Consider the following 140,047-nt stretch of genomic DNA (forward strand, 5'->3'; position numbering starts at 1 on the left):
TGTGTTAGAGGTGTGTGTGCTGGGCTGGGTGTTTGGCACCCGAGCTGGAGCAGCATCCCCAGTCCCAGAGGGGTGAGGGTGCTGCTGCAGGCCTGAGCCCCTCCCAGGCACCCCCGAGTGCTGCCTCTCCTCCCTTCCAGAGACGCCTGACCAAGCTCTTTGCCATCCTTGCTGAATCCTGAGTGTTGTCACTCCCTGGCTGGAGCTGCTCCAGGACGTTTGCTATCAATGGCCTCTCTGCTGCTGGCTCCCACGGCGTTTTTGTTTTCCCTCCCACACGCTGGCTGGTGGGAGGTGCTGATTCATGCCAGTCCTGCAGCCCAGGGGCAGCCAGGGAGGGCTGAGCTCCTGCCTCAGGTGCTGAACTAGCCCTCAGCTGGCCTCAGTGAAGTGAATGGAGCCAGGGCTGTTACACCACAGGGATCTTTCCCCGGGAGTTTAAGGTGCTTTGGTATGCCTGGATATATCAGGACATACCTTGTTAAAACTGCTATATGACAGGCAGTGTACATCCTGTATAAATGTGGCTATTCCATTACTGAGCATTGGTGATTTTGTGTGGGGCATATGTTTTCCCACAACACAGAAGTTCATTTTAAAAATACCCTGTTCTGTAGGCTTTCCCTAATGACTATTTTCCCACACACATCAATTAGGCAACAGCATATGCCAGCATTTCTTCCTTAAAAGTAAAATCTGGCACATAGCACACAGAGCATGAAGTAATAAGATGTGACTAAAGCAATAGCTGGAGCTAACCAAAGCCAGAAAACTTGTGGCTGAAAGGTCAAACGTTTTTTTAAATTGCCTTTGCAATGGCCTGTTTGTTTGCAGGTGCTGGGACTTGGGAGGGAAAGTCTTGTAATAAAGAACAACTGTCACAGGAAATTTCACCCTCAGTACAAGCCAAACAAACTTTCACTTGCATTGGAAGGTAGGTTCCTGTAATGGGAGATGTCAGTCAGCCTTGGGGCAGCTATCACTTTCCAGTGTTACCTCATTGCTGTGAGAGATGAGGCAGGGATGGTGCTAAATGGCTGCTAAAATCAGCACCTCCGGGCAGAGAAGCAGGGTGATTTTGCAATTAAGGGTGCTGAGGTGGGATGCTGTGCCCTGCAACAAATCTGCAGTGTGACTTCCACCAATTCGTTTTTCCAAGTTGCCAGCAGGTTGTTTTGAGTATCTGAGAGCTTCAGAGAGAGATTGAAAGGGCTGTGCCTTTACACCCACATCTCTAACAGCAACTCCCCTCAGAACCCTGCAATTAGAGGTTCAAACAATAGCAGAGATTTTGCACCTGTGGTCCAGGCCCCCCTGTTTAAGAAGCAGCCTGTGTAAGTGTTCTGTGAGGCAGCTTGGTTTTGATCCCTGTTTTTGCCTCTTCCCGGGTCTGACCAGTCCTTGGGCCCAGCTGAGCAGCACAAGATAAAGTGGGAGTGCAGACAAGTGCTGTGCTGGGCTCTGTCTCTGGGAGCCTTCATGCTGCTTGTCTGCTGGTCAAGAATAGACTGGTTGCACGTGAATTAGTAGGAAAAAAAGTTCTTCTGGCAGAAATTCTTCTCCTATTTTGAGGGCTGGGGGAGTCTTTGCAAAGGCAGCAGTGAATTAGGCTGAAAATGCAGTGGTGTGCTGGACAAGCACCAGACTGATTCCTGTGCCACTTCCTCCTGTTCCCATTCCCATCGGGTGCTTCTGCAGCTGATTTTTCCCCAAGAAGATTCAGGCTCAGTGTTGGGAAAGCCACCCACCGTGGCTTTTTCTTTCTCATATCCAGGGTAGCAGAATCTCTTTCAAGGTCTCTTTTCCTGCTTTTCCTGTTTGGATCACCTTCCCACCATCAGGGTTACTAGGCAAATTTACACAGATGGAGCATCTTCCTGCTATTTTCATTTTCCAAGGCTGCCTTTAAGCTTAAGCCTTTTAAGGTATTTTGATAAGCTCACAGCATTTCACACAAAGGGCCTAAAAGTCTTAAAATCAGGGTATGCAAAAAGAAAAGGATAGTCTTAAGGAGGAAAGATGCTAGCAAAATATTCTCCTGCATTTTGTAGGTTTTGCTCTCTCTTTCCTAGGCTTTTTTTTTTTGCAATCGAGTTTTGTTCTTTGTGCCAGTGGTGATTCAAAAAAAGGATGATGGAAAATTTCTTGGGTGATTCCTTTTGCTGTGTGAATACTGCTGGCATAAAATAGATCTCTCAACACTGTGTTTTCAGTCTGCAATTATGTGCAAGGGCATAATTGGATTTTTGTTTCAGTATATACATTGTTCAGTAATAAAAATTTTATTCTGAAACCATTACAGTGTGTGGCGAAATCTATATGTTTTTATGTTACAAAATGGAAATTTGCCTATGAAATTTCCATGACACTATCAACCACAGAACAGTATTGTTCTTACCAAATAGAACCCTTGCTGAGAGTCAAAGTGCTATAAATATTTAAAGAAATTAATTACTAAATAAGCCAGAGTAGTGCCCTAGTCTTTAAATATTAAATGGAACATGCACAGTTGACAAAAAGCAGGCAGAAACACTGAATGGGGCAATTTAATGGCCTAAATGTAATTATTTGCAGTGCAAAGAGAACTGTTAAAGTAATTTTTTGCTTAATGACAAGCAGTACTCAGAATAGGAGGGCTTACATGTCCACATTTCTCTTGCTGAAAGAAATTTCTATCCTGTTCTTTATTCTACTACAGAGGCCCCAGAGTTCACCAAGGAGGTTAATTGACCAGTGTGAGTAAATAAAGGTCAGGGGGGTTGGCAGGGGTTGTTTGAGGGAGGGTTTTCTTTGGGGCAGCACCTGGGTGGCAGCTCAGCCGTGCCCAGCTGCAGGGGGAGAGCTGCTCCAGCCATCTCCAGCTGCTCTCTGGGCATCCCCTGCCTGGGAACTCAGCCCTGCAGTGATGCCAGTCCTCCAAAAGCCAGCCCAGAGAGGTGTGGAGGCAGCTCCTGGGCACGGGCCAGGACTCCTGGTCTGCTCAGGAGGGTGTTGGGTGCTCCTACTGCTCCCTGGTACAGGAGGAGGTGCCCGGGGCTGTGGAGGTCGCTTCTGTTGTCAGCAAGGCAATTGGTGGCAGCTGAGGCTGGGAGAAGGTTCAGTCACAGCCCGATTTGTAAAGCCATGAGAAATCTGTCAGGGCTGCTTGTGCCCCTGCTCAGGATCCAAAAGCTGCATTTTGGCTTGATGCCCAATTCATCTGGAGTGATGAACCGGCCAGTTCAAGTCAAAACTCCGGGTTTTGACTTGGAGTCCAGCAGATCATTTTTGGACAGACAATCAGGTGAGAAGTGGCAGCACAGAAAAAATGAAGTCTTGTGACTAAAAATGCCAGTGGTGCCCACATAGGCAAATTCCAACTTTCTGTTCCAGGAGGAGATGTGCTTGTTGGTTCCCATCTGTGTCATCTTCCCCATGGAGGCACTTGCCAGTGGAATTGCAGGAGCTAACTTGCATTTCCTGCCTGGAGCAAGCAATGCCAGAGGGTTGCTACTAGGGAGGGGCCTAGGAAGTAGCACTTCATGGCTCCAAAGTATGCTATTTATTTATTTATCTATTTATTATTTTAAACTTATTAATCCAGTTTTCTGCCATCTGACTTAACAAGCTGAGAGAAGGATGACTGAGGAGGAAGAGAGGTATGTGTGAGCAGCAGATGGGAAAATGTTCTGTGGAAAACCTGGGATGCTGGATAAGTGTTTGTGTTTATACTTGGTCTTCCTCTCCCACCTCTGTTTTGGGTTTGGTGGTTTCTTTTGTTTTGTTCTGCAGCCTGTGAGTGTATCCAGAAGCCCTGAGGATTTATATCAGGTAGCACAGGGCTTTTTCCAGAAGACCACAGCAGGTCTGTGCATGTATTTTTCATACCATTTTAATAGTTATGACATCCCTTGTAGGCTTATTTTAAACTGTTTTCAGTTAGGCCATATAATATTTGACCTCATTTCTATGGAATAGATACATCACTGAAAAACAGGAGCTAGAAGTACCCTACATGGAAGAGAAGAGGGTTACAAGTGAAGAAAATTTGTTTATTTGATTGTTTGTGGAATGTGGACATGTGAAATGTCCACATGTGAAAAATTGTTTGCTTGTTTGTGAAATGTGGACATGTAAGCCCTCATTTTTTCTTTGTTTTAAGAAGACTAAGAAAGACCATTCAGGAAGAGTTGGACTGACTTTTTAAGGTTCTCAAGCAAAAATACCCTGTAAATACTTTGGATTTTTTAATGAAGAAAGTCTTTTGACAATGAACGACTGGAAGTCAGTTCCATCAGCTGTTTCTGCACTGGCATGAATAAAACCCCACAGTGTGAGGTGCAGTATAAATACAGAAAATCAAAAAAAGGTATTTGTCCATGCTACAGAAATCACCCATCTGCAGCACACAGGGTCCCAGCTGCAGCTCAGTTTGCTGGGCACTGGTACCATGTGCTAAGGATGTTTCAGCTGTGCAGCTCCATCATCCCTTAAGTTGCAATGAGCACTGCATATGGCAAGGTTTCTGAAAGGATTTTGGTTCTGTTAATGAAACTGGATAGATGGTGGTGGCCTTTAGGTGCAATTGTCTTTCTCTAGACCCATCCTCTTAGCACCTCCTGAATGAAAGAGATGAGTTTGTTCATGAAATGGGCTGCAGTGTTTTAATGCTGAGAAAATTAATTGGCATGTAAGAATGAAGATAATCCCCACTAGCACACCTAATTAGAAGAGCAATCCTCATTTTCCTCATGCAGTCTCCTCTCAATTTAGAAGGAGCTCAGGCACAGAAATTTGCTTGTCATCCTTTGAAGTTCCAGCTTCTAGCATGAGCCGAATGTGTATTTTTTAAAGCATTTGTATTTGAGAGAATCCCACAGGATAAATACTGTTTATTCATAGAGCAATAGATTGTCACAACATTGTGAGGCGTGGATGTCACTGCGATCAGAGTACTGACACATCTGAGAAAGGAGGTTGGGGGGTGCCACTCACAGCTGATCAAATGAAATGTGCCTTTGCCTGCAGTAATCCTGATTTAGTGCAGTCACAGCTCTCTCCTGATCTGCAGAGAAACTCACCCCAGCTGATCCCTGGCTGTAAAAGTCCATGTGAAGTGACACTGCTTTAAAAACAGAGGCTGACTTAATTAACTGTGGGCAAGATGCTTGGATGCTCTGGTTTTCCAGTGCTGGCAGAAAAGTCTGTGGGATCCTGTTTTGGAATCCTACCCTGAAGACAGAGTTGGATATACTCCAGCCAGTTCTGTCCCTACTCCTGTCAGAGACCTCCTACAACATTTGCAGGTCTTGGCAACCTCGAACCTGATAAAATCTGAAAAAATCTGAAAAATCAAATCTGAAGGTGTGAAGGTGCTCCTATGCAGACCCTGATGTAACTGATGGCAAAACATGCTATTTATATGCCTGCAGAAGCAGAGAACACATAAAAAGCAAATGTTTCACTTAAAATTCTTTCTCATGAGCAACTGAAGAAGTTGAGGCCAGGCTGAATCCTCACACAGACAGGGGAGGACAAGGGGGGCCTTGGAGCCAGGGAAATTTGTCAGTCTTTTGTAACAGGTTCTTGACTTCCTAAAGCCAAGACTGGAGATCTCATCTCCAAAGATGAGATCTCCTGCCTGTGGAGATGGGGCTGCTTAGGCAGCACAGAACAGCATGCAGGAGGGACACTGGGGGATGTTGCATGTGGCTTGTCTTCCATGGTGGCCAGGTGACTGACTTCTGTTACTTTGCAGAAATTGTAAACTGAATGCAAGCTGAGCAAGGTGTCCGGCTTTGCCTCCTGGTGTCCCTTCCAGGCTGTCTCCTGAAACAGGCTTCAAAAGGAGCTGGAATTCCTGCTTCCTGCTGGTGAGTTGGATTGGGGCACTGTGCTAGTGTCCTGTTTTCTGTCTTTAAAGGCTGTGTGCTTGTAGCAGCCTGCCATTGTTAATGGACAATAGAATGGCACACAGACTGATATCAGAGGGAGCTGCCAGCTGGGTGTATAGATCCATTGTCCTCCAGGAACACTGGCACTTAGAGGGCCATCTGCTTGGCTCTGGAGACAAAGAAAAAAGAAAACTATAAATACACTTATAATTGGAGATGGCCCTCCGAGGGTTAATGAAAACCAAAAGGAATTCTGCTTTTTGCTGGTCTCTGAAGGGAACCGGGTGGACCATTCAGACTTCCTCATTTTAACTTGTCATTCAAGCTTTGTATTCCACTAAGGATTAATTGGGACAGCAGGGGCTGTTAAAGGAAACGATGTAAAACTTGATCTCTGTACGCTTCCTCTGGCTCCCCAGAGCATCATCAGAGTAAATAAGAGGTTTGCCTGCGGAGATGGATGCTGAGAGCTGTGATTTCCCTGCTAGAACTCTTGGGGAATACTGCGTGCCATTGCCTCCCCGGGTGCCATAAGCACTGGGATTACATCCCAGTCGTTCTCGGGGTCTGGGTGTACTGGATGGGGGGAGGCTGTGAGAGGAGGGGAAGGGACCAAAACCTTGCAGGAAGAAAAGGCGGCTGCAGCACCTGAAGAGGCTCAGATCGGGAAAGGGTGTGGAGGCGCGGCGCTGATTTCTTGTGGAAGCTGTGTGAGAGGGATGGGTTACCGCACCTCCTCCCTTCGGCGGAGGCTCGGCATCCTCTGACGGGAGGAAGGACCTCAGGATGCTGCCGCGTCCTGTGAGCTGGAGAAAGAGGCAGGGAAGCCCCGCTTTGCCCCTTTTCTGAGGCACGGCGGGGCGGGGGATGCACAGGGCCGTTGGGAGCATGAGTCGGGGGGCGGGCAGGGCGGCTGCGGTAGGTGCCGAGGCGGGGAGAAGGAGCTCGGCTTGCCGGAGCAGTGAGAAAGTTGCCCCTCCGAAGGGGAGGGGAGGGGGCGGCACCGCCCCCGGGGGCTCGCGGTGACGCAGCTCCGGCGGCCCCCCGCCCGCTCCTCCGCCCCCGGTCCCCTTTTAAACCGCGCCGGAGCCGCCGAGCCCAGCCCAGCCGAGCCCAGCCCGGGCAGACCCAGCCCAGCCGAGCCCAGCCCAGCCGAGCCCAGCCCGGGCAGACCCAGCCCAGCCGAGCATGGGGCCGCGGGCGCTGCTCGCCCTCCTGGCGGCCGCCGCCCTGGCAGGTGAGCGGGGCGAGGGCACATCCCGCCGGGAAGGGCGGGGAGCGGGGCAGGGATGCACGGGCTCGCTCCGGGAGGGGACGCAGGGTGCGGAGCCGAGCCCGGGCTCGGTGGGGATGGCGCTGGGCGAGAGCTCCGCGCTGCTCCGCCTTTATTTTTATCCCAGCGCAGCGTCCTCGCACAAAGACTTGGCGGTGCCGCTTCCTTACAGCGGTGCTGCTGGGGTTTTGCCAGCCGGCGCTGGATGCTGGGAGGTGATGGCAAAGTAGCGGCTCTGCGGGTTTAACCAACAGGGTTTTTTTATTTATTTTTGGCACGCGGCATTAAATACTAAAACCGCACGGTGAAATGAACCTTAAGCGCAATAGAATGAGGTGGTGGCTTGGCTCTACAGTGTTTTATGCATACTTACATCATTGGTTGAAAGAGTCGGTGTCATTCTGGGTTGAGTATTTTGGCTTTAGGTCTGTTAGAAGTCTCCACGCTTCTGGGACTTGTACAGAGACTGTGAGGAAGTTGACTGCCTTCAAGTGCCGTTATTGAAATCAAAGAGGGAGGGTGGGATTCGGAGGGGAAGAGACCCCAACACAGAGGAGCTCACCACACTTATACCATAGAGGCTATGGGGGTTTATTACCAAATATTTTTTCCTATTTATGCCATCAAGCAGATCAGGTATTCTTTACATCCTTCGTGGCTGTCGCACTTTCAAATGTGGAACTGGTTGAACATTAAATTCAAGAACTTTCTAGTACTCCTGCAAATCAATATGCCTGAATTTCAGTGATCCTGCCTAGGAAGACACTGTGACATTTTGATGAGGAATGACACTGCACTGAGTCATCTGCACTGATGAAACAAAGCCATGTGGGGATTTCATCAGGGACCCACCTGAAGATCTATTCTAATCTTGGAGATGCAAGCAAAATCCTTGTGAATTTGTCCTGCATTTATCATTTCTCATGATATTCATCACCACTCAGCACTTAGGCAAAATCAAATAATCTGATCGTAACTGCTTGGGCAGACTTGACTCAGGAGGGCTCACAGAGCCAGGGCTTGGCTTTGCTTAGTGGGGCTGTGGTTCGTTCCCTGCTGTGTGTTCAGGTGCAGGGTTTCCATGCCGGTGCTCTGGCTCTGCTCTGGATCCCGCCGTGCTCCGTCTGCTGTGTTCTGCAAGCCCTCGGGTGGTGCCCTGCTGCCTGAGCCTGCTGTCCCTTCATGGTGATGGCCTCACCCCTCCTGGACAGGGGGGCAGCCGTGTTGGCCAGCACCTCCAGGTGGCAGGTGGCCCCAGGGGAGCTCTTGCCAGCTGGCGTGGGCTGGCACTGCCAACGCCCGGCTGAAGTGGGGCACTGCTGGCTCCCCACCGCCTTCCTGGCTCAGCCCTGGCAGGGCAGCTGCCTCAGGGTGAGATTTCAGGCTCTGGCATGGGCTGGAGGCTCATTCTGTTTCTCCAGACAGGTTAATAGGACATTTGTCCAATAGCATTTGGTTCTCCTGCTGTTGTTACGATGCTCTCTCTCTGTTCATGCTGGCTTTCAGTGTTAAACAAGCTCTTGGGAGCTTTTGAATGACAGCAAGGACAGTGGGTACAACCTGACTTTTTCTTTCTGTGCCACTGACAGCATTCACGGGGTGGCCTGAAGTAGGAAAAGATGCCTAGGAGTTTGCTCTGTGCTTTATCCCATCACCTGGGTATCACTCACAGGAGATGTGCTGTGGCTGCATCACTAAAAGGACAAAATCAGATGTTTGCCCTGGAGCCTGTCAGCTTTTCTCAGGGACTGGAGGAGCAGAGGAGCCTCCCCAAAAAGAGCCTGTGAAGGGGCTCTGCTTTCATTGAGCCTGGGAGCAGCTCCTGCTGTAAAGGCAGCATCCCCAACACCTGTGGGAGCCAGAGGATGTCTTTTTAAGAATAGCACCTCTGGTGGGAGGGGCTTTGTCCCCTGCCCTGTGTATGTGCTGCTGCTCCTCCTGCCCGCAGCAGCCTGGTAATGGTTTGCACACTGGCTTAGGAAAGGAGCCCGGAGCCACCTCAGTCAGCCAGAGATGAGAGGGCTGGCTCCCAGCACCATCTCCCCTCACACACCACCTGGCACTCTGGGGGAATGCAGTGCTATTTTAGGGGAATCCCTTCTGTGCTCTCCTTGTGTGGGTTCCCTTCTGAAGGCACTCGTGTGCGCAGGGAAGGAAGGGATGGGGGCTGGAGAAGCAGCACACCCCTGCGTGTGTGTTTGGGGGAGAGCACAGAAATAGCAGGAGTTATTAGTGTGTGATGCTCAGCTATTCCACTCTGAGTCAGTGCTCCAGGGGATGTCTACTTCCTCTGCCAGCACAGAGAATAAAAAGGTTATGCTGCTTTAAATAGTGTAAGGCTACGTGCTCCTGTCTTCCTTGGGGCAGTGCTCATTCCCCTGATGCTGAGAGGTCAAACTGAGCTCTTTTATCTCCATGATGTGCTGTGTGTTCATCTATTTCAGGAGGTCTCTCACTGACCCAGCCAGAGGGGTCATGGTTGTATTTAGGACTCTCCTGACCCGTGCCAGGACTTCAGAGCTGCGGCCCAAGCTGTGTGTATGTGTGTGCTGTGATTCTGCACCGTGTGGGAACCTGCACAGCCAGGATTCAACAGGCCCTGCTTCCTCACACTGCTGTGGGGCTGCCAGAGGTGCTTAACCTCCCTCCTGGAAAGCTCCAGGTGGATGGCAATTGACACAGTTTATTAGTGACACAGCAGCCAAGCTCATGAACCAGCTGGAGGCATTGCAGCAGTGATGGCAAAGTCAGGCAGCACGGAGGGTTTCTTGGCAGGAGCTGCCCAGGTACAGCAGAACTGGTGTAAGGAGGTGTGAGTTTACCCCACACGTCCTCAGGGCAGAGAGAGAGGGATGGGTTGTACTGCTTCCTTCCAGAGTAGTTTTCCACTGAGATTTGAGGGGGTTTTGCTTATTTCTTGGAATGATAATGGACCACTCAGTGAATGGAAATTTTTCTGTCCCTTCTGGCTCTCTCCATCCTTGCAGGGGTCACCTCCAAGTGAGACAACGTTTCTCCAGCAGGATTGGGACATTAGCTGCTTTGAAGTCTTAAAGAATAGTCTGCTGTTGGCAGGGGGTGCACCTAGAGCTTCTTCAAGAAGCCAAAAGATCCTTGGGCTGCAAACAGGCCTTGCTTGTTGGGGTTGGTTTATTTTTTTTACCATCAAACAGGTACAATGACATAAGGACCTGGTTTGAAGTAAAGTTCCATTTTGGAATTTGAATGTGGCTTTCTTTGGTGTTGCATTTTTTGTGTGTGGGATTATTCTTGGTGTATATTATTTTGGTGCTACAAGTGTTACCATGGCTCTTCTCTCATGCTATGCCTCAATTTTACGTGGCTTTTCCATCCAAATAAGGAAAGATTTAATGTGGAATGTGCCTGGTTTAGTTGTCTGCCAATCCAAAACCCAAGCTGTCTCATCAGACCAATTTGACTGAGGACTCCTGTCAGCGATGCTTGTGTTAATGGATCTCTAATAATTGGTTTTTCTTCCAGGTGCCAGCACAGTTCCAGTGGAAAAAGACCATACTGAAGAAATGGTGAGTAGCTGCTTGTCAATCCAACCTCAGAAAATATCAGTGATGTGTTCTCCATTTCTTTAAACTCTCAGGGCAATGCTTCATTTTTTTTCCCTAAGGGTAAATTTTTTAAAAGCTCATGGCTGGTGTGGAACTCAGAGTGCCTTTAGCTGCCAGGAGATGCCTGCCTGCACTTCAGTGTGTTTGGTGGAGATGGGAGCTGGCTCTTGTGGCAGCGTGGTCCTTGTGAAGCCCTGCACTGTACAGCTGCTTCAAAAGTGATCTGAAATATCCCACTGTACATGTTATTGTACTGACAGCTTTGGGGAAAGTGGAATACCTACAGTTACCAACCGTGTAACAGACTTTCTGATGTGGTCCTTCCTCTCCTGCTTTGGGAAGAGATCTTAGCCTCTGTGATTAAATAAATGCCATCAGCTGCTCCCAGACCTGACACCAGACCCCCTGCACTGGTTGTTGCTGTGATCATTTTGATCAGCAAACACCTGGTAATAACCAAAAATAGTTAAAAGACAAATGGCTCTATCAATGTTTCACTGTCTCCTCCCAGTCATCCCCACAGATCATCAGCCTGAGGCTCTTGTGCCCCAGCAAACAGGAGCACTTGTTCTCACCATCAACTTCAGCACCTGAAAACCATTTTACACAGAGGAGATACTTTGGCAGTGCTTAGAATTAGAGCACATTGTGTGACTTTCCTAAATGAATCCATTTTCTCTGCTTCCAGACAATCCAGTTGAGTGTTCACTGCTAAAAGCCAGGCAGGACTCAGAGCACACCCATGTGAAAAGCTGTGGAGTGTGTCCCTTACAGAGGACATGGAGGTGTTTGAGTGTATTGGCAGTCCAAACTGCCTTTGCAGCATCCCCATCTGGACAGGTCCTACAGGATAATCCTCATCCTTTGAATATGTGTTGTGTCTGTTTGTTTTATAGGGTGTGTTACCACATGGTGTTTGACTCTCTTTTGTACTGAGAAGGGTATTTAATATTTAAAAAGGTACAAAAGAAGCCCCTTAGCTCTGCAAACAAAAGGGGAGATCAAAAGGCCTGTCTGTTCTGCTGGTACAGGAGTGAGGGGCAAGCCCAAATGCACAGGATTACTGAAAACTCATTAACAGTAGCCTGAACTCCAATCTCCAAGAGGCTTTTCTACCAGCTGGGTCAGAAGTCAAGTTTCCATTTTTGCCATGAGGGTTTTCTCTCCTGTTTGGTCTCTTCCAGGTAACCCGGTGCATTGTGGAGGTCCTGTCCAACGCTCTGTCTAAGCCAAACGCACCCCCCATCAATCCTGAATGCAAAGAAATCCTGAAGAGTGAGTACAGCCTTATCTGAACTTGGGAAAGGAATTTGGTGCCTGGTGTTGGAGCTGGTGAGCTGTTACTTCAGCCTGTGTGAAACTGGTGCCTCCAAATGTCAGTGCCAGAATTCTGGTTCCCTTCTGTTCAGTCTGTCTTGCTCAGAAAACAAACAGCCTGGCCTAGGAATTGTCAGGGATTCCTGCTTGACACTTTTTGCTCCCTCCTTGAACCACCTGGAGACTCAGAGGACTTGACAAACTCTTCAGGTAGCCTGAGAAGATGAAACATAACTATTGCAAAGCATCAGATTTCTTGGATATTTTTTCCAGTAAATTTTTTTTAAAAAATTAAAATTCGTTTTAAAAAGTCCCCAGTGTTTTTGGGTAGCTTGGAATAGATGGTTGTCTTTTAATTGTGAATGAGCATCTGTGATGGGCCTGGTCTGACATTCTAAGAACTGAGCACAACTCCAGATCCCACTGATTTTTAATGGGAATGAGAGCTAGCTTGACTCAGTACTAAAAATGTGATCACGAGAAAAAAGCCAAAGAAGGAAATTTATTCTGGAAATTCCAGGAGAACTTGTAAAACTCCTAATTAAGTGGAGTTAATTAGTTAGTTAATCCTTTTCCAGGCAAGCATACAAAATAGTGGCAAACTAATGATTTTGAAAGCAGATTTTTGAAATAAATTCTGTCCAAATTTCCTTGGTACTTTGGGAAGCCAGTGACCTCTTTGAAATAACATTTCAGTGGAGGGTTGGATTACTCCATGATGCTGCTTTTGTTATTGTAGGTGATAAAAATGACAGAGAGAGAAGTGAAAAGGAACAGCCTGAAATGAGGCATCCCAAGGACCCAGCAGAGACTGAAAAACATTCTGCTGGGAGTGTGGAGAAAGAACAGAGGCAGGCAGAAGAGGAATCTAAAAAGTACTTGGAAGGAGGTGATGAGGAGAAACTTGCTCGTGAGGAAGGTAAAAGTGAGGAGGAGGAGGAGGCTGGACACCACACACCTGCTCAGGATGAGACACTTCACACAGAAGAAAAAAAGCAGTACCAGGAAATCGGGAGAGAGGAGGAGAGGAATTACCACAGTGAAGAGGAAAGCAAAGAGGGCAGGTGTTGTGAGGATGTCGAGGCTGCTGTTCTCACCAAGAAGTCCCACTCTGAGGGCGTGAGCATGGATGAGTTCCGTGGTGGGAATGATCAGAGCCCCAGGGGCCACTGGCACCTGGAGGAGGGAATGAAGAGTCCTTCCAAGCAAATTCAGGAAAGTGAGGAGGGAGAGGAAGACAGGAGTAAGAAATACCACCATGAGCCTCAGGAACGTGGCTTCTCCCACCAGCAGGAGCGTGAAGAATCCGAGGAGAGTGAAGAAAGAGAGGAAAGAAGGGAACCCTTCAAGGCCAAAGGTTATGGTGGGAAGCACAGAGCAGGGGGCTCCTATGAAGAGAAGAGGGGCCATGGTGGTGAGAGGGGGGAGCCAGCAGGGGAGGCCAGTCTCTGGGAGCAGTGGAAGCACCGTCAGAAGCATCAGGAGGGGTCTGAGGAGAAGGGGTCCGAGGAGCTGCAGGAGGAGAGGCCTGCAGAGCAGGGCAGTGAGGAGCACAGGGACAGCTGGCAGCAGAGCCAGGAGAGCAGGGAAGAGCAAAGCAAGAGGCACCACCAGAGCCAGGAGAGCAGTGAGGAGAGGAGGCAGCACGATGGATCCCAGCATTCTGAGGGGAGGCTGTACCCTGCTGATGAAAACCAGGAGCAGCTGGCCAGGTACCTCAGCGAGGAGAAGCAGCGCAGTGTGGCAGGGAGAGCCCGCCCACGGAGCAGGGAACACCAAAGGTCCCAGCAGGCTGGAGAGCACAGGGGGCAGGCCAGCAGACACCACAGCACTGAGGACAGCCTGGAGGAGGAGCAGGAGCTGGTGGAAAAGAAGCATCGCAGCAGTGACCAGGTGGAAGATGAGGAGGAGGAAAGGTTTGCAGAGAGAGGTGAGTACAGAGGCCATCTCCCCGCAGAGAAAGAGAAGAGAACTGCAGCAGCCTACAGGCCTTTCTACCCGCTGCTGTGGTGGAAAAGCCAGCACTTGGACAAAAGGGACAGTGCAGGGGAGCAGCTCCCGGAGGGCAGGGAGGAAGGCAGGCCCGCCCTGAGTGAGAAGAGCCTTTTCCCTGAATACAATGACTACGAGTGGTGGTCAGAAAAGCAAATCCAGAGTGCTCTGAAGCACCGGCGCACCGACAAGAGGAATCCTGGCAAAACGAACAGGTACGATGTGGAAAGGCAGTACAAGAAGATGGATCAACTTGCACAGCTTCTCAACTACAGGAAGAAATCAGCTGAACTGCCAGGGCTGTACAGCTCTGGAGAAGAGCTGAAGAAACGTCATGTGGCTGGCAATGACAGAAGGAGCCTCAGCCGGAGGCCCCTGACGGATGAGGAGGTAAGTGCACAGCTTCTCTGAAAAGCTGGGGGAAACACTGCCAAATCCATTCCCAAAGCAGCTGGGAAACTGTGCATAGAGAAACACAAACAAGATTAAGTCATAGTTTGAGAGATCTTCAGTGACTTAAAAATCTGCTTTCTTTGAAGAGTGGAACTTTGAGTTTGCTGAACTACCCCAGGGCCCAATTTGTGGGATAAAGACACAGCTCCTGTCTGCTGCAAGGCAGAAAAGATTTTATTCCTCTTTGGGCCCTGCCTCTCCCTCGAGGCTCTGCAGACTAACAGAACAAAGGAGTTTGCAGCAGGAGCAGAGAAAACGGACAAGCACCACTTGGGGCTGTGGGTTGTTTAAAATACCGAGCTGAAAAGTGAGATAGGTGTTTAGAAGGAAATCAGCTGCCCATGGATTTCCCAGCCAGAACTGCAGAGCAGAACCTGCATTGCACCTCCCATGTGTAGTTCACACATAGTGAATTTTTTTTTTTTTTTTTTGGACTTCCTGTTCTGCTCCAGTATCAAACTGAGCCTACAGCCATCAGGCAGATCCTCCTGGTGGGTGTCACTGTGTGCGCAGTGCACAGAGCTGTGCTGGGAGCAGGGAGGCTGGACACTGATTCATAGAGGTGCCAGTTGCTGTTAACAAGTCATCAGGTAAAACCTGGCTGCAGAAAGCTGCTCTGTACCTGCGGAGCTGTGCCCTGGCTGCAGACAGCACCTGCAGCTGTGACATGGCAGGAGGCCACCTCATGGGGTAAGGGTGCTTGAAATCTGCAAGGATGAGGCTGGCATTGGGGCCAGCTCCCACAATTACAATGTTGATGCTTTCTCCCGCCTGTATTCAGTCCAAAGCAGGGAATCGCACCAGTCTCCCAAGTCTTTGCTGCACTGCTGTTCACACCTGCTCTGCCCAGGGACTGGGAAGTGGCAGGACAGATTCTGCCTTTAAAATTGCCTTTCCTCTCCTTTCCCTGGAACAAAACATTTGCCAGCGTTAACTTTGATGTGTTTTCACAGGAAAAGCAGCTGGAAAACTTGGCCACCATGGATCTGGAGCTGCAGAACATAGCAGAGAAGATCAACAGCCTCAGGAGAGGCTGAAGCTGTCCTGTGTTCTGTGGTAAAGTCACTGCCACTGGATTGTTGTTTGCTCTAAGCCCAGGAAATTCTACTCACTGTCCACTCTCGTGTAGTGATTTACACAGCTGAAAGTGTCTTTAATTTGCTGTTATGCTCCTGAGACCTGAATGGCATGAATTTTAGTAACATAGCCTTTCATGTGGGCAGGTATTTTTAATATGCTTTTGGAGATAATTGTGTTAGTGTTCTTCAGGAATATATTTGTCTGAGTTTGCAATAATAAAAACCATTGATCTTGGACCAAACCTCCTCCTTGTTCATGTGGCTGATGGGGTGAGCATCTTGTTTGCCAGTTTGCATGAGCATGAGAGGGAAGAAGGAATTTGAAATCTCAGTAGTGATTTATTTCTTGTTTCCTTCCTCATTTTCACTGCATTTTCCAAGGATTATGGCACATTTGCAAATTGGGATTCAGTGCTGAGACAGTGTCAGAGTCATTGCTGGTGAAATTGAGCCAGTTTGGCCTTGATCCAAATTCACTCCTCATATGTTCCAACACTGTTTACTTCTCAAACTGATCTAATGCAAATATGTTTTTCCCATGTTATTGATTTTTATTGTCACAGTATCTAGGATAAGCAGCTGTCTAAAACGAAGAGATTGTGAAATCTACACACTCTCATTTTATGGGCTGTTCACATAAGGTGGAGAAGAAGAGAGAAGAGAAACTTCCCAAAAAGTAGAAAAACAACAGTGGGAAGTTTGCAAAAAGCAGAGGTAGATAAAACCTGAAGATGCAGAGTACCTGTTCTCCCAAGAGGAACCTTAAACTGCTTCTTTCCATGAAATACAAACCCTGTTCTCAGCTAAGGCTACCCTAAAAGACCATAACTCTTCTCAAAATACTGAGTTTTACAGCTTTATCAAGCCCAAAGCTCCAGGTTCTGTTCAGTCAGTCCAGACACTGATGAGGGAGTTCCAGAATGGAGGCCAAGCTCTCCTGGCCCTACTGGGGTGTTATGGGGTGCAGCCAACAGAGTATTGTCCTCCTCAAGCCTATGCTGGACCTTTTTATTTCCAAAAAGAGGGAAAAGTAAGATAAAAGATAAACCTCTTTAGGGAAAACACCCTGTAGTTTAATTGAAATGGCAAATGCAAAGTTGAAAAAAATTAATAAAAAAAGCCTGACATCTGAAAGATCTAACAGTAGAATAAATAAATATACATACAGCAGTTTTCAAAATAGTAACATCTTAAAAACATACAGCAACTCTCAGAAAATGTCTCAGAAAATGACAGACAATATTAATAGTGACATTGTTTAAATATTTTGTATTTAAATTTAAAAACATGCACTTTCTCCTCTGTATTTATTTTAGGAAAATGTGGAGTCATGCTGTAAGCATGGTGTCATCTCTAGTATTAGATTTCTCTTTTTATTGTTCTTCTGGGAAAAAAAATGTATGATTTTTGCTGTTCATTCTGCTTTCTTAAATCACTGAACAGAGCAGAGTTCTGTGTCCCAAGTGGGAGCAGATCAGTATGTGGAATCCTGAGGAGACTCCTCTGCTGCCTTTCTGGGAGAATGGGAAGCTAAGTTGGATGAGCTGATTCCAACTCAACCCTTTAAAAAACTACCTCATATTCAGATTTGTCAAGGAACAAACAGCCTGCACTGAGGCTTTGTCTGCCCTTGATTTCCTTTTTGAAGTTCCTGTGAGTTCAGAGGGATCACTGGTTTGCTCCCAAGGGTTTTCCTTGACGTTCAGCTGGTGTGAACTGCTGAGGAGGAGCAGGACAGCCCTCCCTCCCCTGCAGTTCTGCTGCTTTCTCTGACAGATGCACGACAGGCACAGCCCTGTGCTGCCAACAGCACAGAAAGGACTGGTTATTTCACTAAACTCCTGAGAGCTAAACCATGAGTCAGTGCCCAGATGTTAACAGGGAAGGTCTTGAAGCTTGCATCTTTTAGATGATGGCTCCTCCATCTTGAGTGCTTCTGAGTTACTGGAATCACATTTGTCCTTCTCCAAGACAACAGTGATGCCAGACAGGAGGTACCCTCCACCTCCACTCATGGTCAGCTTGGGATGGCTGCGGTCTGGTAAAACCTTTAAACAAACAAACAACACCAAAACACACCCAAAACACGCCCCACAACCAGCACATGTAAAAATCCACTCCATGTGTACACATTATGCTGAGTCATTTCAGCTTACAGGATAGGATGTAAATTTTTTTCCCAGCCACAGCAACAAACAGCCATTTGGGAAGTGTATTTATCTTTAAAATAAATACACAGAGGAGAATCCAGTTGTAGAAATCCATAATAATACAAGCTGCTGCCTCACTGGCTACTTCCTCATGGGATTGCCAGCAGAAAAATCATATATAATAAATATCTATATTATAAATCCAAGGTTTGAGGCCCATGAAAGTGCTATGATGTGCTCAGAAGTGAGAGTGGTAGTCTGCAAGAAACCACAGCTGCTGCACAAAGCAGCCTGAAGGGATTCTGTGATTTCCAGTTCTGTCCCTGTCACCTTTCTGCAGCCACATCACACCTTTGTGTAAGGACTGTCCCTCCAGCTGTGCCCCTCCTTGCCCTGTCACTGCAGCTGTCAGAGGTTTTACCTGTGTCCAGGACACTGCAGTGCTGCTCTCACTGCACCTAACACAGGACCCCTGCTCAGGCCCACCTTGTGTGGACATCAGGAATTACTAACCCTGTCACTCTCCTAGAAACATTTCAGCACATGTTTAATACAGTGCAAGAAAGTAAAGCCTTTGCATTGGAAATGGTGACAGTGAAGCACTAGAGCTGTTCAGAACACCCACTGCTCTAGGGTAGAGCAAATGCCTGAGCTCAGACATTGCTCCAGCCAGACCAACCTCCCCCGTTCTCAGGGAACGTTCTGCTCCTCAGCATTCCCGTGGTTTGCCATCCTTACCTGGTAGTTCCGCAGCCAGGTTTCGGACAGTTTCAGGTTGATGACTCCACCTCTTTCTCTCAGCTTGGTGTAACATTCTAACAACGGCTTAGGAAAACCAAAGGGGAGGTTACACAGCAGAATGGCACCAGGCTGGAACTGTAACAGCTGAAGTAACATCCCCATTTACCTCTTTATATTGGCAGTAGACAACAAAAGGCCTCGAAGGAGCAACAAATTCCAGTAAAGAAAGTAACAAGGGTGTGGGATGAAACTTGCTGGCTACAATTAAGCTGAAGAAAAGTTTCATGCACATTAGTTTTCTGCTTCTGAAACCTGCTCACCTAGTGGCATTTCCTCCTACTTAGCACAGCAATCAATTACAGCTCAGAAGTGTCTCATCAGCACGTTTTCATTGCTCTGACAACTCCCCAGATGTAACAACAAGTCATTACTTCCTGCTGGTGTAATTAAGAGGCTGAAGCATTGCTCCCCAAAGTGCAGAATATTAAATGCATTGCAGGAACAATCACTTCAGCTGTGTCAGGCTCCACAATAATTCTTACAATCGAAGAAATTTCATTTTGCTTGCTCTGCCCCAAGACCATTTTCCAAATACAATTTAAGTTTTGTGACGGCCAAATGTTGCTTAGAATGTAAGCTTAGTCATGACTCTTTAGACTGAGTAGTCTTCATTTAATAGTTTTATATAAAAAGAATATTTAAAGAGAGAACAAATCCTTAAAAGGCATGACTAAAAACCTTTTAAAAAGAAACAATGTCCTTGATATCCTAAAGGCTTCATATTCTATTCCCCATCCTCATTTTAACATCACACAATAACTTGGATCTACAGATGCTTGAGATTCTCTACCACTATCTCCAGTTTTAATCCATAAAAGTCACTGCTGAACTACACTGCAAGAAATGTTTGATAATTAGTTAATTAGCTATTAAGTTGTGCTTGTGCAGAAAGAAGGGGCTAATTAAACTCTTTCACAGTGTACTGACACTACTGAGATGCCCCATCAATTAACATTTGTTCTCCAGAGGAATGTGCAGCACTGGAGCAGAGTTAAACTTGCCTGGCAAAAGAGCAGGCAAGTTTAAAAGCTGATGTTCAATTTTTTATAAATTGAAAAGATGAGGTGAGAATTCTTTTTCAATTGTTCCCACTTTGGTTGTTTGCAGACCATTTAGGGTGTCTAATGCAAACCTCAAAGGAACTGTGCTCCATCATGAACCAAGCAGGCCATGAAGGAAGCACTCATCCTGTGCCTTGGAATGCTGCACGGGCACTGCCAGGGGCTCTGCCAGACTCCAGGAAGGGAAGTGAGGGCTGAGAGACTGGGCAAAATCAACTGCTGCTTTTTCAGGTGGCAGCACAGATTGCTGCCAGCAGGGAGCCTGGCCAGGCACAAAATGGATGCAGTGGGTGAGGGGGGAACAGGAAGGGGCAGAGGGAGGGAGATGGTCTAATTCCAAACATTTGGCAGGTCTGTGAACTAATTTCTGCTTCCACAGTGTCAGGAAAATGGAACAGTCCATCTCTAAAGTCTTCTTGAAAGGAGTACCAAATACCCAATGAACATCTTCCTTTTTCCCCTCAGTGGCCTGACATCAGACCTCAACTCTCATCAGAGGAACTGAACCAACAGATCCAGGACAAACAATGTTCTACCACACAACAGCACAGGTGGAAATTTAGCTGGAATGGTATCTTCTACATTCAGTAATAAATACTGTTAAATTCAGATACCTGAAGTTGGTGCCCACCTTCACCTCATGAACAGCTTTTCTTTACTCTGCCACTACGTCCCATCTTTCTCTCTGGGGTGTTGCATGGGAGCACTAAATTGGGAATGGGAGCACCATTCCCAAACTATGACAGCTCTAAGCAGACTCACCCATCAGCATTCTTCTCTCTCAGCAAAGCAGCAGCTTCTTTCAGCTTTTTCCTTCTCTCCCACTGTTTTATTTGCTTTTCCCGAACCTTTGAACAACAAAACAAACAGTTGGCACTTTAACTGGTAATTATTTATCAAATCATTATTGCCTGGATTGCATTTTCAGTTTTTGAATCCTAATGCAAGACAAAAGACAACTTCCAGAGTTCCACTTAAACACCTGACTGAGCTGCATTTCAGCAGGGCTGATTCAGACAGCAGAATTTTATGTCCATAGACATTGTGAAACCTAAACAGCCACAATAAATATTCTTACATTTTCTTTATTTTCTTTTTCTTTGTTCTCTTTAAACTCTACATCTTCAGCATTAATGTCCATCGTGTCTTGCTCTTCTGTGGGATTGATCTCCATAGGTGCTTCAGGAGCAGGTTCCTCCTCTGTTTCCTGCAGGGAAGTCTGTTTCTCCTCACTCAGTCCATTGCTCTCCTCTTCCACCAGTGCATTCTCCTCAGGGTCTGCAGGCAGAGTCTCTGTACTGAACGTCCCAGACAGGAGACTCTGCACTTTGCTGAGAGGAAATTCATGAAGATTATCAAAAAAAGGCTTGGGAAATCCAAAACAACTGGTGGCAGCTCTCACAGGTCCCCCTCCTGGGTACATCTGAATGATGGATCCATAGCCTGTAGGAGGGAGGAATCAAAACACATTGGAAAGCCAGAATGCTTAAAAATTTAAAATTCTTTCTAAAATGCTTAAATGAAGGTTCCATTTAAGAAAAAGGAAGCAAATTGCCTGCTCTTAATCAAGCCATCAAATTTAACAAGCTCTGGAAGTATGCCTCACTGTAGAAAACCTTTAATGAAAGGACAACAGTAATTGAAACATAAAAGGACAAGGTAACTCATAGAATATTTGTGTATTAAACATGTATTTAGGATTAGATTAGAAGCTAATATTAGCTTCTTTCTTCTAATATATGAGCTGTTAGCTCATATAAGCAGTGACAGATTGCTAGAAAAAGCTAATTTAATCAATAATTAAAAGGCAAAATTGTACAGTTTCCGGTACTTATTTATAGAGTTGCTTGGATAAAACCCAAAAGTTAATTTAAAGAGCTTTATCAGGCAAAGAATTTCTTCAATATCCAGGCCCTAAAGGAGGTGCTTTGAGATGTTAAAATAACTTCTCAATAGTTAACTGAAGTTGTATCTCATTTACTTCGAGAAGCAGCCCCATGGCCAAAAACCAATGTGTAGTGGCCCTGCCTGTGTGCTTCCCAGACACCAGACAGCACATCTGTGTGCACATCACATCACCTCCTGCCTTTCCAGGCTTCTGGAATGTAACTGTCACCTCCACCCGGTGTCTTGAGTGATGAAACTGGAACTGAGTTTGACAGACAATCAGGAGTCAAACTCCTAGAATATGCTGAAGGAAATGTCACATACTTTCAAAACATACACTAAATGTGGTGCAGTGAACAAGAGGAACTGCAACATTTCCAGTGCTGCCACAATTCCAGAGGCACCATTCCTGTTTTCTGCCACTCACTCTCCTGGACTTCCAGGTGTCTGGGAAGAATTTCCATACAAGCTCCTTACAGCTTTTTCTGAATTCAATGTCATAATGCTGAGAGGAACTAAAACAGATCTACATACAGGGCTATAAATTTAATACAAATTAATTCTATAAATTATATAAAATCTAATTCTTAATTTTTCACTTTTTTTTTTAAGTACTTAAAAATAAATCCAACTGAGCAAAAACTTTCTTCAGTGGAAAAACAAGCTTTTCCTTGAATTCTGGTGGTGGTGAGACCAGATTTCAAAAGCTGAGGAAGCACTTTGGAGTGCTGCTTTCAGCAGTGTCCCACAGGTGTGCATTCCCACCCCCCTGGTGTAGCTCACCCCCCATTCTCTCCATCACAGCCCCCAGCACCAGGCCTGCACACGTTTCCATGACAATCATCTTGTTGCCAGCGTGGATGTTTCCCAAAGTCAGCATCTGAGCCAGGGTGTCATATCTCAGGTGGCTGGAAGACAAGAGGCACTTAAACAGCAGTTTGCTTACAGGTACTGCCTACTAGCCCAGGAGCCTGCCAAAAAAAGTTGGTTTACAGGTAGATTTTAAAAAAGCATCAGTGACCTTCAGAGTCACCACACAGAAACTTATAATTACACAGCTGACAAAGAAGTAGAACTGGAGCCAAGAAGCAATCAGCCAGGAAAAGCAAAAGCAGGATATGCAGTAGGGTGCACATAGCAAAGTGGACACCTTGGGCTGTGCCAGTCAGAGAAAGTATTTTTTCAACCTTTTGTTTGTTTTTTCTCTGGCATGTCAGCTTTGTAAAGAGCAAGTGGTATGGATTAATTTCCTGATCCAGTCATGAATCTCTTGTGGTTTTCACCTGTTTTGCAGGAGCCAGCACCACCTGTAACCCAGGACCAAAACCCAGCACATGCACTGAAGAGACTCAGTGAAAGCTACAGAAATTACAACTCATCTTCAATAGTAAAAAACAGCCAAGTGCAGAGATGTTGGAAGGAGAAAAAAAGAGGTTTGAGAAGCTTTAAATAACATGTATTTGAAGATTTTAAATCCCAGCATCTTAGATGTACTGTTCCTTCATTTAAAAATGTATCAGTCCACCATTAATGTATCTCTTGGGTGAGGTGAGTGAAAATCAAACCAGGCCAGATCCCTGCAGTTATGGCCCCATCTGCCTCCAGCCCCAGTGTTACCCACTGGTTTTTAAAACCTGGAGACTTCTGATTGAGGATTTTGAATCCCTGGCAGGTTAAAGACAACAGTTCTTGCCTGTGGCAAGTGGCTGGTTATCGTGTCAGTGAGCCAGAACACAGAGGTGTTTGGCCACCAGCCAAAGCAGGGAAGAGGTACCTTTGGAAATCAAAGAACTTCTGTCTGTGTGGGCAAATAGCAAGGTGGTGTTGACAGGGAAATGGTGAATTCTGGAGCTGCATGCAAAAGAGTTCTTGTGTGCTGCCATATTAATTCATTTTCAGCATCACATTATCTTTCATACATCACAATCTTCACGTTCAAGGGCAAGAGAAAAAAGTGAGCACTGCACATTGGTATAGTGCAGGTATTTAAAAAGTATTACAGTATCTTTCTGTTTTCATTTGAAAAAAGAAACAAAATGAAAACTTACTTAATTTTTCCAGGTTCTCTTGCATAATACATGGTTGAAAGGATGCGAGTGGATGGTTTCACAATTGTAATAACTGCTTCATATCTGTAAAAAAACATAGTAATGGTCTTATTTTAATCTCAACTATTTAGGGATTTACCAAGTATTTTTCACATTTTAAAGTTCACTTACTTTTTTTTCTTCTTCTTTATGTATTTATCTTGAGCAAATTCTGTTTTGTCTCTGAATGTTGTACTGTTCTCTATTAACTGTTGAACTATTTCCTTGGAAGAGACAATTCATTTTTGTTACAGCTAGCATTTATTTCTCATTCATTTCATAGACAGTACTCTTTTAAACAAGCACTGGAAATATTTTCTTCCAGCAGAGGCATGTATACCATGAACTTCTCCAGACACTAATGGCAAAGTCAATCTCTGTTAACCAACAGGACCAGTGAGGCATTACACTGACTACATGTAGGAATTTAATCACATCATTTTGCATAAAAATCAGAGAAATAAAAATGCTTATTGCAGAATATTCAGTAATATTTCCTTTAATCCAACTCCCTTGTTGGGTCTCTCTGATTCCAGCATCTCTGAGGGTACCTTTTTCCCCTGTTCCATGTAGTTCCTCCCCTCTGCTCTGGTTAATCACCAGACATCTCCCTCACTCCAATAATTTTTTCAGTCTCACAAATTTTGCCACACTACTGTACCAACTCCTTGCACAAGGTCCAACTCCTTAGCATTTACTGCTTCCTGCAATACTCCTCCTGATTTTTTTCCTTCTCTAGCTCCCAGGTCTCTCCAGAGTTCCAGTTTTGGTTTCCTGGTCTCCCTGTTCTAGTCTCCACCCTTTGCCAGCCCAGCTCTCTTTCATGCTTTCAGATTCCAGCAGGAGGGATCACTTGGACCTCCAGCAGAACCAAACTGATCCAACAGGACTCTCCCTGCTCGGGGTTTGTCTCCGTGCCAGCAACACAAGAACAAAAATGCTGCTGCTTTGGCTTCTGTGATTCAGGTAGTTTAACTGCTAAAATTATGGGTTCTATTAAACATGGAGGGGACAAATGAAGAAAGGAGTACTTTCAATTTGGACACCGCAAATCCCCTTGTGCTTTAAAAACGTGCTCAGATAAGAGATTGGTGCAAGTATTCCTCAGTTCCTATTGTGCATTTCAGGCCATTATTCCTTCAATCACTTAACATATGTTATTAATCATTAGAAACAGAATCTCTTTCTTTTTTGCTTTATTCTAGGAAAAAATATAAATCTAGTGCCTGGGTTGTTTATGTTGTTTTGTAGGGGTATTTTTTATATCCCAGTAAAATTTACAGTGAGGAAACAGGGAAGTGTCCTGCATCACCAAGAAACACCATTCACAAACAGGAATTCAGATTTTAACAGACATTTAGAGAGAAGTAATACCTATTGCTGCTAATGTAGCTTAAAATGAATATTCAGTTACAGTCCAGAAAGCAGAGTTAATAAAAGCACAGGAGATGCATGGCACAGGCTTGCTGAGGACACACAGGAAAGTCAGAGGGATCTTCTGCCACGGATATGAAAACAAAAGCCATCCAAGCTGTCAGCCTAATTAGCACATTCTTCTCCAAGAGATCACACAACCAGCAGCACAACCATGGAAACAGAAGGACCATTCCAAACCCCTTAGACCCAGCAGGCAAAAGCAAAAAACTGCTCCAAAGAGCAAGATGCAAACAGGAGATGGACTTGAGGTAAGCATGAACAATTTCCTGGGTTTATTAGAAAGGGTAAGCCACGGACCAGAGAGGATTGTGCCTGACAGCATCTGCAGAGCAGAACTGGCTGCAATGCTTTAGTAACAATTTAAGGCAGTTTAAAGATCCCGTACTTTATGAAAAGTGCAGGCTTAAATGCTAACTCCTTTTCTAACAGAACAGAACTGATCTCTTGGGAATACTCTCAGTTTTCCAGGTACAGGTAAAGCACCTGCATCGACCCTATCTGGCAGGCACTGCCTACAGGTACAGTGGTGGTACATTTGTTACACAGGGATATTTGATAAAACTTCATTGCTTGGCCATAACCTTTTCCTACACCCTTGACAGTCTAATTATTGCACAATTTTAATATCTCTGTAATACAAAAATAACATTTGGACCCTTATACATAAGCAAAACTAAATAGTAATTATGTGAGCTGTACTTTTTTATCTGTTATGACTTCTGATGCCACAAAAATTTATTCTTTACTCTCCTCTGACAACCTTATATAAAGTTTTCTCTGAAAACAGCTTTAGCATTTTTGGAAAACCAACAAAAAAAAAAAAAAAGACTTGCCCAGATGAACAAAGAAAAAGCACTGAAATCTATGCACAGATAAAAAGAATAACCTTTTTCAGAAACTAAAATATAATCATCACGGTAGCACAGAAATGACACCAAAACCTTATTTTTACCTGTCCTTTAATACCCTTGTCCTTCAAAGCCTTTATGTCATCATGAGTCAGTTTTTGAGACTTCCCATCGTCAACTATGTTACGATTATCTGTCCCTGCTTCCTTTGTTTCTAAAGGAAAAGGATACAGATTTGTAAAATCTAGCTCCAAATCAGTGGGAGAAACACATGATTTTAGTGTCACAGAAAGCAGATTTCTCGTGGTTAAACACACATTTTTCGTGGCCTTGCAAAGTACAGCCTGAGCAAGGAAATGTCACACGTGAGGTAAAACTTAATGTGAATAAAATCACCCCGCCTAAGGTTCAAATTGTTCTCCCACATTAAAAAGATTATTTGTTACAGGACTAGTGAAACCACTGACCAAGACAAAACCATGCACTTCTATGACAGAAAGAATGTAAGCAGCATGTAGTTAACAACTGATTAATAGAAAGCTTTCCCAATTTCTTTGGTATGATCAAAGAAACAAATTATTTTGAAACAGCTTTTCCAACTGTCAATCTCTGGGATACCTGTGGTAGTCTCCTCCACCTCTTGCTTTGGCTGGAGGTTTCCACCACTGGTCACTTCAAATGTGGTTCCATAAATATGTCCGATGGCGTTATCCAAGTAGAACCACTGCTTCTCAAAAATTATTTTTCTGAAATAGAAAAGTGAGCAATACTTATGGCATTATCTTTGTTGCATCTGAAACCCACTATATCTGAGCCTAAGCTATAGCTTTATATATGACATTTCTATCTATATCCCCGAAGAAAAGCAGGACAAGCACAAAGAGTGAAATTAACCACAAAACCCACATTAAACTGAAACTAGTTAGGAAAATAACAAAGAACTTAAATACACCACACAGGAAGAACGTTTTTTTCAGTTCAAAAGAATTTTCAAATGACAGATAAAATAAAGCTATGGTACTTGACAACATAATTTTTTAGAAAGTCAGAAATATATTAAATCCAAGCTGGGGCATGCAGAGTAGTAGCAAAAAGACGAGCATGGTCCTGTGTTTTGCAAAGCTCCTCAGAAATAAGAATTGGCAAAAGACTATGAAGAAAACAGACAGGAATCCTGGAAATATTTCACTTAAAAATTTTAAATTTACCATCCCTTTCATTTTGATTGCACCAAGGCAGGTGTGCATTTTATCTTCCTTCACTAAAAACAGGATCCACAAAGCCTTTAACTTTCAGGCTAACCAACAAAGGCTACCTCGCTATCCCTGGAAATACCAATCTTGGCAAATGAAACACGTATTGGGATCTGTGCCACACTCACATTCAAATCAAAACTTGCCAACATGAGCCCTAATTATGCAAATTATACTCAGCACTAATTCTGAACACCACCATTTTCAAACCAGCCCCGCTCAAGCACAGTACCTTTAAACCTCCATCCTACTGAATCACACACCTGGCTGCACTGCCCAACACTGGCTGCCACACGCTGCTCTACAGAATCGTCTCCTGGAGCCGGGCTGTGCCCAGCGGTTTCGGCATTCCCGGTGCTACAGACAAACCATCACATATAACACCTGCCGGGCTGCAGGGAGAAAGAAATGGGAGCCCTTTCCTGGCAGCCCCTCAAAGTGACAGCTAGGCAGAGCGCAGCGCCAGCATCCTCCTGCCCACCTGCGCAATTCACAGTCCTGATTAGCAAACTGCGGGCACACCGAGCATGCCCAGGGCAATTAACAATCCCGATTAGCGCTTCACACAAACTGCGGGCACACCGAGCATGCCCAGGGCAATTAACAATCCCGATTAGCGCTTCACATAAAGCGCGGCCACGCCGCCAGGCTCCTCCGCAGCGGCACGGGTCTGACACCGGCACCGCCAAACCTCCCCAATCTCTCCCGAAGTCTGACCAGCAGCGCGCCCAGGACATCTTCCGAGCTAAAGGGTTTTTTTTTTTGCCACAGGGACAGAGGCAGCATTAACAGCTTTCCCGCCGCCTGTCACGGCAGCCTCGCGGGGCCGCTATTCCCGCCTGGAGCGGCGGCACCGGGACCCATTGCCTCCGGCGGGGCCCGCCGCAGCCGCGCCGAGGGCGGCGGGGGCGGAAGGCGCAGACCCGGCCGAGGCGCCGAGCGGCAGCGGGAGCCTCACCTGCGGCGCAGCACGGACACGGCCTTGAACACCTCGTCCCGCTTCAGCACGGCGCAGTCGCCCTCACGGATGCGCGCGCCCGCGCCGCCCTCCATGGCCGCCGCTCGCGCCGCGCCCCGCGCACGCGCCGGGGCCGCGCGGGCGGGCCGCGCCTGCGCAGAGCGGCAGCGCGGGAGGCGGGAAGCGGCGCTGAGGGAGCTGAGGGAGCGCTGAGGCCGGCCCGGCCCCGCTGCTCCGCGCCTGCCCCGCCGCTGGGCTACGGGAGGACGGGCCCGCCTCCCGCCGCTTTAAAGCCTCTCCTGGTTACGTTTGTTGCCTCGCCTCGGCACTGGCGCCGGCAGCGGGAGATGAGCCGGGAGCTCAGAGGCAGGGGCTGCGCCCGGGGCAGAGGCTTCCACGGGTGGCGAGGAGGATGGCGAGGAGGAGGAGGATGGCGAGGCAGGGGACAGAAGGCAGAGCCCAAAAGGATGCCCGAACCTGGTGAGCCAGCCCCTGTGCTTCTGCCTGCTTTCTGAAGCCACAACGCTTTTCTTCTAACGCACTGTGCTAGGCAGTTACAGTTGTTTGTCTCCCGTGGTCAAAAGAATCACTGAGAATAAAACTTGCAAAATTTCGCTATATGTATTCTTTCTCTCCACGTTATTATTTTTTTTTCTTCCCCCAGCAAAATCTCGACTAGTCCAATCAACGATGGAGCAATTTATTCCCTACAAGGGCTGGAAACTTTATTTCTCTGAAGGTATCTTTAGACCAAAATTGCATGTACCAAGTATTTAAGTTAATTTTTTTCTAGAATTGATTACATGTAGTGTTAGCAGAGTTACAAGTTCAGTAACGAAAAAAACAAAATTTCATATATAAAAACATAAATACAAGAAAGATTCCACTCTTGTGATATACCGTAACATTTTTGATCATTATTGGGATACTTTGGAGATCTATCATCTTCCTTAATTTTGCAAAGCAGAAAAACAATAGAAGAAAAATTGCCTGTTGATGTATTTTGTGAAGTGAAAAGAATTATTTCTGTCACTAATGTGGTGTGTTTCTAATTAGTTTACAATGACAAGTCTCCTTTTGTCCAGAAGACTCAAGCCTTTGAAAAGTTCTTCATGCAGCGCATTGAGCTTTATGACAAGGTAAGAAATAAAGCCAAACATTTCCCACGCCAACAACCTGTTGTTGATACAAGAACGCTACAGATTTTTAGTGGGTTTTTTCCATCAAAAGTAACCTCCATCAGAGACCTGAAACATTTGGGACATAATTTGGGTGCTTTGCTTCTAGTTTGAAGTCTATTTTATGATTTATGATGTTTCCCAGGATGAAATAGAAAGAAAAGGAAGTATTCTCGTGGATTATAAGGAGCTAATCCAGGACAGAGAGCTGACTAAATCAATTCCAAATATATCTACTGAACTAAGGGACATGCCTCAGAAAATACTGCAGTGTATGGGTCTGGCAATTCATCAGGTAAGCACGAGGTTCTGATCCATGGGAGCAGAACCCTCACAACAAAAAAGCATCAGTGACACTTGGAGGCAATTACGTTATTAGCCCCACATCCGTGTTTTTCTTTCTTAGGGGAAATTACTGTTTGTTTAAAACTCAAATCCTTCAATCTCTCCCCTTCCAAAATCGCATTTTGAAGTTGATTAGCTCTTGGTGCATTTTTCTCTTTCATCATTGGAGCAGTTGACTCAAACTAGATGTGTTTCTAGCAGCTGTGTGTGTCCCTGTTGGGAGTTGTGATTCCTGTGGGGGTGTGTGTCCCCTGCCTGTTCCACACAGGTGCTGACCAAGGACCTGGAGAGACACGCGGCGGAGCTGCAGGTGCAGGAGGGGCTGCCCCTGCATGGGGAGCCCGTCATAAACGTGCCTCTCATCCATGCCAGGTGAGGGCTGCTGGGCACTTCTGTCCCAAGGAAGGGCTCTTTGCTTCCTGCCTCATCCTTGCCAGTGCCCGTGCATGGCTTATGTGTTGAAGGGAAAACTGGGCTCTCTGGAGCTTTTTCCAGAAGAACACTCTGCATTCTGCTTTTTCTCTTCACTGTGACTTCATGTCCTTGTGAAGAAAAAAGTGAAATGAAACCTCCTTATAAGCCGAACAAATGGCTTGAACTAGAAAATCTTGTAAGTAGAGAAGTGGCTTATAGGTAGAACAAGTACTCTATTAAAGATGTATTGATTAAAAGCAGAATTATTTAAGTTTCTGTTGACTGGAGAAGTTTTTAATGAAACAAGTGCTTAGAACCTTTTTCTTTATCAGAAGTAATGGCACCTCGCACTTAAAGGGTCTGAGGGAACTGTGTATGTAAACTCTATTGGAGTTCAAATTACCTTTAAATCTTACTTTTTTTATTATTGTTTTTAATTCCCTGCTGGTGGCAGCAGAGCCATAATAAAACTTTGGTCCTTCTGTGTCACAAGTCTAAATTCCCGGCTTTATCCAAAACTATGGAAAGAGACAGTTATGGATGATCTTAAAGTAATGTATTGCTAGGCCAGAGGTGTCGCTGGATAAACCAGCTGTACTGTCTGAGGCTGTTCAGGTTGATTCACATGAAGAATATTGAATGCTCTACTACTTTCTAGAGTAAGAATCAAAGACTGTACCATGGGTCCACCAAAAAAATACTTCTAAATGTTTTTTGGGCTTTTGTTTTCTGGATTTTACCCTTTTTAGTTGGGAGTAGGATTTTCTGTCTGTGTTTGGATGGTTTTGGGGGTTATTTTTGTCCTTTTTTCCTGTGTGCCAATGCAGGGTGTACAACTATGAGCCCCTGACCCAGCTGAAAAACGTGAGGGCCAACTGCTATGGCAAGTATATCGCCCTGCGTGGCACCGTGGTGAGGGTCAGCAACATCAAACCCCTGTGCACCAACCTGGCCTTCGTCTGTGCTGCCTGTGGGGATGTGCAGGGTGTTCCTCTCCCTGATGGCAAGTACACCCTTCCCACCAAGGTAAGCCAAAACCACTGAACTTTGTGCTTTTTGTTGTGTTTCCACAAAAAGCAGCGCTACAGGTGTTAAAAACAAGGGGGGGGAAAGTGTTTAAAGTTAAACAACTGAAACACATTGAAAAATAATTAAACATACCATGCAACTTTTCTTACATCAGACCCTTGTTACTTGCAAAAAATGTATGCTGCTGGAACACGATATGTGATAAAAATATGTAGAAATTCTCTGAAATCTGGAAAAAATATTATCTCTTTTAATTTCCATTTCACCAGTTGTGTTTAAAAAGACCCTTTCCACCTCGCTGTGGTGGTTTTCTATGCTAACATTGTTTGGGTTTTTTTTTTGATAAGAAGAACTTTCTATTCTAATTTAACTTTTTATTTTCTGGACTTAAGAAGTGATTGGACATAGGACAGTGCCTAGTTGTTCTCAAACCAGTTCACTGAGGGGATTGCACAATTCAGGTGTGTTTGCTCTAACAGCTGTGAGTCAGAGTTCAGGTGTCTGTGCTTGATACATCCTCATTAATTATGTACTTCCTAATTTGTAGCCCTAATTAAAGTGGCTTTTTTCTTGGAATGATGCTGAATTATATTACTTTGTTTTCCTTTTTTTTTTTTTTTTTTTTTTTTTTTTTTGAATAAGACAATTTCACCCTAGGGCTTTAAAAAAGGCTGGGAATGAATCAATTCCTGTTGTTGCAGTGCCTTGTTCCCGAGTGCCGGGGCCGGTCCTTCACAGCTGACAGGAGCTCTCCTCTAACCACCACAGTGGACTGGCAGTCTGTCAAGTAAGCACAAAAATGTGATGTGACAGGACACTCAGAAAGTGACAGGATGGCCCAACCCATGTTACACTGTGTTTTAATAATCTTACTCTTTTGCAGCTAGCACTCTCCAACATTTGTATCACAAAGCAGTTGTTTTATCCAAGTACTGATATACTTTGTTACCCACCCTGTGATAATTTCTTGGAAATTCCTTCTGCCATTAGTGAGCTCTTTGAGAGATGCTCAGTTTGTGCTCTTTTGCTGCTTTTCTCAATAATTTCTAATTGCATTTATGATTTCATTATTCCCTTTAATGAGCTGTAAGTCAGCTAGAAAAACCCTATTAGGTAGTATTGGTCAGCTGTGCCACTTGACCTAAATGAGCTAGAATTAAACTGGAGGGTTAAAAATCTTAGTTGGAAGTGATTAAAAAAATCTGTAAAACCTGTTCTTAGCAGCTCCAGAGGGCGCTGTTCATCACAGCTTCTTCGGTAAATCCTGGCTTGGCTTCCAGGGAATCTCGGAGCTCCGGGTGCAAAGCCAGAGCTGGAACTTTCACAACCAGGGAGTCAGCTGCTCTTCTTGTTATGGTCTGAGAAATTCCTTGGGCTTTTCCAGGGTTGGAATACCTATTAAGAATTCATGAGGGGCTATAATGCCTGAGCTCTTCATTTTTTTTTATATGGGTGCCTTTTACTTTATGTACTGTACTTATTTCTACATGAACGTGCTCATCGGTGGTAGAAAATCTGAATTTCAGCTCGGAGTTCATCGTTACAGCATTTCTGGGTTTTATGCGTGGTTTACACTCATTCAGTGATGTGTGGCCTGGAAGAGATGCCCAGAGCTCCAGGTGCTGGGTGCTGCAGCTGCACTGGAAGGTGCTGCGCAGCTGCGGGTGCTGCATGGTGCCCAGCTCCCCCGGTGTGTTGCAGGGTGCAGGAGCTGATGTCGGAGGAGCAGCGGGAAGCGGGACGGATCCCGCGCACCATCGAGTGCGAGCTGGTCCAAGATCTGGTGGACAGCTGTGTCCCAGGGGACATGGTCACAGTCACAGGCATAGTGAAGGTGGCAAGCACTGAGGAAGGTGGGTGCAGCATCTGGGAATTCCTTTTTCCTACGGTGGGGTTTCTGGTAGTGCTTACACAAGAACAACAACAACCGCTGCTCTTGGTGCCCTAAGTCCATAAAGTGTAAATTTCTTTGGAAGTTACCAAACTTTTACAATGGAAAGTTATTTTAAGGCATTATTTGCTTAACATGTTCTCTTTAGTGTCTCCTTCAGACATTAGGAGAACTGTCACACTGTTGTGAAGGAGAGTTATCTTAGTTTAGTCTCCCTAGAGAAACTTTTCAACCCTTTTTTTCCTCTTCTTTCCCAAAATGAAGAAATACATTGTGCACTGCTCTGAAAGAATACATTGCAGATAACTGCAAGACTGATTACTGAGCAGAGAATCAAGCCTCAGAGTAAAACAATCTATATAGAAAATTACTAATTGATAATTACTGAGTAATTACTATGCTACAAGTTTGATGCTTCTGCACCATGCATCTTTTTTTCCCCCAAAATATTGAGTGAAAACATTTTATATTCAACTTTGCTTTGACAACAGTAATGTAATAATTTAAAATCCCTGGAAAATTTTATTTATTCTGGGACAAAATTTTCTCTTGACATGTATCCTCAATTTCAGGAAAATGTTGTGTACATAATTGGAGGGAACTTAAAAGAACAAATGTAACTAGGAACTTATTTTGCATCAATTTTGCCAAGTGCAGATGTTCAGTACTTAAACAGGATTGTGGCTGTATGTGTTTCTGACTTACTCTCTGCCATTTGTAGATAATGAATTCTTATTGACAGAAAAAATGTTCCATCATCCTTTCTCAATTTTTCTAACAGGAGCTTCTAAAAGTAAGAATGACAAGTGTATGTTCTTGCTGTACATTGAGGCAAATTCTGTCAGCAACAGTAAAGGACAAAAACTGAAGAATTTTGACGATGAGACCTTTCAGAGATCGTTCATGGAGTTTTCCCTTAAAGACCTCTATGCTATCCAAGAAATTCAAGCTGAGGAAAATCTGTTCAGACTCATTGTGAAGTAAGTTGTATCAGACCTACACAGGGTCTGGGATTAGACATGAATCAGTGTGGCCACCTTCAGAGAAATGTGACAGCCCATCCTAAAGCTGTGGAATGTCTGAGCCTCATGCAATAGAAACCACAGAGATCTAACAAACTGCAGTGGGCAAGGGACTTGGGATGGAGTGATGGAAGTATTGTAGTGGGAATGTTGGAGCTTTGGGAGTGGTTTAGGGATACAAGAAGTTACCTGTGTTCTAGCTTAACCTTAGACAGAAAGCTCTGGGTAAAAAAAGGAGTTTGTTCATTTTGTTTATCACCATGTAAATTCAACTTACAAGTACCATTTTATCCTCTGCTTTTCCACAGTAAAGAATTGAGCAGAGGGTGTGAAAGACCCTCAGTTCAGACTAAAAAGTATTCTTCTACCTGGGATGTCCCTCAGGCCCTCCCAGTGGGAGTCAAGGAACACAAAATCAGCACTTTAAAAGGAGGGTGACAGGTAGTTACTTATCAAGACAAGAATAGGTGCAGATACCACTGGGAAGCTGGTTTCCCATATTTTTGTGGGGACTCAAGTGAAAAGCTTTTCTTATTTCAGTCATTTCTGGTAATCCAAAAATTTCAAGAAATTTGATGCTGCTGATTTCTGTTGGAAATTCAGCAACAGCTATCCAAAAGGTTTTATGTTTATTAAGGTGTTCTGTGATGAGAGAGAGGACAAGTGATTATTAATAGTAATACATGATTTATCTTCCACTTATGTTACCTTGTGCTTTGCTTTTCAGCTCTCTTTGTCCTGCAATCTATGGCCACGAGGTAAGTAATATCTAAAAACTCTACTTGTGATTCCAGTCTGAAATGTATATGCCACACTTCACTCCTAAAAGGATTCACAAAGCTTATCTGGGACAGGGGGAGGGAGCAGGGACTGTTTTACAGGTGTCTGTGGCTCTCAGTCTCTTTTGGTGTCAGGGGAGTGGCAGCCTTGTACCCTGTTCAGTGATCCAGAAGGAAAGGTTATTGCAGCTAGTTCTAGGGAGCTCAGTGTTGGTCACCATGATCAAATACTTACCAGTGTTGGCCTCTACCACAACAGATTGTGAAGGCAGGTTTGGCCCTGGCCTTGTTTGGAGGATGTCAGAAGTTTGTGGATGACAAGAACAGAATCCCAGTGCGAGGAGATCCACATGTTCTGGTGGTTGGAGATCCAGGACTAGGAAAAAGTCAAATGTTGCAAGTATGGTTTCCTTAATTACTATTTTCTGATTTCCTCTATTTCCTTGTTATCTTGTCTTGCAAGCATGGTAGGATAACTGTGCTGAGGCCAAAGGGTTGACTGAGCCTGGCTGGAGCTGTCTTTTTATGTAGGATGCCTCAAGTATAGGGGAGTATCCAAAGGGCTCTCCTGCCATCCAGGAGCCTGTTAAAGCACCAAAGCAGGTGTCCTTGGTTAGGCCCACGGGCTTTCAAGGACAGGCTTACAGGCTTGTTCTCCTGGCCTTACACAGTTCTTGTCAGCAACCCTTTTTCCCAGTGAGGAGGTTCACTCCTTCCTGTCTTCATTTAGCTGGTCCATTGTGAAATGAAGTAATTAATCTTTGAACAAACACAACTTCCAATTCCCTGTGACTCTCTTCCTGTAAGGCTTACTTCCATTCCTTACCCTATTTCTATGTTGCTAGCACAGATCATGGCTTTTTGGGAAAGGGACCTGATGCTGTGTTTGGGTTTTGATCTCAGTAGGTATTTCTGCATGACTATGTCAATTAGTAATAGATTATTTTGTTCCTTAAACTGAGTGATTTTTAAATTCCATGTCTTTTTCTATGGTTACTGTGAAGTGCAAGAGGGACAGAATTCACCTAGACCTTCTTTAAAAAGTCCTTCTAACATGGACCTGTTGTGTTAGGATATGATTTGCACTTAGCCAAAGTGATGGATTTGCACATAAGCATCTTAACAAAGAAAATTTAAAAATTATTCTTTTGTTGAATGAGGACTCTCCAACATAGAGTAACTGATTTGTTTTTTCACATTGTTACTTAAAAAAAGAATGCCATCCAAGGAAAGTTACTTCTACTGCTTTGCAGAAGTATGTGTCTTGGAATTGCAGGGAGTTAGAGCTTTACTGTTGGCCATATTCAATAGGAAGAAACAAATTTGAGTTTACATTGAATCGTTTCTCTAGAATGAGGCTTATGAAATTCTTCATTTTAGGGAGGGAAAAAGTATTTGTTTCTCTTCTAGGCTGTGTGTAACGTCGCTCCTCGAGGCGTGTACGTTTGTGGTAATACTTCCACCAGCTCTGGTCTGACTGTTACACTCTCCAGAGATGGCACTTCTGGAGATTTTGCCTTGGAAGCTGGTGCCTTGGTGCTTGGAGATCAAGGTAATCCATGGAATGCCACAGGTTCTGTGTAGCCATATGTGAGGGTCAGGAGTATGTGTGCTGCTGAGTCTCAGCTAAGCCAAAGTGCTCAGTTAATTTAACTGTGGACTAAAAATGTGTGTTTGAAGTGTGATACTGGGCTTCCACACCATGGGAAGTTCTGAGCTTCTCCAGTGACTTCTCTGGAGGCAGGAACTGCTTTCCTAGAGTGTAGGAAAACTTCAGTTCTCCAGTTCATATACCAGACTTACTGTGCCAAAGAACTAGGATTTCTTTTGTTCAGGGATCTGACTTATGTCAGCTGCTGGACTCTTATTGGTCTTGAAAAAGGACTTGCTTATGAGATCTGTTGTCTATTTTTAAAAGGCTTGTTTCACCATCTTAATGAATCACCAAAAATGCTGCATCCCCAAGTCAGGCCGAGTTCAGAGTGGTTACCATGGAATGCAAACAAAGCTGGCTGAAATGGAGATTTTCCAATGTCCCCTGCAGTCCCTAGAGTTCCGAGTTGGACTTCTGATGTAGCACTAGATTGTAGGACACACTTGTCCTTCAGTTACTTTGTTGTCTGATAAGTCTGTCCTGTTTTAATTGCTTCCAGGAATTTGTGGAATAGATGAATTTGATAAGATGGGAAACCAGCACCAGGCTTTGTTGGAAGCCATGGAACAGCAGAGCATCAGCCTGGCCAAGGCTGGCATTGTTTGCAGTCTGCCAGCTCGGACATCCATTGTTGCTGCAGCAAACCCTGTTGGAGGACATTATAACAAAGCCAAAACAGTGTCTGAGAACCTAAAGTGAGCCCTTTCTGAAATGCTGCTTTTATAATTCACATTCAGGAGTAGATGCTTCTGGCAGTCTTGTAGCTCATGTACAATTCCTTTCTATAATTTTGGAGTGTGAATGTGAACACAAACTTTAATAATTTTTAGTGGCTTTTGAAACAGAAATTGCTGTTGTACTTCATTCTAAACAAGCAGGACAGGATGTTTTACCTGTGTTTGAAGTGGAACAGAGTTGCTATGCTTTTTCCACTTCTCCAAGCACTCAGAGTTCCTTGTCTTTCCTCCAGAATGGGGAGTGCTCTGCTGTCCAGATTTGATCTGGTTTTCATCCTGCTGGACACGCCGAACGAGGACCACGACCACCTGCTGTCGGAGCACGTGCTGGCCCTGCGGGCCGGCCGGCGCGCCGCCTGCAGCAGCGCCCTGGTGACCCGGGCCGGCTCCCAGGAGCACTCTGTCCTCCAGGCCACCTCGGATCGACCCCTGCTCGAGAGGCTGAAGGTGGGGCTTGTCCTGGGGCTGCTGCGTGACGTGCTCTCAAGCACGTTTGCTGTGTTGGGTTTCAATAAGGAGCTACAGAGGTGGGCTGGGTGTAATGATCTGGTGTAACATGATCTGTGATGGAGTGTTGAATGCAAATAAAGCAGTGTGGAGGCAAATCCTTAGGCACCTGCAACTCCATGGATTTGGGGAGCATAGGAGAAGGGAGCATGTTTCTCATTAGACTTCAGTGATGGCTTTGAGAACTGATATTGTCAAATACCAGGTCTTAAGAGAAATATTCCTACTGGAGGTAATCCCATGCACTTTTGGAAACGGTATCAGCAGTAATGGTTTAGTCTTCCCTGGGGCTGTGGGAATTGGGATTTTCTCTTTTTGAGGAGGGATTTAACTTTACAATGAATTCTATTTGGCACTTCCTAGCTCCCTATTGCAGCTGAGAACCCTTGGCTGTTTTTTCTGAAATGGCCATGTGTGTGTGTTTACATGTCTGCATAGTGTGGGAACTTGAAGTACACTGTTCATATATGAAGCACCAAAGCCCTTAGAGTGATGACTGCATCAGATAAAGCATAAAGATGATGATTTAATATTAAAATTTTTGTTGTATAGAATGCTGACAGACAGAAATCTAACTCTTTGTAATGGCGCTAGATCTCAACAGGAGAAAACTTTGATGCCATTCCCCATCAGCTGCTGAGGAAGTATGTGGGGTATGCTCGGCAGTACGTGCACCCAAAGCTCTCTCCAGAGGCTGCACAAGTGCTCCAGGAATTCTACCTTGAGCTCCGGAAACAGAACCAAAGAGCAGACAGCACCCCCATCACCACGAGGCAGCTGGAGTCCCTGATTCGACTGACAGAGGTAAGGGCAAGCTGGAATGCTTAAGGGATTGAAAGCAAAGAGATTATTCTTAAGGTACTACCCAAATCCTACCATTTTTCACAGCTTATTCACCCATATGCTTTTTGTTTTGTTAAAAAAAAAAAATGCAAGAGGCTTAGAAGTGCTTAAGAGCTACTGTTCCTTAAAACTTCTTACAAAGCAAAAACACACAGGAGATTGTCACATTCCCCAAAATAAGAAAAAGTAGGTGCAGGAAGGAACAGCCTGCTGCCCACATTGAACGTAGACTGCTTCTGTTTTCCCTGATACTGCCTTAACAACACTCTTTGTGATCTGCTGCTTCACAAGGCTACACTGCTAAAAAGCAAATGAACTCCAAGCCACAGTCTAAAAGTGCAAGTATGCAGAAGGTGACATTGATACACTAACAAAAAATAGAAAAATCTTCCTCTAATCCTGTAGGCTTAGGTTCTGTCTCTGCTCCTAAAGTTTGTGCTTGTAGCCCTGGTAGAGTGATTGTATCCCTTTTTCAGATCAGTTAAACCTTAAACCCTTTTTTTCTGTTTTAAGGCACGATCAAGGCTGGAATTAAGAGAGAAATCTACCAAGGAAGATGCTGAGGATGTAATAGAGATAATGAAATACAGGTAATAGAAAATACTGCTTTAAAAAGAAATAAGGTATCACAATGCTTTTTTACTTGAAACTTCTTTTCTTTACATACTCAAACACAGTGAAGAAATCACTTTATCAAGCTTAGGCCATGATACTACTATTTGGATTTGTTAGCTGCTCTTTAAAAGCTGCCAGCAGCCCTAAGTCAAATACAACTGCTTAGGCTTGTGAGTTGTGTGGTCATGGTGCTCCTGTGTGTCTGGGCACAGTAAGGCAGACGAGAGGCTCTGCTGAAGGGTTTTTGCTCCCCTGTGATTAAAGTTTAAAAGTGATTTGGATGAATGCTTAGTCTAAGCTCCCTAGAGAGTGACCTGATAGGGGTTGGTTTTCTGTGTGGCTTCTGAAAGCTCTCTCATTTTGGGAATCAAATCCACATATGTTTGTAGGAGTGACGGTGGGTAGGACAGTTGGGATGGAGGGAGATGAGAAATTTTTGAAGTTAGGTTTTGGAATTTGGAGTTTATTGTAAAGGGCATGGGTGTAGGGGCTTTGTTTGGAGCTGCCAGCTGCAGCTCGGAGTAGGCTTGAAAGATGAGCTTGAAAGAGATTTGAAAGAGTATGAGGGAGGAAGTTTTTGTTATAATACAAAAAAACTCCTTTTGTGTTGAATATTTTAAATTTTACTAACTAATTAAGTATAAGATACAAATTTTATAGTATTTGTATATAGCTTATAAAAGTTATTGCATTACTATACTGTGTTACATTTTAACTTTAAAAATTATTTTTTGGACTCCTTCTAAGTTAGTAGGTTAGTCTGACCCTTGGACCTGTCTGCAAGTAGAGCATATTGTTTAATCAAAAGAGGATTACAGCCAGCCATACTATTGGTTTTTAGTTGTTTAGTAACTAAGGCTTGGTATCTCAAAGCTTGCTTTCATTTCAATCTCATTCACAGTTACCATATTCTCAAAATCTTTTGCTAGGCAATCACATTTATAAGGCTTTCCTGTTTCATCTTCCCCACACGTTTGCTTTCATCTCCCGGTGAGTGTTTGCTCTCTCTGTAACCTGTCTGCAGCATGCTGGGCACCTACTCGGATGAGTTTGGCAAGCTGGACTTCGAGCGCTCCCAGCACGGCTCCGGGATGAGCCATCGCTCGCAGGCCAAGCGCTTCGTGTCCGCCCTGAGCAGCGTCGCAGAGAGGACCTACAACAACCTGTTCGACCTGCAGCAGCTGCGCCACATCGCCCGGGAGCTGCAGCTGCAGGTGAGCTCCCCTCAGCAGCACGCTGCCAAGGGAGAGAGCACAGGCGCCTCTGGTGTGCCTCTGCAGTGCAGAAATAACCAGTGTCCTGCTGGAGGGCTGAGCACAGCTCCTGAGTGTCTCTGGGAGCCTCACTCGCCCCACAGCTGTTTGCAGCAGCAGCTCCTTGAGCTGTGAAAGGCACTGGTGGTTTCAGGGCTACACTCCTTCTACCTCCCCAGGGCACACGCCTATCTTTGTTCCCAAGTTCAGACTTGTGGTGTCTGTGCTGTTTCAGCAGTGCAATGACGGTTGTTCATCGCCTCCTCTGGATTAAATACACCTTTCAGGTTTTCATTCCTGCTTCAGACATCCTGAAGTTGTGTGTTGAAAGGAACAACAACTAGGACACATGGCCACAAATGTATTCTGCCCTGTCATTTGTTTGCATTCTGTACTTGTGGGGGCTTCAGCCAAACAGAACTGTTGATAGCTAACTCTACTTTTTGCTCCATCAACTACTTATTAAGGTTAATTTCATTAACTCTAATTCTCCCTTCATATATAGAATACTTTTGCCCATTCAAAGTTTTATACCTGGAAATCAGGGAGAGTTGTAGAAATCATGCTTTTCCCTGGTAGATACTTCTGTTTCAGAACTGGAATTTATACATATGTAGCTGCATCCTTCATGTCCTAAAGGAGAGAACGCTGCTTCTGTGTAAGGCTGCAGTAAAAACTGTGTAACTGAAGCACAAAACAGGGGGACTGATGGTGTGACACCTCCTGGTAGGTGAACAGTTTGCTCAGGAAACTGACCTATGCTAAGCCCACTTTATCTCACTAGGTTCTTTAAAGTGGCTTATGTTGCTTTACATCAGGTAAGATGTCATTCTCCCATTTGATATTTTTGTCTTTATCTTCCCAGGTATCTGATTTTGAAAGCTTTATTGGATCCCTAAATGATCAGGGTTATCTTTTGAAGAAAGGCTCAAGAGTTTATCAGCTCCAGACCATATGAGAAGAGTCCCTGTGATGAAATTCCTTGGGATGATTGTCCCCCTGGGCTGCTGGGCCTGCAGCAGGGAGGCACGTCCTGAGCGGAGCTGCACCTCTGGCCTTTGCTGGGCTGCAGATTCCCTGCAGGAAATTAAACTGGAAAGCTGCAGAAGGGCAGCCTGGCAGTGGTATTGCTGCCTGGTTCATCTTCCAGCCCCCTGTTCCAAATGGGACCTCAACATCCTGCAGGAGAGGAAGGTGTGTTTTTGTACTGTTCCAGTGCCATAAGGGACTTTACTTCTGAAAGAGATGCTGGGCCCACACATTTCAGCCCAGAAATCTTTCATGAGAGGATGGTTTGAGCTGTACTTTCAGCACTGTTGTTCACTTAAAGTCTAGAAATGTTTCCAGAATGTTGTGACAACACTGTTTTGTAGCTGTTACCAAATGACACTTCACTGAAACTGACTTGATTTTTTGTGGTCTTTGAAGCCAAGGTTTTATTTGAAGTCCAAGTGTGATTTAAGAAAATACCTTTATTGGAATATTTAATTTGTAAAGCAGGGATTGGAATTTGACTTCCATTAAACTTTATATATGAGAAATGTTATTTGTTCAAGGCTGTTCAGTGGCCACTGCAAGATCTGTAACAGCAGCAGGTTCTGTTTGTTTCAGTGTAGCTGTTCCTGACACAGAACCATGTGTGTTCAGCATGGGGGGAATGCTGAATGTTTCTTGACTGATGAAATCAGAACCATGGTTTGGTGCAGTGAAATGGCACCTGAGAAGCTTTCAGTGGAAAAATTAAGAAACCACCCAGCACCAAGAGGAAAGAAAAAAAATGTACTTTTAAAGAAAAGAAAAATATACTTTTAAAAATCAGGACGGCAGTGCTGATTCTTCTGTTCTCCCTTTTTCATTTCTCAGGTAAGATATGTGTGAAAAACACTATAATCACTTGGCTTTTAAAATGTTAAAAGTTTTGTAACTATAAAATGGTTGTAAAAATAGTAATACAACTAGAGTAATAAAAAGCAAAGAGAACCATAAATTCCTCTTCTCTGGAAGATTTAGGTGTTCTGGGATTGTTCTAAGTGACTATCTCAGTCTTAAAAAAAAATATATATAGTTTCTATTTTGACTACAAAACTAGTTACCATACTGTTAAAATGTTAATACAGCACTTCTAATCAATATAACGTAATACATACAGCATTCACTTTAATATTTGTGAAAAGCCAATCATAAATATGCATTTTTCACAATATGATAGATAAAAACAAGCAGAAATACTGAAACTTGGGGCCAAGCCCTCTAATTTAAGGGACATCAGGGATCAAATGTCGTTGAAACTGAAAACAGGCCAGCCGGACGAAATGCGTTAAGTACACAATTATAGTTCTACATCGGACCTCTTCAGGGGCAAGCTGTGCTCTATCAGCTAATCGGAAGTAGCTGCTAGAGACCGATTTTGTCTTAGTACGAGGCTGGGGCGCGGGGCGTTGCACCGGGAAACCGAACTCATTCCCGTTTCCCCTCGAGACAGCGGAACGCGAGCGCCAGAAGCAAGCACCGGGCACCGGAGACCGCTCGCGCTGAAGGTAAAGGAAGCCTTCCCCCTCCTCGGGGGCTTGTCCGGGAACGGCGGGGAGCGGGCTGACCCTGGGCGGGAATGCGGTGGGAAAGCACCGGCACGGCGCATCCCCGGCGCCGGCCTTCCAGCCCGGCCGCCTGCCGTAAAGCGCGCGGCCCGGCCGAGGGGGGCGGAGGCGCTGACGTAAAAGGCCGCGCGTGCCCGGCGGCGGAGGCGCCGCGCGCGGCTCGCGCGCCGTGCCCGGGGCGGCGGGGCGGATGGCGCGAGGCCGCGCGCTCCCGCGGGCAGCGCGGCCGCGCGCGTAGGGCGCCGCGGGCAGCGCCGCTCCTGCCGCGCCATGCTGGCCGCCGCCTGGCTGGCCGGGGGCGCCTGGCGGGGGCTCCTCCGCGGCGCGGCGCGCAGGCGGCCGCCCGGCGGAGCGGCGAGGCCTCTGGGCGGCCGGCTCGGCGCGGCGGCGGGCGTCTCGCGCCTGCCCGCGGGCGCGGGGCCGCCGCGGCTGCTGCGCGCGCCCGCCGCCGCCTGGCGCCTCCTGAGCGGCGGGGCCGCCCCGCCCGAGCCGCGGCGGGAGCGCGGCGCCGAGCTGGTACGTGAGGGCGGCGGGGGGACCGGGCCGGGCGGGCTCCCGCCGCCAGGCGTTCGCCGCTTGCAGAATAGTTAATGTCCAGCGGGTCGAGGCCGTGCGCCTTGCGAAAGCACCGGGCTGCTGCCGGGAGCTTCCAGGCTTGCTGGCTAGCTGAGCGGAGAAAGTATTTGTCGCGGTTAAAACTCCTCTTACTTGCCGAGGCGGGGTTTGAGTTCCTGCCCTGATGTTTTTTTATGCCTTGCTTTTTACAGTATGAAAACCCCTGGACGATCCCAAATATCCTGTCCATGGCGAGAATGGGTCTGGCGCCAGTTTTAGGCTATTTGATTGTTGAGGAGAATTTCAACGTTGCCCTCGGTGTCTTTGTCCTGGCTGGTGTGACGGACCTGGTATGTCTGCATCGGTTTGGGAGCTCGGGGCTCACGGGGATCCCGTGGGTACGCGTGGGAACGGACTCCGGGGGAGAATGGAACCGGATAGAACAGATTGGGGTGTAGATTGTGGGTTTCTAGGAATGCTGTCTATATCCTTTGTGGTGCTGCAAAGGGAATTTGCAGGTGCCCGAAGGGGACTTAATGCTAACGGAGGAAAGGGCAATGTCAGGGCTCCCTGACCAGCGCCAGGTGGGCATTGGAGGCTCAGTGCTTGTGCTCCTGGTGGTCTGTTAAATGATACAAGTGTCAACTAGGTAGCGCATTTTATCCTAGTTAAACTCACTGTTTTACCCTATGTTATTCATTACGTATCTCTCTAAAGTGTACCTGAGCTATTTTGGTTCATACTCTTCTAATAGAGAGCTATTGAATTTTGGTTTTTCTAGCTGGACGGATTTATTGCACGGAACTGGGCTAATCAGAAATCAGCACTGGGAAGTGCTCTCGATCCCCTGGCAGATAAAATCCTCATCAGTGTGCTCTATGTGAGCCTAACTTGTGCAAATCTTATCCCAGGTGAGGAAATGGCACTTGTGTGCTCTAGATAAGGTAATGAAGGTCAGTTTACATGTAGCAACATTTCTTGTGTTTCTAGAAGGAAAACTCTGCATCTCTTGGAGCTCTTGCTTTGCCAGTTGCTCTTTGCTCCCATTAAACTCTTCCAAAGGAACCCCACGGAAGGCAAATGCTGCCACATACAAGAGCAGCTAGCCTGTAGTGCCATTTTTAAGTGCTCTTTCTTTAAAGCAATAGCAGTTAATAGCTCTGTAAAGTTGTTTTTCATGGACTGGATTGTTTTAAGACTTCAGCTTAAACCCTTTCAGGAGTTGTGTTAAACATCCTCAGCAATGCATAAGAACTCGTTCAGGAGAATTTGAGAGTGGTTGTTTCCTCTTGCTTCCAATTTTCTGCTCTTTTGGTTGTGTTTTCCCTTCAGTCATGCACAGAGTTTTTCACTGGCTGGTGTTGGCTTGGTCTTGCAGTTCCCCTGACTTCCATGATAATCCTGCGGGATGCGGCGCTCATTGCCGCCGTTTTTTACGTGCGATACAAAACTCTTTCTCCACCGGTGAGTGCACAGCATTAAAGACCTATAGTCATAACAAAAAATAGATTAATAAGCTTGATTAATAGGAAAGTTGTGACCAAGAGATTTGTCATCTAGAGATTTGATGGCTGCAAGATGTAATGCTTGTTCTTTTGCCAAGCAGGTTTCGAAGCAGAACAGTGTTTTAATAAAATATGGTTTGTAAAGATAAGTCAGAGCTGCTCATAACTTTTTTCCCTGTGTGTGCTGTGTAATAATGAATCTTACAAAAGAGCAGTGTAATTCTTCAGTTGCCTTTATCATGTGAACAGGTGTATCAGATTGAATGTACAAGGGCTGCATGTTTTTTCCTCTTTTCTCCCCCAACAGAGAACACTGAGTAGGTATTTTAACCCGTGTTATGCTACTGCGCAATTAAAACCAACATTCATCAGCAAGGTAAGAGCAATAACTCGTTACTAAAGCTAACTCCTGGGTGCTTGGGGCATTGTGTGGCTTGGAGGGTGGGGATAATTTACCACTAATGCTGAGTACAATTTCAAAATAGTGCCAAATGTACGTGGATCCTGAAATGTTTTCAACTATACTCTGTCAGAGCATGTACTAATTTTGAAAGAGATGCTTTATTTTAAGGAAGTTTCTAAATACATTTTCTTTGTGTAAGCTAATCCTTAAAGCAGTAATAAAAGTGTATGTTGGTGTTCCTTGCACTGTACTTCCTCATGTTGCTCACGGTTCCTGTTTTGCTTTTCTCAGATGAACACAGCAGTTCAGCTGATTTTGGTGGCAGCTTCTTTAGCAGCACCCGTTTTCAATTATGTGGACAGCATATATCTGCAGACATTATGGTAACTAAGATCTTAATTTTTTTTCCCCAGATAATTTAATGTGTTCCTAAAGAAACTGGTAATTGAGATTAATTTGTGTGGAACAAAAAAACTGTGCCCAGAAGATGCAATAAGCCCATATGCCTGAATTTTTACACCTTTAGTCTTAAATGACACCGGAGCTAGCTATTTATTGGTACTCAATGAAACTAGATAAGATCCAGGAATAATAGCTTAGAAACAGGTCTTTGGGGTAGGCAGGCAAAACAATTTCAGATCAGTGGAGAAAAAGAGCAGGAAGAAAGGCTGCATGGATTCCTCATTTATTCATGCCAGAAGTGTCCTTGAAGAGGCAACCTTGGGATCAGTAATAATAGCCATTCTTAGTTTTGCTTTATGCTGTAGCTGCTATTTTGAAATCCAGATTTCTGCAGTCTCTTTGAAAAGCACATGGAGAAATTGGTGATTCCTTTAGGAAGGAAGGGGAGGGATGGGATGAGAACAGGCATAAAGGAGCTTCTCCCCTTAGGAAATGCTGTTCCTTCTGCTGTCACTGGAGATCTGAACTGTGTCTGAACTGCAGCTGGCTGCAGCTGTTAGGGGTGCAGTTGTTTTTCCTTAGCTATTTGGCAAGAGTTCAGAATAAAGAGTTCTGAACAGCAGATGTCAGAATTACTTAGTAACTTAGTTTAAAGTAGTGCAAAATCCAGTGTCATATGTCTTCTAGGGAAATAAAAAAACCAACCAAACCAGAGAAACCAAAACCACCAACCCAAACCAAGAAGCATTTAAGGAACTATGAATGAACCTTGATCTTAATAGTCTGTGGTTTTTTATCCTGGTGGTAAGACAAAATCTATAGTTGCCTCTGGGTGTAATTTGCCAGGGTGTTTTGTGGATACTCTCAGAAAGTCCCTGGAGCTCAGAGGGGCAGGCAGGGCTGTAGCAGTGACTCCTCAGCCTTTCAGACAAAAGAGCACTGCTCATTTAGGGATGTCTGTGGTCTGGGAAGGAAGCAAAAGAGGCTGCAGCAGGAGCTTGTTCTTTAGCTTTGGGACTTGGTGAAAATGGTGAGTTCAAGTCCTGAGTGGTTTGAATGCTCCCTGCTCACACTACCAAGGAAGTTTCTCACATCTGTCAGTTCTCAAGCTGGTAGAAGTTATGTAGCTGCAAATGCTGAATCTTTTCCCTTCTCTAAAGTAAGTGCTGGTGTGGTGATAATTTGTCCTGGTGTGCAGTTACGCTGAAGAATGCTGCTTACCACTGGATGGCAGAGCCTTTGTTTATCTAATCCTCCCCACAGCACTGAATTTCAGCTTAAAGACTGTAAGCTGCATTTTTGTGGAGCATAGTTCCTGACTGTGTAGTTAAAAACAGATGCTAAATTAAAAAAAAAAAAAAAAAAAAAAAAAAAAAAAAGGCACTTTTTCTGTTGTCCATAGACCCACATGACTTAGAGGAACTCTTTTTCCCCAAAGGTGCATCACAGCTTTCACAACGGTGACATCTGCCTACAGCTATTACCACTATGGCAGGAAAACTGTCCAGGTGATCAAGAACAAGTGAAGGGGTCCAGGTGACAAAATGGAAGTGTTCCTGGGAAGGCAGGAAGGTGCTGTGCCCCCAGAGGTGGTGGTATTGCAGCTGAGTTTTGGATCAAAGCTCTCTTTGTTTTTCTGCTTAAACCATGGCATCACAATGAAGTGAAATTTGAATATGTACTGTGTATATATGTAGAGACAGACTTTTTGATGTATTTTTAATTTCTTTAAAAATGAGGTTGTTTACAAAAACAAATAAATAATTCTTAAAAACACGGGTTACTTGCTGCTGCCCTGTGCATTCTGAAAAATTCTATGCTGGTTTTGATGTCAAGACACACACTTGGCATCAGATTTGCTTTGCCATATTCCTGCAAGGCGCTGAGTACACTGGGATCTGAGAAGAAAAAGCAACTACAAGAACAAGTTTGTGCCTCAGCCTACATCAGTAAGCCAGCACTGCTCATTGGGACTTAATCACTCACCTCAGGCTGCACCAAGGGACAGTATCTTCAGAAATTCAAAGCAGACAGAAATTTTGATTTATATTTCATGGTAATACTGATAAAACCATGAAGAGTTCCTACCCTGCTCCTTTTGGTTTTTAAAGATCAGCAATGCTGAACCGTACTCAGGGTTTTTGAGGAAGGTCAGCAGTGCTGTGAGGAGTCTACTCAAATGGAGTTAAGTTTCTCATCCTATATATTCATTTCTAGGGATTGAAAGAAACTCTTGTACCTCCAGATGCTTTGAAGCTTCTAAAGGTGTTGTTTAATCCCAATACCACTGGCTGGAGAGGACATGTAAAATACTGTCCAAATGAATGGAGACAGTGGAAGAAACTTTAGATGTGTTTGCTGTTCTTTCTTCCTCTGCTTCCAGCTTCAAGCTGCACACTGTGCTCCCCCTCATGCAAGGACGAGTTGTTCTTTGCCTGTTCTCTGCCTACAAAAACAAGGCAGAACAGGTCAAGTTTATCATAAATTCACATTTTCTCTTTGTGGGCTACAGGATTTTTCTTTTATGTCATTAAAAAAAGTACAACTATGAAGGGTTTCAATGAAATCAGGAGGTAAATAATGCCACTGTTGTATTAGCAGAGAAAACTGTAGGAGAGCACAGCAATCTCTTTTGTGACTGTTTGTATATATAATGCTTTCTTTATATTGAAACTTGTATAAAACGGTGCACAGAGAAAACACTTGCTCTTCATTAGTGCCTTTGTTTTAACTGTCTTTAATGGTCAACCCTGCAGCTTTCAGCAAAGGATAGGGGGAAAAGCCTGTGGATGTTTCCTTAAACTACATGAGTGGAGTATTTTCTGTGAAAAACCAGTTCAGAAAGCAGGACAGCTTTTCAGAGCTAACAGCTGTTTGCAGTTACGTTCTGTTAGTGTTCAGGAACACACATAATCACGGGATATGATTATCTGCAGGTGCTTTTATTGAAGAGCTCTGGGAATCGGGTACAGACCCGAATCTTACTCTGATGTGGCTTTCGAGCTGAACGTATTTTATAGTCTATTGTTATATAATTTACATATTAATTATTAAACTTATATTGTTCTATTGTATACATTGACTTTATTTAAGTATGAGTTTCTCGTGATCTTTCTCAAGCCCCCGACCACAGTTTATCGTTACGATTAAAGAGTAATTGTATTTAATTACTAAGCAATCATCACGTCTGACAGTTATATCATTTATCATGTACTAGCTACAAAGGTGCAGTTCTAGCAAGTACAAGGCCTGCACTTTCCCAGGGTATTTTTGCCAGGGCCTACTAAGCTTAATTTTCCCTCTAACCCTAAATCCCCATGATTGTAAAGCGCTTTCACTGTCGGTTCTGGTCAATGGGATTGGCGTTTGCTCGCGGAGCGTTTGTGGCCCCGCGCGGCCGCCGTAGCGCGGAGCCGCCCTGGCCGCGATGGCGGCGCCCGAGCCGCCGCCCGAGGGCAGCCGGCCGCTGAGCGCGCTGCTGGGCGCCATCGCCCAGGCCGCCTTCCAGGGCAGCGCCGCCGGCCCCGAGGAGCAGCTGCGCGCCCAGCTCTACCCCGAGGCGCCGCCGGAGGAGTTCCGCGCTCTGCGCGCCAAGATGGGCGGCCTCCTGCAGGTACCGGGGCGCTGCGGCGGGACGGGCCGCTCTGAGGGAGCCGCTGCTCTGCTCTGTCCTGAGGGGAGCCCCGCCCTGAGGGGAGCCGCTGCCCTCAGGGGAGCCGCTGCTCTGGGGGCAGCCGGTGTCCTGAGGGGAGCCGCTGCCCTGCCCTGAGGGGAACCGCCTCTCTGAGAGGAGCCCGGTCCTGAGGGGAGCCGCTGCTCTGGGGGCAGCCGGTGTCCTGAGGGGAGCCCCGCCCTGAGCGTAGCCGCCGCTCTGCCCTAAGGGGAGCCCGGTCCTGAGGGGAGCCGCTGCTCTGAGGGCAGCCACTGTCCTGAGGGGAGCCGCTGCCCTGCCCTGAGGGGAACCGCCTCTCTGAGGGGAGCCGGTGTCCAGAGGGGAGCCCCGCCCTGAGCGTAGCCGCCGCTCTGCCCTGAGGGGAGCCCGGTCCTGAGGGGAGCCGCTGTCCTGAGGGGAGCCGCTGTCCTGAGGGGAGCCCCGCCCTGAGGGGAGCCCCGCCCTGAGGGGAGCCGCTGTCCTGAGGGGAGCCGCTGTCCTGAGGGGAGCCGCTGCTCTGCTCTGTCCTGAGGGGAGCCGCTGTCCTGAGGGGAGCCGCTGCTCTGAGGGCAGCCGCTGCTCTGCTCTGTCCTGAGGGGAGCCCGGTCCTGAGGGGAGCCCGGTCCTGAGGGGAGCCGCCGCTCCGAGGGCAGCCGCTCCGCCGGGTGTGCGGCATCTCCCTGCTCCGGGGATGTGCACGGCCCACAGCGCTGCCCTGCCACAGACACACATGGCTTAGAGGAACTCTTTCCCCAAAGGCACAACGCTCCGGGCCGCCCTCAGCCCCGCGCTGGGCAGGGGAAGCGGCACTCAGGGCTCTGTGCTCGTCCAAACACGAACTGCTCCTTTCTGAGAACAGCTGCGGCTTCCTTGAAAGGAAAAGGAATTTCTTTCAATCCCTAGAAATTAATATGTAGGATGAGAAAACTCCATTTGGGTACAGACTCCTCACAGCACCGCTGACCTGCCTCAAAAACCCTGAGTACGGTTCAGCATTGCTCATGTTTAAAAACCAAAGGGAGCAGGGTAGGAACTCCTCTTGGTTTATCAGTATTACCACGGAATATAAATCAAAATTTCTGTCTGCTTTGAATTTCTGAAGATACTGTCGCTTGGTGCAGCCTGAGGTGAGTCATTAAGTCCCAATGAGCAGTGCTGGTTTACTGATGTAGGCTGAGGCACAAACTTGTTCTTGTAGTTGCTTTTTCTTCTCAGATCCCAGTGTACTCAGCGCCTTGCAGGAATATGGCAAAGCAAATCTGATGCCAAGTGTGTGTCTTGACTTCAAAACCAGCGTAGAATCACTCAGAATTCACAGGGTAGCAGCAAGTAACCCGTGTTTTTAAGAATTATTTATTTGTTTTTGTAAACCACCAATCATGAGGCAAGCCAGTTTACCTAATGAACACATTTTGCTTTTTGTGCGAGACATGTTTTTCCCCGTGGCGAAGCCTTTTGGTCTCTGTTCGAAGTGAAGAGCGTTGTGTAGTTCCCGAGAGCTGCATGAGGCTCAGGGAGCCTCCAGGTACTAAATGGCCACTGCCACCTTGTGGGTAAATGCACGCTTGGACCGGCCAGATTTACAAACGCGGTCCGTAGTTTTAAATAGAATTGAGAGGTTTGGAATTTGATGATGATGATGCCATTTGCTTTCTGCCTTTATGAGGGTTCTGTTGTTTATTTAATGATCAGATTCACATGGTGCCCCGAGGAGCCTGCAGTGGAAGCTGAATCCTAAAGACTGATGCCTTTAGGGCTCTCTGGTTTTGTCTGGGGGCTTTTTTCTAGTGGGTAACCTAAAGGAAGTGTCACCCAAGTTCTGTGGATCCTTATAGGATCTGTGCTCTAGGGAATCCTAAAAAAACCCCTTGGCCCTCTGGTTGCTCTGATAGCCCTCTTTCCTTCACACCTGCCAGCTCTTGGGGGGGAAGGTTGCTATTAGGACTCTGCTTTGGAAGTAGGGAGGCTCAACCTTATCTTTTTCTTTTAGTATCTCCCTGACTTGAAGCCTGGAGGGTTTTTGTGTCACACTGTATTTGCTGATAGCAGCAAACGTCACAAGTGGTCCTCTGTGCTTATAATATCTTGGTCTTGGGACGCGCTCTTTGGTGTTGGTGTCTCCTCAGCACCTGAAGGAGCAAAACTTACTGCAAGATCTGCCTTTTCCCTTCCTTGTCAATCGCCAAGTGAATTTCTGAGCATATTTATTCCAGTTTTGATACTTAATGGATTGTGAAAAACTGCATGATTACATTTACAAAAGCTGGGGAAAAAGCACGTCTTTGTTACCTTTTTGTGGTTTTATTTTTTCCTTCCTCCTCTGGGTGGTGGAGGAATGGGAGCAAACAGCAGGATGACAACAGAAAGTCTAGAAGCAGAGATTCATTGCCCCTGTGACTTCATTGGTGTAGTGGTTGGTGTCTTCTAAGTAGCAAACATGGACCATAAATCAACTTCTGGCTTTCACTGGATCTGAGCTTAAACAAGGTGCAGGACTTCCCAGTGCCTTTCTGCATTCCACCTGTGCAAAGCATGGGGATGAACCAAAAGTCTGTCATGTTTACTGTAGCAATTAAAATTTTAAATTTTTCTTCCTCTGGATTATACAGAGTAGTGCTGGGTTTATGTTTATAAAAGATGTCATTATGATCTATTTCTTCCACCTGCTTCCTCTGCTGCCCATCCATCTGCTGAATATGCAGGGATCAGCTGACCTCTTTCTAAAATGCCACATTTATTTTGTAGTGAAATCATGTTTCTTCATTAAATTTACTTCAAAAAAAAATCTGATTTCTTGTGTGGAATATCCTGGAAGGCAGGACAAAGCCCAAGGAAGGCTAGCCCTGGAGAACCATATAATTTCAATGTTGTTCTGTTAATTTTGCCCTCTGCCTTCCTCCTTCCCAGCCTCCTGTCCCTTAAGGCTTCAAAACATTGAGAAACTGGGGGAGAGCAGCTTTTGTGAATTGTCAGCCCCAGCTTTTTTGGGTTTTTCAAAGGTTATTTCATCCTGATTAAAACACTAAATGTGTCTGCTTCTTACATAAGTTTAATTTACAGTATTAGTGCACCGGTCATAGCTCCTTTCCGTGTGGAGTAATCCCGCTGTTTTCCTTTTGGTGGCAGTAACCTCTTGCATTTATTGAACGGGATCCTTTGCTGCTGGCTTTCAAGTGTCCTCCTTCACTCTTCTGCTTTGGAAAAAACTTTATGTACACCGAGTAATAATAAAAATTTCAGCGTGAGGAGTAAAAATAGTTTATTTGTATTTGATTTATAAGTTGTTTTGTTTGTTTTTTTGGTTTTTTTTTTTTTTTTCAAAAACACTGAGGAAGTTACCATCTGTAATAAATATCCTGGTTTGTGAATGGTATATAGAGTATACAATATAGAGTATATAATATATGGTATATAATATATGGTATATAATATATAATGATGGTTATTATATTATATTATATTATATTATATTATATTATATTATATTATATTATATTATATTATGTTTATTATATTATATTATATTTCTAAATAATATTATATAAATAATAATAAGAGCTTGATATTCAGCATATAAAATGTGTTGTCCATAAAGACTGTCTCCCTCCTGCTAGGGACTGCAGCCCTTTCCCTATGAAGTTGCTGTTGTGACCTCGAGAGGGGTTTCCAAAGCTTTTTTACCCCTGTTTGAGAAGGAAAAGACAACTCGATCTTCGTAACAGGGACCTGCCCTTATGGGAAAAGTCAGAGCAGAAAAATACTTGGAAGGTTCCCTCAGCTGTGGAGGATGAAGGCCTTTGGTTCTCCAGCAAGGATTTCTGCTAACAAACATTTGTGCTAGCAATTTCTGCCAGCTGGTGGAAAATAAATTATTTTTTGCATTTTTAGTAAGAGAAAAGAGTTGCCATCTTCCCCCTCCTGGGATACCTTGTGATTCCTCAAATGTGTGGGCTGGGTCATGAACTCTGGAGCACTTTGCAGTTGTCCAAACTTCTGGGAGGCTGCGATGGAGAGCAGCTTCAGTCTGAGATAAAATAATTTTGGAAGAGCTAATAGGAGAGACTGCTTGCTTTCTGCCACTTAGATTTGCAGTTGTGCCTGCATCTACTAACTAAAAAGGAAATCTTTTAAGCAAGCTCATTCTTCTTGATTCAGGGAAAAGGAAGGAAGTACTTGTTCCCCTATTTTCTACCCAAAAATGTGTCCCATGTAGTGTTACACTTTTCACTCCAGAATGACTGGGCTTTTAATGGTTAATTCTGCTTGGTTTTGGGCTAGGTGAAAATGTATTGATAACTGCACAGAATTTTGTGAGGGAGGGAAAGTCTATAGTGTTATAATTGGACATACATAAGAAAATTATTATTATCTGAATTAATGTTTGCCTGGAACAACTAAATAAAAATCCTAGCCTTTTTTTTTTTAATTTAGCAAAACACCACTGTTATGTAGCTCACTAATCTGAGCACAGCTCCGTTGCCAGCTCACCAGTGTTTGGTGTTGCAGCATACATTTTCTTGTATAAACTCTAATCCCACAGTTACTACTTCTTTTTTCCCTCTTTTTCAGCATTGTCTTAGGAGGGTAAAAAACGTAACATTTACTGGAACTAGCACCTACTGAATTGGCAGTGATGAAAATGGCATGGCACTATCCCAAAGCATTCCTGCAGCTTTTCATGTGAGCTATTTTAGCTTTTAGGCTGGTGTACATATGGTCACTTCACAAGGGAACTGGCACAGCTGGCAGGTCACATCAGGTGGAGGGGGAAAATACTTGAAAACAGTGGAGAGGAAGGCTGGGTGCAGAACAGGGTTGGAGAACATTGCCAGGAGTGATAAGATCAGTGCTCCACTGCCTGGAGCAGCACTTTGTTGCTCAGGTATGTCAGCTAGAAAGAACAGCGTGCCTGCATCATTAGGGATTTTTTTCATTACTTTTTCGTGATTTCTCAAGTTGCAAAAGTTGGAGAAAAGTGTTACAGCCTCTCACATTTTCAGTGTTGTTTTCACTGGAGCTGATTCCCGAGGAGATGTGTAGGAGGTGTTATTGCTGGTGGCTGTGGGATTTGGAGGCGATGCTGCTCGGTACCACGAGCATTGTTTTAAACAGCAGGGTGTGCACAAGGAGCCTGTGCATTACAAACCTCAGCTACACGTGCAAATCCTCCAGGCAGACAAACAGAAGGGCTCCCACCCTTAGCACATTGTCCATTTAATGAGTGGTATTGTGTGAGATGGAAAGGCTCGTTTAGCAGGGATTGTGGAGTGCTGATATTCTGACTGTGCCACCTCAGTGAAAATGGCTCACCTGAAGTTTGATGGTTTACCTGACCTTTTGCAGTGCTTTTTTTTTTTAATGTTAGCTACGCAAAAGTGGGGAATTAAAAGAAACGTCATCAGATCTGCATCACTGATCTAATAACAGGTGTTAGACTCTGTATTGCCCAAACGAGAAGCAAATCTCTCTCTCTCTCTCTCCCTCTCCCTCCCTCCCCTAATTACAGTGTTGATTACATCTCTGCAAGCAGAGATCTGGTTGCCTTGCCCCAGGTGTGCAGGTTGGTGCCACCTGTGTGTTTCTAGAGCAGGCAGGTCAGTGCTGGCTCTTCTATCTAATGCCTCTGCACTACCTCTGAGTTTTAGAATGCCCTACTGCATTTAAAATCTGCTAATTGCCAATTAATGGACTTCCAGAACAGCATGCTGCTGAGAAATTTGGATGTCCTGGTGGTGGCAGAGCTTCCTGCCCTGCTGATTCCCACGTTCCCATCCAAATGTGTGGTTTAGTTTGTTGCAAGTACGTAGCCTTTTCATCATTAATGGCACCATTTCTCAAAAAAAAAACCCCAAACACTCCAGGTGTGATTACATAATTACACACACATAAGTGTGTGTCTGTGAGCAACATATTCTGTGTATATAGGGAGGTGTGTGCACACAAACACTCCCATGCACAGGAAGGGAAATATATTGGTTATGCTGAAATTCATTATTCCAACCTGATCCCCACAGTGTGTCTCTTGACCTGAACAAGAGTCTACTCTGATTGAAGAACAAGGAGTCAGATGTTGTGTTTGAAGATCATTATTCCAAATTAAATGCTTTTACTATGCTTCATTAGTATTCATCAAACATACTGTATGGAATATGTTTGAAAAGGGAGAAGGGCTCCCTTAGGCTTCACATGGAGTTTCATGCCTTTATTTCAGTACCACTGAGGCTCCATTCCCCAAAGGGTGTGGGAAGTGCTGAAGAGGGTAATGAAGCTCAGTGCCATCATCTCACAGCACTGGTGATTCCTGGACTACTTTTAGTGTCCTTCCTCTTTTAAATGTGGGGCTCTGAAAAGAGGAGGACTTGACCTGTCTCGTCTTCAATTTGATGCATAAAGAAAGAGTAAAAGGAAAGGCTCAATGCTGAAATGTTGTTCTTTACTGTATGATACTCTAAAAATAATGATACTCTCTTGCAACTGGTGTGAAGGAAGATTAGGTCTTGCTTGCTCCAGAGGCCAGCTGATGGTGTCAAGGAAGTAAAAATATTCGTTTTAACCTTATTGGTCTCATGTGAGGCTGCCATGCAGTTGAGCAGAAAATAGACCTTTATTTCTTGCTTTCTTTCTTCAGAGAGAGTGGTTAACACATTGACTAGAACTCTGCCAAAGATGCAGGAGCTGTGGTATGCACTTGAGCCTGTGAAGTTCACAGCTACTGTGTGAAAAGGAAATTTGGGTGACACACCTCACCCTTTTTTACAAGCTGAACATCTGAAATTTGGGTGACACACCTCACCCTTTTTTACAAGCTGAACATCTGAAATTTTTAATTCCTTGTAACACTTAGCTACAATTTTGCCATAATGCAATTTAGATTTTTGACTGTGCTAGTGTGTAGCAACTGGGTGCAGTATATCCAACAACTTATTAAAAAGAAAAAATGCAGACCAGACCAAAAATTTTGTATGGTATGGCTAGAATCTGTTTGTATGGCTAGAATTATTGCAGTTTGAAGCTTGTGTTCTGGATTTCTTCCAGTATGGTGACCACATATGATGCAGCCTGCCTTCTTCAACATTTGGATGACATTTGTTCTTTCAATAGTTTATTTAATTGAGAAAAAAAAAAAAAAAAAAAGGAAAGCTTTAATGTCACAAAGTGCCAGGCACTGCAAATGGTACATGAAGTCCTTTTTCACTGATGTTTTAGTGCTAATACCCAGTGGACAGAAGTTGTCAGGAAGAACATCTGACAGCTTGAGCTCCTGAGTGGCTCCTGTGTGTTTCCCCAGGAGCGTCCTTGGGCAGTCGGGATTAGCTGCAGCATTCTGGGAGGGCTCCAAGATATCCCTGGGGGCTGATTTTTTTATAACAAGGTGAATTGAGTGATTTTATTTAAAGGCAGGGCCTAAAATACCTAGTTTTTGATTTTATAATTGTCACTGTAGATGTATGTTTTTAAGTACGATGAATTTTAAGGATATGGATTTTTAGGATAGGATTTAATTTATGGAGTAAGTAAGAATGAGTGAAACATTGATGGCCTCCACTGTGAAGGATTAAGGGTTCATTGTTGGGAAAACCAAACTGGCTTGGTTGATTTGTGGACTTTGGTTGCTTGCTTTCTTTTGTGTGGTTGGTTTGGTTTGGCTGTTTGTTTGTTTGTTTGTTTTGAGGGGAATGTGTTTTTGTTTTATTCTCAATACCTGAAGCTTAAGCACAGTAGTTTTCCATAATTTTTTACCATTGTATTTACCAGTCAGAAACAAGGAAATCAAATCTTCCTTTAATTATTTTAGCCACCCAACTATTTAAAAATTGGACTCTTTGAGCCAAGTAAGTTGTATTTGCCTTTGCTTTGTTTACAGTGCACAAGCACCTGGTTCTGGTTGATAGCCAAGATCTAACTCAGAGTATTCTATCTTCTATAAAGTTGGTAGTTTTAGAATTGTATAGCAAGCCTGGGACTCCCTCCTCATTCTCAGTTCCCAGTGGAGTTCAGTACCTCTTTATCTGCTGTGCCTGAGGACTGCAAGTTTAATTTTTAAAGGTGACAGTGATCTTGGAATGCATTTTTTTATCCCTCTGATTCTTTGGCATATTCTATATTTACCTCTTTACAATGCTGGTTTATATGTGATTTCATGTAAGTAAAAATAGACTGCAACAATCTCATCAAAAAAAGACATAAAATATACTTTTCAGAGAAAATGTGCAATAACAGCCAGCTTGTCCAGTTTTTAGCCTTAAGTGTTTTTCTAACTATTTTTAAAATATTTTTGTCATTGTGTCATGTCATTGTGCATATGTTAATGCATTTCTGAAAGCATGTTTTTTCACATCTCTTTCCCTTCCCTCACAGTAAAAAGTGGCAATACAAATATAGTTTGAGCAAATTCTGTGGGTTTTTTTCCAAATAAGGTTAGTTTTTTTTCTGGTTGAGATGTTTTGGGATCTCTGCCAAAAGATTTCTACCTCAGCTTGGTGGGTAGTTTTTCCTTTCCTTTCTTTGCAGTCTCTCTGAACTGTGATGCCAGGATTATGAAATATGTTTTGAAGATACACGCGCTGAAGTAGTATCTGTGTGAAAGGCAAGTAATCAACAGACATTTTTACTCCTTGTCTGACATTTACACACGGCTTTGTTGTCTCTCTTCAGACTGTCACATCAGATGTGCTGTTCTCTCAGACTCTTTTTGCCATTTCTGGTTCAAGAGCGGTTTTTATTCTCTTCTGACAAGCTGCTTGTATAAGTACCTTTTAGTTTTACACAGTCACACATGGCAGAAGTATTTTGTGTATTTGGATTAGTTGTGATTCCTTTTTTATTTTTTCATTTAGCTCAATTTTTTAACATTTTTGAAGTGAGAAAAATGCTTGTAACTCCCTTTTTCTGTCAAAGAAAAAAATGGTACATTTATGATTTACATTTGCTTGTCAAGGAAAGTGGGTTTGTTCATTTTATGGCATGCTAGGTAATCTGTAAAAAGTCTCATAATGAACAGAAAGCTCTAATAAAATTGTCCAGTTCATGTGGACAAATGGCAGGGAGTTTACTGAATATGAGTAGCCTTCAATTTGACTCAAAGACAAAATCCACAAGGAAAAAAGAAATTAATTATTTTTGATGCCAAGGGTTGCAGTGTCTTGGAGCAATTGACTGCTGAAGTTTCTAGCAGTTGAGGCCTAAAAATGTGAAATCAAAGGCTGGGGTGGCACAGGGCTGGGGAGAGGTTCCTAAAAAAAAAGGGAAAGCCTGATGGCTTGGCCATCCACTGATGGATGACTCCAGCAGCCCAACCTGATAGAAACCACCCTCTCTGGGGTGATCCAAGCAGTCAGTGATGTTCAGTGGGATTCTCTTGGAAAGGGCTTTGGATGATGTCTTAGCTGTTTCATCACATCTTCATCTTTTTCTCTCCCCAAAATATTAATTACATTTAGTGCAGAGATAATTTTTGATACAGGAAATGGCAGCTAGGTCTTTATGGGACAGTGAGAGATGGTTTCTTCCGAGCTCCCTGCTTTGGCCTTTGCTCCTGCTCAGGGGATGTTTTCCAGCAACAGGGACGGACAGGAGCATTTACAGGTGTGATTCCTCTGCTGAGGAGTTTGACCTGCTGCTCCTTTCTCCTTCCAAAGGCTCAGCTGTTCACAGCCACCATGGCTGCTGCTTCTTTGGGGGGCATGTTTTATGTTTCACTGAGCTGACAGGAGGGAAAACCATTTTCCCTGTGCTGAAAGGAAGCCCTGGTGGCTGGGATCCTGAGAATGGAAGCTTCCCTGTCACCTGTCAGCTCTGTCAGCATGTAACATGAGCTGTCAAAATAGGTGGTGAAGGACCAGCTGGCAGAGCAATGTTCCTTGCTTCCTGTGAAGCAGTGTAATCTGTAAGCTTCCTCCTTTCATGTTTGCTGCTGAAACACGGTCTGCAGGGTTATGGCTAAAGCAGGGATGTGTTCCCAGCCTGGGCTGGGAGTGCAGCAATCCTTCTTCCAGGTAGGAAATGGAGCTCCAGCTGCTGCTCAGAGTGGCAATAGCAGGTAATGCACAACAGTGCTGGGAAAGAAGGAAAGCAGAGATTGGAGTCAGAGTTTGCCACTAAAAAGGAATATATGGCAGCAGTGTAGGGATGAGGCTCATATGGCTCATGTTTTTCACTGCTAGAACATCTCTGCTCTATGTCCAAATGCAAGCCAACGGACAGATTAGTTGAGTTAGCCATTAACTTCTAAGATGCAGACAATCAAGGTACTCTGAGTAAAAGTGGAAATTTAATTCATGATACTAATTCTGTTTCTGTGTTTGGTTCAAAATAAAGCAAGTTTGTGCTGATTTCACTGATAGGATCACTGCTTGCAAAGCTCCAAGAAGCTCTGCTAATGTCTGCACCGTTACTGCACTCAGGAGTAGGGCTACAACTTTTTTTCTGCATCTTCAAATTGTGAAGTGCTCCAACTTCTATTTTTAACTCTCCTAAGTGACATGAGATTAGACATGAAGCAGTAGTCCGCAGCAGCAAGTAATTTTCCTAGAATGGTTGTAGAAACCTGATAAACACAGATCTCTTTTATTGAGATAAGAGAGCAAAGGGGGAGAAGAAAAGGCTGAGCTTGTGGTCTCCTACAGAAATGACAGGTCATGTCACCAGTTCCAGGATTGTCACTGTGTCTGTCTTTCTTTTCCTGCTTTTACTCCCTTCCTTGACTTTTTTTGTTTTGTTTTTTTTTTTTTATCACCTGGTGTTTTCTCTCTTATCTGGATTTCTTCTTCTTCCTTTTATTTACCACTCTGTCTTTGGCAATAGTCCATTAAATGGCTTTCATCTGTTGAGGGTTCTTGCTTCTGAATCCAGCTCCTTCAGGACTGAAGAAGAAACCACTTTAGACTGAATAATGTAACCTCTAAGGATCTGTGTGTTCTCCAAGACAACAGCTCCCTTCTGCTGAAGCGGAGTTCAGGGAGCACAAGTGTGTGCACATTCATTTTGAGAGAGGCTGAACCTCTCCAACTTGTCTGTAATATGGTTGCATGTTTAAGAACTACTGGAAATATGACATTTCTTTCCCTCCACCCCAAATGGTAAAATGCTTTCTAAACCACAGCAAAGAATTGGAGTGGAGAGAAAACTGATGACAAAGTCTGTGATTTTTTTTCTTTGCTGTAATTCAGTAGAGTACAGGTCAGGTTGGACAATTTATATTTGTATTTTTAATTTCAGTATGTTTGTATTTATAATCCTCCTACATCACCTTTGTTGTTGCAAGTATATCTGCTATTAATAGAACTTTTGTTTTGTTCCATGTTTTATCTCCCTCCAGCTAGTCCAACCTATCTGTGCTCTCTGAGAAGCACTTTCCATTGCCTTTTTTTTGTATAACTCTTCCTCTTTCTATTTTAAATAATACAAGTGTTTTGAAAACTTACTCAGGAAGGAAGGGCTGGTGATTTTTTTTAATGTTTATTGCTTAAAATCCAAGCTTTAAGTATCTACTCATAATCTGAGTCTGCAGGCGCCATTTGGATATCTACCCATGAGTGATGCTATCCGTGGGTGGGCTTGTTCTGTTTTGTTATTAATGTTTGTTCTTGTTTTTTTAGTGCTGTAAGGCCTAGACAGAGTAGGTCCAGACTGAGTAATCCTGATGATTCTCACTTTTCCTTCAGCTGAAGATGTTTTCTGTGTGGGGAGCCGCTCACTGAGGTTGGCAGGAAGCGTGATGTGACCTCAGGAACACGGCTCAGGTTGCGGCTCCTCTGGTGGCTGCCTGTTTTCATCAGCCTTTCATCCTCCTTTGTCATCAAATGCATCTTCACACCACAGAAAAATGACACCTTCTGCAAATAAATTTAGGAAGTGGTATTTTATGGTGTTGTGAGTTCAAACAGGGCATTTCTACCAGTTGCACAGACTCTTGGCAGGGGCAGGCTGGAGAAAAAATGTTGTTGTCGCTTCACATGTTTTTAGAAACTAATGCTAAAATCTCTTTTGTGTTCAATTGTAAGCTAGGTCAAAAATAGCCGAATATTCACTCTCCTGTGATTGAACTTTCAAGAAAAAAAAAAAAAATTAATAGAGAACATAATTTGGTGAGCTTATATACCAAAAAATAAAAAAGGTGTTTAGCGGATTTCTGCTTGGTGGGAGCCTGGGAATTGTGGGAGTGGAGATGGGGGAATCAGTGAAGAAACATTAAAGTGAACTCTTGAGAAGAGTTTTTTCCTTCCATGTGCTCAATTGACAGGTCTGTGTGGAATCAAGCTTAATAAGATCAGGAACACAGGAAGGATGTAATTTTGCCTGAAACTTCATCATCCACACACACGTTTTTCCCATCTGCAGTAGCAGTTCCATAATTTTTGTGTTGGTGTGTGTTGCGAGTTTTCCCATCCAAGAAGAAAGCTTGATGAAAATCAGAAGTCAAATTCAAAAATATTTACAAGTTTACTGAACCCCTGTTGACCTGGTGAGTGCCTCCTTGGCAAGGAACCAAAAGGTTGGAATAAAACCAGTAGTTGTTGCAGAAGACCTGTTACATACTAGGAAAAAAGTAAGCTACAGGATTTAAATAAATGTATTTATTTACCTCTTAATGGTTCACAGGTTCAATAGTTCTTTTCTCTTAGCAAACTGTTTTGGTTCACTTTTGGCTTTCACTACAGCTCCATAAGAGGGAAATAGAAGTAATACTGGGACATGGTATGGAATGTGAATAGAAGAATTAATGTGATCTCCCATGGATTCGATGAAGACTTAGAGATGAGTTAAAATCTTTCTACTGTGTGGTAGAAATGCTAAATGTATTAAGGTCACTTGGGATTTCTGGCTTAGAAATTTGTGGGGAGTGTAGACGCCTTTAGTTTTGGGGTGTTTTTTCCTCTGAAAGATGGATCACCATTTCCAAGTGCAGAGAGGCTACAGGCTGTTGTATCTAATTTTGTCTTAATTCTGATTCTCAGGAGAGCTTTGGTCTGTAATAAACAGTGTTTGTGAGGCACAACCTACCAACTAGTAGGAAACCTCTGCTGTCTCCGGAAACGTGGGAAAGTCTTCTGGACTTAGATGCAGGGACCGTCTGTGGGAACAGCTCATTTATGACAGGGCTGGATAGCTCAGCAGCCCTTGGGAGAGTCAGGCTCAGACATACAGAGGAGGACCCAGAAACCACAGGGTTGGGAAGATGTTGGATTCCTCCTGTCAGAAGCTGCTCTTTGCACCGAGCTGGCTCTGACAGCACAGTGTGAGCAGCACTCGTGTGCTGCTCTGAGCTGCTTCTCTTCCCCTGCAGGCAGCTGCTGTTTGCCCCCAGGTCGAGGCAATGTTTTCTTCTGATGCCAATCAGAAGAAGAGAATGGAAGAGATGCACATTGGTGTCACCCAGGATGGGCTTTGTGTGGTGAGGATGTTCAGCTGAGCAAGGCTCCCTGGCATGTTCCTCCTGCCCGCAGCTGCTTCCTTGTCTCCCTGCCTGCATTCCTGGGGTCTGAGACATGGCTGGCAGGGTTCTATTTCTAAAAGCACACGAATGAGAAGAGCAGTGATGCAGGAATAACCTTTTACCCCACCTCCCAAAAGCCTGAGGAGGTGAGTTCGGTAGCAGGCTCCGTGGGACTGAATTGTTTCCTTGAGCTTGGGATTTCTTTGTGCTGTAGGCTGAGAGCAGCCTTCACTTCTGAGGGTCAGCTGCAGGAAATGCCTCCACGTGCTACTATGTCCAGCTCTTAGAGCTCTTCTGTGATGGTTGACAAGTAGTGTTTTTCTTCTGAGAATGTAATGTGTTCTTTTTTCCTCAGTGGGTTTTACCAGTTGTTGTTTCTCACTAGTACTGCATGCTTGTCAGGCTTTATTTCTCAGAAGAGATAATGAAGTCTATTTTCCTGTTCTGTGTACCAGGGCACATGTCTGATGGATCTAATTAGGCTAATACAAAACTCTCCAGATTACCAAATATTGTTTCATTAAGGAAATGGTATTTGAAGTCATATTTTTATTGGCTGAATTGTATTTGAAGACACAGTGGATATGTGTTAAAGGAGAACACAAGGAGAATTCAGTATTACTAAGACTGTTTCTTGCTGTTCAAAAGCATCTGCCCAGCCTCTGGAAAAAGGAAAGTATTGCCATCACCAAGGGCAGGGTTTGTGTGCTTGTAAATGTGACAGACTGTCCATAAGCTGGGCTTTCTAGGAGGGAAAAGCAAAAGTGTTTTATCAAATCACAAAATACATAATGTGAGCAAGTTTTTAATATCTAATGGTGTTGTCTTACAGACTCTGGTTTTGAAATGGGTTTTTCTTACTTAGATGTTTAAGTGAAGTCACAGTAAAGTTAATTTACATTTGGCACTGGCATAGAACAGCTGTGATTCTATACATTCTTAAGATAACTTTTCTGCTTTTAGTTAGTTGAAGATTTTTATGTTGAAATGGTAAATTACATGTGATTACCAACAAAAACTGAAATTAGCTGAGAGTATAAAGTCTCTATAAGATAATGATTTGTCACTAACAGTACAGTGACTGAAGAAATGGCAATTACTCTGCACTTTAAGGTCTGTCTGGGCTAAGTAATTGGCATTAATAAGATGTTTCACTCTTAGAATCAATGCTGACAGTGATTCAGCTCTAGCAGCAGATGGATAAAACAGGTTTCAATACCTTTGAGTTCTGAGAATTTTCCTGTTAGGATATGTTGTTTATTCCAGCATGTTGGAAGTTGAACAACAGCTGGTCATTGTCCTGGTGGTGATAAATGCTCATCTGAAGCTCCTGGGGTTTTAATAGCATAAGAGAGAGACTAATAATCAGATATATTTCATCTACCTCTAGTTATAAGCACAGAAGAACCACTCGTGTTTGAACTTAAATCAGTCCTTAGAAATACCAGATGTATTCACTGTAATTGGATATTCTATGTAATAAATGAGCATTGATAAAAGTAATAGAAAGAATTGTTTGTAGAGCTATGCAGAATATTATTTGAAATATAATTTTTGCCAAGTTAAAATAAAACATTTCCCCAAGCTTAAAAGAATTCTGAACTGAGGCCCTTCATATAAGCAATGGAGTAGAACTACATTTGTTTAAAGAATAAATTGTGTAAATGTTCATGCAACAAGAGACCAAAAAGATCAGCGAAGACTTTAAATAGTCTTTCATTTTTGTCCACAGTGAAATGTTTCCAAGTTAAGATGAAAAAGAATACTAAAATGAATTACTGTTCTTATGTGGCTTGAAAACCATTATAGCCGGTGGGATTTGTTTAGGAATTTCAAAGAAAATATGTCTCCATTAATTAAATTCTTCATGCAGCTGTATCAAAATATAACTCATTGATTGTTTGTACCCACTTCCAGTTAGCTTTTTTAAAGGAATTTTTAAGCAGTAGTCATATTTCCAAGAAGAGAGAGATTCTAGTCTGAATGATGGATTACAAGGCTGTGTTTTTTAAGGTATGCATTATCTGATAAATACTCCACCAAAATACAGTATGAGTGTTACCTTTCAGGTTCTTGGCTGTGTGCAGTAAGTTTCTTTTATATGTAGAGTATAAAACTATCCCTGTTGTGTGTACATGTGTGTATGAGGGAGGTATAAATGATGGCTGATTATTATACATGGTTTCATTTCTCTGGTTTTACATGGCACTCTTTTGGTAGCAAACTGTATCAGGGTGCTTATAATACATAAAGGTGCAGAGCTTTTAAATGTAGCTCACACCACACCTTAATTAATTGTCAATCTCCTGATGATCTTTACCAAATAGCCAGGTTGAACTGTCCTGTATATGTTCTAGTAATGTTGTTTGGTGTTCCTTATGCTTAAAATTTCCAGTTTGGCCATAAGCTTCCTTGTCTGGATACACTTCAAAGTCAGATTTATATCACATGTCAAGCACAATAAGGAACTTTGTGTCTGCAGTTTTTTATCAGCTTAGAAGGGCACTGCCAGAAATCTTGCTGCATCTTGCAAAAAGGGTTGTTGTGAAGAGAGTGAGGTTAAAAAAAAAAATCCAGAGGATTACAAATGTGAAATGCTTGAAGGTTATGAAATGAAGCCTAGAAAAGGGGTGCCTGGTATCACCATGAACCTGCATAAGGTTCACATTTAATGCAGATGAACTGTTTTGCCATGACACCTGTGCTTCACTCAGTGCAGGGGACACAGTTTGTGTTCTTGGCTTCTGCACAGGAGTAAAACAGAAGGCAATTTTCTGCACAGCTGAACTGAGAAGAAAGTCTGCATTTGAACTTGATCTTGACAGGGCTTTCATGAGGTGCTGGGGTCTCTGCTTGTTGATTCACCTGCCCTCCTCCCCCCATTCACACAAACCAGCACAGGAGGAGTACACGAGCAGGAGCTGCTGTCACACAGCACACAAACACAGATGTAGTGATGTGAAAAATATTAAAGCAGAAAATACTGCACACTGCTGTTAGTAGACAGTGTAAAATGTGGCTGTAGGAAAGGGGTGTAAGTCTGAATAGCTTTTCTCCTGAAGATGAAAAGAAGTGCTGTTTTCACTTCCAGCATAATGAGTTAGTACAGGATAATTACCTCTTAAGTTAAATATTTCTGATATAAAGCAAGCAGTATGTACCAATATGTCAAATGCCCTATAGAAAAGCCAGAATGGTGCACTAGGCAGCTCAGATTTTATAATAAAATCACAGATGCTCCTATTAAGCTGGAGCCTTAATACAGCTGAGGGTTTACTCCTAGTGTTGATTGCCATTTCTTTTCTCAATCACATAACAGATGGCAGCTGATCTATTGTGAAAGCAAGGCAAGGCAGCTCCTCCCTCATAAAAAACACTCAATTTTTAGATCAGCACTGCCCAGTTTTGCAGACAGGCAATGCGAGGTTCACAGTGTTTATGTCCAGCCCAAAGCCACACACTGTCACACCCCTGGCTACAGGAATGAGCCTGTGGTTTCCCCAGTGCCTGGAATGCAGCTGTAGCAGTACCACCTCAAGGATGATTAAATTGAGGCAAATCCCAAGGACTGGCTGCACTTCATCTTGCTGTGCTCTGTGTCAGCATGTGCTTGGAGGTGTTGTGTTCATTTTGGAGAAGTTGCATCCATTTTGTGTGAAAAAGAAGGAAAAGCATCTGCTTGAGATGACGATGGGGAAACAACCAGTTTCCTCTTCCTACCTCCCATCCTCCCTTGGTGGCCATATATAGTAACAGCTATTGCCACTTTGGCAATGCAGATATAAGGCTGTGGATTTGTCAGTTCTGACAAAATAGATGGGAAAACTGGATATCTATATAAAAAGGGGCTTTGAGGAATAATAATGATTTCTGTTGCTGCACAGAGCCAAGGAGTAAATGACCCCTTCCATGCTGTTGCAAAATACAAATAAAGCCTGACAAAGTCCACCAATGCTCTAAAATAAGCTGCAGGTGCATTGTTAAGGCTTTTGGGCCTTATGGATTGAATAATAGAGATGAAAAAATGCAGTTGCATTTTGACTCTCCCTTGAAAGGCTTGTGCTCTTGCTGCTGCAGGCCCTGCTTTGCTGGTGCAGCATTTACCAGTTTTGCTTCCTTGTGTGTGGTGTGGAGGTGGCAGATGAAACTGTGGATGTTGCAATGAGCTAGGCTGCCCCTTCACTTGTTCCAGCCCAGGAGCATGCCTTCTTTGTCCCAGCCTTCCTGTTCCCTGGCCCAGCAGAGCAGTGCCAGACTGACACAGTGTTTGTAGCATTGTGCATTTGGGAATGCCTGTGGCACAGTGGGGAAGGGGCCAGGAGGCAGGGAGAAGCCTCCTTGCTATCCCATACCAGTGCTGAACTCCCAAAGGTGCTCCCAGCTCATTGCTGGAGCCAACCCACTCCCCTCCAGCTGCTGTGGGGCAGGAGTCTGGGATAAGTAGTAGGCACTTGCAAACTAAGTCTTAATGAAAGGTCTCAGGTTATTTGCATTACCTGGTTTCTTTGTACAGCCCCTTCAAGATCCAGTATTTGTCAAACACTAAAGACGTGTCCTTTAAGTCCTCAGTTAAGCAAGCTTTTCCCTTTTACTCCCTTTATTTTCCTACAGTCAATTGCTTCAGCAGACATGGATTTGAATCAGCTGGAAGCTTTCCTCACTGCCCAAACCAAAAAACAAGGTGGCATCACGTCAGATCAGGCTGCAGTCATTGCAAAATTTTGGAAGAACCACCGGACTCAAATCCATGAGAGCCTGATCAGTCAGAGCTGCTGGGATAATGTCCTGAAAAACATGAACTGGAGAGTGGACCTGAAGTCACAGCTGAGGCACATTGATCAGATAAACACTCCTGTTGCAATAGTTGAAATGGAACTGGGAAAAAATGGGCAGGTAAGCTTCCTTTTGCAAAATACATGGACCTGATGTAGCTACACATGCACTGAGGCATATTACCTATTGCTGAATTCACTGCATCCAGATCAAGGCACTTAATTTGTCACCATTGGCCCTTTAATGGACTTGAAATTGGGGTCCATCTTTGGATACAAAGAAACATTCTGGGTGGTGAATGCAATTTTTGATTTTTTTTCATACCTTCACATATGTATTGACAGCTCTCTTTTCATTAAGCTTGAACTATCAGAGGATGTAGAAATCAAACATGATCTTATCATTCCGTTTGTATATTGTGCACTGCAAATGCAATTAGTCTTTTTTTCTTTTAATTTAACACTAAAATTAGTTAAGATATGCAAAGTAGGAGCTGAAAAAGAGTAAAGTTCACAAATTACATTTTAGAACAAATGAGGGGAAAGGCTCCTTTTTATTTTACATAACACCCATTCTTATGTTACTTATTACCTATCACATTATGCAATCTGGCCTTATCTGCCTGAAAGATATCTTTATACATACACATATATATATATATATGTATAGCTCTATCAGTGCTGAACATTGCCTTCCTTTTTTTATCTTTATAGTCCATAGAAATGTATAGCTAAAGGCGCAGCTTCTCATTTTCACATTTGCTGTTGTTTTCTAACAGGAAATGTGCTTCATTTTGGTATCTTTTCTCTCTGCACTGTTTTAATAAATTTCAAAACCTCATTTCTTAGCAGTAGCTACTGCAAATCATGCCATGAGCTGATGTGGGGATTTTGATGTTAATAGTTAACATTTAGCAAGGTTCCTTGTATTTCATAGTATTTTAGTAGCAAGATTGCCTGAATTAAGAATACCTCAGTCCATACACCTGGAAAATACGTGTGCATAGGAATGATTGAATTCCAGCTGTGTGGCTAAGCCAAGACCAGGATGAAGGTACATGAAATCAGAGGTCCTGCAGAGACAGAAGGTATTGTTGGAGTCATTCTGTTAGTTCACTTTTCTTTGCAGTCAGTGAAAGCTGATCATCCCTGAGCCTTCCACCCATGGATCTCTGCAGTGACCAGTACAATAATGGTGTGTGGCTTCAGGTTTTTTCCTGACCTCAGAGAAGTGGAGTTTTCTGCTCAAGATCTTGAGATTGAAAATGATTGTGTTCTATTAGCAGCAAATGGAGAAAAGGTTGCTTTGAATAAAAAGGTTACAGGGAGCACATTATAATGAGTACATTGAGTACATTAGTGAGCAAATGGGAGAAATACCTACATTCATTTAAAAATGCATCCTTTAACTCAGAATCACTGTTTTGTTTCACAAGGGGGTTATGTAGTTAGTGACTCCTCTTTTGAAACTGTTTTTTTCCCCAGTAATGGATTTTACAGTAATATCAAGCAGCAAGGATATTTATATTTCTTTCACCCTCTGCAGAGAGAGTCAGGGGATGGAGGAGGACTACACATTTCTGAGGCACACAGAAGAGCCCCACAACAAAATCAAAATTAATTATTTTAGCAATGCACCTTCATGCTGCAAAGGGAAGTGGTTGTGTAAATGCATTTTTGGAACTGCCATCAAACACAATTTTGCCTCCTTCCCTGAGGATGCCAGTGAGCTGTGGCAAGCCTGACACTTGGTGTGAGTTAAACTGGTATTTACTGGAACAACCATGGAGTAATTAGCATGGTCACCTCTGGAGTCAATGTACATTTATTCTAAGACTCTGGTTTCACATAGCCTTTGGCTGTGGGTTAAGTAAGTTGTCTGCTGTAAATCTTTGGGTTGAGGCACTCTGCATCAGGCTGTATGCTCCTGTGATGGGATGAGTTTTGGGAAGCCACAGGGCTTTGGGGACCTCCTGGAAAGATTGGTCACAGAGACTCCTGCTGGAGGTTGAAAAAGTTGTTGTTGCACACTGGATCCAGCCCACTAACTTGAAACTGTCATGTTTTATAGTCTTTATAAGTATTTTTACTTTATTGTTAGCACATCTCTTCTAAATATCGAGTCTTGTAGCACATCAAATACACATATACTGGTATCTTTCTTAAGTTTAGCAGAGAACATATTTTCTAAACAGTTGTCAGCCATAGATGGGATTTGATGAATAATGAAGATCTGGCTTTGAAGAAGAAAGCTGGCTGATGATTCAGGAGTAAATTATTCACAACGGACTGTTTTCATTTGGACATATGATAACAGGGGAATATACAAGTGCATTGATATGTAATGAATTGGCATGAATATTTCATGGTTCAACAGAAGGAAAGAAATGCTTTGTAGAAAATGTACCTTTCCAGAAGTCACTCTGATTCTTCTCAGTGTCTCTGGGTTGGATTTAGGTCTCTGCCCAGCAGACGGCCGGGCTGCTTGGTGGAGCATCTTCTCCTTCTGCCTCAATAAATAACTTTGCTTCCTGCTTGCCTTCTCTGAATTTAAGGCAACTCTTTCATGAGGGGAAGACTCTGTGTGTGAAACCTGATGTGGTTGGATATGGGGAATTAATTGGAAGTGGCTGGTTCATAAATGCCACTAGACGGAGTGCATTTTGCCAAATTTTGTAAATGTTTTCTGGCTGGAGAGAGCTGCTTTTGGGTTTGAGAATCCATCACAACTTGCATACATTAATTCTTGCTAGCCTTGCCATTACTGATAAAGGAAAAAAATGAACCCTTTTCCCTAAGTGCTCTTAAAAACACTTCTAATTAAGAACATTTGAAAATAATATGCTGCAAAAACATGATTCCCAAAGTCTTCACTTTGGAAAAAGTGATTCAAGATCTGTAAATTGGAGTTTGAACTCTTCTTCAGTAATGATTTTACAGCAACATTAAAAGTTTCCTTTATGCTGGTTTTGTAGTCTTTATAGATCCTGGCAGATCTATATTAAGATTAAAGGCAGATGAACATGCTAGCCATCAGCTTTGAAAGCCCATTTTCTTTAACAATATGACTAAAAATAAAATGGTAAAGCAGTTGCACTTTAGCCTGCATTTGCCTTCATCTTGTGATATTTAGTGCTCATTGCTCCTGGTTCATTTTTTCCATTTGAACAGCTCATCTTTTCTTTGGCACAATGGTTTTATCCTCTTGGGTTTTTTATCTACCTTGCTGGCTTTCTCTTAAAACATCTGTAGCTACCTGTCCCCTTCTTTATGTCCTTTTTTATCTTGTTCTCCCTCTCTGAGCGTGTCTGTAAAGCTCTTTTGGCATGAAGTTTCAGCCAGACGTGAATCTGCCCAGAGGGATGGGAGAGTGAGCTGGAGCATCCTCCTCATGCCCTTCCTGCCCCTCTGCACCAGCACTGCTCCACGTGGTGGGCAGCCACTGCTGTGCAGTGTTGGCTTACCTGCACATTTCAGTCCCAGATTTATACCTGACCTTGCCCCTGACAGAAAATTAATGCATTGCTTTTGCACCGTGGCTTGGCACTGAGATTATATTTCAACTTGTTTTCTGGACTTTGTTGTGTTATTTTCCTCATGAAATCTGCCTCTCCCCTGGGGTTCTGCTCTTCCTGTGGGCTGATTTGCCAATAAGTTTTACTTTCTTTTTATAAATATATAGCATTATATATTTTGCAATTTAATGTCTGAGACTGATCAGATATTACAGATTAACTTAGAATTTGTTTCTTTTTTTAACTTATTTATAGAATGGGTATTTCCACATACATTTATTTTCAGTGTTTAAGATACCAGTAATTCATGTAATATCACTTCTATTGGAGCTTTGTTGGATCTTAAAGCAGGTTTTATGATCAAGGAGTATGTTCTGCCCTGGTTTAACATGAAGCTGGGATTCTGCAGCATTCTTCCCAGAAAGACCTGAGATAATCACATCATGATTATGGATTAAAGGGTTTTTTTTCACAAAATATTGTATCTCTTCTCTTTCCTTTTCTAAAAGCCTCTACCTGACAGAGAGGTCATCACAGTTAATGATATACAGTAAGTAAATACCACAATATAGCAAATACCAGAAGCTAAATACAAGGTAAGAAATTAGGATCATTTCTTTCAAAGTTAAGGGCAAATGAAAGCAGGCTTTCACTCCATATATTTCTCTGGTCTGAAATCACCAGGGATATGTATCTTCACAAAAAACAAGTGTTTTTCTTTAAAGAACTGGTAGGCATTAGTAACAGCCTTTTCAGTGAAAGTCTGATATTCATTACTTACGATTATATTTTGATTGTCACTTTAAACTCTCCCCAGTGAGATAAAATACTTTCTGATAAAAGGACTTTCTGAGTGAAGTGCACCTTTGCCAGTGCAACAGCATCCTTGATGCTGAAAAAGTAGGAACTGTCAGCTGGCAGTTTACCTACTGTCTGCTGGTGGCTGGGTCCAGAACCCTGGTAATTCAGAGAAAATAATACTACCAATAATAATAATTCAGGGAATAATTCTGTTAATTCATGTGTGGAAAGAGTTTATAAGGATTCTAGACAATTGCCATGCGCTGTATGTTGGAGATAACAGGCTACCAGTATTTGGAAGGTCTGGAGCTTGACATTTCATCAGGTTTTAGTTGCAATGATTATAAAGGTTTAATTAATGTTTTGAGAAGGAGTAAAGTAGGTCTCAAAGTAAACTTCTGGGAGATTAATTTTTTTTCTGACTTGTTAATTATGTCCATGCTACACAAATCTAGTCTGAAATTTCTATAATCTGTGCTATAAACAAATTATATTTATTTATAGCATTCACATATGAGCACGTTTTCACAGTGTAATCTTCTATAAAAACTCATTCCCTTGCTGGGAGTACAGACTGAATGCTGCTGTGGTGGTGTTTTGTGCATTTTTCTGAGCCATTTTTCCCTTGGCTGTTGTCAGCTACAGTTATCCCCAGCCATGGCTGTTGCTGCTGCAGGGAGGTCAGACCAAGAGTCCATCAGGAGTACACTCATGCTATGGGGAGGAAGGATTATAGCTGTGCCTGCTTTTGCCTCTGTGTGACTCCAGCTCAGGCTGCTTCAGAGGTATGGCTGAAAATAGCCCCAGATAATGGATCTCCAGTCTTTTTCATGTAGGAGCTGTTTGAAAAGGCAGATTGCTTTTTGTAGGATATCCGTGTGGGCAAAGCAACGTGTGGGGAGATGAAAAGCAGCTCCAGGTACCCAAACCAAAATAACTCCAGCCAGGCCTGCAGAGAGGAAGGAAAAGCAACCACCAAACCATTTTTCCTTTCCAGCCATAATCTATCTTAGTCTTTGTAGCTATTAACATCATCAGAAACGATGTTCCCATGGAAAATGGGGAAGCACAGGCATTTAGAAGCCAAATTAATCAACTTAACCCCAATGGGCTTAATATTTTTATGTGATTAAAATGAGGGAATCTGGTAAGTAGAAGTCAGTTGGGGAAAAAAATCACCTTTGTGGGCAAGCTGAATGTAATCATTTGAGCTTTTGTTCACCTTGGAAATTTATGAGCTGGAGGGAACAGTTACATAAGGGCAGTACAGTGCAAAAGCAAATAAAAAATTGAGAGGGCAGCGGGTCACTCCACAGAGAGGAAGCTAACACACTTGGCTGACTTAGCTCACTTATTTACTTAATCCTCTGCATGGCACTCTCTGTAGTCCTTTGCTTTGACAGGTCAATTTTTGTCACCTTCTTGGAGTGGAGAGAAACTTGGGGAAAAAGGAGAGAATTTTGTCATTTGTGGTTCTTGGGATGTGGAAGAATAATAAGTACGTTAAGGAGATAAGAGCATTAAATAGAGATATTAAATAAGTGTCTGACTCAAACTGTCACTTTTCCACTGGGTTTATTTGACAGTACTTTTTCCCTCATGTATGCATCCTATACAAAGCAAGGATATTCTGTACTTGGGAGTGCTGACAGTTTCAATGCTGGTTTATTTATGAGTATGTGTGCACTTGCACATATATTCCCTGTCCTTAGTTTGCTGACGTAATTAAATAGAGTAAGTTAACTAGGATATAAGTATTTTTGATTGTAGCTGAGCTCAGGGTATTACAGGGGAAATTCTGCATTAATTGAAGGTGAGCTGTTATGAAGCCAGCAGTGATGCCTATTTACTGCCTTTCATCTGCCTAAATTCAGGTTCTGTCCTGGACCCTTGAAATTTTTACCTTCTTAGGTCTTGCACATTATGACAGAGGACTTGCAAACTGTTATATATAATATCAGTGATATCAGCAAATATTTTACGTTCTTTTGCATCAATCTGGCATTCATGCAGAGCAATAAAATATGGGATAGCTTTGATGAAATGTCCTCCAGAGTATCTCGTGCAGCCTTGAGAAACAGATTGCAACAAGGCTGGGATAGGGGCAGCTGAGTCAACAGACCTGGCTGTTGACACAGCGAAAGTGTTTCACCACATACCTTTTCTTGGAGCTGGCTCTACAAAGTCAGAGACCCTAAATTGCATCTCCCCCATCACCAAAGGAATTGTTCTGTTTGAGGCAGCTTGGCAGAGCAGTTTCTGTGTGACACTTGCACTGCTGTTGTGTAAATAATCACGGTGCCTGTGCAATTCCCCACCACCATGGACTGGGGCTGTGTGGAGAGTGTCTGCAAACGTGCAAATTAAAGCACTGCATTTGCACAGAATGCCACATGCACACTGGCACCATTTGGCTGCATGACCTTGCAGCGAAGCCAGTCTATAATTGAGGTGAAATGTAGTTGAAGGAGCAAAAATTGTCATCTCCACTAGCATCTTTTTAACAGAAGTCAAAAGTTTGGCATGATTCTTGAAAAACATTTTTAAAAGGGGAAATCTCTTTGCTGGAGAGTCTGTGTAGAGCAAATCAAAGCCTCTTTGCATCTTAGCTCTGGTGGTGGTGTCCATTTTTGTTCTTCAAAGGACTTGGATATCAACATTAGCAAGTAATTTGTTCTTAGGAAACTCAGGGAAAAAAGAAGTTGGTGATGAACATAAATGCCCACTGCACTAGTTAACAAAGCATCTTGTTTTTACAGGCCTAGCCTGACCAAATACATTTAAAATTGTTTTGCCAGTTGGCCAGCCTTGCCCCTCTTGCCACTGTGCCATGTTGCTGCTGAGAAGTGTTTTGGAGATCCTTTCTGGTTTGTCATGATCTGTGAGCATTGGCATTCAGGGTGCAAGTAAGAACCACCAGGTTCTTAATTTCTTTTCATTAGGAAGAGCTACTGCAGGAGAAGGTATTGGAAGATACAAAAGGAGAAAGGTAGCACATAACTGAGGAGAAGCACTTGTAGAGCATGACACTCTTTTTGCTGCTTAATCCTTTGGATTCTCTTTATTCTATCTTGAATATATGAGTGTATCTATATATATTAGTAGACTTTTCATAAAAGATGGACCCCAGTTTTTGCCATGCAAGAATTGATGCAACAGAAGAAACAACACAGTGGCAAAGAAAAATCCCTTCAGTTCATGGCTGATTCTCAGTGTTATCTTTCCATGGAGCAGATATTTCCATTCTAGTTTCTGCAAACTAGGGGCTTTCCATCCCTCTAGAGCTTCTACTCATCCTAGTTAAAAATTAAAAAAGATAAACTTTTTTTTTCTCCTTTTCCTCTTATCATTCTGTTTCCAAAACCTCTGAAAGAGTGATTCCACAGGTAGCTGGGTGGCATCTGCTGGTATGCAAAGCTGTCCTTGGCAGTTGGTATCTGGGTGTTAATTCTGAGGTGCTGTGAGTCCCAGCAGGTAAATGCAGTTAATCAGCATGTGAAACACTTGGAATCCTGGTGCCCTGTTTGGATAAAAGCAGGCTCTCACTCCTGCAGTTGCTGTTCCATCCACTAGCAGTGTTGCCTGGGGACTTCTAGAGGCCAGCAGAGGAGTTTTGGGAGAGGCTGGTGCCCCTTCCCAAGGGAGTGAATGAAGACTGGAGGAAACAAAGCCCTTTTTTTGCAGCTTCACTTACCTCTATATTAAATGGATTTGTCAGATCCTTGGTATGCTGGCTTCATCTTGTCAAAGTATAGACTGAAAGAAAGGCAGTAAATGGAACTGCCACAGGAGATCACACGTGGCTTTGAGAGGGTGGTTTTGGTGTCAGGTCTTTTCCTTGCTGCAAGGTGAGTTTGAAAAGTTGCTGCCCTTTGCTGCTTGTCCTCAGCCTTGTGCTGTCCCAGCAGTGACGTGTTCATAGAGCTGAAAGTGCCTGAGTGAATCCAGATGAATTTTTTTTGTTCCCTCCCCACCCTTCTATTTTTTTTCCACCCACATTATCTTTAGTGTGGACCAATTTGTTGAAGGAACAGGTTGAGGGCAAAATTGAGCAAAAGAAATTGAGAGCTCTGTCTTGCCTTGAAAAAAATGCTCATTTAAGCATGCATGTTGAAAGAGTATCATTTTAAATTCTAGCTAGTGATCTCTTGAACAGAAATGAAGCAGCTCTCCTTGAATGCTGAGGATAACTTCTCTTAAGTGCCAGTTTTTCTTCCAAGAATGGAGGAGGAATAGAAAATGAGAGACACGGCTGTTGGATGAGTTTTGTATTGTGGAGTTCATATGGAGAAGGGTGGCAAAGGTATCTGATATGGAGATGATCTAAAAGGGGATGTGGAGGTGGCAATCTGCACAGATTGCAGGAGCGGGGGAATCTCGAGACTTTAACAGCATTGATATTCTTTGTTTCTAGAAAGTTTCTCAGCTGCGTGGACTTGTGACAGCAGTAATGACACACATGATTGAAGTACTGGTCCTATTCCTTGCCTGCTTATTTTGTCTAGTGTTAGTGGGAAATGTGGTGAGCTGAGCCACAGCTTGGCTGAGTTGCCTGAAGTGATCCTGTAAGTCTGGGAGCAGCAACAGTCCTGACTTACTCACAGCTTTAACAAATAAACTCATTTATTGTTCAGGGGTTTTTTTCATTCAGTGGTTACAAGAAGCTGGTTGGTGTTGACAATTTCATCCTCAAAATAGCTTTCTCTGTTTCCTTGCATGCATCTGGTTCAATTTTTTTTTCTTTTTGCTTGTTTTGAAAATACTTACAGAGGCAGTGGGGTGAAGCATAAGTTTCTCTGCTTTTCTCTGAAAGGAGATGGTCGGGAGGATATCACTGGCAAGTGCTTTTGGTTAAGATATCATTGTCCTGTATACTGCTTAAGGAAATGACTACTTTGAACATAATTCCTGGAGAAAACCCTCTTCATTTAAAAAGAGATTCTAACTTACAAAAGATACAAGGCAATCCTTTGATTAAGAAACCTCTTGCAGCTGTAATTTTGCATAGACCTTGACACAAGGGGTTTTTTTTTCCTGTCCTCCTTTCAAATTATTGGTTGCAAAACTCCACAGAGATAATCAGACATGTAAATCATGAATATATTTTTAGTTCAACTCACTGATGTAGATTCATTAATATGTTAATATGACAAGGAAAGCATAATTTAAATTGCATATGCCTAATTTAGTTAATAAATGCTTGAAATGCAGTCCCAATTTTAGAAGTAGCCGCACTTGATACCAATTTTTCAGGGGTTGTTTTCCCCTTTTAAATCACAAGGAGAGTACAAAACCTCTTGTTTTATGTACAGAAGTAACTTTGTGGTGCTTTTTACCCTGACGATGCACAACCAAAGGACCTCTGTGCTGGGAATCAGTGTTCCTTGTACACATTGTCACATTCCTAATGATTGAATTGTAATAAATTGCATCAGTGGAGACCTAGTGAGGATTGTGGTATTTGTGTAATTTGAGTTCCCAGACTGCATTAAGTGGAGTTAGGCAGGCAGAAGATAAAAAGAGAAAAGTTTCCTCATGTTCAAATATGGCCAAGCTCCACCAATGCAAATCAGGGATGTGCTTGCCCTGTATTTAATTTGCAGTGGCCTAAGTAAATGAGATACAAATTACTACTGGAATTAGAATTAGACAGCTTCTGAATCTTGGTTGAACATGCAAAGCTGCTATAATATCAGGATTTTTTTTTAAGCCCCTGAAGTGATATTTGAATGCTTACAGGCAATAAACTTTTCAGTCAATTGATTCCATTTCTGTTGAATTACCCTCAAAAGTGAAGTTGTGCTTTAAGGACTATTAAAAAATTTCATTCCATTTAACCCGTAAATACGCCACAGGACTTGAGAAAATGAGTTTGATAATTGGTTTTTTTTGAAGACTTCAGCCTGGAAGGCAGCATCTTAAAAGGACTTAGCACTGAGGAGTCTCTAAGGTATCCAGTTAGAGCCAGTCACACTGGCCTGACTCCTTGGTCTGAGGTAATGAGGTGTGACAGATCAGGAGTGCACTGCATCATGGTCAGGACCAATAACCCCTTTCAGAAAATTACATTTCTGCTCTAAGCAGTCGTTTGAGTTGTCTGCAGCTAATTGTAAACCGCCTGCTTTTACAGAAAGGGAACTCTTATGTTTCCCAGTAAATATCACCATGATGCTCCAAGACAGCTATGAAGTACAACGCTCTGGGAGAAAGCTCAAGTCTGATCAAATTTTATTAGACTGGAACCTGTTCCTGCCTACACATGTCTTGATTATACAAAGAGACTTGCCACTTGACAGAATTGGCTTTTGTGATAGCTACTGCTGTGAGAAGGTGGTGAAAGAGAGGTGTGGATTCACGTGCTCCTTCTCACTGAAGGCTGAACTGAGCAATGAGCCATGTCTACGTCCTGGTGGGCACCCAGAGCTCATCAGAGAGGAGATGGAGAAAGCCAGGCTACTTGAGGGAATGATAAATCTGCTCTGCCTTGGACTATTCCCTCAAAGAATATGGACTGCAAAGGAAAGCAAGCATTACTAGGTCAGCTCTAGGAGCCTAAGGTTCGGTGAGATAGATTCCAACCTCTGTCTGAACTGCCTAGTGGTTAATGTAGCTTGACAGCTCCTCTCAAATGAGTGGTATGGACAAAACCTCGTCACTTTGTTCAGCTCAGGGCAGTGGAGGCAAACTGCATTAGCCTTCATTTTTTAGGAAGCAAAAGCAAAAAAGAAATGCAGCACCTCCCATTACACTGTGGGAAGTGTAGTTGAGTGAAGGTCATTAAACTGTCAGCCAAAGAAGTGCAAGCTGCTGGGTGAGAGACCTGTATTTGCATTAAATCAAAACTCTTGGGCCAAAAATTAATGCAAGTTATAAATGAAATTATAAATGTGAGTTTCTTTTTTAAAGTCATATTGGACAAGCACTGAGTTCACTGAGCAGAAGTACTTGCAGGTTTGAGCACACCAAATGCTTTGCATGACAATGAACAGCGTGGATGAGCTGTGATCCAGGAGCACTGAGGTCTGTCATGGTCTGGATATGAGGTGTGACTGGGCCACTTTGTTTCCTGACATTTTCCTCTGCAAGCACACCAAGTCAAGCTGGGTGGATGCTAAGGAAGAAACAATACCTGCAGCTGAGAGCGGGGGGTTTGGAAAGTGATGGACAAATGGATTGGTTTGAAGACCTTGAAGCTGCTCTCTGGGGAAGGAGACAGTGAAGAAAAGAAGAGGCTTGTTCTTCCAGAACAAGATCAACAGGACTTGCTTACCTCTGAAGGGGACTGTTCTCCAGAGCTGCTGGAGGAGAACTTAGTTTGAGGGGCATGGGTGGTGCTGTAACATCCCAGTGGCCTTTGGGTTGTCTGAAAGATGTTGGCTTGCCATGATCCTTGGGCAGCAGCTACCTGGTCAGAAAACTGTGTTCAGCAAATCTTTGCATTTTATCCTAAACCAGTGACTTCTGCTCTGAGCAGGCAAGTACTTTCTTTCAAAGAGGTTTGGAAGTTGCTGTTCTCTGGCATTGCTTTCTGGAAGGGGCTGTGAGAACTGAGATACTGTGCTCCAAACCAGGTCCTTCCCTCTGCCCCTTTTGGTGTGTTTGCATGACACCGTGTAGAGCTCTCTGGGAGCTCTTCTGGCTCCCAGGAGAGTTTTCAGCTCTTGCCTTTCCCTCAGGGCAGCACACAGAGCTCCTGGCCAGAGGGCTGAGGATGACCAGTGCAAACAGGGAATAAGATTTGCTGCCAGCAGGAATTTACACTGACTTCAAATACTTGTTGTGCTCGGGTCAGCCTGGCTCACATGTCCCATCCTAGGAAGTGTCCAACAGCCCCTGTCCTGTCAGAGGGCAGGGCTTTCTCCTGAGGACAGGGAGTTGTCACCAGGCCTCTGCTGCCTCAGTGCCTTCCCCATCTGGCAGCATTCCCTGCCTGAGCGCGGCTCCTCCGCACCCTCCTTTCTCCTGTGCCCTTTGCTTGGCTCTGGTTGTGTGTTTGTTTTCTCTCCCACACTGACTCTTTCATTCACTACCCAGAATAATAAGAGGTTTGTTGAAAGGGTGCTGCTAAGTAATTTGTCGTCTTCATTCATTCTCTCTTTGTTTAATGTTTGTTTTTGCTGTGCTTTGAATACAAAATTATTAATTTCATTGTAGTTTATTTCAATAGTATTTATTATTGTGGAGGCTCCTACGCAACCCCTCTTACTGCCATAAAAATCTCATAAATGAATACTTATAATCAGTTATGATGGTATTTTAATTTCCATTTCAGATACAGTCTGAAGGCAGAGAACATAAATACAAGGATTTCCATTAATTCTGGTGGCTGGTGTGAAAAACCCTCAACCCGAGTTCCCAGAGTGTAGAGCCTTTGTGGTATTGCCAGGGTACATCTCAGACAGTGCAGCCACAGCACTGGTGGACATTAGTCCTGCAAACCAGTCCCCAGGCACCTCTGGCTAAGCCTGGAAAAAACATGGAACACACAGTGACTTATCACCTGGACAAATGTTGGTTTGAGCCTCCTGTATGCACACAAGAATATTTACCTGTGGGCAAAGGAGTTTATTTAATAGTTCCATGCATTATAATGGCAGAACATTCATGATATATGTAAGCCACTGGAGAAAATATTTGTGGGATTTTTTTTCAGCCAGAGAAGATCTGAAATGGAGGTATATTGGAGCAGATTATTAATATCCTGCCCATCCAAAATCTGGGAAATGGCTTTTAGTGTTTCTCTTTCCTTTCCCCGTTGTTAGAACCTACATCAAATGCTGCCTTTTATCTGAAGTGGTTTCCCAAGAGAGCTGTACTCCATGCCAGTTCCAGGTATTCATCCTCTGTCCTGCTCTGAACATCTTGTTTTTTCTAAATTCTCAAGTGTGAAGCAATAACATTTTGCACCTAGTAAAATGTAGTAATATACTTATACTGCATGCACTCTGATCACTAAGGTCAGTCACTCTCAGGCTTTGCTAAAGGAGAAAGCAATCATGCAGTGGGCTTGGAGTCCAGCAGGTCCTGAGCTGCAGGTGTCACCCCTCAGCAGCAGCACTGCCTGCCTGCCTGCTCTGAGCCCCACTTCTCTTCTCTTCCTCTGCTGGTTCTGCTTTCATTTCTTCTGCCTCTCTTTTCCCTCCTGTCTTTCCCTGCTGCTTCTGCTTTCATTTCTTCTGACTCTCTTTTCCCTCCTGTTTTTCTCTGCTGCTGCTGCTTTCATTTCTTCTGCCTCTCCTCTTTTCCCTCCTACCTTTCCCTGCTGATTCTACTTTCATTTCTTCTGCCTCTCTTTTCCCTCCTGTCTTTTTCTGCTGGTTCTGCTTTCATTTCTGCCTCTCCTCTTTTCCCTTCTGCCCCTCAGGCTGCTGTTCTGCCTCTGTCCTCCATCTTCTTGTTCCCTTGGCTTCCTCCTCACTCCCGAACTTGGTCGTTTGTTTTGTATAGCAGCTACTGGCTTTTTTTCCTTTATTGGAGTTGTGCAACACAGCAAAGGAACACAAAGTGTCTCAGGTTAAAGCTGCCCATGGGCACATGAAGGCACAGAGGCTGTCCTGGGGAAGGTTTAGGTTTGCAGGGTGCCTCCCTGTGTTGTTGTTTTACATCATCCTGCTGAGCCCCAGTGCTGTGTTATGGAAACAGTGTGTGGTTCTTGCTCTGCAGCACAGCTGATTTTCCTGGGAAGCTGTGAATAGATTGTATTCCTATGGTATGTGTGGTTTGGTGTTGGGGTTTTTTTTAAAGCAGTCTTCATTTGAAATTTTTAGTGAAACTCCTTGTCTAAAATTCTGTGGATTTAGTGAACAGAGCTTTAAAAACAAGGGTGGAATACAGAAGAATTACTTGGCACCTGCATCTTCTCCTACATTTAAAGTAATGAGCTTTATGTGGTACATTTGTGTAGCTAAGCTGTAAAATTTTGTTCCTAGCGATGATTATGCTAAGAACTGGCTTTGCTAGCTGAGGTGCACGTGAACCCAAACAAGGCTTATTACCCTGGAGACTTGATTAGAATTGGGCAGAGGGCTGCCTGGAAATAAGCAGCATTTCCATTAAAGGGAGCTGTAGCTGCAATGAAGACGGTGCTCACCACTGTCAGTAAGAGCTGTCCGTCAGTCTGGAGCAGTGGAACCTCCTGCTGGAGACAGGACGTGAGCCTGCGGGGTGCATGAGGACACTGCTCCTTCCTTCGGGTGGTTTTTCCCCTTTGGAGCAGTGAATCATGTGGCAATCCAGCATCAAGCAGGATGCTGTCAAGGGCTTTGATGGATTTACAGAGAGAATCGATTGTGCACGGGCTGGATGAACTCTTCAGATGCCTCACTGAGCATCAGCAAACCAAAGGGTCATTATCCCTTCCCCTCTCCCCCCCTTACCTCATCTGTCATCTGCTTGTAGCCTGCACTAATCTCCCTCCTTAGACCTTTATTGTGAGTTGGCCTTACTTGAAAATAGATTTTGAGAAACAAATGTGAACAAATGGGTCCATTGCTCATGGAAATAAATATTTTTTTTTCTTTTCCTCTTCTTGGTGGTAAACATGTTTCACAGTATGAGCATTGTTAATGCAAATGTCACCATCCTTTTGACGCTCAATGGTATTTTTGATGAAGGCTGGGATTGGGTCACCAGAGTGGATGGAACATGACTTCTTGTGCTGAAAACGAGAACGTGGAGATCTCTTACACTTGAAATTATAAAGATGTTTTTTGTCCATGGTTTCACACTCCTCTGTACAAGCAAACCTTTATCTCTCAGGCTTATGCTTTATGTTTAGTCTTTAGGCTTGGCTGGTACTAATTAGCGACAAATAAGGTGAAAAACAATGAGTCAGATGTTGAGAAAAAGTTGTGGGCTCTTTTTTGTGGAAACAAAGTGCTTTAGCTGTACAATCTGGATTTCTGGTTAAGCAGGAGATTTTCATGTCCTACCAGGGAATTTTTGAGTATTAAAGTAATAGCATAAGAACCTAAACATAAAAAAAAAATGTTTTATGATCACAGGTATGTTACACCACTGAAGAAGTTGCATCTTACAGTTGCCACTGTAAGTTCTGTGTTGTGCTCATGGGCTGAAAATCTCACACTTTACAAAGCTAATGGCACATCCTCATGCCCCTAATAAATTCTCAGTGTATTTTGTTTCATGTGCAGCCTTCCATTGGCACAAACAGCTGGCTAAAACAAGCTGTTTTGGCTTTTTCTGCTCTTCACTTTTTCCCCTCTTCCTTCTTATCTTATTTTCCCGTTTGAGTCACTGCAATGTGTTAGGTACTCATGTAGCTCACCCCCTCAGAAACATACGTGCCCATGGACTTTTTTTGGAAACTTGTGTTCAAACTCACAAGGCTGCACGCCTGCCAACTTGCTGTGTGTGGGTGTGCCAGGAGCAAATTATCAATTACTGGCAAGGAGAGAAATCTCCAGGGTGGAGGAGGCCCTGGAGATACCCAGAGCATGTTTCTTCTGAGGTTTTTGCAAGGATAGAGATCTGGTTATTTCAGTGGGTTACACTGCACGGGGTGACATCAGGCTGGCAACCTGTCACTCAGGCCTGGAGTCCCTCAGCATCTCTGTAAACACACAGGTCTTGAAGGGATACTAAGGAAGCTTGTTGATGGAACTAAATTAGGGAGGAGCTGCTGGCTTATTCCTGAGGTATTTTCTGGAAATTGTAGAAGGAATTTCTTCACAGAAAGGCGATTGAGCCTTGGAATGGGCTGCCCAGGGAGGTGGTGGAGTCACCATCCCTGGAGGTTTTTCAGGAAAGACTGGAGATGGCACTCGGTGCCATGGTCTGACTGACACCACGGTGTTGGGTCCTAGGTTGGACTCAATGATCTTTCCAGAGGTCTTTCCCAACCTAATCCATTCTGTGATTCTATGGGTTAATCCCATATGTGATGCTTATGGAGGATGGGCCCAATCCTAACCTTACAAAGATGCTTTTTTTTTGTACTTAATTTGTGTATCTTCAAAGATATTGCTTCTCCTCTAGCATTTAATTTCTAATAGTTCCTATATTAAGGAAATGTTTTAAGGGGAAGGGAGTTAGTACGTGCTGCTTTTAAATCTCTGAATTGCTTATTAATGTAAGCTGCATCACCCTGGAATTGTTTCAGTCCACAGGGACTCAACACAATCATCATCATCATCACATCTTTTTTTTGGTGTGCTTTCCTGCTCTTTCTTTTGCCATGCAAGGAAATCAGAATCTCAAAGGGAGCCTTGGAGTTTGTCTTGTTTGAAAAACCTCCAGATTTCTGGCTTGCTGTCACTGTCATCATTGAACAGCATTGCAGTCAGGTACCATGGTGATCTTAAACACTGTCACACTGCCTGCATGTACTTGTCAAATAATTTTTGTAAGGTGTTTTTTATTGCTTTGATTCCAAGATGCTGAAAGAAGAGGTATATCTAATCCCCACTACAATGTCAATGTTATTTACCTGAGAAGAAACTATTTTTTAATTATTTGCTTAGTGCTTGTCAGCACCTTACTCCTTTGTGCTGCTGTAGCTGCACAAGAGCAGCTTCTGATTGGGAATCTGCCTGTGTAAAAGTACTGATCACTGAAACACAAATGGAGCTCTGCTTCTGGACATGGGTTTCAAATGAACACTGGTAAGAAACTCTCTGAAAGTAGAAATACAAAACAATATTCTCCTAACTTCCCTGGCCTTTGACGTGTTCAGGAAGCCATTCTTACCAGTCTTGTTCTGAGCTTGAAATGATTTGCTAACATGTGGAAAATGCATTGCACACAGAACTTAAGGTGTTATTGTTTAAAAGCAAAACCAGTGAGAGACTCCAAGTCAGAAATACAATTTATTAGGAAAAGAAAAAAATCAAACAAGCAAACAAAAAACATGCGATAATTAAAAAAAAAAAAAAACCCAAAAAAAAACCAAACCAAACCAAAACATGGACAGAGTCAGAATACAACCTGACACTCCTTTGGTTAAGGGGCTGTGAAGTTTGAAAAAGCCAACAAACAAGTTAATGACAACTTAAACTATAAGCATGCTATAATTGTTTCTTTTTTTCTCCTAATTCGTGGCTCACATAAGGGTCAAGTGGCCAGAAGCAGCACAAACTAACTTACTGGGAAACTGGGGCAGGGGCTGGAAATAAATCTTTGAGTGGGAGAGCTTTCTTCTGGGAGAACTTTTACAAATATAAATATCGAAACACAGAAAATCTGGTTCTGGAATAGCTAAATAACTTGTTGTGTTGGCTTGACAAAGGCTGATTTTCAGCATCTAACAAAAGGCACTTCTGATTTTTGAGAGTTAGTTATTATTAGTAGTAGTAGTTATTAATCTCAGGATCTGAGATTCAAAATAGTTTGGTTTTTATCTCCTACTTCAAAAAGAAGGCCACAGGCTCTTCCTGGGGCTGATCCCCACAACACCTACCTGAGGTCAAGCTTCCTGGGCAAATCCCTGGGGGTTTGTGTTCATTCAGCTAAAGCTCTGTCTCTAAGGCTGGCCTTGTTTTTTTAAAAGTGTCCAGAGAGCAAGATAAGGCACGAGGTGATGAATTACTGTTGTACTACTGGCTTGTGTTTCACTGAGGGTGTAGGTGAAATGGGGCAGTATCGCAGCCTCAAAGAGGTGTTGCTACAGCAGGAATTCTGGAAATACTGCAGGGGTTTATTTACTTCCGTGAGGACTTGAATTCCAGCTTTTCTGTGTGATGCTCACCCTCCCTAGTGTAGCCTCCATACACTGGGCTGCCTGTTTCCCTGCTACACAGGGGCTTGGGATGATATCAGAAAATGTGAATTATGGTGAAAGGAGTGGAATTACTCAGCATCCAGCTTGTTCCTCCTCCCGCCAGCAGCTGAGGCAGGGGATTTGTTTCCCAAGTTCAGTGCCAGCACATCAGTGCAATTTCTGACAGATGCTACTCTCCTGAGACGTGGCAGAACTTCATTCTTTTTCAGCTTGGCTGCACCCACAGCGTCTCCATCTGCAAGCAGGGTGGTTTTTCCCCTCTGTGCTATGGATCCTGATACACACCTTTGGCTATTTCTTCAAGTTTGTTGATAATGGGAACAGCTTCCTGGAGCTTGTATCCAAGGTGTCAGAGGTATCCTTGGAAGAGATCTTTTCCCTAGGAGGATACAAAATTAATGTGACCTGATGGGCAGTCAGAATAAAAACAGCAAAGAAAACCAAACAGCACAAAACACAAAATTCAGATGGCTGCCTCCAAGAAGTACAAGGTGACATCTGGGAAGATTTATTCCCCACCTAATTTTTGGCAGACAGAATTGCTTGTGAATGGTGTGTGTTGAGTCTTGTGTCTGTAGGTTTCTTGTGTGGTCAGTGGAGGGAGAGGCTTCTCCAGGGAGTGGCTGGGGTCGATTCCGAGGGCAGATTCAGCCTGACAAAGACTGCCTTAAGCACTGCAGCTAACGGGGCTTGGGGTGAATACTTCTCAGTGTGCTTTATTGCACAAATATTTGTAAAAGCCTGTCGGTTGCTCAGCCAGCACCTCCAAAAGCCACCAAGTTCAAGCGATGCAGAAAGGGAAGTTTGTTCGTGGTGCCCATGCTGCCCATCCTCGGTGAGCACGGCTGTTCATCTTTTCCTGTCCTGCCCCTTGATCCCTCCAAAAGCACACTCCCATGCTTTGGGTGGCAGCCTTCTCCTGCCTCTTTTGGGAGGTCACATTATTTGATCTTTTTTTGGCCAGAGGTGAGAAGGGGCGAAGAGAAAGGGTTTGCTGTGAAAGGGATTTTTAGTGAGGTATTTGTCTCCTGTTAACTCGGTGACATTGTAACAGCTGTGCCTGTAACATTATCCTTAGATAAAAGCTGAGAGTTTGCTGATTGTTGCCCTCCAGAGCTGGAGTGGTGTCCTGTTCCCTCCTGCGTCTTTTACACTTTGACTTCTCAGTTTTTAAAACAAGAAGGAAATTCAAGGTGAGTGCAATTTTTCGTGAGGATTGCACATTTATAGAAGTTGTATTACAAACAATGGAAAAATACTTTTATATAGATTAAGAAAGAGGAAATTTGTTTCTCTAATGCTATAAATGAAACAAAATCTTCACCAACTGATCATCTGTTGCCCACAGAAGTATCTCTGAGTGGCTCCGAGTAGTTTTCTAGACTTGGAACCAAAGATGTGAACACTTCTGCAAAAACAATTAAACCTCTTTAATTCTGCTTTCCTTTATCTTTCTTTCTATTGCCTGAGGCTATTTGGCCTTTATTAGTCTTTAACAAGTGTATTTTTATATCTTAACAATATGGAATAATTTAATATAATTAAATTGAATAAATGGAATAAATTTAACATAATATCAATATTTTTGCAGTGAATACCTGTTACAGTATAAAAGGTTTATCATAGGGTTAATAAAATTGCCTAGACATTCTATCTTACAAAACTAGTAAACTGCTATGTATCCAGTTGCTGACTGTGGTGTTTGGAGCAGGAAGGACTGGATTTGACAGCATGGCTGTGAAGACAGACAGAATTAAACCTAGGGTTTTTTATCTTTTTCTTGGAAAATGTCAGTGTGTTCTAAAAACCAACCATTTATTCAATGTTGAAGCATCACCTACAATGGCAACATGAATTCCTTTCTGTCTGAGCAGGAAGCAGCCAGCACTATCTATGGAGTTTTTCCACCAGGGATAAATCCACAGGAATGCCTCCTGACCTCTGTGTCTTGAACTTCTAGCTTAACATAGCCTGCTTTCCCTGTTTATCCTGTGCACTCCTTGGGTGAGGGAGTTTCATGCCAGGGAGCAGCCCTGCTGATACTCAGAATTCAGAAACTGCCTGAAAAAAATGTACCAGGAAATACATAGGTCAAAAAGAGGGGAATTTCAGTCAAGGTTTTATCAGTAATATTTTTAATATTCCTTTACAGGAATATATGTTGTGCTTATAAACCAGCAAGAGTTGTGTGCCTTTGCTTCTTGGAAAATTTATAAATATGTATCTTTGAAATTATATATCAGATAGTTCATGGCTAAGGGGAAAGCTCTGTATTTCATTGTGTGGCTTTCTGTGGAAGGAGCTGTCTGGCCAAATCCTGCACTATGGCTGATACCAGCTTAAAAAGACTTCCCAAATCCTCACATTTTGATGTTATCAGCTGTCTGTGTTATCATAATGTTGCATGTATTGACGTGGACAAAAAAAAAGAGAGCAGAAGACAGTGTGGAAGTGCTGAGCTGTAGCTGTTGGGTGCAGCCTGGTGAGGATGAGCAAAGTGCTTGGCTTTGGAACAGGAGAGCTCAGCCCACAGCAGCCAGATTTTAAAGTTATGGTTTTGTTTCTGTTCTTCTCAGCATGACGAAAACTTTGTTTTTGTAGTGTTACTGGAGAACAAGGTTAAATTCTTTCAGGACAAGTTCATTGTGTCTGACCTGAAAAGAAAAAAAAAAGAGTCTTTTATATTTATCTTTAAAATGTATTTGAAATGAAAATAAAAGAAAAACAGTAAACAATGATGGAGGCAGGGCTATTTTTGTCATGATATTCTGCCTTCTGTCCCCTGTGCACACACTGTAATTTATCCTAGCATTTGCTCCTGCATGAGATGAGTTCCACACCAGGTTTAAACCATTTATGAATTCCCTCTGCAAAATGATGTTTTGCAGGGAGTGCAGGGCAGAGAAGCCCTTTTGCCTCATGTTGTGGCAGCTGGGGGTCAGAGGAGCCTGTCCTCATTCTAGCAGGGAAGCTGTTTCCCTACAAAATTCAGCTTCTTTCTTGTTGGCTGGCTCAGTGCCTGGTGGCAGAGTAGTGGGGGAGACAGTCACAGAGAGGAAGCACCAGAGCATCATCTCCTTTGTTATCAGAGTTTGATTCAGCACCTCCAGGCTTTTCTCCATGAAACCACGGCTCAAGCTTAGCTTGCCTTACGCTTTATTTCTTCGTGTTCCTGTGGGAAGGATCAATCTCCTGTTGATCTCTGGGCACTGAATGGCAGCCCTTGTTGCAGTGCCTGGCTGCAAAGCCACATCTGCCAAGAAAGGCGTGTTTGTCTGGTGAAGTGCTGCTGGCCGGGTCCCTGCCCAGCAGGGCAGCACTCGACTCTCACAGCTTGGCTGCTGGGCTGGGCTGGCACCTGATGAGGACATTAACTATCAGGATGCTGATGCCTGACTGTTTACAGATGGGTTCTGGAAGAAGGTTTTGGGGCAGGGTATGTTTTCCCAGGGACAGGGCTTGTTTTCCCAAGGCGTTGCCCACCATCCTGTTGCACCAGAGCTCTGGCAGCTGTCGTGGTAGCCACCCACCACACGTCCCGGTGTCAGGATGCCTTGTGGTGGCATCAGAATACCTTGTGGTTCCTCAACCACGGCATTTCCAGGTCACCTGAAAAGCTTTAGGGACACTTTGTGACCTGAAGCCATGCTCAGAGTGTGAACCCAACCGCTCTCCCCTCAGGGCCCCAGACATGTTTGCTGTGTTCACCGCTGAGGGTGGAAAGTTTACATCAGCTACTGTTCAAATAAACTTAATTGGTTTGGACTTTGTTTTTTGGACAATACACATCAATTGTGAGGCAAGGCTTTTATTGGCAATTACATGTTTGCTTTTCCCTTGCAAAGTTACTTATGTACTGACAGTCCTTTGATTTAAGACACCAGTTTATTGGGCAGACACATACTGCTATCTCCTCAAGTTACCCCTGTGAGATGGCCATCACCCATCCCTGAGCTGCTAAGCTTCATTTTCTAGGAGGAGATTTTAATGAATTTGTGTTTTATTCTAAATGAAAGTGCCTATTTCTAAGAATACAGTTTGTTACTTTAGTGCTGCATCGTATAAAATACAAAAATATTTAATTATTACTGTTGTTCAAAGAATCTGGAATTCACTGCATATTTAGAAAAATACTCTGATATTTAATGCTTAGTTGATGACTAAGCTTTGCTCCAGAAATAATTGGTAATTCTTCAGATAATGCTTGTTCCTAGAATTAGGTAAGAATGGGTACTCTTTGTCCTAAAGGAGGGAGAAACTGATAGTGTTCAATATTTGTCTTCCCACTCCTCCCCTAAGTACTTAAACCATATGTAAATAATCACCTACAGTCCCTTTTACATTGTTTTAATTAAAGCCATCTCTGCTTCTTCTGTAATTTTTCTTAGAAAAAACAACTATAACAAAAGTTTATGTGACACATTTGGCATGAATAAACTAAACAGGTTTTACAAACCTTTTTATTTAACTTTTAAAAACGCTTAGGAGAAAAACAGATTGTTCCAGAAAGGATGGTTTAAGGAAAAGCCTTGTTAAGGTCATGGTCTTTTCCTGCATTAATTTTGTATTTTTCATGGTCATCTGTTACTTAAAATATCTTCAGGTTCGTGGTTGCTCTGGAGTTTATTTGGAATGCCTAATGACAAGCTTCAGAGGGAATATTTGTAGTCCTGTACCTTGGGGAGAGTGTCAGGAGCTGACATCCAGGACCAGGAGTTGAGGCTGAGCCTGGGCACTTGCTGACTGTGACACATCCTGCACTGTCACGTGCCTGAAGAGCTGAATAACCATTTTCTGTCCTTCTTTCCCCATACTGCACAGCTGGGGCTGCTGCACTCCTCTGCACTCTCAGGAGCCCGTAGGTTTGGTAGTTCTGAGGGAAATAGAAGATAAACTCACTCATTTTGTTTCTAGTTCCTTTGGCATGCATAACGTTCAGAGGATAAGGAGGGAACGATGCCTTTAAACTGGATCATTTGTTTTGGTCTTAAGGGCACCAAGCTATTTTTAGAACTTTATCTGTCTTGTGAGTTAACTGAGGTGTTTTGAAGTTCAGTCCAACAGGAATAGGGATTGTTTTACCAGCAAATGTGAACAATTTTGTTTTGTAAGTTGGAATCAGTGTTTAGTTACTCTGTCCCCGTTTTTTTTTGTGGATCACAGTTGTGAGAAGATTCAGGACATAGATAGTGAGCAAGGCTGCTGAAACAAATGTACCCAGGGAGCAAGACTGAAAGGGCTTTGGAGATGCATTTTGCTTTTTTTCACATGGATTGCTGAAAATAATTTTGCTTTTCATGTTACAGAATATGGATTGTTTTACATAACTTGCTGATGAGCTCCTCTCCCTCTCCCTCTCCCTCTCCCTCTCCCTCTCCCTCTCCCTCTCCCTCTCCCTCTCCCTCTCCCTCTCCCTCTCCCTCTCCCTCTCCCTCTCCCTCTCCCTCTCCCTCTCCCTCTCCCTCTCCCTCTCCCTCTCCCTCTCCCTCTCCCTCTCCCTCTCCCTCTCCCTCTCCTCTCCTCTCCTCTCCTCTCCTCTCCTCTCCTCTCCTCTCCTCTCCTCTCCTCTCCTCTCCTCTCCTCTCCTCTCCTCTCCTCTCCTCTCCTCTCCTCTCCTCTCCTCTCCTCTCCTCTCCTCTCCTCTCCTCTCCTCTCCTCTCCTCTCCTCTCCTCTCCTCTCCTCTCCTCTCCTCTTTTGATAACATGGAAGGAACTCTGATTACAGCTCTGATTTCAAAAGCACATGCTGTAGAAAACTGAAAACCAGGAGAAAAGCCTTTGCCAGGCGAGATGCTTTCCTCAGTTCTTCATGGATGCCTGGATGGCATCCCTTTAAAAACCAAAAAAAAAAGAAATACAGATGAAAAATTCCTTCAGGCTCCAGGAATAATGTGTGGAGCTGCAGACAGGAGCCAGTCCCATTGCTTTTAGTTCTGCCTGATGTTTCTTCTGGCCATTAATGATCAGCCCTCTCCCAGCACAGGGAGCTTCAAAGGTCTTCAAAAGACACTGGCTTTTCCCTTTTTTTGGATGGGAGGAGAGCTAGGTGGGACTGCTTGCTGCCAAGACTCAAATGCAGCAGTTTTTTTCTGTGAATTTGAGGTTCTGAAAGATTCCTTGGTCATAATCTTTGGTCTTTCACATCCTCTCACCTTCCTCTGAATTTTAGGATACAAAGCCTATATTGCAGCTCTGAAAATTCATCCAAGCTTGAGTTTGGCTGTGAGCTGCCTGCTGGTATTGATCTCTTGCTCACCAATGACTTAAAAACAAGTCCATTTACTTAAAAACAAGTCCAGTTCTTGTCATCTGACAGAGGCAATTGATTTGTGTGGGAGGCAATTGATTTGTGAGTTTCTTCCCTGCTTCTTTAAAATCCTTTTTTTATTTCTAAGGAAAGCAGTCTGGATTTATGGGTACTGTCATTAATGGAAGGTAAATACGTCTAGAATTCATGTAAAGCTCACTTTGAAGGATAAAAAGCAAGTGTCACATGAGCATTTATGCTAGCATTAAAGCATCACCAATATAAACATCATAGTTAGCATCATGTCATCTCAAACCTTTTCAGGGTCTTTTTAGTTTCAAGAAAGGCCTATAATGATATTTTGGAAACTGGATTATAGACTAGACACATTGAGCAAGATAAAATCCACATACAGCCTGGTTCTCTGTAAAGCTTATGCAACAGGTTTGGAGCCTTACACAAACTGTTGCCATGCTGAATGTGGTAGAGCTTTGTATAACAGGAGTCTTATGTCATCCCTGCAATTTTTAAAGCAGAAGTGGATAATCCATGAACAGAACAGTAAGGGCATTAGAGACTAAATGGGAGACTAATGACTACTGATGGATTACTGAATGTCAGGTTTTGAAGCTCTCAGCGTGGTCCCTTGCCCTGTGAACTGGCATCTCTTTCAAACAACCAGCCCAGCTCAGGCATTAAAGGAAAAGCTTTGCAAGAACTTCCATGCTGCAGCAAAATTCACATTATTGAATTGGGCATGTGTGCTTTGTTGTGCAGACCACTCAGATACTGCAGATCTTCAAATTCTGGTAATAAACCCAGTCCTTGATTAGATATTTAAAATATATGGTTGTCTTGTTCTCCTGGTCTGATCAAGGTCTGATTGTGTTTCAGGCTTTTTCTGATAACAAACCTTCAAAATCATGGTATTGGAGTGTATTGCTGACACAGATTTGGTTTAAAGGCTGCTTCAGATTTTACTTTCCCATCCTAAGTTGTGTTGTCCTTCATAGGAAGTAAGTCTCTCGGAGTGCTCAGTTTTGTGCCTTGTCATATCTGGTTGTTTGCTAACAGGAAAGAGAAGAAAATATGTGCTAATTTTGATTTCTTCAGCCAGAAGTCTTTGGTGTGTGTTGGGTAAAGGTTGAGAAAGGGGTTTCTTCTCCCTCAGCAAGAAACATTTCTGTATTCACTTCAAAGAGTGCTGGCCCGTTTTGTCACCTATGAAAGCTGATGGCAAGTTGTCTTTTGCCCAGAGTGAAACTGTACCTCCTTCATTTAGTGTGAGCTGCTACACTTGGTCACTCCAAGGATGGACCATTCCTCCATCCTTCTACACCATATTTTTCCCCAACAACCTTTATCTTACTATTGTTTTCTTTTTGCTACATCTGTTCCTCTTTCCCACTGCATGCAAAAGCACATTAATCATTAACATCTGTACCTGTGGCTGAAAAACAGCCTTTTCAAAGCTGCTTTCAGCTGAGCTGTAAATATTGAGCAGTGCATCCACTGCTACCTGTGGACACCACTTGTGAAATACTGCTGCTATTAAATGCTCCAGGTGTGCATTTGGGGGGTAGTGTGTGTTGCTGTACAATTTGGGATGCTCAACCCATGGATAACGGGCTCAAAAAATGAACAGCAGAATTAGGGAGAGAGGGGACATGACTCAAAATGAGTGTAGCACATGCTGGTATTAAGCCCCCTTCTTTGGGACAGTGCCTGTGGCATGGGATCATCTTTTTGGAGTTGTGAAACCTGAAATATTTTGCTGTAAGTGCTGGACACTTTGGTTGTGTCACACCTGGCTGGCTCCAAAGCAAATATTTTGGTCTGTGGTTTTGGGGGTTTGTTTGGGGTTTTGTTAAGGGAGAAAAACAACCCAACAACTCTGTTTTGCCCTTCATAGCTGAAAACTAAGAGGACAGTGATTAGAGCTTTTACCTAAGACAAAAAAAATTAGGAAAGCTGCTTTTCTGGCCATTTTATCTCATAGCAATAAATCTCATTGAGCTGAGTGCATCTGTCCATATGGATGTGGCTATTCTGAGACTAAAGAACTTTACACAGTGCTACTAGTGCTCCAGACCTAGGTGCCAGGCTCTTTTTGCTTCTTCAGAAGTTATGTTCTGGTGGGTGAATCTGTAGAAATCAAATAAATCATCAAATGCCAGCCCCTCATTATAGTTAGATAAATGTGTGTTAGCTGGGGGGAAGTATGGTGATTCATTTTTTTAATGAAAAGAAAATGTCTTCAAATGTTCTTTTTCTGGTAATACAGTCTCTATTCAATGTGTTGTCTTTTGAAAGTCTAATCCAAATTCTAACCACTGTGGGTTTTGTTATTTGAATTTATTTCCAGATTAGAATCCCTCACAGGCTATTATTTTTACATGCTTAAGACTCTTGTTTAAAAAGAAAAAGTAGGCAGCTTGGATTTTAATGCAGCCAGGTCAGTAAATAAGGATAATTTTCAGCATTTCTATCCCTCCATCCTCCCCATCCACACAGCTCCTGAAGGGGATCTCTTTATTTTTATTGTCCCTTACAGATGAGATTATCTCAAATTATTGTACCCATTTTGAAGGGGTGAGGGGTTAGTCCAGTCTTCATCCTGTTCATGAATGATACAAAGAACAGTATCCAATTCCTGGAAGCTCTAGAGCTTCGTTTTTCATTTTGACTAATTGTTTTCTGGAAATAATGAGCAGCAGTGGCTTCACAAAGCATGGTCTCCTGGCACCCAGATCATTAATGACTCACTGCATCTTTAGTAGCAGTTAAAAATATGCTTTTCCACACTTTGAACAAGTTCTGGTGCTTTTGCTCACAAAGGAAGGGTAATGTGTGGTGGGAGTGAGTGGAGATGTATTTCCTTATCATTTTCTATTCATGACCGTTCTGAGGCACAGAATCCAAGGCAACCAAAAACTTGCAAGAAAAGAGGGATTAGAGGTGTGGTCCTGAGGAAAACTATTGTCTGGGGTGGGTTTTTTTCACATGGCCAATGACCCTCTTGCCTTCTCCTTAATTCCTCTACAGAGATGCAGTGCAAGGACCACTTCATGTTTTTGAGGCTTGTCTGCAGTGAGAGCACTAAAATTGTCCCCTGTTCTGGAAGACTTTGGCTTTCTTGGAGATTTTGTGATGGAAATTTCATCAGCCACGTTCTTGAAGAGCAGTGCTGGGGGACAGTGGAGGGAGGGGAGTGCATCATCCACCTGGGATAACCTCTGGGAGAGGTCTCCAGCAAGGGAAATCCCTCATGACTCCTCTCAAGTGGTTCACAGGCAGCTCCATTCTCATCCCTCCTTGATTTTTCTTGTGAGGACAAGCAGTGTAGAGCCCCTCACTGAACTGCAGGTGCATCCCTGAAGCTGCTGCTGAGGATTGACCCCTGACTCTTTCCAGCCCAAAGTCTAGGACTGCATTCCCCTTGGATCAGCTCTTGGGAAGATTCTGTGATGATAGGAAAGAAAACAGTGAGGTTAAAAACCAGAAATGCAAATCTGATGTTGTCTGTCCCTGTTTTATTTTGTGAGATTCAGCCTGAAAATTGTAATTGATTTCTTTGTGTGACTGCCTGGCTTTCTTAAAAGGTATAGTGGAAGTTACTGTTTTGAAAGTTACTCTTTTTTTGTTGCTTTTTTGGTGCAGGGGATGCTCATGGTGCCTCCCCTGCTCTGCTGTCACACAACCACAAAAATCCCAAAGCACAGCCAAACACTTCACTGGTTTGAAATGAGGAGCTGAGGTCTGTAATTTCAATTTAAGGTATTTCATCAGCATTTAATTACAGTCCTTTGTTAAGTGGCTGCATACAGAAGTAGCACAAACCCATAATATGGTAATGCTGAGTTCTCTTCAAGAACTTGTTTATTTGGGATCAAATCAAAGGAGGTCAGAAAAGCCAAATTCTCTCCCTGGTTATTTCAGGAGCACCATAGTACCAATACCCTTTTCATAACTCAGGCAGATAATTTAGAAATGTCTTTACATGTCTACAGCTTGTTTCCAGAAATGTTAATTGGGCTTGTGGGATGAAAGGCCATTCCAAATGTAAAGCTGCTTCCCAGCACTCTTTATCTCAGAAGTATACTTTTCTCCAAGGAAATTAAGGCACATTTTACAATATCCACTATATTTCCAAGCTTACAGTAGAGCAGAGTGAATGCAGGGAACCAAACATGCCACCTCTTTTCCTAGAACTTTTTACTGTTTATCAAACTTTGTTTTCGATTTCTGAGCAGGTTTGGCCCTTCTGGAAATGAAACTCCACTTCTGGCTTTGCCTCAGGCACAGAGCAGGCAGGTCCTGTGGGTGCTGTGTCTGCACAGTGTCCTGGGCTCTGCTCTCCCTGCAGATCCTTGGCAGGCTCTGGGAATTGAATCCCAACAGTTCTGTGGTGGATACAGACAGCTGCTAAGAGACTTAAACCCAGCTTTGCTAATTAATGTATGGTTTTTGTTTTTAATCTCCAGAAGGGAGATGAAATGATGCTTTTGGAGAAGCAGTCATTTGGGTTTTGTAAACCCTTCTGAGCTCTGTGTGTGTTGGAAAGGCTTGAGAAGGAAGGGAAAACCAGAGGTGCAAGCGTTGGCTGGTCAGTGACAATCCCTGTTAGGCATTCAGCAGGGGGGCAGAAAAAACAAGCTTAAAGAATGGGAGGAAATAAACCTGAGAATTGAATTATTTATTGCTGCTGCAAAATGTGTGCTATCTCCTGTCTCCTAACCTTAAAGAAAGATGTAATAGGCATGGAAAGATGTAGCAGGGTTAGGAGAGACATGAAAATCCTGCAGGCAGGTGGGAAAGGCACACAGACATTCCCTGTTCTCAGTGACATTTTTGCCTTTCTATGCAGGCCCCTTTTTTCCTACTAGCCCTCAAAATCATTCAAATCTTTCCATACAGTTTCCACTACCTCCTAGCCTTTTCACAGGTAAAGGCTTAGCTTCCCAGGAGGCAGGGGGTTTGAAAAGCAAGATGTTCAAACCAAAACCATCTATTTTTATCACAATGCTGCAGTTGTCCTGCTTTGTTAGCACCTTTTGGTCAAGAGAGCAGCTGAAAGAACAGCCATCAGTACAAACCCCTAGGCTTGGCAGGATTAAAAATCCTATGCAATGTTTTGATGCTTGAAAAGAGAAGAAGCACATGCATTTTAGGAGCACAGGTCCACTCACAGATTTTACTGTAATTCCACTTCAGGACAGCTGTCTAAAACCAGGCAACAGCATTTGGCATTGCACATCATTCTCCCCTTCTCTGCTTCCTTAGGAGGGGTGGCTCTGAGTTGTGTCACGCTGTTCTCCATCTCATCTCCCTGCCTGAAATCACAGCAGCACTCAGTTTTCTTTTGTCTGAGAGCTGCTCCGTGACTTCTCCCACTCAGGAGCTGCAGTGAGGAGGCAGGGCTGGTGCTGAGGCAGCAGTGCTGTCCCTGTGCCCTCATGGCCACGGTGTGCCAGGCCAGCATGAGGCAAAGTCCTGGGTGCTTCGGTTGGTCTCCCAGGAGGAAATCCTTAGCCTGGCCCCAGGAATGGGGAGGAGGTGAAATACATTTTATTTCTCCCAGTCCTACAACAAGAGCAGTGACCTTACATGTGCCAAGGGACATTTTCCTGATGCAGGAGGAGCAGGCTGCAGCGTTGCAGATTTGCCATGAGGAGACATGTGCCCACTGTGCTGAAGGCTGGTCTCCAGACTCTGGGTGCAGGCCCGAAAAGACTGACTGCTGTTGTGGAGCATAAAAAAAAACCAAAAAAAAACCAAAACCAAGAGACTTCTCCTTTGCTTCAAAGGCACAAAAAGCTAAAAGAGCCATTCACATCATCTCCATTTTCCTCAGGAGAAGTGGTTAAGGTCTTTTATTGCCTTCTTCTCCCCTTGTTCATGATGAGAAGAAGAAGGAGACAACAAATTAAATATCTGATGTGGAAGAGCTGAAGCCTTCTTTGTGCAGAAGTATCTTTGATTCTCATGTGTTTATTTTCCTATTCAGTTTTCATATGCTGAGTGGATTGCTTATTAATTGTGAAATGGCTACTGTGCAATTCAGTTATGGAAATGATTTCTACTTCAGTACCACTTGCCCTTGAATTGAGAATGGGAGGTCAACCAAAATTAGATAACTCCTCTTCATACCTTATATCTTTCTGGAAAAAAATACACTTCAACATGATGCTTGTCAAGAGGACTATGACATTCCAGCCTTAAAACAACCCTTGTGGCCAGGCTGGTTTGGGGGTTCTACTGAGAACTGGTGTCCTGATCTGTCCTGCTGAGAGCTTTAAACAGATTAATCCAGGTGTGCTGTTGACTGTAGTGCAGAGCTGGTATTCTATTGCCCACATTCATTTCTAGAATGAATTGTGAAATCACAGATTGAATAAAACAAAGTTGTAATTTTAACCGAGGCAAGGAGAGCTGTGTGGGCAGAGCAGGCAGTCCCTTGGCTGCAGTGAGATTCTGCTCAGGCAGAAATGTCCTCCCACGCTCGTCTCTTCAGGGTTGCACCTCCAGCTTCAGCTTTCACTGTGAGCCTTTGCTTTTCACCTTGCACAAGAAAAGAGGCTGAAAAAAAGAAAAAGGAGTTACATATTCTGCAGCAAATAATACCAAGGACATATTCTGTGGTTTAAAAAAAAAAAAAAAAACAACAGCAAAGAAAATGCAAATCTGGAGCTTTTCCTTTATTTTCAGAAGAGAGCTGTATTCCTCCGGTGTCTCCCTGCTGGCACATAATGCTGATATTTCTGTGCATTTGATCTGAAGGTTACTGAGGTCAGTGCAGAGATTCTCAGTATCTTCAGTGGACTTTGCACCACGCTGAGCAGGAGCTGCTGTTTTGCTGATAAATCCGTGTGTGATGCCTGGCCTCAGGCTTTGGAGCAGCAAGAGCATCAGTGTTGGAGGGGCTGTAAACCAGGCTGGACTCTGAACACGTGGCTGCCCCCTTTGCTGAGGGAGGTTTCTCATGGTGAATTGAAAGACAGCAGTTTGCATTCTAAAAGTAATGAGGAAAAAATATAAAAAATTATTTAGACCAGATTTTTTTTTTTTCCAATTTGGCTTTTTTGACCCCTTGTAAGTTCACACACTCAAATTGCAGAACAGAAACAAATACAGTTATTTTGGTCCCACTGAGGAGATGTGTTTGCAGTGGCCACATAACTCTTGAGTAGATTCTTTTGTCCTGATAAGTTCTATTTTCAGATCCTCAGAAAGCTTATGGATAAATGTCATAAAAGCAGCAAAAATAAAAAGCCTATTTGGTCTGACTGCTTAGTCTTGTTAAATATTTTAAGAAGGAAAGCCCAGCTGAATCCATGCTGGACTGCAGGCATATTTTCAAGCCTTTGGTACCTTGTTTATGCATTTTTAGATGAGCAGTTCTGCCCAAATGCCAGTGTCTTTTCACCATCCTTTTCAAGGTGTGTTTGCTTGTAATTCCAGATGTGTGGGATCAGTGTGCCAGGGACAGAGGGTTCATGTTTCTGGGAGGAGATGGGGATGCTGCTGGTGGTGTGTGTGCCTCTCTTGTGCCAGCCTTGTGCTCTCCCTTGTCTGATGGTAAAATGCCCTGGAGCAAACAGATGCCTGGCATTGCTGCTTGCTGGAGAGAAGGGCTCAACAGCTGCCCTTCAAAAATTATTTCTGAAAAGTGTAATTTTGTGGGCACAAAACATATTTGCTCTTGCTGGGTCATGCTGATCTCAGAGCTTAAGTGCAGAATATAGGGACTTTATGAAGTGAGGCATTTTCAGGGCATTAGCTGTTGCCATTAAGACACATAAATCAGCACAGGGTTTGCATGGCCTTTACTCACTACTTGCAAAACTTGCAACAACCAAAATAAACACCTTTGTACTTTCAGTTCAGCTCTGAGTGTTGAAGTATTTCAGCAAGAGGACCCACCTACCCCTCATGTGCTCTTGTTCCAGGCAGTCCAGGTGCCTGTCAGGCCACAGGGCAAATGTGCAGGGTTCAGAAAGAAGCAGAAAAGAGGGGTTTAAACACATCTTACTCCAAAATGCTGCTTCAGAGTAATTCTAGTCTTTGGTCTCTTTTACAAAACCAGTTATGGCCTTGACTGAAGGCTGGTTGGGGAGGAAAAGCCAAGACCCTCTGGCCTTTGCCATCAGCAGGAGCCAGCACTGTCTGTTCTCATGGAAAATAAATTGGTTTAGGGTTACAGTATTGGTGATGAAGAGAGAGACGGGGGCTCCGTGTGAATTTATTGTGAGGTACAAATGCTTACATAGGATTTTAGGAAGGCCAGTAATGTTTTACTACAATGATTGGGTTAATCACCTCATAAACAAACTTGTACATTTTAAACATCTCTTGCTTGCAGAAGTCTTGATGTCATTTTCTTTTTCTAGTAACTCAGTCTGATTGAATCTTCTTGCAATCTTGATTTAATCCTCAAAGTTCTGTTTGTTATTGCCAGAGCTTCCTATTACCAAATCTCTTATGCTAACCAGGTCCAAAGTCCATAATCTGTCTTTGTGTCCCAGTATCCCAATATTACAGAACCATAGAATGGTTTGGGTTGGAAGAGGATATTCATTTCTAGTCAGCTTTTGTACTTGAGCAGGACATTAATGGATTCCCGAGTCATTTATGTAACACGTAAATGTGAAAGAGCTGTGGAGGAGCAGGAGTGATATGTTTTGGGGCTCTAACCAAATTATTCAGCCTGCAAGCCAGCAGTACTCTCAGCCCAAATATGCCAGAATCCCAAGTCACACAGCCTCCTAAAGGTCAGGAATTCTCTGCTCAGGTTTTTAGTGCATTCTTTCACTGCAGGATTATTTCTAAATGCAGATTACTTGAACTGTGTTGATTGGTATAAAAGTAATTCTTACCCCCTCGAGTTCATTCCTGTTCTCCTGGTATTGTTTATTGCAGTAACAGAGAGGAATGTGGCTGCCACTGATTTGATGAAATAAAAAGTTACATTAAAAGCACAGAAATTTCCTCGTGTCTTTAGGAGTTAACCAAGTTCCTGGTCTTGGTGATACCCTGTTACAAAAACATGCCCCAGTGGCAAGGAGGGTTTGATGCTGTGATAGGGTACTTCCTGAAACATTTAAGAAAATGGTAAATAATAACATTATGTCGTTGAAACTTTATTCTGAGAAAGTGTTGGGGAGGTTATGATAATGAGTGATGTTTGATTTTAATTTTATATTTGCCATGCTGAATGATTCCCATGTTAGGTAATACATGGATGTAAATGTAACGAAAATTAATTCCAGATCTAAAGAATGTTCTCACTAGAAAAGCTGGATTTAGTGTAAAAGCAGAAGATGCATCAGTAAGGACTCTTTTTCTTAGACTAATTTCACACTGCAATTAAGTGCTACAAGACTGCAAAAACAAAGGCTAGCCCAGTTATTGGGACATAAAACACATCTAGGGAAAGCTGAAGACTGCTGTTTCAGCTCCATGAGCAGCCTTAAAAACACCAACCAAACAAAACACAGCAACACAGCACAGGAAAACAAGGACAGCTGTCAAACAAGGTAGAAAAATGTAGATCATAAGTGAGGAAGGACATTCACCCTCTAAGGTCCCCTGCAGAGGACTCTGAGAGGAGAGCACCTCACCTTGCAGTGGTTCCACTGAGAGACTCTGTTAGTGAAGAGCTGAAACAGCAGGCAAGGCTTGAATAAGTGATGATGGAGCTTTCTCACCGCTGCCAGAAATGGAGTTTTTAAACACTTTTTATTTCTTTCTTTCTTTAAAAGTTTTCCATGTAATATATATAACTCTATAAACTACATATGTATATATTCTTATATAATTATATATAGTTTTTATTTTAAATTTAGTATTTTAATACATGTTTTGTTTCAAATCTCACAGTGATACAAAGGTAATTTAATATTTTTTTTATGCTGGCTTTATGTGCTTCCGTGTACAGTTTGATGAAGCTTGCAGATATCACTGCTTTGTGGTTTTGGTTTTTTTTTTTTTCCTTTTAAAACCTCTTCATGCATTTCTTAGTTAATGATTTTTAGCTCTGTTTACACCTTTGTTTAAATAGCAGCTGGCTCAAGGCCCAACCAGAGTTGCATACTGGGTCTCCAAGACAGTGTCATTAGCCTAAACAGGTTAATTGATTTATTTGGTATGCCATCACACCTATTTACCTCAAGCCACTCAAGCAGCAGAGGAAAAACGTTCCTGTTAAAGATTAAACATTCCACATTCCCTGTTTTAGGGTTTGAAAGAGCTGGAGCTCAGCTGTGCTTTCAAAGATGCTGGAATTCAAATGGGATCATCTGATGTGCTTTCTCTGACAAAGCAGTGTCTGTAGGGGCCACAGGTGTGTGTGCTTTTGCATTATTTTTTAGAAACAGTTCAGATACAGAGAGGTTTCCTTTTCATTCCTGCAGCAGGAGTCAGATCACAACATTTTCTGTTCCTTGTCTCAATTCCATTCCTATCTCAGGAAGGCAGAAGTTCTGGCAGTGCCCTTGGCTGGGATTACCCAGCCCTGCATGTAGTGGCCCTCAGCTATGACCTGCTTACATGGTCAGTGTTTCCCATGCCAGGCTGGATCCTTCCCCAAACTGCTTTGGCCATATCCAAGATCAAGACTATGAGGGGGAAAAAATACTTGGGAGTTTTCTCCTTAAATACTTTTTTTTTTTTTTTTTTTTTTTTTTTTTTTTTTTTTTTTTTAGTAGAAGTTCTGTAATGGGGGGTCAGGGGTTTGAGGAAAAAACAAACCTTGGAAATAGTAAGCTGAAGGTCACTGCAAGGTCAGAAAGGTACCTCTTGATGCCCTCTTGAAAAAGAATTGCCTTAAAAATTTAGGATATTCTGAGCACCTCAAGGTAGAGGTTTTGTCCAACAGATTAATTCCAAGAGGATTTAGCCTAAATTCCAGAGTGCAGATGCAGCATTATGTAGAGTCAAACATCCACCACTCTTCAGTGAGGGAGAGCCATGAAGGGGTTTCTGTTCTGTGAAGCTCCTGTGACTGCAGCAGCTTTTGTGGGGTAGCCTGAGCCTCAGGTAGCTGAAGATGTTGTGAAAGGGTGTTGAGGAACCAGGTGAGCAGGATTAGCTACCAGCAATCGATCAGGTGAGGCCACACAAAAAGTCTCAGGCATGACCTTGCAAGGAGTCATCCACAAATGAGAACAAAATCTGCATTTTGTCAGCACAAACAGGTCCTTTTTTCTGCATTGTGTTGGTTCCAGCAGAGCTGTGGCTTTTTTAACCTTTCCTTTCTGAGCACAGCAATCTGCCCTCAGCACTGTGATTGCCTGCCCTGGTCAGCCAAGGGTCTGAGGGACACCCACCATGGAGGAGCAGTGTCCTCGTGGCATCTGGGAGCTGTGGTAGCCCTGAGTGAGAACTGAGGGGTGATCACTAACCCCAGACCTGTGCTGGAAGTTTTGGGGAACAGTGGCTAAGAAATCCTGGAGTGATGAGTGTGTGCAGGGGCAGCACACTCGGGGTGGGATGTGGGGAATGCAGAAGGTCAGAAACCAGAAGCAGGTGTGAATCAGTGTGTTTTTTTAAAAAAAAGACAAAAAGAGAGAAATGGGAAGGTTTACAGAAAGCAATGAAAGTTAATATCACCAGAGCCATATAGGAAGAGGCTTTCATAAAAGTATTGTCCTTTTTTCTTGTTAATTAGTAAAAATCATGTTATTCTTGTTAGCTCTTTAATTTGAAATGTGTAAAAGCTACAGAGTATGCTACCTTCTAATTATTTACACTGATTTAATTACAAGTTGGCTTTTTCTTCAAAACTTCCTTAAAAGAAAGCTGCACCTCCAAAAGGCACAGGGAGCAGCAAGTTAAAGCTGCATCCATAAATGCTCATTTTTCATGTAGGATGTAAAATATGAGGTAGACTATTTTCAGGAGGCTGATAATGCAAAAGGAATGACATTACATTTGCTTTGCAGTATCAGGGATCTACTTTTATCCTTTGGAATTGTTCCATTTTCTGCAATCCTTAATCTGCTTAATCTGTGATATTACAGGCTTGAAATTACATTAAAAGTATTAAAAATCTGCAATTGAGTTAACTTTTTTTTTAAGGGGATGTAATATTAATTTGCTTAAGAGGTTCCTGGTCCATGTAATACCAAAATAATGGAGAATTAAAAGGCACTCCCAGTTACAAATATTTGTGCTTTATTTTATACTGTATTATGGAAATGAATTGCACTTTACATTAGACTTTTTGAAGGGCATGATTGTAGATACCTAGCAAAAATAGCTCTAAATTGAATTAAAAATAATGAACTTAGTGTTGTCAGAAATGTGGGAGTGTGAAATCAATGGATTACAATCCGTTGCATTTTTTGTAGAACTATCTAGATTTTGCTGTCATTATCATATGTCCCAGTATATCTTGCAGAATATTAATGAATATAAAATAACTCCAGAAGTTTGCAATGGGATCACGATTGATGCAATGTGATAGGAGAATCGATGCAGCATCTCACACTTTCATCATTCTACATTGGTTTGGGGCAACTTTTTATGGGTTTCTTTTTTTTCACCACTTATCAGATGTTCCTAAGATAAGAGTCTAAATGGCAAAAATAAATTGCTCTCATAAACTCCTGACACGAAATATTTGCACACAGGGGAATTACCCAGTTTAATGTCTTATTACTGTGATTTTTTGAAGGAAATACAAGCTAAAATCCTGTGGTTTTCTTTTTTTTTTGGATCATTCATGCAAGGTGGATGTTGTGTACTGTGACATTCCTGCAGCAGCTGTTTTCGTGGAAGAGGGAGCTCTGCAATGTGACAGGACAGGTCCCTCTGAGCCAGGGGGAGACACTGTCGGTGAGAGGCCACCCAAAGCAAGGTTTGGAAGCAAGTTTAGAGTGCAGGGGTGAATTTCTCAGCGTTTATTTTCTGCCATTGGGCAGCACAACACGCAGTTCCCACAGTGCTGAGTAAAAACAGTCTGCAGTGAAGGAAGGCTTCTGTGGTACAGCTTGGCAGCATCATTGCAAAAATCACTTCTGGATGTGCCTTTTCCAAGGAGAAGGTGTTCTTGCTCTGTTAAAAAGTGTCTGATTTCCATTCTGAAATTCTGGTTATGTTGAGGTTTTGAGGGGGCAGGGCTGTGTTGTTTGATTTCTCTTGTCTTTTTTGTATTGGAGGAGGCATTTGAATTTTTTTCCCTATTCCTTCCCCCCATTTTTTTTTAAATTAAGATTTGCATTTGTGTACCATGCAAGCCTGTGGGCAGGTACTGGCTCAGGCAAAACCTGCTCTGTGCTGAGCCACGAGGATGGAGGCTCACAGCTGACCATTACTGACCAGTGACCCTCATGGACCTGCTGGGTGAGTCCAGAGGAGTGTGATGAAGATATTGCCAGGGCTGGAGCACCTCAGCCAGGCTGAGACAGTTTGGGTTGTTCAGCATGGAGAAGACTCTGCAGAGACCTTGGAGCCCCCTCCAGTACCTAAAGGGGGCTCCAGGAGAGCTGGAGAGGGACCTAGCACACAGTCATGGAGTGACAGGAGAAGGGGAGTGCTTTTAAACTAAAAGAGAGTCGCTTCAGAGTAAATATTGGGAAGAAATTCTTGACTGTGAGGGTGGTGAGGCACAGTTTCCCCAGAATTGTGGATGCCCCATCCCTGGAAATGTTCAAAGCCAGGTCGGATGAGGCTTGGAGCAACCTGGTCTAGTGGAATCCTGCCCAGGGATGTGAGATTTAAGGTTCCTTCCAACCCAAACCATCCTGTGATTCTGTGATTGATTTTCCTGCTGGAAGACCATTACACTTATGACTTGGGATAATAGTTACAGGATATCCCTGCAGGTGTTTTATTAGAAAGGTATTTACATGGAATTAGCACCTTTGGAGGAGGTGGGAGAGTTGACATTACCAGATAAACCAGACTTTTTGGCAACAGCAGGTTATGCCTAAGCCCCTGCCTCCAGAGCAGCAATCCCTTAACAATTGTTCGCAAAATGGAACCAAAAAAATATCAGCAGTGGATTTATTCAGAAACGAGTATTTTGTCTTTTGTGTTGAATGAATGCCTTGGGACCAAAATGCCATTTGTTCGTGCCCGTGGGTGTTGCTGGGGAGCTGATGTGCTGTGAATTCCCGGGCACGTTCCATGTGCTGGCTCCTGATGTCTTGGGGACCAGCTCCTTGTTTTATTTATCCCCCACCGGCTTTGGTGTTTCAGCCTGATTTGCTGCTAATGGGAACAGTCTGTGCCAACACATCTCTGGTTTACCCAGAGCCCTGCCCTTTGATACCAGCCAAGCCCAGAATGTCCAAAAAGGCAGCACCTCTGAACTCTCCTACTTTTTTATTGGAATTCTGACTTCTTTTTTGTCTCTGCTGACCAAAAAAAATTGGGGACTATTGTATGCAGGTGAACCCAATGGGAAGGAATGACGATGTCTGACTCAATTCAGAAGGCTGAACGATTTCTTTATTATAACTATGCTAAAATACATTAAGATACTATATAAAGGAAGATACTAAAACTATATACTACTTTCTCTAACACAACTTGTGACCCTGTTCTAGAGCCCAGCCCCAGGTGGGTTGGATTGGCCACCAGACTCAAACAATCCTCACCAGAATCCAACCAAGCACTCACCCCAGGTAAACAATTCTCCAAACACATTCCACATGGGAAAACAAGGAGCAGAAATAGAAATTGTTTTCTCTTTCTTCTCTCTGTGCACTCTATGAAAGGTCCACACGGCTGCAGTGCCTGCTCCCAAAGGGTCGGACGCAGAGCCCTGCGCTCCTCCCGGCGCTCCGGGGGCAGCGGCGGGCTGGCCGGGCCCGCGGCGCTCGGCCCGGCGGAGCAGCGCTCCTGCGAGTTCACCTGGGGTGATTCCTCTGCAAAGAGCCCCGCGCGGTCTTACAAGCACCGCGTGCAGTTGAGACGGCTTCGGAGAGTGGGTCTGGCGCCTTGGCTGCTGCCTTTGAAATGCTGAATGTTGTTGGAGGATCCTCCAAATCAAGGGGGAATGAATATGAATACAATGATATGAAAATTCTGGGGGGTTGCTTTCCTTTGTTCCAATGTCGTGGCTAAAACTTAGAAATGTGGCGTGTATCAAAGTTGCTGGAAAGTATTTTAAGTAGCGGGCCAAACTGATACAATAGAGAACAATCGTAAATTTTTTAAGTTTTCAATTTCCGAGGGTTGGTTTTATAAAAATACATGAGGTTTTTAAGTATAGTTACTGAGACAGAAGAAGTCGTGCTTCTCTTAGTGTCTCATGTAAATATTTTTGCAGCAGTCTGTTGTTGCAGCTCCTAGAAAGCCGGATTCAAGGCTGGGGGCAGTTTGTGTTTCTTGGATGTTTTGTTTTGCAGCTCCTTTTTCTAGGCCGGGCTCGGAGTGGAGGCGGCCGCAGGAATGAGTGAGTGGCCATTCCCACCATCCCAGCTGAACCCAGGCTCCAGCTGGGCTTCAGGATCGGTTTTGGGTTTGCTCAGCTCCAAGGGGCTGAATTATTTTTTAGCAGTAGGAAGGAGCAGAAGAACCTTGTTTCCTGCTGAGGATGAGCAGGGACACCGTTTGTCCTGCTCCTGGAGGATGCCTTAGGGAAGGAATAAGGATTTCTGTATTTCACGGCTCCAGCTTATTTTGTTCCGTTTTTCATGGGGGAGATAAACTAACAAAGCATTAAATAAAACTGAAGCTCAGCTCTGAGCAGCCTTTTTTAAAGCTCTCTTGGGTCAGGTTTTAGGTTGGTCTGCATGAGAGTGGATAACCAGACACTGTCCAGCCCACATGGGAGAGTTTTAGCTGCTTCATAGCTAAAAGAATGTTTTGTGAGTGCACTTACACTTGTGTGAAGTGGCAGTGTCTCTGTGTAACCAAAGCGTTCCGTGTAATCAAAGAGTTCTGTTTTGGTCAAACTTACATTCCTTTTGACTGACAAAACCTGAAGAGGGGAATGTGAAAAATGCCAGTCACTTGTTTTAAAATTTTAAAATTTTAATAGTAATAAAATAGTTATAAAAATAGTAATAAAAATTAGAGCAATAAGAATTTGAACAATCAGAGGACAATAAAGGACAATAAAAGGCAAAGAATTACTCATGTCCGGGTGCTTTGCTATGCCCCAAAGCACACCTTGCTAACAAAGGATTAACTCACAAAAGCAATAGCCTGTTGCATATTCACATATTCAAAAATTCTTTTCAAACAAAGGATTTCTTCTGCTTAGTTTCAACTCCCCCCCTCATCTTGTAAATCAATCGTGTTGGTTCCCCAGGGAGGCAATAATTCTTCTCTTAGAATCATAGTGTCTTGTTGCTGTTATCTCTATGCAAAGATTTTCTTAATTATCTTATCCATTCCTTGAGCTAGTTGCAAAAAGTATCTTACATCACATAGTTTCTATTTTAATATTATGCTATAGCCTAAAACTATAGTTACCACATTACTAAGATTAATACAGCATAACTTTCCAACATAATACATATAGTACTCATTTTAATATTTGTGAAGAGCCAATCATATAATATGCATTTTTCACAGAGAACAAAAAAAAAGTCCTCCTTATGCCTTAGGCTCAGGAAGAAACATCTCCTCCAGGAGCAGGTGCTTCCATGTCCTGCTGCCCACTCACATTCCCCTGTGATGAAGCCATGAAATCAGCTGCAGATCTCCCAGGCTGCAGGGGCAGCCCTGGCCCGATTAACCCTGCGTGGGCTCCCATGCCTCGGGGTGCAGGGCTGGGACTGGAAGGCCTGAGAGGGCACCAGGAGCTTGGCCTTGGAGGCCGTGCCATGGAGGAGCAGGGCCCTGGGAGCCTGGCACTGCCACGCTTCCCAAAGGTGGGCACAGAAAGCAAACCCTGCAGCGAGAGCTCCGGTTCCACTGAGCTCCTGTGGGGCTTGTCTGGGAAAGGAGACTTGCAACGTGTCGCAGATACTGCCGTTATTTGGGGTGGTGAGAAAAGCTGCTCCTCCTGCAGGAGCTGCTGTGTGCAAGCCTGCTCTGGACTTCTCTAGTCAGGGCTGGGAAAGCAAGGCTGCTGAACCTGGGCAGATGCAGCGGGAGCTGGAGAGGCTTTGACTCTGCAGTCCCAGTTGCAGCAGCTGCTCAGGGCAGGCTGGTGCTGCCTGGGTCTGGCCATGGAGAATGGTTCACTCAGCAGGGGTCTGTGGTCTGTCCTCTGCATGGTGCTCCTCAGAGCCTCAGGGGTTGAGATCTGACTTTTCCAGTGCTCCCTAATCAAGGAATGCTGTGAGAGATACTCCAGGTTTTAAATCCCACTTTTTTTAGGAGCCTCCTGCAAACACATCTGTCTCGGGCAGATCCCACCTGGATTTTTATCACTGATACAAATTATCCATCCTAGTCAGACAGCAAAATGCAAGAAAGTCCATTGACAAATGGAGTTAAGCTGTCAAATTCCTCACCAAACTGCTGCACAGGGATCAAACATAATTGTTTTTCTCAAACATTGTTTTCTCTTCTTTTGTAGGAATCTGAGTTTCTCTGCCTGGAGTTTGATGAGGCCAAGTTGAGCCAGATGCTGAAGAAACTGTCAGAAATAGAGGAGAGTATGACTTTGTTGACTCAGACTACTTAATCAAATAAAGAGATGGCAACTTACAGAAAATGACCCTTGGTAGGTTTTCGTAAATCCTATTTCAGCACATAGAATAGGGGGTGCTGGTTAAATCCTGATTATAGCCCCAGGAATGGGCTAAATCATCCTGTGAAGCTTTCTCATCCCCTCCTCCCATCCTCTTTTCCAAGACAGCAGCAACACTGTTTCCACAAAGCTTTGCATAATCAGGCCTTGGGGTGTAGTGCAGCTTTCCTCTTTATCTCCTCAGTCACTTCTGGGGTCTTCCAGATGCTGTGGATGCTGGGCTGGATGAGCAGCGGAGGTAAATTGGCCAGTTGTGGCAGAGAGGAAACAGGCAGATTAGGGGGAACTCGTATTTATGCTTCCAAACCTTGGACTTTTATAGGACAAAGCCAGCTCTGTGAGCTCTGTCTGCTTGAAGCCCAGGAAAGCAGATGGAGTGAGGGAGCTCAGGGAGCAGAGGCACAAACACCCCTCTCTGTAGCTGTGAGCCCCGTGCTGCTGAGGATTCAGTGGTTCCCCAGGGCTGCCCAGCCTGGCTGCAGGAGCCAGGGGACAGTCGGGGAGCATCTCCTGGGCTGGTTTCCAAAAGGAGCAGTCCTGCATGTGCAGGGCACCTGATCCAGCTCTTCAAAGCCACCTCTGATCCCCAAAGACCATCCAGCCTCAGCACCTTCTGCCTCTTGGGCTGCAGTGGTGTAGCCCTGGCACGGAGCTGCACGCCGTGTCTGAGGGGCCAGTGCTTTATCAGAGCTGGACTTGGCTGCTCTTAGTCCTGTGTTTCATGGCTTGGTTTGACCTGAGAAAGCCTCAGATGGAGCCCAGGGTTTCTAAGTGGCTCAGAATGTGGGTAAAGGAAAATGCCCTTGGCAGGCTGAGGCCTTACCACTGAGACACTGTGTGAGTGAAGAAATCTGCTGGAGGCAGGTCAGGGGCACAGGATCTGCACTGCTGCATGGCTCCTGGCTGTTGCAGTGCCCACATCTGTGCTGGCACAGCCAGCTGCAGAGCAGCTGCTGCCCCTGCGCTGCCAGAGGCTCCCAGCAGGGTTTCAGTTCCCCTGTCCCTTGCCAGCCTGCTCACAGCAGGATGTCCCACCACACTGAAGTGTCAGCAGGAGCTGAGCCTGAGCAGGCCAGCACTTGCACAGGGCAGAGTAAGGATCTCCTCCCAGCAGAGCTCTTCCATAAAAAGGTGACAGTCCTGGCCCCTGGTTTGCTCTGTCACTTGCCTGGAGGGTCTGTACACACCTTTGGTTGGAGGCTACATTGCTTATTGCCATTTGATATTTGCTTCATAAGCAGCCTCCTCCTGAGCTAAAATTACATGGAGAGCTTGTACCAATATAGAGATGACAACATAAAATGTTCTCGTGCCATAACTAAAGCACTCCTCATCGCTTCTCCTTGAGAATTTATTGCTTGTGGAGCTGCCAGATTGCACTTGGGCACGAAATCTCTTCAGAGCAAGGGAAGGGCACCTTTTCCCATCTGCCTGGTCAGAAGGGGAAACATCCCTCCAGCCAATTTGTGTCCCTGCACAGGGAATTACCATTTCCTTTGCCGTGCCTGTCGCACTGCTGCCTTGTCTCTTACAGCCTCCGGGTTCTGCCCTCTCCTCTCGTGGAGCCCCCAGCACTTCTGTTCCCCCAGCTGCCTTCAGCTGATCCTTGTCAGAGAGGAGCCGGGCTGTAACCACTGCTGCTCCTCCTGCTGCTCCCTGAGTCACTGCTGCAGCAGCGCTGTGGAATGAGTGCTTTGTGATTCTCTGAGCTCTCCGTGTCCTTTTTCAACTAAGTTCATTCAAGTGCTTTCTGTGTTTTAGGACATATTTAAAAAAAAAATCAAGGTCAGGGAAGGATCATGATCTTAAGTAGCTTGCACTGTGTCAAACATACTTATTGTTTTATTTTAACATGGTCAGAGGATAGGAAAATGTGCTATAAATGGAAATTAAAGAGAAACAAACTGGGAACAGATGTCAGGAAGTATTATTTCATGCAAAGAATAATAAATATGTGGAATGGCTAACAAGGCAAGGAGGCTGAGGCAAAAAGTCTAGGGGACATTTAAGAAATAATTGGATACTTTCTTATGGGTGGATGCTTCTCTCTTCCTAATCTTCCCTCCTCTGGATACCTAACCGTCTTCATTTTCTTCTCGGTGGATCTTTCTAAACTACTGTGCAAAACAAATCAAAAAACAAACAAACAAACAAAAAAAAATCCACTGGGTGGGTTGAGGACCACACTGCTCAGTCCTTGGTAGTCACTGGGCAGCAAAATTCTTTCTGTGTCACAGGGACATTTCTTGCTTTCTCAGGATTTTTCATAGGGGTGCATAGAGGAAAGAAAGAAAACAATTTCTATTTCTGCTCCTTGTTTTCCCATGTGGAATGTGTTTGGAGAATTGTTTCCCTGGGGTGATGACTTGATTGGATTCAGGTGAGGATTGTTTGAGCCTGATGGCCAATCCAACCCACCTGGGGCTGGGCTCAGAGAGGGTCACAAGGTGTGTTAGAGAAAGTAGTATATAGTTTTAGTATCTTCCTTTATATAGTATCTTAATGTATTTTGGCATGGTTGTAATAAAGAAATCGTTCAGCCTTCTGAACTGGAGTCAGACACCATAATTTCTTCCCATTGGGTTGGCATTTACAATATTCCTGCTTCACCGAGTTGGATGTGGCAGGGATGGGATGCTGTGCTTGCCAATCCTCAGCTGCTGCTGGGACACAAGGACAGGTTTGCTCCTCGGCAGGGCTGTGCCTTCCTGCTGAGGTGGTTTCTGTGTGTGTACATCCATCTGCCTCAGCTCGGTGTTTGAGCCTGGTGGCCACTTCTGGCTGAGCTCCCCCAAAGCCCAGATTAAACCAGGCTCATGCTGTATGCATGGCCAGGCAACTCCTGCAGGGGCTGGGGCCAGCGTGGCCACTGGAATCCTGCATGGGTCCAGCTGAGCAGGCACCCAGCACAGCCCTGTAGGCCACGGGGGCCTCATCCAGCTTTGGAGCCCACTGTGGTTCCTGCCATGGCCCCAGCTCCTGTGCCCATGCTAAGCCAGGCCAGCAGTGTGGCACCAGGGCCATCACCTCCTCCTCCTCCTCCTCCTCTTCCTCCTTCCTTCAGGGAAGCAGGCAGGCACTTCACAGGAGCAGCCCAGCACGGCCAGAGGAGGAGAGGGAGGGAGAAGCAGCAGGAAGAAGGGCTGAAGGAGGGAACCCCAGCCGAGGGAGGCTTTCCTGCCCAGGGGACACAACTCCTGCCACACTCCGGTGTCCCTAGGCTTAGGAAGCTGTCCCTGCAGCAGCAGCACAAGCAGTGCCCAGGTTTCCCCACAGCCTTTATCTTCCTTTCCATGTCACCTTTTGCTGGGCCGAAATGCCCCGCAGGTTATTCCTGTTTTCTGGGCATTGCTCCAAGCTGCAGCTCATCATCCAGGAGCTCCCTGAGATGTCTGGGTGCTGCCACCTTCAATCACACATTGCGCTGCTGGCGAGCCCCACACTCCTCTCTGCTTGCCAAGGCCATTGCTCTAAGGGAAATTTCCTTTTGTCTTGGTCTGCGTGTGCCCAGAACTGCTAAGGTTTTAAAGTGTTCTTCTAGGATATCTAAGATATTCTAGGCACACCATGTTTTTCCAAATCTAAGCCAAGCAAGTGCTGTATTTCATAATGTTTTGGGCCATGGAAAGCAGCAGATGATTATATACTTATTTTATGTTGGTGTTGATTTACTTTCTGATTATTCAGGTTGTTTAGTCTCATTTTATCTTACTTTTTTTTAATTTTTTTTTCTTACAGGTCCTTTCTCAAGTGCAAATAACAGTGTGTATGCTCTCATTGTGTTTTACACAATGGGAAGGATCTTGGAGGAGCCCATATCTCCACATCTTACTGTGCTTGGACTTTTTAATAAACTGATTGATATATTGATTTTCTTTTCTGTGTGTCAATTCTTTGCTACTTATTGATAAAACAAATTGCTCACCATTTTTCTGAGGACATTTCCTGGCCATTTGTAGGTGCGTAAATATCTGAGGAGTTTTACCCCAAGGCTCACACTGGCCATAGATTGCTCACAGAAATGTTTTCTTCTCCTTCTGGGGAGTTTCAACAGTTTGTTCATTCATTCCAAATATTTATGAAGAGGTCCTCAGTGCTGGGGACAGAGGGAGCCTTTTGAATAAGGGGAATGCAGTGGTCCTGTAGCAGCAGCCACTGATGACTTTTTAATGTGCTGTGTTTCATGTGGCTTGAGACTGGAAAAACAGGCGAGGGCTCCTTGCCTTGAAGCTGGGCCTGTTAAAATCCTCCTCAAAAATGATTCCCAAATCCCAGGGAAGAGTGGCTGGGGGTGTCATTTAATGCAATGTGGGGGCTAGAGCTGCGCCCCTGGCTCTGCCTCACCATGCTGGGGGTAAAGATGCCAGCACAGGGGGACAGGCACCTCTGAACCAGTGCCACTTGGGAAGTGTTATCTTGAGATATCACCTGAGCTTTGTGTCCGAGCACAAAATTGTGGGTGGTGCTGTGGAGCTTCCCTCCGAATGTGATGGGGGCTGACCAACCCCAAGCTCAAGTCCCCAAAGGCTTTGCCCTTCCTCCTTCCTTTTAGTGGCAGGAAGGCAGATCTTGCAGTGCAAGAGTTCGCAGGAAAACAGGTTTGAAGGCGTGTCAGGGGTGGGGATCCCGCCTGGGGGTTTTCACCCTGGGGCCTTTGCAGGGTTATTGCAGCAATGGGAGGTCCCTGAAATGCAGAGCTGTCAGGGGGCATTGTCAGCAAGGAGGTACAAGAGAGATTTCCCCAAAGATGTTTTCCTGTTCCTTATTTTCTCTGCACACAGGTGACATGGTACTTGCATTTTAATTGCCTTAGTGGGCAGCAGCACTGCAACTCCAGCACTCAGCCATTATTAGCTCTTGTAATGGGATGGTATTGGAGAATACATAAAAACAGGTAATTGCATAAATGGCATTTTTGGATGCCAGTGAGTGCCTCAGACCCTCGAGGAGTGACATTTTACAGGAGTGGATGGGAGAAAAAGAGCAATCACAGCACAAAACCCAAATCTATAGTGTTTCTGAGAGGAGTCTGGGAGGCAACAATAATACCCTGAGTTTTCTGGCCAGTTGGCAGCCCTGGCTGAACACAGCTCTACCTGGAAACTATACAGTGCATTTCAGTAATTAGTGGCATTTTTCCTGCCTGGCAAATCAAACCTCGGAGGGCATTAGAGCCTTCGTGGCGTCTCTGCTCTTGGCAGCAAAAGGGACAAATCAGCAAAGGCACCTCAGGAGTGGATGGGTGGCTCAGGCAGAGAGAGAGAGAGAGAAAGAGAGAAAGAGAGAAAGAGAGAAAGAGAGAAAGAGAGAAAGAGAGAGAGGTTTCTGCTTGATCCCAGCCACCTGCGTGTGGCTCAGGGCTCTCCCTGCACTCACAGAACGCAGCAGCCACCTCACCACCCTCTGAAAAACATGCGGTGGCCTCCTCCAGGCATCTCCCCAAAATAAACTCACTCCTGCACGACCTCAGAACAAATTGCATTCTTCTGTGGCCGAGGAACAAGGTGTGTAGAGTCAATCCCCTGCTCCAAGAGCCTGTGAGGCAATGGCATGCAGAGGTACAAGGTTAAAAATATGCCTCTAGAACTAGTGGCTGGGAACTGTAAATACCTTCCAGGCAGTCCTTAGGCACATCAGGAGATGAGCAAGCAAAGCAACTGGAATTTATAAACTTGAATAATTAATTATTCTTTGCAAGGAGAACAAACATTCCCATGTGCCAGCTCTCTTAGGGCCTTTGACAACTGGGCTCCTTTCTGTAAATAATGTTATGTAAGTTTATACATTTCAGTTAGTGCTTGTTCTAGCCTCTTCACAGCCCAAGGATGTTTTCACTCCAGTTTATTATTTCAGCTGTGGACAGATCATTTTGCCCTGGTGCATCTATAATGGGATTTAAATTAAGATGCTTGCAAGCAGTGGAACAGTAGTGAAATAGTGTCTGGAAAACATTGGTACATACCCAGGGAGAATGAAAAAAATAAATTAGCTTTACACTGCAGCACTGGGCAAAGTGTCTGCACCCTTCCCTGCTGGGCAGGACAGGATTCCTCTGTCTGAAGATAAAAGCTGTGAAGGACCAGTGCTGTACCCCAGCTGCATTGCAGGGGTGCTGGAGACATGGTGTAATGGCCATGGGTGCTTTTATTGCAGAGCACGGGAGCACCTTTGAGTCATCCAGCAGCCCTGGAACTGCAGCGTGCTGCAGTCAGAGCTGGCTGAAATGCTTAACCCCAGCGGCTTAATCTCCAGCCATTCCAAATTAGTACAGCTCCATTAACTCCAGAGGACTATTTACATGGGGGAGGTTAAATGTGTACAGCATCAGACACAAAACCTGCTGTGATTCTGTACATGGGGCAGTGCTTTGCTGATTTACAAGGCTAGATCTCATCTCTGCTGGTTTCTGAAGTTTTATTTTTTTGTAGTGTCAGGGGCATTTCTCCATCAAATAGTATAGGGAAAACCCTTCATCTACTTCAGTTATGTTGCTGATCCAAATCCCTAATGCAGGAGATATCTTCCCTCCATGTCATTCTTCAGTAACTTGTGGCTGTGAGGTTGGATATTAAAACTTCATATGTGGACTATTTCATTCCTCTTTGTCCTGATTTCTATTTTTGAATTATCGTTTATTATATTATTTATTATCTGCAGATCCCACAATAACAGGAGAAGAGCTTTGTGATCTCCTCCTTTGACTATTGTAATTCTGATGTGCCACATCCTGTACCCTGGATGGGCTGGGCAGTAACAGTGTGTCTAAGTCAGCACTGAGGCATGGTGAATAGCCCGTGGCCTCTGGGGTGGCTTTTAGGAGCACAAATCCACCTGAATGGTTACAGGAGAACAATGGCAGCTCTTGGGGGAAACCAGGTGAGTCATGAGCACCTGGTGGAAGGGATGGTGCAGGACAGGGAGCTGGGAGCGACGCCCCAGGGTGCTGGACAGGTCCCTGCACCCAGGGCTTGTAACTGCTCTCCTGAGAGAGCCCAGAGAGCTGGCACAAATCCCCTCCTGGACAGAGCCTCAGGCGTGCCTCGGAGGCTGCTCCAAACAGCCCAGGCAGGTCCCACCCCAACGCTGCCACCGTTTAAAGGAGCCCAAGCACTCTCTTCACCCTGGTTTTGGTGACCCTTCCGCTCCTGCCACCCAAAGAAGGAGCCCTCAGCCAGGAGCTCCAGCCCCAGGCCTGGTGGCAAAACACTCAGTGCCTCTGCCTCTGGTGTGCAGCTCCCACGGGCCGAGCAGGATTTCACTGTGGCAGCAGCTGTGCCCAAAGCTGAGAGCTTTGCCCAGGGTTGGGAGTGTTTTGGAAAACCTCCTGCACATGGTGTTGGCACAGCTTCCTTTGCCACCCAGAATCAGCCAGCCTGGAAGCTAGCACCCTCCCAGGACTGGTTTTCACTGGAGTTGAAGTTGGCACTGTGACAGTCCAAGGGAATCTCATCCAAGATGTGCCTGAAATCAAGATGGTTTGGAAAAATTTCAGTGACATGTGAGGACTGGCAGTTTTCCCTCATCTGGGATTTTGCTGGTGCTTAAAACTGCATCTGCTAAAAAGTAAAAGCCAAGCAGAAGGGGTTTAGCTGAAGTGGGTCCAGTACACTTTTTCCTAGGTGTAAACAAAGGAGGAAAGTGACTTTGACTCACCTTTGAAGAGTCTTGGCAGTTTGAAGAGTCTTCTTCAGTTCTGCAGCTCTTCAGGTCTTGCTGCAAAATGCAGTGGGATGCCTCTGAACAGAGGTAAGGAGAGGTGCAAGGAGCTCATGTTTCTGGGACACAAAGATGGTTTGTATAGAGCAGGTGTCTTTTTTGTTTGTTGCAAAATAATTATTGTCCAGTTTCTGCTACTATAGAAATTGAGTTTCAAGTGGATTCTTCTCCATCCTCTTGCATCCTGCACTCTGCACTGCTGTGCCTGCCTTTTGTCTGTGAGGAAAAGGAGCCCCACAAGGAGGCAAAGAGTGCTGGTCACTGCAGCCCGTGTCTGATAAAGGCAGGGACGTCCTTCCAGAGCAGGAAAACCGATTAGAATCCAAGCAGCTCAGGAGTAATTATTCTTGGCAAATGCGAATCAATACCAGCACAGTGCAGCTCTGCCCACAGCTTGCAAATGGCAGCACACAACTCAACAGGGGCAACTTCCTTTGCACAGTCTCTGTGCTGTCCTGCTGGGCCTGCAGCAGCAAAGCTGCAGTGCTCCAGAGGGAAAAAGTGTTCTGAAGCACATGTGCCAATCTCTTCGACTTGAGTGGTTTTGCCAGAGCTGAACCTGCCAGGCACAGCTCCCCATCTCACCAAGGTACAAAAGCAAAGGCAAGGGGAGCGGAAGACCTCTGCAGCACTTGCTGTGCTGGCTGGCCTGGGTGTGGCAGGGGTGGAAGGTGGGGAAATGACCGTGTGAGGAGACCGCTGAAATGTGCTGGTGTTGCTGGCAAGCCTTGCTGACAGACCCTGCCGACCCTGGGAAAGGATCTGCACTTGTCTGAATTCCAGGCTCAAACATCTGGGTGGGAAAAACCAGGTTCGTTACTGGAGGAGCTGAGAACCAGGTTCATTCCTGGAGGAGCTGAGACGCTCCAGCTTGAATTACTTCACCTTTGCCTTTTATTTTTTTTCTTACTGCCGCTGGAGTTCTCGCATGCCACGGGAGAAATCTTTAGTCTCTAGTCATTATTTACATTTTAGCCTCTTATCTGCTGTTCTTGTTCTCTTTGGTCACAGAAGCACACTCAGGTTTGTCCTGTGCTCTCCAGGTGCCCTCCAGCCACACCAATCTGTCCACAAAAACCAGGCAGATCGATACCCTGGATAAGCTTTGGTCCAGCTCAGAAAATTGATTCCAGCTGTCCTGGCCTTACGGAAGGGTTTGGATTCAGGAGAGCCAGGAGGAGGTGTTTCAGTGCCCGTGTGCCTGCAGCGTTTTCAGCACGGGGTGGGAGGTGGGTGCACGTTCCGGACACAGAGGGAGGGCTCTGGGACAGCACTTCCCTCCTGTCAGTGACTCCCAGCCCTGCCAGGCTCAGGGCAAGCAGCTGCTCCGCCTTTCTGCCGAGCTGAGCTGCGGCGGGGGCGAGCCAGCCGCGTTCCCAAGGGCGGCTGCAGGCAGGCACCCGGGAATCCTGGCAACAGACAGGGAGATTCCTGCTGCTTTCCCGTGCTGGGGAGGACGTGCCGGCCGCTCCGGGAGCGCTGGGATGTGGCTCCCCGGGAATGCAGCACATGGCCCCTGGGGCGAGCGGCCCACGGCTCGTCCCCTTCTCTCCGCACCTTGGCTGTCCCGCCCCTCTCGCTCTTGCTTTGCTGCAGGGACAGCCAGATAACCTTGACGATTTTATAACCTGAATCTCATTCCTCATTCTCCTTTGCTCCTGGCAATGTACCAATTATTAATTAACAGGCAAATGCTAGAGAAAAGGCCAATGTACATAGCTCACTTCCATTGATGTAAACACAGCAGTTCCCAGGTCAGGTTTTATTACAGTGAACCCAAATACTGTGAATAAATAGCCTGAGGGAGAAGACAAAAAACCCAAAAAAATCAAACAAAAAACCCCAACCCAACCAAACCAAACCAAAAACAAAACCCCAGAAACTATTTTGAACTTGATAAAAAATGAGAATTGAATTTTTTTTTTAAGATTCTATTTTCTGGCTGTTGTGCATGCCACGCTACCTATGGAAAAACTCGGGCAACAAGAATTTGTGTCACCACGCGATGTGACACCCATGCCCTGAAACTTCCCAGTACCCAGCTCCTGGGAAATGTTTTGTGCTCTGTAACTCCCTGACAAGGGCTGTACATTGCATCTCATCATTTGCATCATGATGCTGAGTGAAAGTGGTGCTTTTGAATAGGCAGGCAAAAATATTATCCCAGATTCAGACCAAATTAAAGCTGCTTCAGTCAAAACGATTTGCTCTCTTTCTCAGGAGAGAGGGAAAAAAAAATGTTGCAATGATTTACTGCTGTGTCTGTCACAAAACTTGGCTTTACAGACCTGAAACATGAAAACCCTGCTTCTTCCATGGAAGCAAACTGCATACCAACTTTGAGCACACATTTCCCAGGCCTCCCTCGGTTTCACCCCAGCACAAGCAGCCACCCAGGAGAGGTTGCACATCTGTGCTGAGGTGTGGTCCCTGCTGTCCTGCTCCACCCAGGACCTGCCAATTGGCAGCACCAGGTAAGAACCATCCTGGGGCTGAGGACTTGGTGTGATGCATGGATTTGGATCCAGGGAAGGCTGAGTGGCCTGCTTGGGAGAGCAGGGCTGCAAGGGGAGCCCCCAGCCTCACCTCCCCTGGCGTTTTCAGGGCACAGCTGCTCTGAGCACAGCAGGGCCATCCCAGTCCGGCGGTGCTTTGAAACCTGCTGTGGGCGATGCCAGTGTTGGTTCTAGGTATTTTCCTGCTTTCAGACAACTGCTGAGGCCTGGGTGCTGAGCGGATCAAGGAATACTTTTGGATTAAAACACCTCCCCCGTGAAGGCCTCCAAAGGCAGCCCCGTGACCAGCTCTGATTACAGAGGAGCAGGGTGTGGGACTGGGAGGAGGGAGAAATGTCCTTCCCCCAAAGGCAGCAGGCCATTCCAGCATTGACCAACCCTTTTAGCTTCAACGTGTTTTTCCAGGCTCCTTAGCACCCAGTGTCACGGGATGCACTACTCTAGTTTAGATTTTTGGGTTTTTGTTTTTGTTTTTTTTTTACAGTTGATCTCAAAACAGATCATTATGAAATCTCCTGTGCAGTGGAGCCAAGCTCCTGGCTGCCAGACACTCAATTCTCCTTTCAAACCCTTGTGTTATTTAATAGACAATGATGTTTGCCAATTTAGGATAATTCCTCCCTTTGCTGTAATCTTCCTGCTCTGATGAAAAGGACAGCTTTACTCAAACGTGAAGTACATATATAAATATTTGAAGAGGGATAAAATATGCGACATCTCTACCAATGCACTGTGAATGGGGATGTTTCTTCCAGACTCCCAAGCGAAGGTTTTAGAGCAGCTCCAAGAGACTTGCAGCAGGTTTCCTATTGGCACCCAGAATTTAACACACAGAGTATGGGGAGCTGGGGATGTGCAGTGGGTACTGGTGCTGTTTCCCAAACTGGCTGTGTTTAGGGCTGTGCACAACAGCTGTTGAATTGTGGTGAAAATGAGTGCTGTAAAATGGAAGTGAATAACCTGTGCTTTCATGGATCACAGAGACATACTTACCCCTCCCTTTGCAATGAAAACTATTTTTAAGGGATCGTGCCAGGTGACATTGAGACAATTCCTTTGGTCGGGCCTCTCCTTATACTGGATTGAGAATGCAGGTGCTAAAAATAGAAACAAATGGCATGTGTTCATTTTCATCCCGTGTAGGATGAAAAGGTGAGAGCTTCACAGTCTGTGGGAATTGTAAATCCGTCTGCTGGTTGCTATTGATCTGTTCACGACAAGATGTGCCCTCTTTGCTGCAGCAGCACACATTTCTATGTTTTATTCCAGTAAGCATCCTGGCTTCCTGAGAGTTTCCTTTGGCCTGCCTGCACAGGGATGTCTGGCTCGCGTTTGTAAGCTCACCAGCGTAGCAAGTAAGCAAACAACAACAGCAAAAGAGATTACTAATGAATGACTCATGCATGATTTAGCATCAGCACTGAAAGGAAATTCTCAAAAACTTTTTCTCTTAGGGAAGCCTTGACAGCTTAAACCACCTCTTTGCTTCTCCCTCCTGGGCTCAGTAACAGAAGCTCCGAAGACTTCCACGGAAAGCTGAGCCAGGTACGAAGAACAATGTTTCTTTCAAAGGAGAAACATTAAAAACTTACGCGGCACGCCATTGCTCGGCGCAGCTCTGGGGTTTTGCCCTTTTGCTCGATGCCGTGAGGGAAAAAATCATGGGGGGAAAACTGTCCGAAGGGAATGGCCGGGGACAGACGGACACCGCGCAGCAGAGCTGGCTCGGGGCCGGTGTCACCGGGGCGGGTGTCACCGGGGCGGTGTCACCGGGGCGGGTGTCACCGGGCCGGTGTCACCGGGCCGGGTGTCACCGGGGCGGGTGTCACCGGGGCGGGTGTCACCGGGCCGGGTGTCACCGGGGCCGGTGTCACCGGGGCCGGTGTCACCGGGGCCGGTGTCACCGGGGCGGGTGTCACCGGGGCGGGTGTCACCGGGGCCACCCCCAGGCGGAGGGTGCCCCGTGTGGGGCCGTTCCCGCAGGGAGCGGGCAGCACCCGGCCCCGCTGGAAGGCAACGCAGCGCTGTCTGCCCCCTTCCCCTCGCTCCTCCGACAACACAAACAGCCTTTCCGAGGTAAACTGCTCCCAGTCCTCCAGCCCGGGCCGGGGGGCGGCCCCCGGCACGGCGGGACAAGGCCGCGCCCGCCCGCGCGGGCTCCTCAGGGGCGCGGCGCCCCGCCAACCGCAGGGCCGGCCCCGGCCCCCGCCCCGCCCCGCCCGGCCGCGCGCGCCGCCCGCTCCGCCAATCCGCGGCGCCGGCGGCGGCCCGGGGGGCGGGGCCCGGCGCGCGCCGCTCAGCGCCTCGCGCCCGCCCCCTGCGGTGCGCGGCGGCGGGCGGGGCGCGCGCGGCTCCGCCACAGGGCAACAAGTGAGCGGCGCTCCCCGCCCGCCGCCGCGGAACGAGCGCGCCCGCGGCCGCCCCCGCATCGCCCTCCGGTGCGGAGCCCCCGCCCGCTGCGCGGGCCGGCGGAGCCGCCAGGGCCGAGGTGCGGCGGCAGGCCGGGAGCGGGCGGGTGGGAGCCCGCGGCGAGGGCAGCCCGCGGCCGGACAAAGCATGGTGGAGGCGGAGGCGGCGGCAGCGAGAACCCCGGCGGAGCCCCGCGGCAGCCTGGCAAGGTACGGGCGGGGATCGGTGCTGCCGGAGCGGCTGAGGAGGGACGGCGGGCGGAAAAACCCCGGTTTTAAACTTGATTGTTGCCTCCCTTGCTTTTTGCAGGTCGTGCGGTTTTCCTGCCCCGTCGCCTCTCGCTTATTTGCGTGGTGACCGCAGTGAGCTGGCGGCGCGGGGGGCAAGCGGCCGGAGCCGTGGATGTGGGTTGTTTTAGAGCTGGTTTTTAGGGCTGGGTTTTAGGGCTGGTTTTTAGGGCTGGGCTTTTCCTGCTCCCCGGCTGGGAGGCGCCGGGCGGCGGCGGGGTGGGGTCACCGCAGGCGGAGTGCCTGCCCCCTGCCCCGGCGGCCGCACATGTTGCGGTGCGAGCACGGCGGGCAGAGGCGCAGTCCGCCGGGCAGGGATGAAACTCAGGCCGGCTCAGCGCACCGTATGTTCGTCCTCGCTTCTTGCGTTCTTTTACCGTTTTGTTTCTGTCCGTTTAGCCGTGGGGAGGCGGCGGTGGTGCTGCCGTGAGGTTTCTCCGGGGAAAGCCGGAGCCGTGGGGCCGCGGCAGCGCCGGGAGCTGCTGCAGTCCGCTCCTTGGCCGGAGGGGAGGGACACAGGGTGGCGGTGGCGGAGCGGGGACATTCGCAGCGCTCCTGGGTCACCTCATTAACCCGCTGCCAGGAGTTGATTATTAACCCCCGCGTCGAGATTCTAGACCGTGCTGAGGCGGTGACACTGAAGCGTAGGCTTTGCTGGACCTGAAAGGGGGAGAAAGCGGTATTTTTGCTGGAGTTCCCTGAATATACGTGCTCCTTCACGAGATGATGCTTTTCCCTTCAAACTTCCCGACACATCCTCTGCCCCGTCAGGAGGGGGCTTCAGGTGACTCACAGGGATTGTGGCTAAACTGCAGCTCGCGATTCATTAGTCATCCTGCAAAAATTTGTGGTGAAAGTTACTTGAGTAACCCTTTAATCCGACTTCCAGAATGCTCACTGCTGTTGGGGTTGATTATTAAATACTCATCATTAGTTTTAACTACGTAAAATAAGAGCTTGCATGGTTTGGTTGTTGGTTTGTTTTTGGTTTTTTTCCCTTTTGGGGTTTTCTTCTCTCTCTCCCCCTTTTTTTTTACTATATTTTGGACAGAAAGACTTGGTTTGGGCACAGAAGAAGTTTAGTCTGGCCGTGGAAAGATCCGTGTGCAGAATTACACGCTAGACATGACCTCTGCGAATTACTGAGGAAACATGATTACAGCGCACCGTCTTTAAAAGAGAGAGCCCAGAATCCGGTTCTCTCCCCAAGCTGCCCAAAGCGGTTTCGGGTTCTTCTTGCAGTTCCGCTTTGGCGACGAGCTCCGGGGCTGTGACCGAGGGCGGGGGCGGCAGATGGCACTCGGCTGAGTGGCACGCTCGGGGCTCGGACGGAGAGCCCAGGCTGCTGGCAGAGGCTGCCCTGCCGCTCGGGAGCCGGCCGTGATGCCTGACGAACCGGCGGAGGAGTTCAGTGAGCGCTGAGTTGTTACGAAATGCGTGGAGGAAACGAAACGGAGAATCAGCTTTTCTCATTCGGCGGATTTAATTTGTAATGGTTTGGGGGGGTTTTTGTTGGTTGTTTGTTTTTGGTTTTTTTTTTTTTTTTTCCTTCCTGGGGCTGTAAACAACTCGAGAAGATAGATATCTTTAAAAAAACAATACTGCCATGGAGATGGATTAAAATACAGAATGTTTATCTTGTACCTAAAAATGTAATGTTGTCAGAGAGAGTCAAAATGTTTTGGCTTAAAAGAAGCCCTGGTTTTGCTGCTTGCTTTGAACGTGTGACTTGCTACAGATGATGTTGTGCAGTACCGAGCTGTTTGGCTGTAGGGAACCTATGGGTAGAGCATAAAAAATAGAATGTATTTAAAGTAATTTTGTCACCTGTAAAGTGATTTTGCTTGGATTTGTGCTCATTTCTTTTCTTTTTTCCTCACGGTGAGGAAAATGCAGCGAGGTAGCACTGCTGAAGGGAATTGTTTTTGAAGGTCATGCTTTAGATGGCTGGGAGTGCTAGCTGGCTGGCTGATGCCCTGTTTTGTAATAGGTAAAACTCACTAATCTCCCCAGAGATTGCTCCTAACGAGCACCGTGTCACTGGTAGTCAAAAATTTATTGTTGTTGCCTGGAAGCTGCTCCTGAAATTTTTTCACTACTTGTGGGTAATGAAGACGCTGCTGAGGAGATCAGTGGAGCAATGGTGTTTGCTCGGAGAAAAAGCAGTGCTTGATGAGAAATGAGAGTGAATAAAGTGGTGTCATAGTCTGTGTTGGCAAATCTGGGCAATTGTCTGTATGAATAAGTCACAGAATATATGGGGGGTGGGGGGGGGGAGCAGGATTTGAGTCTTCATCTTCCTGCCTACCCTGGCAAAGATTCCTTGGAGAACCAAGTCTTTCGGAGGAGTGCTGCTCCATGGTGACTTGTGTGTGCTGAGACCCTGAGGAATTGTCATTTTACTGCCACCTGGTGCAGCTATGTTCAATCCAGCTCTGACAGTGATTTTTTCCTGCTGGCTGTGCAAATCCACTTGAGGTGGGGAAAAATGGTAGTGACAAAAGGCTGTGTCAGTGCTGATCATGTTTGAAACATAGGATGTGATCGTGTCTCCTACCACTGCCAATATTGTCATTATCACAGCAGTCAGGGCTGGCTTGTCAATGATCAAAGCCTGTATGGTCATATTGCTCCAAATTAACCAGAGGACAGGAAAAAGATTGAGCAGTCCCAATTCAAATCCTCAACCAAGCTCTTTGGTAACTTGTGCTTTCTCCACAGATCACTGAATTTTTGACAAATGTGTCAGCTGATCTTGCAAAATCTTGACTTCAGGCGGGTTGTGAAACTTCTCAGAGTTGGTGACTTGGTGGACTTTTCCTGTGTGCTGTCAGACTTTTGCCTTGTGCTGCCAAGTGACTAAAGCAGCTCTGTCAGAAATACACCGAAGGCTGACATTCCAGATCTTAATCTTTTACTGGATTTGGTTACATTTCCTGTGGTAATAAAACCGTAAACTCCTTATTTTTGAAGAATTTGCAGTCTGCATAGTAGAGGCTGGGAGATTTCTTGTAGGTAGAGCTTAAAGTGTATAATTCTTAGACTTGCCAAGAATAGGCCAAAGGCAGGGTGAATGGAAGATATTGGCAAGAGTGAACTTATTGTGGGAACGAGTTTTCTGTAAAAAGCACAGAATGTAGGAAAAAACCACACATTTCATCAAAATAATGAGAATTTTAACTTCTGGTCTTCATGTTAATGTTTCTTGAAGGTCATTAGGATTGATTTCCTTCCAAAAGATTTTGAAACTATCTTTGTCCTACTCACAGATTGTTGGTTTGGGATTTTTTCTATAGTAGATCTCTTTATTACATTTTCTATAGTATATCTCTTTATTACATTTTCTATTTTCTTAGTATATCTCTTTATTATATTTTCTGTAACTACGGTAGAAATGCAACAGTAATTTTGAAGCAAGTAGGCATCCATTTACTTTTTAAATTCAAACTTTAAATTTTTTTTTTTCAGGTATATGCATTATTAGTCCCTAATAAATTTTTAATCAGAATGTTAGCAGTTAATTTAGGAAGAAGGTTGGGTGCATGTGCAGTCACGGGGTTAGTGTTTGGTGTTTCACAGGCTGTGTTCATGTGAGTGCTTATTATGGAATCATAGTTGGAACAGGGATCCCCACAGGGATCGTTGGAGTCCACCCCCTGGCCCTGCACGGGACAGTGCTTCATGTGGTTGGAGAAGAATTTGTGCCTGTGAGTGCGGGTCACAAAAATTCCCGATGTGTTATCCCTGTTCTGCCTTGTTCTGACCCCACAGAGATATATTTAGATGGGTTTATCAGTTCACAGTCGGATCCCTTTATGTAAGCAAGCACCCTTCAAGTGCTTACAAAACAGCAGAAAAGAGAAAATATGATGATGATGGTAGAATGAAATATAGCCTCTTCCTGTCGTTTTACTATAGAGTGAAGAAGTCACCAACCAAAAGTTGTGGAATAAGTGTCAGACCTGTCCAGTCACATTTTGCTTTTACATAAGAAGCACTGACAGGTACCTGGGATTCCATCCTGCTCTTTGCCTGTGTCTTTCTCGCTGATTTCTTTGAGCCTTTTAGGATTTCAAAAGCCTCCCCCAGTTTCCAGATCACATAAAACCCAGTGAAAAGACTGGATCATTAAACTGTCTTGTGATGAACTGTGCAGAAGAATGAATTGGTGCCTCGTGAGAGGCAATTGGTATTTAAGTAAGGAGAAGAATCCCTGTGTGGGATGGGTGGGGTGCTGAGAGTCTTCATGGGAGAATTGATGAAACAGTTTCCATCAGCAGTTAGTTAAGAAAGCTTTTGTTGTTTGGGAGAAATACAACAGTAAGGATTGAAAAGCATTTAATTTGGAGACAGTTTTGTTCATCTTTGAAATGTAGCAGCTGCTTAATCTTAAACACATCCAGAAGAGTTAGTCTTGAGAGCGAATTAGCCAAATCCCTTCAATTGTAAACCAGCTATCTGGATCAAATGAGCAAGAAATCTTGACTTGTGGCTGGTGATGACTAATTTTCCCCTAGAAGGGTAATTCCCCGAGGCGCAGTGGTTTATGAGGCGGCAGACGCGCTGCCGGTATGGGATTGACAGGCGAGTTTCGGGCGTTGTTGGAGGTTGGTGTACGTGCTGTGGATGCGCGGGCTCCTGCCCGGTTCGCTGCCGGGAGCATCGTGCTGTATCCCGGGGCAGCTGGGAGGCTGGGCCGGTGTCTGTGCTCCCCGCCTTGTGCTGCTCTGTTTGTGCAGCTGGCTCGCGGGCCGAATTGAGGAACTAGGCGAGTTGAGAAATAACCTTTTCCGTCTGCTTGTCTTCACGGTTATATGCAGCGTAGCACAGTGAGCCACGTGAAAACGGGAATTCAGGGCCTGAGAAAGGGTGGAATTCTTTTAACTGAGTTTAAGGAGTGCTGCTGCTGAATGCCCAACTGTATCATGAGTGTAGTGCTGGTTTATTTTACTTGAGCAATTATATTTTGTAATCTGGTATTTGAAAGTTAAAAACTGCTAATGGAAAGCTGTCTTTGGGATGGAAATTGTTGTTGCAAACTTATTGTTGATCTGCTTTTGAATAAAAACAATTAAAACCCGTGCAGAACAGGCTTGATAACTCAAACCACTCTCAAGCTTTGTGTATGCTCACCGGTGTGCAGGTAACAGGTACAGAAGCTGCTACACGGATATAGAAGTTTCTAATCGGGTTAGATGCTTATCTGCTGTTAACAAAAACGGGAGTTAGCTGCCTAGCCGGCTTAAAGATCATTTACAAAATCCTCCTGATACTTATATGCATCTTTAGCTACCTAAAGCTGCTGGAGAAATTGTTCCATTTTCCATAAACTTGATAGGCTGGGATGAGATCTGTATCTTCGCTTTTCCAGCTTTGAAGGAGGACAATGAACTTCTCTGCTTACAATTCCACTGATTTTTCTGAACTTTAATTATTTAGAAAGATGAAGAACTTTTCCTGTAAGTGTTAATTACACCTGAAACCAAAACCAGTTGAAGGCAAAAATGTTTTTCATGCATTTGCATTTTTAAATGTAGGTTTTGCATTCTTCAACGTGTGTTTAGCTCAGTACTGTGAGTTCAGAGGCAGATCCCGGAATTCTGATATGAATATTCTCAGTATGAATTTGTTTTGAATTGACTTCTGAGTAACCACATAGCACTGGCAGGGAATATGGCTGGGAATTTTACCCTCCCAGTTGTGTATCCCATCACACAAAGGCAGCAGCTTGGGGAAGCCAACTTGAAATCCAGCATTTATTTTTAACCCAAAAGGACAGTGGTAACCAAGGGTAGGTGTTGACTTCATCAGCTGTTCCAAGTTACACCGTTCTTGTTTTTGAAACATAGCTTTTAGTAAAGTGTTTTGTGGGGCAAGGTGGGCAAGAAGAGAAAGCAGAGGTAAAATTTTGATGACCTGAGGTGTAGTGCTTGAAGGATGGTTTTGTTAGTTGATTAAAGAATGATTGCTCTCTGTGCAGATATAAAGGTGGTTGGAATATGGTTAAGGCAGGATTAAGTACTGGTTTTACAATAAAACTGGAAGAGATCAGGAGCAGATGAGTTGTCTTGTTTGTGGAAATTATGGTTATCTGCATTTTGTGTAGGTTTTCTAAATCATGAGTTGTATTTCAAATACAGCACAAAAGTAAGAAGTAAGAGTGTCTGTCCTGCAAACCTTCTCTCCTTAAATGCCTGCTGAAAGCATCAGCCAGATTGGCAGTGTGTTTTATTCATTCTTTCTCACCAGAACTAGCAGGAAGGTGCTTTCTTATCCACTTCCTTGGCTTTCTAGTAATTATGGGCTGATAAGGTGTGGCTGAAACAAAACCCACAGCAAACAGCAGACGTGGGTGGGTCACGCTGGGCCACTCGCTGCCCCCTGACCTGCCTACAGAAAACGCCAGAGAAATTGGGGCCCAGGGTGTACCTTGTAGGGACTAGCGGGCCAGGCTCCGTGCCTCTGGTGGAGCAGCGCTGGCTGTGTCCCAGGGGCTCTGGATGAGGGTGGCAGCCAGCAGCAGTGTGCTGCTACTTGAAGGCTGAGGCTGCTGGCAGACGGGCTCTGCTGTGGCCCGGCCTGTGCCAGCCTTCCCTCTTGTGCACCATTCCCGGGGGTTGTGCCAATCAGTGATGGGAGCTGCCTGAAAGCTAATTGCTGCTTTGTTGTCGGCTCTTTATGGTCCTCCAGCTAACTGAAATGATTCACCACAGTCAAATCAGTGCAAAGGTAGATGGGACTGTGCAGCTTATGCAGGGGAAGGAATAAATTACAGCAATGAGTCAGCTGTGACTGAAACTGTTTTAAACTGCCGTGGAACTGTGCTCCCCAACTTCTAATTGATGTGATGAATGACAATTAATTTTGTTCCAAGAAATATTTCTCTGCTGACACTCAGTTAAACCCCTTCTCTTGATTCTTTATAATTTACTGTTCTTTCAAGCTGATGCCTGTCAAGTGAAAGCTAAAGTTCTTAAATCAGAAGGTGGCAGCTCCGGGTTATTCTTAACAAATTTACAATGTCGTCATTCTCAAGCTTGAACTGACCTTAGAATGACACGGGAATTTTCTGCGTTAATGAATTGGGAAAAACAGATCACATCTGCTATCACAGGCCCCCCACTACTGGCATATTAAACTTTAATATTCATTTTTATAGTGAGTTCAGTTCTTAAACCAAGACCAAACAACCCAAACTATTTTTGCTGTTAAGCAGGGAAACCAAAACTTTTTCATCTCAAGTTTTTTGTTGGTTTGGTTTTTTTTTTTTTTTTCCTGGGTTTGTTTTTTTTTTCATGAGCAGTTAGGAACATCTTCATAGCTGTCTAGCTGTGTGGCTGCAGGCATGCCAGTGCAGAATGGTGTTGTTAGCATGATGCACTAATTTATTGAGACATGGCCATTGTTTAAATTGACTTATGTAGGTGTGGTGTACATGTGCAGCAACACTGCTTGTTCATCCCTATGGAAAACCATGACCAAACTCAAGTAGTCTATACCAGTAGAAAAATTGAAATATCCATTAAACCTGGGACTGAGTTTACAGAATATTTTTCATAATAGGCTTTTCTTCCATATACCTTGATCTTCTGTAGAAACACAAGAATTCAAATATGCAACTGAACATTCTTTCAGCCAATTCAAGGATTTAATTTTAGCAGGTAAAAAGAAAATATTTAAGTCTAACTTGCAATGAATTCAGTAGGTACACCATATTAAAATATTTTCTTAATCAAACCCAGAACTTTTGTGAGAGACACCTGCAAATAACTTAAAATAAAGACAGGGTTGAGATAATATGATGATTTACTGGTACCTGACTTATTTAAAAATGGCTGAAAAAATAGACTACTCTGGTTGAAGGTTTGGGGATTTCAGCAGTTTGGTTTGAGGTTGGAAGTATTCAGTTAGAGGCAGTGGTGAGCAGATGGTATCTCTTCCTTCTCTAAGTGATCTGTCAAGCAGGAATTTCACACAGGGTGGTTTTAAAGAAGTGAAAAGTAAGTTTTTACTGTTGAATGACTTTGTAAAGATAACTTGATGCAAAGATAACTTGATGGAGACTCTGTGGGTGTTGCTGCAGTATTTCTAAGCACCAATATCAAGTCAACAAAACTTCTGTTTCTTAGATGTTACTTTAAATAGCACACCTTAATAGGCAATGTTCTGATAGCTTCTCTTTTCTGCAGAAGGAGCTAGAGGTAGGGAAAGAGCTGAAATTAGTCCAGATGATGGCAGGAAACACAGTAAAACTTACTGTGAAGATTCTGAAATTCTGCTCCTCAGACCTTGGCATTCAGCAGTAAATGAAAGAACTGTTTAGTCTTTTAACAGCACAGTTGAAATCTGATATCAGTTGTGTGTGGCACAAATCAAGTAGGTATTAGAGAGAGGGAGTTTGGAGTTCTTATGAAGCTTTTACAGGCTTGAATGCAATAGGGATTTCCCCACTGGGTTGTAGCAGTTTTTAACAAGTTAACTTCTGGAGTTTCACCAGAATGTCACTGCTCTGAGCAACCATTGCCGTGAGGAATCTGATTGTTGGAGAAGCAAGACTCTAGATAACAAAAAGCTGCTGCTGTGCAGGTGGGAGCAGCCTGAGAGAGTTCAAGGTAGTGCTCTGTTGTGGTTTGACACGGGAAGAGAATTTCTAGATTCCACTTCACAGCATTCAAGGGAGGGATCACATTTTCATGGGGGCACTGGCGTTGTGCCAGTGTCAAACCATGACATGCTCCCAGATGGCAGCGGCGGCTCAGGGGCTGCACCCTCGGCAGCTGCCTTCAGCCAGCATCTGCTGCAGGCTTGTGGGATAACGCTGTCACCTAATGAAGGCTGGCCCGGGGCAGCAATGTGGTCACTTGTGGCTGGTGCTGGAGAAGAGCCCTGCTGGAACATGCTTCCTCTGCTGGGCTGTGGTTGTGACTTGGGTGAGGTCAGAGAGCCTGCAAGTGGAGTCTTGCTGTGCTCCTGCTCTCCAGAGCCATCCCTTGTGTGGGGTGCATGATGACTTCATGGTCTTTGTGCACAACTGAGTGTTCTGGTATGAGGCTTACACACCAAAATCCACTGATATATAACTCTAAAAAAAAACTCCACTTATTTTTTAAAGTACTAAATTATTTATTTTTGTTGTTGTTACTGTTGTATCAAAAATGACCAGATAGAAGGGAAAGGGCTGACTGATGAAAGTTCATCGTGTAGCTTGTATGGCAAATGTATAGAGAAAATAATGTCATATGTTTTTAATTAATAATTAGTGTTTTCTGAGGGTTCCTCTCTTCTGTGGTAATAGAATAGTGAGCCATTACAAGTTCTTGGTATGGGGAAAAATCAAGCAACCAAGAAAATTCTCAGAAGTTGAAAATACAGAGAGATTTAAAAAACGGTTGGACAAAGTGAGACTAGGTTCAATTACATAAGCAAACATAGCACAAGTGCAAGTCTGGGCCTCTAAAACCTTATCACAGAAAACCAGAGGAGCACTGCTAGACAAATGCCTCACTAACACTGGTTCTCTTGGATCTGGGTGGGGTGTGTTTGGTGGGGTTGTTGGGGTTTTTGGTGTTGCTTTTGAGTGATTTTTGGGCAAAAATGTGCTGAAGATAACTAGTGGGAGATAGAACATGAAGTTACCTTGGCCTTTATTCAAATGTTTTTTAGTTCTTTATGCTTTGGGCTGTGTTTTAGGAAAATATATGCACATCCTTCCCTAGTCTTGCTATATTTGCTTGGATCTTGAAATTCCATGCCTGAGTTTCACTGGTGTCCTTTAGTATTACAATACTGAAAGATTAGAATTTCTCCCAGAGCTAAATAATATGCTGAAAGACGTCTCAAAGCAAGTATATGCAAATAATTAAAAGTAATGTTAAAATAAACGTCATCTGCTCTGAATTTCAGCGCAGCTTTTCATGCTTTGAGTAGCGTGTTGTTAGTAGTGGTTGCTTTCCTGCAGCTGCAACCTTGTTTCAGGCTGCCTTGGTTGGAGAACACAGAAAACATTGACAGTTTCCAGTGGTAACCACTGTGTCAGACGGGCTTCTGCAGGAGGGCAACATGGATATCTGTTCCATATTCTCCTGTTCTTAAGGCTTTCTTAATTACTGTCATATGAAAGGGGGCCTGTGTAAAATTCTGAGGGGGGAAAAGAGATTTGATGGTGTGCAGTTAAAAAATAAACAGCATTCAGGTTCTTTAAAGCTGGAAATGGCACGGACTTGTTACAACAGCCCGGGGCTCTCAACATCATCTCGTTCCAAAACTGCTGCTGCTCAGTCCAGACATCTCTTGACTCACTGAACAGAGCCGAGCCATTAGACAACTGATTAATCTCACAGGGGGTTAGAAGGACTCCGTGTGGCTTGTGATGTGTTAAGTAGCTAAACCAGTTAATTTTGGAAGCAGCAGTGTCACTCCTGCGTGTGCTGTGGCTGGCACTGGCAGAAGTGGTGCTGCGTGTGCAGCTGCTGTAAGGGATCTGAGGCCCTAAATTGAAGTTACATGGGAACATCCAGATCTGCCCTAGCACCACTTACAGTCTGCAAAGAGAGAAGGGTGGTGATGTCTATTAGATACCTAAATTACAGCTTGGCTTTGCCAGCTTCCTGATGGTTTAGTCCTGGCCCAGTAGGGTGGTAGGTGTGATACCTGCCAGTCATAGGGATTATCTTATTTTTTTGTCAGCCCCAGTAAGTAAATGGGCTTGTAATGCTTGGGTTTGGCAGTCAGATAATGTAGACGTGGTACTCAGCCCACTTAGAAAATACAGCCTAACTCCTGCCCTCAGAAAAGTACTTAGAGTGAAAGGCCATGGCTTTTGTCAGACGTGAAGGAGGTGGAAAAGTTGGATGTTTTACTTTACATTAAATGATTAGATTGGTTCAGCTGCTTGTGGATCCACAGCCTGGAACAGGGTAGAGGCTGGGAGTATTTATTTGTGGTGGTGATACCATTTACTGTGCTTTGTGAGATGGAACCACTGTCATCTCACCAGACTTGTACCTTTTCTGCTGAAAAGCTCTACCAAGTCTAACAGTAAATGGGTTTTTTCTGCTCAGGATCCCTGTCTCATTTGCTGCAGGGAATTGCAGTCATAGTGGACTGAAGGATTTTGTTCGAAATAAAGTCTTTGCAAATTGTGTCATTGTGTCAGAAGAGTCTCAAGTCGAGTGTCCAGATGCCTTAGAGGTGTTGAATACTCTGAGCTTGGTAAACTGGGGGCTGTGACAGATGAGCTGTGTGGTGCTGCACATCCTGAAGAATCGAGCTTGGCTGAGCTCTTGACAATCCCGTGTTCGTTGGCTGTTCCTAGGAGGGACCAGTCACCCTCCAGTTGTCTCCGACTCCCGGGATCCTAGGTCAGATACCAACTCATTTGTTGCTTAGTGAGAAGTGCTCTTGAGGACAGGGCAGGTAAGCCCTGATGTTCATGTTAGCTCTGTGAACACCACAAAACAGGGGATGGCTCCTTCTCCAGCATTTTTGTGTCTAGTGAAAGGGAAACATAGAAAACCAGTGTATTTATCGGTTTTTAGTGGCAGCTAAAGAGGAGGGTAAAGTTTATTCGAAGTCTGTGACCAACCCCAGGGCTTTCTGAACAGTTCAGCTGTTTAGCTTAAGTGATGACACTGACCACATGTGTGATTTTGTCAAAGAAGAAAACTACTTTAAAATTAGAACAGAAACTTCATAGCTGACAGAGTATAATATGAAATGAAGTAGATCTGGCCTGAGCCTATACACAGATAAATATGCAGATGGTACTTGAGGAAGCACAGACATTTTTCTGAGAGGCTGTGTTTTCCAGGAGTGGCTTTGGATTTCAGTTCCAGAAAAACACCCCCTTTTGGATTTAATAATGGTTATGGGTCAAATAAGAGAAAAAAAGATTACTGATTATTTACTTGCTGCTTTCTTCCTAAGTTTTTAGAAGTTTAGTGTTTAACTTGTTGAGGAGTAAAACCAAGTAAGACTGATGAAACCCTAAGAGACCAAGGGTCAGTGGAGCTCAGGTATCAGGGGATGGCTGAAAAAAAGAAAATAGCAGCAAGTACAAGGTGTACTTCTCAGTCTGCCTCCCTGTCTGCTGTTGCTGTGACCTCAGGGCCTGAGGCAGTGCTCACAGCTGGGCTTCCAGCAGTCAGTACAAATTCTTTATTACATTTAGTTTTTCTGATCTGCTAATAATCATTTATATTCCTGGCACATGAAGGTGTCTTTGATGGCGAGTTCTGTGTGTGACTTCAGCATAGTCTTTGTAACCTTCTTATTCTTTCTGAATTATTTGTGGAGCTTGTACATTGATGTACCCCGGGGCTGGTAAACAGTTTGGTAAGCACTGCTCTAGAGGAACACAGTGTCTTCATGTTGTTCCTTTTCTGTATGCCTTGTACCTGCATTCTGACAGCTGTGGAAGAAAGAGGGACTGTTCCATTTTCTCCCCCAGTAAAAAGTGAAAATAGATCACAGGATTTTTAATATGACAAAGATGTGCACATACTCTTCCAAGTCTTGCATACATGGGGGACCTCTCCTTTTTTTAATTTCTTTTCAGGGTTTTTTCTTTCCTAGTAATAATTACACTTCTACTTTCATTTACTGTTTGAATTCCTTTTTTCTAGTTGGAAGGGGAAAAAAATTCCAAGTTCTTGTTCTCTTCTCTCTAAATATCAACAATGCAGCTGGCAAGTTTTGTCAGCCTTTCTTCCAAGGAACAACCAAGTGAAATTGTCAGAAACTGATTGTGTGCTTTAAAATTTGGCTCTGCCTGTTACGTAGTTGGAAGGTGTGAGAGTGCAAGTATAAAAGCTTGAAACCTAATTTAAAAATAACTGACCTTATCATATAGCAATTTATTCTATACCCTTCAGCTCACCTTACTAGCAGAAAAAAAAGTTTCTCATTCTGCCAAGCTGAGGGCTCAGATTCTAATTATTATACAGTCATATGTTTAAAGGGTATCTAAATGAAAAGCAGAAACTGCAGGCTAATTTAGACTCGCCATGAAAAGCTGTGTAACTTTCCTAAGCTGCAGGTGGAAACTTCACATTTGTACCAGCTTACTGATGAAACCCCAAACCATATGTGTGTGTATTAGAGACAGATTAGCTTTTGCTTCTTTGGGGGTGTAGTTAACCTTGGTTTTTAGGCTACTAGCTTGCATTTTAAAGTAGTTTGCATCTTTAACGAGATCAAGAACTTGCTGTGAAGAAAGCTAAAAATCTTTTTTTTAATTTATTTCTAGATATGAGAAATGAGTGTTGGACGCAGAAGATTAAAGCTGCTGGGAATTCTGATGATGGTAAACTTTTTTATTTATGTGATTGTGGAAGTCTCGAAGAGCGGCAGCCAAGACAAGAATGCAAAAGGCCGTGTTGTTATACCACGTAGCAAATTCTGGAGGAAATTCACTCCTCACAAAGCTTATTGGAACAAACAGCAACAGAAGCTTGAGCTGCTGTACAACCCTATTCTGTCCTTGCTTTCCAATATGACTGTGGAAGAGAACTTGGTTTCTAACCTGAGTGCCCTTAGTTCCTGTGACCCTGACCCCTTGGTGCACTCAGAGGTTAGTGACTTTGCAAACTTGCCAGAGAGATTCAAAGACTTCCTCCTCTATCTGAGGTGTAGAAATTATTCATTGCTAATGGATCAGCCAAACAAGTGTGAACAGAAACCTTTCCTGCTGCTGGCTATTAAATCACTTATACCCCATTTTGATAGAAGACAAGCAATCAGGGAATCCTGGGGCAAGGAAATAGAATCAGGGGATGTGATAGTCAGAAGGGTCTTCTTACTTGGGCAGACCCCACCAGAAGATCATTTTCCTGACCTTTCACACATGATTAAATTTGAGAGTGACAGCCACCGAGACATTCTCCTCTGGAACTACAGAGACACTTTCTTCAATCTGACTCTGAAAGAGGTGCTGTTTCTGAAGTGGGTCAGCAGTAGCTGTGCAAATGTCCAGTTTATTTTTAAGGGTGATGATGATGTTTTTGTGAATACCAATCAGATCCTGGATTACTTGAAAAGCTTATCAAAGGAAAAAGCCAAAGACTTATTTATAGGTGACGTGATCAAAGATGCTGGACCTCACAGAGAGAAAAAATTGAAGTACTACATCCCGGAAAGCGTTTATGAAGGTTCGTATCCCCCGTACGCAGGAGGCGGTGGCTTCCTGTACTCTGGTGATCTGGCACTAAGACTGAATAATGCATCTGACCAGGTTCTCCTCTACCCTATTGATGATGTTTATACTGGAATGTGCCTTCAGAAGCTTGGGCTTGCTCCAGAAAAACACAAAGGCTTCAAAACATTTGATATCGAAGAGAAATACAGAAATAACATCTGTTCCTACACAAACTTAATGTTAGTGCATAGTAGAAAACCTCAAGAAATGATTAAGATTTGGACACGCTTGCAAGACCCACACTTAAATTGTTAAAGTAATGTGCATAAGTGTCTTAAGTCCAAAAAACTTTGCGAGTTTGGATCACTGAAATTCTGTTTAATAGTTGAATTTTTGCTGTAGACTTTTTCCTGTACTTCTGAAATCAAGAGTAATACTAAAATTTGAAGGGATGACTTGAAGACTTGGTCCTGACTTTTCCACTGGTGGTCCTGGTAGTCGTTATGTTTCAATATTGGTCTTAATTTTAAAAAAGACTTTGAGGCTATAACTAGCTGTCAGTGACTGGTTAGCTGGAAACAGGGATTGCCTGCCACAATGCATCTTTCATCAGTTGTCATGGTGGAAAATATTTTTCCCTTGAGTAGTGTTTGTGTGTGGAAACCACTGTAAATTCAAAATACACTAACTGGGGGAATGTAGTTTTACTTTTAGGTATGATACAGTTATAAGACCTTAAATTTTGTTGGTTTTTGTTTTTTTTTTTTAATTTATAGTTTTCAGTTCTTTTGCACCCTGAAACAGTATTTTTTTTCCCCTTCACTTACAATCCTTTGTGCAAAGTGTATGTGAGTCTGAAGGATTTACCCTTTCATTAGATGAAGCTATTTTTTTTTTACCAAAAAAAAAGCAATATTCTGCTTGAAATGCCCCCTAAGAGCTCAATGTGTAAGGAAAAATAGGAGGTGTTTTTCAGGGCTGGGCAAGTAGGGCTGCCCCTGCCTCAAGCCTACATGCTGAAGCTGACTTATGGCTCATGTTACTTGTGTGGAAAGCTATTCTGGTCAATCCTTGTTTTCTGTTTGGGTACTAAATGTGATCAGGTAGGTTGATTTGCTGGAAATGACTGAAATTGCACATTGCTTCTTGAGAGCATTGTTTGGGTTGCCTGTAAAGCGCTGGTGAATCTGGAATTGTGCACATCCCAAGAGTTTCGAATTCCAAACCAAGCTTTGAAGTTTGCATGAAGCCTCATGTAGAGTTACATGTGTCCTCGAAACTCAGATCTTCTCTATTTCCACATTGTGCTTATAAGAATTACTCTAAATAGTGGTGGCTTTCTTTGTATATGTAGAAGTGCCTGTCTATTTATTGTTCAGATTGAAGACCAAAACATTTTCTTAAATATATTTTGTGTAACATTTTATTTGTATAGTGGTGTCACTCGGATATTTAAATAGAGCATGATATTTTAAATCTGAGAAGTGTAACGTGGTAAATAAAGCTAATTGTTATTTTTGAATTTGGAGAATAAAATGTAATTTAAATATTTCTGGTAGTGCTTCATGTTGACTTGCAGTGCAGTTGCACTCTACATTTCAGAAGTTCAGGAACAAAAGGTTTTATTTGACAGATTTCACTAAGTTTGTGTAGCAGACTATCAAGAAAATGTCATGGCTGTACCTATATTTATTAGATGCTGGAATAGATGGACAACTCTGGTGAAAGCAAGGGGGACATGAAGTGCCTTGGGACAAACAGTATGTACAGAAATAATTGTACAGTACCATTGCTGGTGCAATTGAAAGGACCGAAGGAGTGGATTGAATGGCTGGCACTTGAATTTTTGATTGAAACAACTTGGGCAGCAACACCCTCTTTTGCTTTTTCATCTACTTTCTTTTCCCTTTGTTTACCTGGAACAAATGGGGTGCTTTATTTGTCCAGGGAAAGGTGAGGAGTTCTGGTCTTCCTCCTCTTTGTTCTGTAGATGATCATGTTGACCCCAGCACAGATAAAAGGCTGTGCTGTGAGGTTTGACCCTTGTGCTTTGTCATTCTTCATGGGAAGTGGCACCTTCCTGAGAGTGCTGCAGGTTTTACACGAGTTACTTCCTACCCTGTTTCTTTAAATATTCATGGGATTTTGCTCAAGATTTGGGCCAAGTACAAGAAGTAAGTTATGCTGGTGGTGAGAGATGCAGTGTTGAGAGTCTTGGTGTGGGGGAAGGAGGAAGGGGGAAAGAGAAAAGGTGATGCAGAGATGAAAAGGAGAGCGCTGGGGGAAAGTGGAGAGAAGCAGAGACAAGTGAGCACTGAACAAACTGCTGAGGTCTATGGGAGGATCAAACACAAACAGGAGGATTGCAGCAAAAAGAGGGACAGGAAAAGAGCCCAAGAATTAAATTGTGTGAGTAAGATAGGGTGGAGTGCACATGTGATGTTAAGTTAAATGGGTGTGATTGATGGGTGCCAGCATTAATTATTTAATTTATACCTTTCCTGGCAACCATGAGGTAAATCCACGTCTCTTGCGTGGGGCACACCTGATAATAAGGAAAAACAGGCTGAGTGGCACCTGGGGAGGAGAAATGCTGTGAAAAAGCATTTGCCCACCTTCTGAAGGGACAGGAGAAAGGGCAGAGGACAAGGCTGAGCAGGTGGTGCTGGGGGAGAGATCTGACAGACCACTTTTGTTTACTTCAAGTGTGGAGGAGCACTGGTGACTCTCCCTTGGTCCACTCTCACAGAGAAAGAATTGTCTTGGCAAATAATTGGGAGCGTGTGGAGTGAAGAGTAAGGGAAATTAATAATGGAGATAAAGGAACAGAATGCATCCAAAAGCACAATGGGAATGGGATCTGGGGGCAGTTGGGACACAGAAGGTGAAAAGTCTTTAAAAAGTATGTGCAACAACCTATAACTGCTGTGTTCTCTACTGTATCTTTCGTAAATGCTGTTAAATTTCTGTTGTATTTTTTCTTAAAGGGAAGGAGTCTACTAAGATGAAGGCACGAGAAAATTTGACTACAATAGAAAGAATGGAATTTGGAAGCTGAAATAAGATGTGTTTGGATGAGACAGCTGAATGTGGATGCAGTCTTTGTTCTTTTTTCTTCCCTGAATACAGCAGGGAAAATGAAGTGCTGCTGTGATTAAATAACACTGCATCAGGGTGAGCCATTAGAATCCATTAGCTTGTTTGTATAAAGGCTCAAGCCTTTGTTCAAAATCCATTTGGGAGGAGAAAATATAGGATAAGGAAGGTAAATGAGCTATAATTAATGCACAAATTATAAGGTTTATCTTCCAGAGGATGGAGTCCCTGTTTTCTGCCAGTTGTTCCTTGGCCTGACTGCATTTTACACTTGCATCCCTACCTCCCCTC

General features: G+C 44.2%; 6 protein-coding genes across 11 annotated transcripts; 5 read left to right on the plus strand and 1 right to left on the minus strand.

Moving 5' to 3' along the window:
• The first annotated feature begins 6,959 nt into the window (after positions 1–6,959).
• CHGB (chromogranin B) lies at positions 6,960–15,813 on the plus strand. Its single transcript, XM_021538625.3, has 5 exons — positions 6,960–7,110; positions 10,648–10,691; positions 11,915–12,005; positions 12,787–14,429; positions 15,446–15,813. Exons 1-5 carry the CDS (start codon positions 7,062–7,064, stop codon positions 15,527–15,529), a joined length of 1,911 nt encoding a protein of 636 aa, XP_021394300.2. The 5' UTR covers positions 6,960–7,061; the 3' UTR covers positions 15,530–15,813.
• Positions 15,814–16,099: 286 nt separating this feature from the next.
• On the minus strand, positions 16,100–28,182 carry TRMT6 (tRNA methyltransferase 6 non-catalytic subunit). Of its 3 annotated transcripts, XM_021538626.3 has the most exons (11): positions 28,054–28,182; positions 26,461–26,588; positions 25,947–26,056; positions 23,690–23,781; positions 23,519–23,602; positions 22,254–22,378; positions 20,662–21,026; positions 20,346–20,431; positions 18,629–18,731; positions 18,460–18,546; positions 16,100–17,619 (listed from the first exon to the last, which is right to left on the minus strand). In XM_021538626.3, exons 1-11 carry the CDS (start codon positions 28,146–28,148, stop codon positions 17,446–17,448), a joined length of 1,449 nt encoding a protein of 482 aa, XP_021394301.2. In that variant the 5' UTR covers positions 28,149–28,182; the 3' UTR covers positions 16,100–17,445. The 3 variants fall into 3 exon arrangements, with proteins under 3 accessions (XP_021394301.2, XP_077637955.1, XP_077637954.1); XM_077781829.1 differs by lacking the exons at positions 25,947–26,056; positions 28,054–28,182 and adding an exon at positions 27,359–27,914; XM_077781828.1 differs by lacking the exons at positions 25,947–26,056; positions 28,054–28,182 and adding an exon at positions 27,328–27,914.
• Positions 28,183–28,228: 46 nt separating this feature from the next.
• On the plus strand, positions 28,229–41,861 carry MCM8 (minichromosome maintenance 8 homologous recombination repair factor). Its single transcript, XM_021538631.2, has 18 exons — positions 28,229–28,533; positions 28,718–28,792; positions 29,110–29,192; positions 29,377–29,526; positions 29,845–29,948; positions 30,818–31,016; positions 31,721–31,806; positions 32,721–32,872; positions 33,692–33,890; positions 34,660–34,690; positions 34,971–35,111; positions 36,122–36,263; positions 36,865–37,060; positions 37,336–37,549; positions 38,204–38,413; positions 38,966–39,042; positions 40,092–40,281; positions 41,186–41,861. Exons 1-18 carry the CDS (start codon positions 28,401–28,403, stop codon positions 41,276–41,278), a joined length of 2,475 nt encoding a protein of 824 aa, XP_021394306.2. The 5' UTR covers positions 28,229–28,400; the 3' UTR covers positions 41,279–41,861.
• A 1,326-nt stretch (positions 41,862–43,187) lies between these two features.
• CRLS1 (cardiolipin synthase 1) lies at positions 43,188–48,856 on the plus strand. The gene is made up of 7 exons (XM_021538639.2): positions 43,188–43,433; positions 43,685–43,822; positions 44,254–44,383; positions 44,851–44,936; positions 45,285–45,353; positions 45,672–45,763; positions 47,221–48,856. The coding sequence occupies exons 1-7, from the start codon at positions 43,188–43,190 to the stop codon at positions 47,306–47,308; spliced, it is 849 nt and encodes a 282-aa protein (XP_021394314.1). The 3' UTR covers positions 47,309–48,856.
• Positions 48,857–49,205: 349 nt separating this feature from the next.
• COMMD1 (copper metabolism domain containing 1) lies at positions 49,206–113,468 on the plus strand. 2 transcript variants are annotated; one of them, XM_021538632.2, is made up of 4 exons: positions 49,206–49,395; positions 67,481–67,762; positions 109,425–109,571; positions 113,337–113,468. In XM_021538632.2, the coding sequence occupies exons 1-3, from the start codon at positions 49,210–49,212 to the stop codon at positions 109,530–109,532; spliced, it is 576 nt and encodes a 191-aa protein (XP_021394307.1). In that variant the 5' UTR covers positions 49,206–49,209; the 3' UTR covers positions 109,533–109,571; positions 113,337–113,468. The 2 variants fall into 2 exon arrangements, with proteins under 2 accessions (XP_021394307.1, XP_077637957.1); XM_077781831.1 differs by lacking the exon at positions 109,425–109,571.
• Positions 113,469–122,308: 8,840 nt separating this feature from the next.
• Positions 122,309–138,209, plus strand: B3GNT2 (UDP-GlcNAc:betaGal beta-1,3-N-acetylglucosaminyltransferase 2). Of its 3 annotated transcripts, none has more exons than XM_021538637.3 (2): positions 122,309–122,448; positions 135,773–138,209. In XM_021538637.3, exon 2 carries the CDS (start codon positions 135,782–135,784, stop codon positions 136,973–136,975), a length of 1,194 nt encoding a protein of 397 aa, XP_021394312.1. In that variant the 5' UTR covers positions 122,309–122,448; positions 135,773–135,781; the 3' UTR covers positions 136,976–138,209. The 3 variants fall into 3 exon arrangements, with proteins under 3 accessions (XP_021394312.1, XP_021394313.1, XP_077637963.1); XM_021538638.3 differs by lacking the exon at positions 122,309–122,448 and adding an exon at positions 122,786–122,870; XM_077781837.1 differs by lacking the exon at positions 122,309–122,448 and adding an exon at positions 122,829–122,874.
• Positions 138,210–140,047: the final 1,838 nt, after the last annotated feature.

The sequence above is a fragment of the Lonchura striata genome, chromosome 3, assembly GCF_046129695.1.
Source record: "Lonchura striata isolate bLonStr1 chromosome 3, bLonStr1.mat, whole genome shotgun sequence".
In the NCBI taxonomy this organism is placed as follows: Eukaryota; Metazoa; Chordata; class Aves; order Passeriformes; family Estrildidae; genus Lonchura; species Lonchura striata.

Excerpts from the sequence above, each read along its gene's own strand:
- CHGB (XM_021538625.3), top strand. The coding sequence starts at position 7,062 with ATGGGGCCGCGGGCGCTGCTCGCCCTCCTGGCGGCCGCCGCCCTGGCA. Across the intron at positions 7,111-10,647 it reads GGCGGCCGCCGCCCTGGCAG|GTGCCAGCACAGTTCCAGTG; the intron begins GTGAGCGGGGCG and ends TTTTTCTTCCAG. Across the intron at positions 14,430-15,445 it reads GGCCCCTGACGGATGAGGAG|GAAAAGCAGCTGGAAAACTT; the intron begins GTAAGTGCACAG and ends GTGTTTTCACAG.
- TRMT6 (XM_021538626.3), bottom strand. The coding sequence starts at position 28,148 with ATGGAGGGCGGCGCGGGCGCGCGCATCCGTGAGGGCGACTGCGCCGTG. Across the intron at positions 26,057-26,460 it reads GGTGGAGGAGACTACCACAG|AAACAAAGGAAGCAGGGACA; the intron begins GTATCCCAGAGA and ends CTTTTCCTTTAG. Across the intron at positions 23,603-23,689 it reads ATAAAGAAGAAGAAAAAAAA|ATATGAAGCAGTTATTACAA; the intron begins GTAAGTGAACTT and ends GTTTTTTTACAG.
- MCM8 (XM_021538631.2), top strand. The coding sequence starts at position 28,401 with ATGAGCCGGGAGCTCAGAGGCAGGGGCTGCGCCCGGGGCAGAGGCTTC. Across the intron at positions 28,534-28,717 it reads CAAAAGGATGCCCGAACCTG|CAAAATCTCGACTAGTCCAA; the intron begins GTGAGCCAGCCC and ends TTCTTCCCCCAG. Across the intron at positions 34,691-34,970 it reads CTGCAATCTATGGCCACGAG|ATTGTGAAGGCAGGTTTGGC; the intron begins GTAAGTAATATC and ends CTACCACAACAG.
- CRLS1 (XM_021538639.2), top strand. The coding sequence starts at position 43,188 with ATGCTGGCCGCCGCCTGGCTGGCCGGGGGCGCCTGGCGGGGGCTCCTC. Across the intron at positions 44,384-44,850 it reads TTGTGCAAATCTTATCCCAG|TTCCCCTGACTTCCATGATA; the intron begins GTGAGGAAATGG and ends TTGGTCTTGCAG. Across the intron at positions 44,937-45,284 it reads ACAAAACTCTTTCTCCACCG|AGAACACTGAGTAGGTATTT; the intron begins GTGAGTGCACAG and ends CTCCCCCAACAG.
- COMMD1 (XM_077781831.1), top strand. The coding sequence starts at position 49,210 with ATGGCGGCGCCCGAGCCGCCGCCCGAGGGCAGCCGGCCGCTGAGCGCG. Across the intron at positions 49,396-67,480 it reads AGATGGGCGGCCTCCTGCAG|TCAATTGCTTCAGCAGACAT; the intron begins GTACCGGGGCGC and ends ATTTTCCTACAG. Across the intron at positions 67,763-113,336 it reads AACTGGGAAAAAATGGGCAG|GTCCTTTCTCAAGTGCAAAT; the intron begins GTAAGCTTCCTT and ends TTTTTCTTACAG.
- B3GNT2 (XM_021538637.3), top strand. The coding sequence starts at position 135,782 with ATGAGTGTTGGACGCAGAAGATTAAAGCTGCTGGGAATTCTGATGATG.